At 41.2% G+C, this 121896-nt stretch overlaps 4 protein-coding genes across 8 annotated transcripts; 2 read left to right on the top strand and 2 right to left on the bottom strand.

Moving 5' to 3' along the window:
• Positions 1-965: 965 nt before the first annotated feature.
• LOC115114541 (serine/arginine-rich splicing factor 11-like) lies at positions 966-15580 on the top strand. Of its 5 annotated transcripts, none has more exons than XM_029642858.2 (12): positions 966-1252; positions 1555-1688; positions 4254-4411; positions 8519-8611; positions 9550-9599; positions 10582-10721; positions 10843-10921; positions 11044-11169; positions 13650-13739; positions 13873-13956; positions 14281-14443; positions 14591-15580. In XM_029642858.2, exons 1-12 carry the CDS (start codon positions 1131-1133, stop codon positions 14813-14815), a joined length of 1464 nt encoding a protein of 487 aa, XP_029498718.1. In that variant the 5' UTR covers positions 966-1130; the 3' UTR covers positions 14816-15580. The 5 variants fall into 5 exon arrangements, with proteins under 5 accessions (XP_029498718.1, XP_029498721.1, XP_029498722.1 ...); XM_029642861.2 differs by having other exon boundaries at positions 967-1252; positions 4254-4369; XM_029642862.2 differs by lacking the exon at positions 966-1252 and having other exon boundaries at positions 1599-1688; positions 2552-4411.
• A 218-nt stretch (positions 15581-15798) lies between these two features.
• LOC115114540 (ankyrin repeat domain-containing protein 13C-like) lies at positions 15799-48596 on the bottom strand. Its single transcript, XM_029642857.2, has 13 exons — positions 47769-48596; positions 47504-47545; positions 46480-46584; positions 31401-31486; positions 30437-30482; positions 23928-23994; positions 23664-23808; positions 23250-23381; positions 20378-20539; positions 20154-20233; positions 19867-19965; positions 19454-19554; positions 15799-17337 (listed from the first exon to the last, which is right to left on the bottom strand). The coding sequence occupies exons 1-13, from the start codon at positions 48175-48177 to the stop codon at positions 17207-17209; spliced, it is 1605 nt and encodes a 534-aa protein (XP_029498717.1). The 5' UTR covers positions 48178-48596; the 3' UTR covers positions 15799-17206.
• A 244-nt stretch (positions 48597-48840) lies between these two features.
• On the top strand, positions 48841-51621 carry LOC115114542 (zinc finger protein 830-like). Its single transcript, XM_029642868.2, has one exon. It carries the CDS (start codon positions 48914-48916, stop codon positions 49967-49969), a length of 1056 nt encoding a protein of 351 aa, XP_029498728.1. The 5' UTR covers positions 48841-48913; the 3' UTR covers positions 49970-51621.
• A 156-nt stretch (positions 51622-51777) lies between these two features.
• On the bottom strand, positions 51778-61458 carry LOC115114539 (EF-hand calcium-binding domain-containing protein 14-like). Its single transcript, XM_029642856.2, has 9 exons — positions 60676-61458; positions 60408-60556; positions 59698-59843; positions 59325-59423; positions 57487-57597; positions 53955-54119; positions 53561-53687; positions 53336-53446; positions 51778-53135 (listed from the first exon to the last, which is right to left on the bottom strand). The coding sequence occupies exons 1-9, from the start codon at positions 60849-60851 to the stop codon at positions 52957-52959; spliced, it is 1263 nt and encodes a 420-aa protein (XP_029498716.1). The 5' UTR covers positions 60852-61458; the 3' UTR covers positions 51778-52956.
• Between the last annotated feature and the right edge of the window lie 60438 nt (positions 61459-121896).

Genomic DNA, 121896 nt, shown 5'->3' with positions numbered 1-121896 from the left:
TGTTTGTTTGACTTTTGTGATATAACATATTCAAATATTAAATGTCTGTTATCAATCATGACTTCCATCTGAACAGGGGGATCAAGATATCTCTTGGCCTTGCACTATCTATTTCAGTTTGCCTAGAAATATAGTTCACTGTTTATTACATGCCACAGAAATGTGATACATTTCACAATTTGATTCCTGGGGGAGACAGACCTTTACTAACACACATTAACACTACTAGTGATGTAAGTTGTTGAATGCTGATCATCTGTATAACAAATATTTGAGCCTGATATTTGTACTTGTAATAAAAAATGTATAAATAAACAAAACACTACATGCTAGCTCAGGGTGGGGGCCCCAAAAAATTCATCATGAGGGGCTACACCCCCCCCACCACCACATTTCGAGCAAAACATTTTAGCAGCCTCCCTCTTAACACCGGAGAGAACATGTTTTATTTTGTACAATTGTACACATTCTGCCATGGGGTGGAGAGAAGACTTTGCATTTTATAGCTAATTTCATTCAATTCTACTCATTTTGCCATAAGGCAGAGATGCAAAAGTGCTGTTTTACATCTAATTTCCTGCAATTCTACACATTTTTCCATAGGGTGGAGAGAAATGTTTGCAGGTTTAAATATGATACCCGAGTGAGACTGACTATCAAAATCAGCTGGCTGCTAAACTAATTTAAAAATCTAAAAATGTTAGCTGACATTGACTAATTGAGTGGCTATCAGTGGCTGAAATAAGAGAAAAACTGCTGATTCACAACCAAATTACGATAGTGTACCTTGTGTATTATATTATTCTACAGAACTTGCAACAACAGTAAATTGAGACCCTGACTGAATTGGTCCGAGGGCGTTCAAAAGGGGGGCGGCCCTCCCGCCGCCAGTTGTCCATCCCACGCCCGTGTAAACTATCTACATCACTGCAGGATTTTCACAGTGCGCATGCCGTTCTTTTCTATGTGTATTCACGCTTACAACATGGCGACGAAACACATTGGGATGAACGTTTGAGTTTATAAAACATCTTCGGCTAGGATAGCAACGAAGTACATTTCTAAAAAAGCCTTCTCAAATCGAGTGGTAATTGTTTATATATTTGTTTTTAAAATTGTATTGTGAAAAAATGAATTGTACCACGAACGTAGTGCAAGTGACGAACGTGTCGCCAAGCACAACATCTGAGCAGATGCGAATGCTGTTCGGGTTTCTTGGAACCATTGAAGAACTCAAATTGTTTCCACCAGAGTAAGTAACTCATTTGTTTAACTTTTGTCGCAAACTAGACATCGTTATTGTTTCTTTGACTATTAATTCCCTACCAATTTGTGATTTGGTTGATTTCCATATAGGTAACGTTTATTATTAACTTTAGCTAACGCTAGCTAACGTTAGCATCGGAGGCCCAAACTGTCCGTACCCAAAATATTAGACGAAACATGAGCTAGCTAAGATAAAATGTTGGTTAGCTACTTCAGGGGTGTTTTGTTGGACACATTCTACTACTATGTTGTTTCTATCTAACTAACTTACAAACTAACGTATTGCAGTGAATCGCCTCTGCCAGTGACGTCGCGTGTGTGTTTTGTGAAGTTCCAAGAGTCGGAGTCGGTGGGAGTTTCTCAGCATCTGACCAACACAGTCTTCGTGGACAGAGCGCTGATCGTCGTCCCTTTTGCCGAAGGTTGGTGCTTTGTTCTCCCCTCTTCAGTATGAATGATCCTTGACTGTATGACGTAGTTATGGGAGAGTGACGCGCCCATTAATTTCATGATGGAGTTCTATGATCCTGTGGTTTGAGATACTATTTAAGCATGTGTCCTAGCTATTTCGGATCCTAGTATCCATTCTCGATCTGACAAGCTTATCTGATTCTGTGATAAATGATTCCATGCCACTCTCCCAGTGTCTTGTACAATCCCCTTGCTAATTACAATGAGAGAGATTTCTATATCAGATCTCTCAACCCATATCCATGGTATACTGTGGAACTAAATACCAAACATATAACCACCATACACATAATTTATTATATAAAGCTACTGCCACACTGTAAGGTCATAATGTCACCTAGGATAGGATAAAGTAATCCTTCTCACCCCCCCCCCTTAAAAGACCTAGATGCACTATTGTAAAGTGGCTGTTCCACTGGATGTCATAAGGTGAAAGCACCAATTTGTAAGTCGCTCTGGATAAGAGCGTCTGCTAAATGACTTAAATGTAAATGTAATTATGTATTGGACTTGATAGACACTAAACAACACAGATTACTTTTAAGTCTTTAGTGGTCTCCAGAGCCCATTCTTTGCCCCCTCCCTGCCACCCCTTTACCAGTAACCACAGTATACCAAGATCTGCTTTAGGGACAGGCACTTGCTTCGACAGAGAGAGCTGAACAAGCCCAGACTGTGCACGGGCAGACAAAAAGAAAGCAGAGAGGAACTTACATGTATATGAAAACTTAACCATGCTTTTTATTTTCTCCCCCATATTGGACTATCCTCTATTAAACTTATCTCTGTTATTTGTGTGTGTGATTTGTTGTAGTGGAGAAGGCAAAAGCAGAGCCCCCTCCTTGATGGCTGAAAGTGGTCCTCTGCCTGCCAACAGGGGATTGTAGACAATTACAAAAGGCCAGCAAGCATTCAAGCAGCCCCCCAACCCCTTCTTTCTCTTTTTTCTGTGTCCTTTCTTCTTTCTCTCATTTTCTATTCTCTATGTATTTTAGTTTAAGTGGAATGCAGTAGTTAGATATTACCATAAGGCAGATCACATGTATAACGCAACATGTTATTTGACTACTCACAAGTCTATTTATCCAAATAGGTATTTTAATAATCTGACCTGTATAACATCCAATCTAATTCTCATTGGATCCAAATGGTCACTGAACAGTGAACAATACACATACATCTCAATGGCACGGCTATTGCTACACCTGCATTTCATACTTTTTTCACCTTTAGCGTTAAGGCACTTCCTGGTTTGGGGAGTTGGGTGAACCCTAGTTGCAATCTAGTATCCAATTTTAATTTAGCTAAAAATTAGATGCACTCACTCAACACTCGCTGTCCCTCAAATTGGCAGATTCAAATAACAAGGCTGTGTGTTTTCTATGTTGACCAGTGATACTGTACTTTAAGGTTGCTGACTATCTAGTTGTCGTTAATTGTCTTAGATATCCACCCACATGACAATGGCAACTGGTTCAGTGCTCTCTCTTTAACAGTGGTCTTTCTTTTTTGTTGTTGTGTTTTACAGTTCTTTTTCCTGGCTCAGCCAGTCCTGTAAACCAGGCCCTGCTGAAAATACCACCCAACCGTTTTGTCTCCTGCAGCTAAATTCTCTCTCCCATGTGCCATTTTTTAAATGTTTTTTTTTTGTGGGTGTGTGCGTATGTGTGTCTCTCTTGGTGTGTGTATGTTTGTGCGTCTTCTGTATAAAAAAAAAAAATGTTATTTTTCCCGTTGCATCTTGATGAAGATATTGTATGTTTCCTTTTTTAGGTAGCATTGGTAACATTGAAATGTGAAACCATTGTTTTTTTTTTGCCCTATATTAGTCAGACATAAAAAAACAAGCTAATCTAATATTGCTAAGTTGATTATTAAACTTAATCAAAAAGCATTAATTTTAAGCATATTTGATGCAGTGACAAGTAAGGTTCTTGGGAGAGTAGATATCGCCTACCTAGAATTTGATTGCTAGCTAGGTTATTTTCTACGTATTGGTGGTAAGTAGTAGAAACTGACTGTACAGTATTTACTGTTGACCTCCAACTCTCTGAAATTCTTTTTGTTTTGTGTATCTCGATTTTTTTTCCTTTTTTTTTCTCTGTGCTCCTTAGTAGTGAAGCCACCAACGTGAGTCGCTTGTTCAATCTATATGAAAATTGAGAGCACACCCCACTGGAGAAGCCGCTGTGCTAGCTAACGTTTGGTTCATGACTTAAAATACACTTTCAGGTGATACAATCTTGGCAGTGTTCACTGGAGTAGTGTGTATTGTGATATACTTTTTTCCCAACCTTAGAAGAATAACTATCTACAATGATTAAAAGAATAAAGGGAACAAACCTTCTCAAATGTAGCAGCTATCTAAGGTAACAGTATTGAAACCTGTACACATGTTTGTTTGAAGAATACCTGAGCAAGTAATCTTTGTGTTTTTCAAAATGTCTCTCCTCTTTAGTAGATTCTAGACGTAGACGTTCTCTTCTTCCCATAATGCCTGTTTTGTTTTTCTGTAGGTGTTATCCCAGAGGAGGCTAAGGCTTTGTCACTGCTGGCGCCAGCAAATGCTGTTGCAGGGATTATGTCCGGAGGAGGTCTCCTTCCAACACCTAACCCCATGTCCAATCCACAGGTAGGACTTCTCCCAACACCAAACCCCATGTCCTATCCACAGGTAGGTCCTCAGCATAGACATACAATATTTTGTTGTTCAATTTAATTATGTGGTCCTTCGTTGTCTTACGTCAGATAGCGCAACGATTCTGCCTGCGCTAATCTGTCTCGTATCTTGCAAAAGGTATGGGATAGATCAAAAGTAGTTTAGCTACAATGTGCTGTCTAACATTTGAAAATATTAACGTAAACTCACTCACTTTTGTACATCGCCCTGGTCCGTACAATTGATCTTATTTTTGCGCCCAAAAAACTTAATACTTCCATATCAACTGTAATATCAATACCAATGTAAAGCACAACTTCTCTTTGAAGAGGGATTTAGGGCTGCGCTAACATTAGCCTCACAAGTGAACTGCAGCTGTTCCGACTTCAGTGTCATGATGGCTCGCAGTAATGACGTGCAAAAAAAATGCAATTGGCACCCTAGTCATGAAATATTAGTTTAATATTAGCAATAATTATATTAACCTCTCTGGGATATGTGGGACGATAGCGTCCCACCTCGCCAACAGCCAGTGAATGTCCAGGGCGCCAAGTTCAAAACAACAAAAATCTCATAATTAAAATTCCTCAAGCATACAAGTATTTTACACAATTTTAAAGATACAATTCTCGTTAATCCAGCCACAGTGTCTGATTTCAAACAGGCTTTACAGCGAAAGCACCACAAACGATTATGTTAGGTCACCACCAACTCACAGAAAAACAGCCATTTTCCAGCCAAAGAGAGGAGTCACAAAAAGCACAAATAGAGATAAAATTAAGCACTAACCTTTGATCTTCATCAGATGACACTCATAGGACTTCATGTTACACAATACATGTATGTTTTGTTCGATAAAGTGCATATTTATATCAAAAAATCTAATTTACATTGGCGCGTTACGTTCAGTAATTCTGTTATACTCACAGACATCATTCAAACAGTTTTAGAAACTTCAGTGTTTTCTATCCAATACTACTAATACTATGCATATATTAGCATCTGGGACAGAGTAGCAGGCAGTTTACTCTGGGCACCCTACTCATCCAGGCTACTCAATACTGCCCCCCTGTCACCAAGAAGTTCATTTAGACAAAAATCATGAATAATTAAGTTTTCTTACAAGTGTATATGGTTAAGCATGATTTTAATCTGCGAGAGAACGGCTACCCCTGGTGGAAAGAGGCTGTACGGCACAAAATTAGTTGCAAATGCGCACTGTACGTTACGTAGTGACACGTCATGATGTAACGTACAGCGTCAGAGGGGTCAGTTCATCTTTTCTCCAATACTGTTAGTCCATTACCATGTCAATCAATGCTGAATCGAAACGTAGTTCACAACCCAGATTCTGATGCCAACACAGTCACTACAGTCCCATTCGTTTTCATTGCAGCCTCGTTTGAATGTCGCGGTTACGCACATTTGTACGGAATAGGTTGAGTTTACGCTACCTAGGTAACATCGTCTGCTGAACCGAATTTCTGCCTCTAAACTGTCTCTATTAATATCAGCTAAAACAATAAATTGGTCAATAATGAAGTTTCTTTGGTGAGGAAGTTCTAGTCATTTTACATTTAGCATGGATTTTTGTGCTTCAATGAGCGGTATTTCTGAAGTTTGACTGGGCACAAAAGCTAGCATAAATTTGACCAATATTAGCTTGCTAGAGGAGAAACGTTGCTACAATTTGTTAAACGCTTCAAACAAAAGCTAGCTCGCAAACTACTTTAGTAATGCTAATTTTAACATTATAATTTAAAAAATGTTGTGACCAAATTTGTTTATTTTTTATTTATTTAGTTGTGGGGGGGTTTACAGATACTAACTTTTATGAGTTTTCAAGCAGTTGTTCTGTCGTGAGTCATTGCAGTAGCCTCCCGAGTCAGCTGCTGTAGGCAGCTGAGACAATTTTACAAAGTTACTTACAAGTTAAATGTTAGCGATCGCAGAGAAACATGCTGACTTACGGACTGATTTCTGATAACGGTCACTCATTTTGAGGCTGCATGTCTACAACTTCAGGGTAATTTAACTTCTTGCGTCGAGCCATCCCGGATCCGGGATCGTGAATACAGCCTCAAGCTCATTACCATAACGCAACGTTAACTATTCATGAAAATCGCAAATGAAATGAAATTTATCTATTTGCTCTCAAGCTTAGCCTTTTGTTAACAACACTGTCATCTCAGATTTTCAAAATATGCTTTTTTTTTTTATTTGGCTCCCCAAGCTTTCTTAGCAAAGAACAAAAAAACATATTTTTTGTTGTTGATCATAAGACTGTAAAAACACCAGGAAATCAGCTCCAATTGATTTAAATAGCTAAACAAGCATTTGTGTAACAGTATTGATAGCCTAGCATTGTATTATGCCTCTTTCACCATGCAACATTTTCCACAAAAAACAGAAAATAATTCAAATAAAATAATTTACCTTTGAAGAACTTCAGATGTTTTCAATGAGGAGACTCTCTTAGATAGCAAATGTTCCGTTTTTACAAAAAATATTATTTGTGTCGACTAATCGCTCCGTTTTGTTCATCACATTTGGGGAGGGGAAAAAAAATATATATATTAAGTCATTAAAACGCGAACTTTTTTCCAAATTAACTCCATAATATCGACAGAAACATGGCAAACCGATGTTTAGAATCAATCCTCAAGGTGTTTTTCACATATCTATCGACGATAAAATCCATCGTGGCAGTTTACTTTCAATTCTGAAGAAATGGAACACGCATGGACCTACAGATTACGCACACAGGACACCGGGCGGGACACCGGGCGGGACACCAGGTAAATGTAGTCTCTTATGGTCAATCTTCCAATGATATGCCTACAAACACGTCACAATGCCGCAGACACCTCGGGGAATAGACAGAAACCGCAGGCTCATTCCTGGCGCATTCAACAGCCATATAAGGAGACATTGGAACACAGCGCCTTCAGAATCTGGGGCATTTCCTGTATGAAACTTCATCTTGGTTTCGCCTGTTGCATTAGTTCTGGGGCACTCACAGATAATATCTTTGCAGTTTTGGAGACGTCAGAGTTTTGTCTTTCCAAGGCTGTCAATTCCATGCATAGTCGAGCATCTTTTCGTGACAAAATATTGCACTTAAAACGGGCACGTCTTTTTATCCAATAATGACATAGCGCCCCCATAGGTTGAACAGGTTAACCAGGCTAAGCAAGCTTTTCATGTCAGTAAGGTAGAGCTAGCCAGCTATTGTCAGTAAGCTAGCTACAACAGTTAGCAAAGCTGCTGATCAAGTCACTGCACTGGCGACCGAGGTCCTTGCACATTATTTGTATTTTTTAAATTATTTTTCTATCTATTTAATTTTCATTTAGGTAATTATTCTGCCTATTTCATGGATACAAAAGCGTAGTGATAAAAAAAGAGTTCCTATGTTTTCATTGTTGAATGGTGGATGCTCGGGAATATTCATATTTACATACGAGTTCCACTTCCTACAAGACAGATTGTTAAAGCGAGCGTTGCGTAGGAGTGACGCCATCTGACATAAGACAATGTCGGTTCTTAAGTTAATGAAATGGAACATGCCCTGATAAGTCCACTCTCACGTGAACACAGGCATATACATGACCACGGGTATATATATAGGTATATCATATAAATGTGTACATCGGGGTTCCCCAACGGCAGCCTGTCGGACGAATTTAGCTTGCAGGTGGTTTTATTTGGCTCCCCAAGCTTTCTTAGCAAAGAACAAACAAACATATTTTTTGTTGATGATCATAAGACTGTAAAAACACCAAGAAATCAGCTCCAATTGATTTAAATTTAGGAAATCTGTTCCAAAGTATTTTCATGCATAATAAAGAGATGATCGTATACAAATGTAAGCAAGGTTTGAAATGAGTACGTTTTAGTCAAATATGATATTTGTTTGGGATTCTTGCGGTCAATTTGCAGTCTACAAAGGATTTGTAATTATGTTCCGACCATCCACTCAAGAAAAAAATTGGACCTCAGCTGAATCTAGTTGATGAACCCTGGTGTACATGATACTGCAACAAATTTCCCCCATGGGGACAATGGTCTATAAAATAGAGTAATAGACAATGAAAGGGTTAATGATGTGTTGCATTTTAGATGGGAGGCAATCCTTTTGGTGGTCCCTCCATGGATGCGATGGCAGCGTTTGGGTTTTCAAACCCCAATATGAATATGAATATGAATCCCCAGGTGAGTGTTTGCTTGCAACCTGGAGATGCACTACATGACCAAAAGTATGTGGACACCTGCTCATCGAACATCTCATTCCAAAATCATGGTTAATAATATGGAGTTGGTCCCCCTTTGCTGCTATAACAGCCTCCACTCTTCTGGAAAGGCTTTTCACTAGATGTTGAAACATTGCTGTGGGGACTTGCTTCTATTCAGCCACGCGCATTAGTGAGGTCGGGCACTGATGTTTGGCAATTAGGCCTGGCTTGCAGTCGGCGTTCCAATTCATCCCAAAGGTTGGGGTTGTCGTCGGGGCTCTGCAGGGGAGTCAAGTTCGTCCGCACCAGTCTCGACAAACCATTGCCATGCTGAAACAGGAAAGTGCCTTCCCCAAACTGTTGCCACAAAGTTGGAAGCACAGACTTGTCTAGAATGTCACTGTATACTGTAGCATTAAGCTTTCCTTTCACTGGAACTAAGGGGCCTAGCCTGACTCATAAAAAAACAACCCCAGACCATTAATACTCCACCAAACTTTAAAGTTGGCATTATGCATTCGGGCAGGTAGCGTTATCCTGGCATCCGCCAAACCTAGATTCGTCTGTCGGACTGTCAGATGGTGAAGCGTGATTCATACTCCGGCGAACGCATTTCCACTGCTCTATAGTCCCAATGATGGCGAGATTTACACCACTCCAGCCGACACTTGACATTGCTCATGGTGATCTTAGGCTTGTGTGTGGCTGCTTGGCCATGGAAACCCATTTCATGAAACTCCCGACGAACAGTTCTTATGCTGATGTTGCTTCCAGAGGCCAAATCCATTTATTTGAAGGGGTGTCCACATACTTTTGTATAGTGTTCTGTATGCACACGCAAATGCTGGTGTTAAAGGGGAAATGTTGAAATTATATTTTTTACTTGTATATTATATATTTTACACTCTTCTTCCCCAGTCTTTTCCCACTGAGCAGCTTCTGAAGTTTATGACGCAGGTGGATCCAAAGTAAGTCATCGTGTCTCTAGAAAATTCCCATTATAAGACATCAGACTAGCTTACCTCAAGTAACACATATGAACCATTAATTTGTTGGATTGCACTCCAGTCTGTTCTAATTAAGCAATAAGGCACGGAAGGGGTGTGGTATATGGCCAATATACCACGGCTAAGGGCTGTTCTTATGCACAACACATTGGCCATATGCCATGGACCCCAGAGGGGCTTTATTGCTATTATAAACAGCTTACTAAAGTAATCAGTGCAGTAAAAAAAAAAATGTCATACCTGTGGTATACGGTCTGACATACCACGGCTTTCAGCCAATCAGCATTCAGAGCTGGAACCACCCAGTTTATAATTAAGCGGTAAGGCCTGAGGGGGTGTGGTATATGGCCAATATACCAAGGCTAAGGGCTGTTAGGCACGACCTGGATACAGCCCTTAGCCGTTGTATATTGGCCATATAACAGAAACCCCTGAGGTGTCTATTATAAACTAGTTAACAACATAAATGGACCAATAAATAGTACTTTTTTTTTGTCATACCCATGGTATACGGTATGATATACCACGGCTTTCAGCTAGTCAGCATTCAGGGCTCGAACCACCCGGTTTATAATGGCCAGAACAGCCCTTAACCATGGTATATTAGCCATATGCCACACCCCCTGGGTCCTTATTACTTAAATATACCACGCTTAAGGGCTGTTCTTAGGCACAACGCAAAGACGACCCTTAGCTGTGGTATATTGGCCATATACCACAAACCCCTGAGGTACCTTATTTCTATTATAAACCGGTTATTTATATAAATGTAACAGTAAACAAGTAGTTTTGCATCATACCCAAGGTATATTGTAATGTAAATGTAAATGTATATTGTCTGATATACACATGACTGGAATGCTGTGGCTGTTTCAGCCAAACACCATCCAGGACCCAAACTACCCAGTTTATAATCACCAAAAAATAATGTCCTCTTCTTCAGAATGAACCACATGGGTGTAGGGATGAACATGAACATGAATCCAGGCCTGAAGGCAGACTCCTCCAACAAAGAGATAGAAGTGGCCATGAAGAGGGTCAGAGAGGCCCAGTCCCTAATCTCTGCTGCCATCGAGCCTGGCAGTGAGTAGCTAAAGCATTGCATCTCCAAAACATACTTCACATCTCAGATAAATTACCGTTAGCCCTAGCTAAAAGCTATTATTTGCTGTACCAAAGTAATTTTAACGTTTTGTTTATGCAGACAAGGAGAGCAAGAGGAAGCACTCGCGGTCCAGGTCCAGGTCCAGACGCAGAAGGTCCCGTTCTCGCTCTAGACACAGGTGAACACGAAATCTGTTTTCCTGACAGAAATTATTTGAATTGAGTTAAAAAATAAAGTTTTTTTCAAATTTATATTGAGGGTAGAGATTGATGTTGTCTGTGTGATCTTCGTGGTCTGCAGGCGTTCAAAGAGCAGGTCTAAGCGACGTTCACACTCCAGGAGCAGGAGACGCTCCAAGAGCCCTCGAAGGAGAAGTGGGAGGTCCCACTCCAAAGACAGGAGCAAACCATCTCCAAGTAAATCCAGGTGAGCCACAGAGCACAGACTTGACCCATTCTTCATCCTCAAATTGCACACTCATATCTTCATATCTAACCACAACTCTAATTCCATATATACAGTTGAAGTCTGTAGTGTAGATACACAGGTTGGAGTCATTAAAACTCATTTTTCAACCACTCCACAAATTTCTTGTTTAACCCTCTCTAGGACTGGCGGAACCCCTCGCCAACAGCCAGTGAAAGTGCAGTGCGCCAAATTCAAAACAACAACAAATCTCATAATTAAAATTCCTTAAGCGTACATGTTTTTTACACCATTTTAAAGATAAAATTCTCGTTAATCCAGCCACAGTGTCTGATTTCAAAAAGGCTTTACCACAAACGATTATGCGTCTTTTTGACCCAAGAAACAAAAGTTAGGCAAATGACAAGACTGTTGACATCGTGTGGAAGCTGTAGGTATTGCAACCTCAGTCCCATTAAATTTGGTTCACCTTTATCAATGGGTTCAAGTCGCGCATGGATATATTTTTCCATTTTCAGTGATCAGATTTTCGATGAAACGCACGTTCTGTTATAGTTTTATAAACGTCTGAGTGTTTTCTATCCACACATACTAATCATATGCATATACTATATTCCTGGCATGAGTAGCAGGGCGCTGAAATGTTGCGCGATTTTTAACAGAATGTTCGAAAAAGTAAGCCCTAAGCTTAAGTGGTTTTTAACAAGGCACACCTGTTAATTGAAATGCATTCCAGGTGACTACCTCAAACTGGTTGAGAGAATGCCAAGAGTGTGCAAAGGGTGGCTACTGAAGAATATGAAATATATTTTGATTTAACACTTTTTTTTGGTTACTACATGATTCCGTATGTGTTATTTCATAGTTTGATGTCTTCACTATTATTCTGCATTGCAGAAAATAGTAAAAATAAAGAAAAACCCTTGAATGAGAAGGTGTTTCCAAACTTTTGATTTATTTAACCTTTATTTAACTAGGCAAGTCAGTTAAGAACAAATTCTTATTTACAATGACGGCCAAATCTATACTCAATACCCCATAATGACAAAGCAAAAACCTTTTTTTTCATATTAGCAATCACATTTTACATAAGTATTCAGACCCTTTACTCAGTACTTTGTTGAAGCACGTTTGGCGACTATTATAGCCTCGAGTCATCTTGGGTAAGACGCTACAAGCTTTGCACACCTGTATTTAGGGAGTTTCTCTGCAGATCCTTTCAAGCTCTGTCAGGTTGGATGGGGAATGTTGCTGCACAGCTATTTTTAGATGTTCAATTGGGTTCAAGTGCGGGCTCTGGTTGGGCCACTCAATGGCTGTGTGCTTAGGGTCGTTGTCCTGTTGGAAGGTGAAACCTTCAACCAGTCTGAGGTCCTGAGCGCTCCGGAGCAGGTTTTTCATCAATGATCTCTCTGTACTTTGCTCTGTTCATCTTTTGCTCTGTTCATCTTTTCCGTCGATCCTGTCTAGACTCCCAGTCCCTGCAGATGAAAAACATCCCCACAGCATGATGCTGCAACCCCCATCCTTCACCGTAGGGATGGTGCCAGGTTTCCTCCAGACGTGACGCTTGGCATTCAGGCCAAAGAGTTCAATCTTGGTTTCATCAGACCAGAGAATCTTGTTTGTCATGGTCTGAGACCTTTAGGTGCTATTTGGCAAACTCCAAGTGGGCAGTCATGTGCCTTTTACTGAGGAGTGGCTTCCGTCTGGACACTCTAGAATAAAGGCATGATTGGTGCAGTGCTGCAGAGATGGTTGTCCTTCTGGAAGGTTCTCCCATCGCCACAGAGGAACTCTGGAGCTCTGTCAGAGTGACAATCGGGTTCTTGGTCACCTGCCTGATCAAGGCCCTTCTCCCCCTATTGCTCAGTTTGGCCAGGCGGACAGCTCTAGGAAGAGTCTTGGTGATTCCAAACTTCTTCCATTTAATAATGTTGGAGGCCACTGTGTTCTTGGACCTTCAATGTTGCAGAAATGTTTTGGTACCCTTCCCCAGTTCCGTGCCTCGACACAATCCTGTCTCTGAGATCTACGGACAATTCCTTCGGCCTCATGGCTTTGTTTTTGCCCTGACATGCATTGTCAACTGTGGGACCTTATATTGACAGGTGTGGGCCTTTCCAAATAATGTCCAATCAATTGAATTTACCACAGGTGGACTCCAATCAAGTTGTAGAAACATCTCAAGGATGATCAATGGAAACAGGATGCAACTGAGCTCATTTGGTAGCATTTGGTCTGAATACTTAAGAATAAGGTATTTTTGTTATTTTTAATAAATTAGCAAAAATGTCAAACCTGTTTTCGCTTGTCATTATGGGGTATTGTTGAGCAAATTGCTTTCTTTAATCCATTTTAGAATAAGGCTGTAACGTAACAAAATGTGGAAAAAGTCAAGGTCTGAATACTTTCCGAAGGCACTGTATATACAATACCAAATATTGATCAGATGTAACTAACTTGTCTCTGAACCACAGGGATAGGAAGAAAGAGGAGCGGGATAAAAAGTGCACCAAAACACCACCGAAAAGCTACAGCACTACCAGGAGGTCTCGCAGTATAGATCGGTGAGTGCAGCTTTGTTTTGTCAGAGCCACACGTCTGACTTGTCTGTTTCTCCATGCTGCCAACCATGTTGATTAGTCAGATATTTACTACTTGTGACATTTAATTTTTTCATTTTGTTGCTGTTGAGTACAGAAGGCGGAGGAAGAGTCGCAGCGCCAGCCGATCTCCTAAGAAATCCCCCAAGAGGAAAGTTTCCAGGACTCCCTCTCCTAGAAGGTGGATATTTTGGCCTATCTATGGTCTCGTTATTGCCATTTTTATTATTGATTGCTTCTCATAGAAAATCTTTTCCGAAGGGGACACGTTTTCGAAATCATGCCAGTGGTTTTGGTGGCTACTTTGAGAGTGTGAATATGAGACTATCTTCTGGACATTTTCTTTACAGTGTGAATGCACTCAAATAATTTATTTTGATTTCAAATATCAAGGTTTCTTTTAAGGGACCTGAATATAAACAATGTTGGACTGTCTACACACATTTTTAGATTGAGACTTTTATTTTTTATTTAAAGATTTTAAATTAACCTCTCCTCTCTACAGACATAAGAAGGAGAAGAAGAGGGACAAGGAAAGACAGAATGACCGGGATCGAGAACGCAGGTGCGATAAAGACCGCAGCCGGGAGGAACGGAAGGAAAAGAAAGAAAGGAGTAAAGATAAGGAACGGGAAAAGAAAACTGATGGAGAGAAAGGCGACATGAAGGTAAGCAGCAATGACTGGAACTGATTTGTCTTAAGTTGTGTATTTTTCCTTCTGGCTTTTGACCTCAGAGATCTAGCGTGACTCGCTGTATTTAAATGAAAAACAAGTAATATGAAATATGAAACTTAATCATTTCAAATGTCCTAGATGTCTTTGCAGGTCACCAGAGACTATGATGAGGAAGAGCAGGGCTACGACAGTGAGAAGGAGAGGGAGAGGCTGGACAAGAAGGATTCCGACCAGGACTCTGGAGCCCAGTCTCCTCACTCAGTGGAAGGCAATGGCACTGGGACTCCCAAAGTCAATGGTGACGACCACCGCGAAGAGGACGTCGACCACCACGAAGAGGACGACATGGATGTCAGTGATTGAGTCACCTAATCATAGAGACGGGTGCATAGATCTGTGTACCCAACCTTCCATTGTTCCAACCCTCCATGCTGCACCGACCTTACTGTATACAGGCTTCAATCAACTCCATCCCTCTTTATCTCACTTGAATTGTTAGCTTTCTTTTGGAGTGACTAGACAAAATAGATCAATTAGAAGATGAACCTTAAGACTTCTCACAGTTTTGTCAATTTTCTGTTTGTATGGTGATACATGATTCTTTATTTTGTCCTATTTCGGTGGTGAAAAGGTGTGGTTGGTTGAAAGGTTTATTGTTGTAATTTTAAGTGTATACTCTAGCAAGTGTGCAACCTTTTTTATTTTTTCCTTAAAGGATAACGGCATTTGTGTATTTGACTTAGTTTTTTGTTTAGTTTCTACTCATTGCTGGGAGCAGAAGCAGCCAGTTGCACTGCTTAACAAATTCACTGTATGTCCATTTCATCAGACATGGCTGCTAGATGGAGCAGTTTGCTGTGGACTTAGCTTTTCATTCTTGTATTGTTGCCTCAATAATTCACCATTTACTATTTTTTTGTCACTCCTGTACGTGGTAGAGTGTTCATATCCCATCCGTTATTTTACGGAAGACATATAGTGAGTCTTGTGGTGCTATAACAACCACTCCTTATAGCTCACCTATTCACAATACCCATTAGATCTTATTCTTGTCATTCTTATAAGTTTGTATTGTGCTTTATCAGTGATTCTTTTATATACAATAAAAACCCATATGTGTAAAGATAATCGAGCAATATATTTTTTTTAAATAAGAATCTTTGAGAACTAAGTCACAATTTAAAAAATGGCATGGGGCCCATGTTGTTTTTATGTTTGAGTTACTCAGATAGCGTAAGAACACAACATTTTGCCTTGGCTTCTGTGTAGAATTGCAGGAAACTAGCTTTAAAACTGTCAAATGTTCTCTCTGCCCCATGGCAAACATTGGAACACTGCAGTGCAGACATGATGCTGGTGATTTATTTAAAGGAATGGGAAAAGCTGCAATACATTTCTAAATAACAGTAGGCTCAAGCCAGATACACATTCTTATGACCCAAACTGTTACCTACTGCTGGTCATCTCATTTCAAAAACCATATGGATTTTACAGGTTGATAGTCCAACTGTATAAGCTCTCATTGAAATGTAATGTAGTACTACGGACAGGAAATAATCTTGTGGTAAAAGCACCTAAAAGCACCAGGTCAGCATTTGACCAAAGGGTTTTAGTGTGGTTACAATATTTATATGGTAGAAGTTGGTCTTCCTGAATAACTTGAAAAGATAGCGAGATGGCAGCAGGTATAACAAGTAATCCAATTGGGTCAACACGGCATGCAATAAAATGTACTTAATGTCAGTGCAGTATCAAACTAGAACAGCTTTCCTGAAACCCCATTTGGGTTCCCTCACACACACACCTTTAAAGTATAGTACAACAGTCCTCTCTCACACACAAAACACATTAAGGGCTGGGTTCAATCCATATCACGGAAGATCTGCATTAAAATGTAAAGGTAATTTCCGATTGAGCCGACACAGCATTTACCGTGAATGCAGTCTCTGCGACCACAGGAAAATTGGCTATAATTGTCAATCGCACTAAAAAGCGGATCTTCAGCGCTACGGATTGAACAGAGTCACACGATCACTTGAAACAGACGGTGATAGCCAGGAGGTAAGATAGATATGAGCTAACCTGAAAATACACGTGTTTGCATCCTGAGAGCGAGCAAGCGAAAGGCTTGGGTATTGATCTGTGTAAGAATGCTGTTTAAACCAGTAGGTTTAAAAATAACATTCTGATGTACTGAAAATGTATTGCTACACAGTGTTGCCCCTTTTTACTAGGCCTATATAATCTACATCATTTAAATATGAAAAACTTATGCTCAGTTCAGTTATGACATCTCTATTTTTCAGAACACTTAGTTTATAAGAAAAGGGTAGTCTCCAAAGGGCAGACGCTAGATGCAGTGAGTGCTAAGCCTGGAGAAGTGCACGTTGAAGATGTCAGTCAACTCCATAACTTTTCAGAGCAGTGATCATGTAGTAGGTTAATGATGTTAAGCAGATGATATCAAATATTTTTGGGGGACCTTGTGCTGTTATTGCTACACATATGAACATGGTTGTGGTGCAATGCGAGTCCTGTTTGCATTGGTTTGCTATGAGGAAATATCTACAAATTGAACACTCAGGGCCAAGAGATAATTCCCTTTTTTTCCATCAGAACACACAGATGGCACATTCTAATTTTGTCTCAACTTAAGTTGGTTATTTTCCTTTTAATAATGTAGGTAGGTAGAGGCTGTTTGTCAGTTTCCGAGCGGGTGGGACAGGGGCACCTCTGCTTGCTATGACAACCAGGTCAGAGGTCAGGGAAGCGACTGGGGTCCTCCTTGTAGTCCGCTGGGATGGAGAAGATGGACTCCTCAAAGTCATCGTAGCGAAACTCTTGGAAGGTGACCGTCGCTGTGATAGTGGGGAACACAGGGATGTCTGGAACACAAAAATAAGAGGGATTGTTGTCAGTTTCTTCATAATTTTACAATATTTCATTTTATTTTAACTTATAAATAAAATCAGCCATGTGGCCACATAACGTACAGTGCATTCGGAAAGTATTCAGACCCATTGACTTTTTCCACATTTTGTTACGTTACAGCCTTTTCTACAATGGATTAAAATAAAATAAAATCCTCATCAATCGACACACAATACCCTATAAAGATAAAGCAAAAACAGATTCACAGAAATGTTTGCAAATTGGTTCAAAATTAAAAACTCAGTAAACTTTGTTGAAGCACCTTTGGCTGCAACTACAGCCGTGAGTATTCTTGGGTGTGACGCTACACGCTTGGCACACCTGTATTTGGGAAGTTCCTCCAATTCTTCTCTGCAGATCTTCTCAGATCAGGTTGGATGGGGAGCGTCCCTGACCAAGGCCCTTATCTCCCGATTGCTCAGTTTGGCCAGGAAGTGTCTTGTAAGAATCAAGTTGTAGAAACATCTCAAGGATGATCAACGTGACAGGACGCACCTGAGCTCAATTTCGAGTCTCATAACAAAGGGTCTGAATACTAATGTAAATAAAGGTTAAAAAAATATACATTTTAGAATTAAGGCTGTAATGTAACAAAATGTGGAAAAAGTCAAGGGGTCTGAATACTTTCCAAGTGCAATGTATACTGAACAAAAATATAAACGCAACATGTTTCTATGATTTTTCTGAGTTACAGATCATATAATGAAATCAGTCAATTGAAATAGTCATTAGGCCCTAATCTATGGATTTCCCATGACTGGGAAGACAGATATGAATCTGTTGGTCACAGATACCTTTAAAAAATAGGTAGGGGGCTTGGATCAGAAAACCAGTCTGTATCTGGTGTGACCACCATTTGCTTCATGCAGCTCGACACATCTCCTTCACATAGAGTTGATCAGGCTGTTGATTGTGGCCTGTGGAATGTTGTCCCACTCCTCTTCAATGGCTGTGTGAAGTTGCTGGATATTGTCGGGAACTGGAACACGCTGTCGTACACGTCGATCCAGAACATCCGAAACATGCTCAATGGTTGACATGTCTGGTGAGTATGCAGGCCATGGTAGAACTGGGACATGTTCAGCTTCCAGGAACTATGTACAGATCCTTGCGACACGAGCCTGTGCATTATCATGCTGAAACATGAGGTGATGGTGGCGGATGAATGGCACAACAATGGGCCTCAGGATCTTGTCACGGTATCTCTGTGTATTCAAATTGCCATCCATAAAATGCAATTGTGTTCATTGTCCGTAGCTTTTGCCTGTCCATACCATAACCCCACCGCCACCATGGGGCACTCTGTTCACAACGTTGACATCAGCAATCGCTCTCCCACACAACACCGTACACTTGGTCTGCGGTTGTGAGGACGGTTGGACGTACTGCCAAATTCTCCAAAATGATGTTGGGAAATACCTAGTCAGTTGTATAACGGAATGCCTTCAACTGAAATGTGTTTTCCGCATTTAACCCAACTCCTCTGAATCAGAGAGGTGCGGCAGACTGCCTTAATCGACATCCACGTCTTCGGCACCCGGGGAACAGTGGGCTCAGGGGCAGAACGGCAGATTTTTACCTTGTCAGCTTGGGGATTCGATCCAGCAACCTTTCGGTTACTGGCCCAACGCTCTAACCGCTAGGCTACCTGCCGCCCTGGAGGTGGCTTATGGTAGAGAAATTAACATTCAATTATCTGGCAGCAGCTCTGGTGGAAATTCTTGCAGTCAACATGCCAGTTGCACGCTCCCTCAACTTGAGACATCTGTTGCATTGTGTTGTGTGACAAAATTGCACATTTTAGACTGGCCTTTTACTGTTACCAGTACAAGGTGTACCTGTGTAAAGATCATGTTGTTTAATCAGCTTCTTGATATGCCACACCTGTCAGGTGGATGGGATTATCTTGGCAAATGAGAAATGCTCAAATTTGTGCCCAAAATCTGAGAGAAATAAACTTTTTGTGCTTATGAAAAATTTCAGGGATACTTTATTTCAGCTCATGAAACATGGGACCAACACTTTATATGTTGCATTTATATTTTAGTTCAGTGTACAATATATTCATACCAAGCTTGACTGGAAACCCAGGAGGAAGCTTCATTTGAACAAATTCTCTTAGTTTGTTGAAATGTTTGAATGGGGCTATGACCTCCAACACATTCAGTAACCTGGAAGAGGACAGAAAAAGGGTCAGTGCCAAACACTTATTTTGAATTGATGTTTGCATTATTCAAACAGTACATTACTAGCCTAGATCCTATTCAATCAAACTTAAAATGTACCTAAAATCAAGAGGCCTTCCAAAAGCATTTGCTAGACAATAACTTTTCTGAATAGGCGATCTGCATCCGCCTAATATACATTTAATCAGAATCTGTGTGCACAATAACGATAAATACATGGAGGTTTCCAAATGCACTACAGTCAGTGGTGAGACTGATGAGAGACCACTAGCCAATAAGAGGAGGGATTCTACTCACGACTCAATGCCCAGAGGGAAGTCCTGGCTCATGGCTACGGTCGCTTTGAAGTTCTTCTTGCTCTCCTTACACACAAGCTCTCTCCCAAGATGAGGTGCCCTGGGGATGAACACACACACAAACACGCTAAGTCAGCACCATTGGCGTATACGTTTGGAGATTTAACAGTAAGCCACTGCTAGTAACGATCTTCAATGAAATAACTCAATAATAAACAGTGGCTTGATATTCATCCGGACAGTAGTGTCATCTGTGACCTTTCTTAAAAGGAATAAAGCAGGGCTTACTTTCCGTGCCCTGCAGAAATGTACTCCTCCCAGGAGATAGTGTTGGGGTCTGGAGCCGTGAGGGACAGCCTTCTCTGAGGCTGAGGGAAAGACAGAGAGGAAGATCACCACATGTATGCATCATAACCACATATCCATATTATGTGCACCAAAACCATACCCACTACTGAAGAAGAGACTAAAGACCCAACGCCTCCCTCCCTCCATCCAAGTCCCTCCCTCACCTCATAGTTCTGCTCCACCAGGTTCCCTCCTTTGCTCAGGCTCTCCATGATGGCCTTGTTCCTCAGGACGTCCTCCTCACTCAGATGCTCCCGCCGTTTCCTGGACTCCAGCACCAGGCCGTTCACAGAGTAGAAGTCAGCCAGGAAGTTACCAACTCTCTCCTGCCGGGACAGACACAAGCCAGATGCATAATAAACACTGGTGGCTGCATTATTAATGACACCCTATTCCCTATACAGTACATACAGTGATCACTGTTTTACAGCCTGTGTTCATAATGGCTGCTCAGTGAAACGACCTCTCCTGATTTGTCATAGACGCTTGCTAAAAAACTTTAATGAGCAAGCCTTCCTTCACGAACTGGCCTATGTTAAATGGTATGGAATCAGCTTGATCCCCTCTGTCGAAGACGCTTGGACTTTTAAACAAATGTTTTCAGTGGTATTGGTAACAAACACGCCCCCATAAAGAAAATGAGAATTAAAAACAGGTTCAGCCCCTGGTTCGACCGTGATCTTGCAGAGTTACTCCACCTCAAGAATGGAGAAGGCTAAAGTTAGTTACTTTAAGGAGCAGTTCTCTCTCTGTGGGTCTAACCCCAAGAAGTTCTGGAAAACGGTTAAAGACCCGGAGAAAAAACCCTTCTCCTCACAGCTGCCCATGTCCCTTAATGTTGATGTGGTTGTTACTGACAAGAAACACATAGCTGAGCTCTTAAATCACCACTTCATTAAGTCAGGATTCCTATTTGACTCAGCCATGCCTCCTCTCCCACCCATTCTAATGCAACTAGCCCGATGCTCCTCCCTCCTTTTCCCCTGCCCCGCTACACAGTTTCTCCCTGCAAGCGGTCACTGAGTCAGAGGTGCTAAAGGAGCTCCTTAACCTTGACCCCAAATAACCATCTGGGTGAGATGGTTTAGACCCTTTCTTCTTTAAGGTGGCTGCCCCTATCATCGTCAAGCCTATCTGACCTTTTTAACCTGTCTCTCATCTCTGGGGGGGTTCCCATTGCTTAGAAGGCAGCCACGGTTCATCCTGTATTTAAAGGGGTAGACCAAGCTGATCCTAACTGTTATGGGCCTATTTCTATTTTGCCCTCAAAAGTGTTGGAAAAATCAACTGACTGGCTTTCTTGATGTCTATAGTATTCACCCTGATATGCAATATGGTCTCCACTCAGGTTATGGATATGTCACTGCAACCTTAAAGGTCCTCAATGATGTCACCATTGCCCTTGATTCTAAGCAATATTGTGCTGCTATTTTTATTGACTTGGCCAAAGCTTTTGATACGGTAGACACTTCCATTCTTGTGGGACGGCTAAGGAGTATTGGTGTCTCTGAGGGGTCTTTGGCCTGGTTTGCGAACTACCTCTCTCAAAGAGTGCAGTGCATAAAGTCAGAACACCTGCTGTTTCAGCCACTGTCTGTCACCAAGGGAGTAACCCAAGGCTCAATCCTAGGCCCCAGGCTCTTCTCAATTGACATCAACAACATAGGTCAGGCAATAGAAAGAGCTCTCATCCATTTATATGCAGATGATACAGTCTTATACTCAGCTGGCCCCTTCCCAGATTTTGTTTTAAATGCTCTACAACAAAGCTTTCTTAGTGTCCAACAAGCTTTCTCTGCCCTTAACCTTGTTTTGAACAAAGGTAATGTGGTTTGGTAAGAAGAATGCCCCTCTCCCCACAGGTGTGATTACTACCTCTGAGGGTTTAGAGCTTGAGGTAGTCACCTCATACAATTACTTGGGAGTATGGCTAGACAGTACACTGTCCTTCTCTCAGCACATTTCATAGCTGCAGGCTAAAGTTAAATCTATACTTGGTTTCCTCTATTGTAATCGCTCCTCTTTCACGCCAGCTGCCAAACTAACCATGATTCAGATGACCTTCCTACCCATGCTAGATTACGGAGACATAATTTATAGATCGACAGGTAAGGGTGCTCTCGAGCGGCTAAATGTTCTTTACCATTCGGCCATCAGATTTGCCACCAATGCTCCTTATAGGACACATCACTGCACTCTATACTCCTCTGTAAACTGGTGATCTCTGTACACCTGTTGCAAGACCCACTGGTTGATGCTTATTTATTAAACCCTCTTAGGCCTCACTCCCCCCTATCTGAGATATCTACAGCAGCCCTCATCCTCCACATACAACACCCAGTCACATTCTGTTAAAGGTCCCCAAAGCACACACATCCCTGGGTCGCTCGTCTTTTCAGTTCGCTGCAGTTAGCGACTGGAACGAGCTGCAACAAACACTCAAACTGGACAGTTTTATCTCAATCTCTTCATTCAAAGACTCAATCATGGACACTCTTACTGACAGTTGTGGCTGCTTTGAGTGATGTATTGTTGTCTCTACCTTCTTGCCCTTTGTGCTGTTGTCCGTGCCCAATAATTTTTGTACCATGTTATGTGCTACTACCATGTGCTGCTGCCATGTGGTGTTGCTACCATGTTGTTGTCATGTGCTGCTACCATGCTGTGTTGTCATGTGTTGCTGCCTTGCTATGTTGTTGTCTTAGGTCTGTCTTTAGGTAGTGTTGTGTTGTCTCTCTTGTCGTGATGTGTGTTTTGTCCTATATTTATATTTTATTTTACATTTATAATCCCAGCTCCCGTCCCCGCAGGAGGCCTTTTGCCTTTTGGTAGGCTGTCATTGTAAATAAGAATTTGTTCTTAACTGACTTGCCTAGTTAAATAAAGGTTAAATAAATATAAATAAACACAGCTTATGATCAAAGACCAATTGTATTATTCCCTCTATATTCCAGTGACCCCTGCACCCCTCCCCACATTCTGCTGTGTTTCAACAAAATAAATTGCCTACTGAACAGGACCGGGAGGGGTGCTTACCGTCTTGTCCTCCCTGAAGAGCCAGCCGATCTGACTGCGGGAGAAGGTGATAGACTTGGTGGACAGGGTGGCAGAATAGACATCACTGCTCATCAGGATGTCCACCTCCTCCTCAGTCTCCATCTCAGACTCCTGCAGGGACACAATCAGGCAGCCGTCATAATCATCATCATAATGACATCACAGAATTCAATAGGTCCCATTATCTTTATGGGTGACATGGTGAAAAGAGAACTTCCACACACATTAGATTCCAGAAGAAAGAAAATATTTCAATCAATCAACCTTTGCCAGGGCAATACAAACATTTGTGTAAGGTTGGGTAGCTTGGAGAACATGGTACCAGACCATATAGATCACATTCATGTGAGGTTGGGTGGTTTGGAGGACATGGGACCAAACCATATAGATCACCTCGTGATGTATCCGCTGGTACACCTTCTGCTCATTGTCCAGGACATAGAAGGACTTGGAGGGCGGAGCATCTCCGTTAAAGATGAAGCTGAGGTCTCCTCTCTGACACTTCATATCTGAGAAGTCTATCAGAGTTGTGTCCAGTCTGTCAAAGGAGAAAGAGTGTAATGGGTTAACTCTGGGAGATGAGTGGTTGCACACGCCAGCTATAATCCTCACAACTTGTAGCTGGCGTCTGTGTCAAACGTGTATGTGATGCCTTACCTGATGTTGATCCCCTGCTTGTAGATCTTGCAGTTATCAGATGGCAAAATACGGGAGAGCAAGGGCACTATGAGACACGAGAAATAAAATGTAATGATCAACAGTAGTTAACGGATAAGATTCATTAAGATAAACTGCAGAGATAATATTTGGTATCATTATGTGGTATATAAATGAACATGGCCAGTGGCTAGGCAATGCATGGTCTTTAAAGGGATAGTTATCTAATTCCCCAGAGTCAGATGAACTCGTGTATACAATTGTTGTGTCTTTGTATCCAGTATGTTGAAGTTAGAAGTAGTTTCGCCAGCCAATGCTAACTAGCTTAGGGCAAAGATGAAGTCTTCAGGTACAGCTAGACTTCCAGTCGTTGCACTAGGCCAGTGGTTCCCAAACTGTGGGGCCCTCCCCGAAGGGTCAGCAGTGGGGGTCAGCCCCCCCTCAATTTTTACTTTAATTTTTGAAAGGAACTCAGTCTGGCTTTAAACTTAATCCTGAAAGTTGTAATAGTAGAAAGTACGTGGTGCAATATCGAAACTGGTTAGTGCATCGTCAGTTCCTCTTGTCACTTTAGTCATTGCATACCTTGTCAGAAATGTCCAGATCAACTAGACCATGTCAGCTACTAATTTTATATTAGGCCATATACAGTTGCAGTCGGAAGTTTACATACCCATAGCCAAATACATTTAAACTCAATTCCTGACATTTAATCCTAGTAAAAATTCCCTGTCTTAGGTCAGTTAGGATCACCACTTTATTTTAAGAATGTGAAATGTCAGAATAATAGTAGCGAGAATGATTTATTTCAGCTTTTATTTCTTCCATCACATTCCCAGTGGGTCAGAAGTTTACATACACTCAATTAGTATTTGAATATATTTAAATTGTTTAACTTGGTTCAAACGTTTTGGGTAGCCTTCCACAAGCTTCCCACAATAAGTTGGGTGAATTTTGTCCCATTCCTCTTGACACAGCTGGTGTAACTGACTCAGGTTTGTAGGCCTCCTTGCTCGCACACACTTTTTCAGTTCTGCCCACAAATGTTCTATACGATTGAGGTCAGGGCTTTGTGATGGCCACTCTAATACCTTGACTTTGTTGTCCTTAAGCCATTTTGCCACAACTTTGGAAGTATGCTTGGGGTCATTGTCCATTTGGAAGACCATTTGCGACCAAGCTTTAACTTCCTGACTGATGTCTTGAGATGTTGCTTCAATATATCCACATAATTTTCCTCCCTCATGATGCCATCTATTTTGTGAAGTGCACCAGCCTCTCCTGCAGCAAAGCACCCCCACAACATGATGCTGCCACCCCCGTGCTTCACGGTTGGGATGGTGTTCTTCGGCTTGGAAGCCTCCCCATTTTTCCTCCAAACATAATGATGGTCATTATGGCCAAACAGTTCTATTTTTGTTTCATCAGACATCTCTCCAAAAAGTACGATCTTTGTCCCCATGTGCAGTTGCAAACCGTAGTCTGGCTTTTTTATGCCGGTTTTGGAGCAGTGGCTTCTTCCATGCTGAGTGGTCTTTCAGGTTATGTCGATATAGGACTCGTTTTACTGTGGAGATAGATACTTTTGTACCTGTTTCCTCCAGCATCTTCACAAGGTCATTTGCTGTTGTTCTGGGATTGATTTGCACTTTTCACACCAAAGTACGTTAATCTCTAGGAGACAGAATGCGTCTCCTTCATGAGCGGTATGACGGCTGCGTGGTCCCATGGTGTTTATACTTGCATACTATTGTTTGTACAGACGAAGGTGGTACCTTCAGGCATTTGGAAATTGCTCCCAAGGATGAACCAGACTTGTTGAGGTCTACACATTTTTTTCTGAGGTATTGGCTGATTTCTTTTGATTTTCCCATGTCAAGCAAAGAGGCACTGAGTTTGACGGTAGGCCTTGAAATACATCCACATGTACACCTCCAATTGACTCAAAATTTCTGACCCACTGGAATTGTGATACAATGAATTATAAGTGAAATAATATGTCTGTAAACAATTGTTGGACTAATTACTTGTGTCATGCACAAAGTAGATGTCCAAACCGACTTGCCAAAACTATAGTTTGTTCAGAAGACATTTGTGGAGTGGTTGAAAAACAAGTTAATGACTCCAACCAACCTAAGTGTATGTAAACTTCTAGCGCTAACGCCAGTTAGCATTGGCTCGCAAAACTACCTCTAACTTATTTTTGTAGCAACACACAGAAGCATCCAGGGTCAATACCATTCGAGACCCCTCCCACAGTCCCCCCCCAGAAGAAGAAAAATAAAAAATACAATTAATTCCATTCCCCACTCCCAAGAACCCCCCCAATGCACCAACAATAAAGAGAATGAACTAAAGAGAAAAAAAGACAGAAGAAAACAGCAAACACTACAAAAAGAAAATAAGAAAAAAAAGAAAGTTAAACAAAGGACATCAAGGACAACTAAAATAACAGCAATGCCAACTGTATATATTTGTATGTATGTCTGGCACTATTACATGTATGTGTCAACTATCCTGTGATGGATAACATACCATTTCAATCTATCTAATCTACAGATTGCGATTTGAAAATAAATACTTTTACTAAGAGTACTAGTATATTAGTAATTACATTTACATTTACATTTAAGTCATTTAGCAGACGCTCTTATCCAGAGCGACTTACAAATTGGTGCTTTCACCTTATGACATCCAGTGGAACAGCCACTTTACAATAGTGCATCTAGGTCTTTTAAGGGGGGGGGGTGAGAAGGATTACTTTATCCTATCCTAGGTGACATTATGACCTTACAGTGTGGCAGTAGCTTTATATAATAAATTATGTGTATGGTGGTTATATGTTTGGTATTTAGTTCCACAGTATACCATGGATATGGGTTGAGAGATCTGATATAGAAATCTCTCTCATTGTAATTAGCAAGGGGATTGTACAAGACACTGGGAGAGTGGCATGGAATCATTTATCACAGAATCAGATAAGCTTGTCAGATCGAGAATGGATACTAGGATCCGAAATAGCTAGGACACATGCTTAAATAGTATCTCAAACCACAGGATCATAGAACTCCATCATGAAATTAATGGGCGCGTCACTCTCCCATAACTACGTCATACAGTCAAGGATCATTCATCTACCCGGTCTCTCCAGATCAAATCAAATCAAATTTATTTATATAGCCCTTCGTACATCAGCTGATATCTCAAAGTGCTGTACAGAAACCCAGCCTAAAACCCCAAACAGCAAGCAATGCAGGTGTAAAAGCACGGTGGCTAGGAAAAACTCCCTAGAAAGGCCAAAACCTAGGAAGAAACCAGATCACATAACAGTACTATTTAGAGGGTCAATTTTAGATCAATGCTATTCATTTTCAGCCATTCCTGAACCTAAGACCAGAAGCAGGCTATACCAAGCAGGCAATACCAAAATAAATGGTCTATTGATTCTGTATCTTCACAATCAAATCTGCAGAACTTCGATGATTTTATGCCCCAAATATTCAACATTTTGTTGGTGGCAAGAATTCTATATAGGCCTCCCGGGTGGCGTAGTGGTTAAGGGCGCTGTACTGCAGAGCCAGCTGTGCCATCAGAGACTCTGGGTTCGCGCCCAGACTCTGTCGTAACCGGCCGCGACCGGGAGGTCCGTGGGGCGACGCACAATTGGCCTAGCGTCGTCCGGGTTAGGGAGGGCTTGGCCGGTAGGGATGTCTCTGTTTCTTTGCGCACCAGCGACTCCTGTGGCGGGCCGGGCGCAGAGCGCGCTAACCAAGGTTGCCAGGTGCACGGTGTTTCCTCCGACACATTGGTGCGGCTGGCTTCCGGGTTGGATGTGCGCTGTGTTAAGAAGCAGTGCGGCTTGGTTGGGTTGTGTATCAGAGGACGCATGACTTTCAACCTTCGTCTCTCCCGAGCCCGTACGGGCGTTATAGCGATGAGACAAGATAGTAGCTACTAAAACAATTGGATACCACGAAATTGGGGAGAAAAAGGGGTAAAAATTCACAAAAAAAGAAAATAATTCTATATAATAATTGTAGCTGAAAAGCTCGGTCTTGAATCTTGGGTTGTTTTATATATCAACTCATACACCCTGTACCATGGAATCTGTAAGGCACAGTTGTCAACATTCTGGTCCTCAAATGAAACTGGTATACTTTTCTATTTATTTATTTCTCTGTCAGTTTTGATCCTTTACAGACCAGTTCCCTACCTTCTCCCGCTGCCACCTGCCTCCTCCCTTTTTGGGGTAATGCTGTGTTAAGAAGCAGTGCGGCTTGGTTGGGTTGTGTATCAGAGGACGCATGACTTTCAACCTTCGTCTCTCCCGAGCCCGTACGGGCGTTATAGCGATGAGACAAGATAGTAGCTACTAAAACAATTGGATACCACGAAATTGGGGAGAAAAAGGGGTAAAAATTCACAAAAAAAGAAAATAATTCTATATAATAATTACTCCCCCTATAATAACTCCCCCTCAGCCTTGCTACCTCCTCACACAACTTTTCCAGTGTTGCATGGATTCCAGCCAGAGCACTAGCCTCTACTTCAACGGCAAGTAAATTGTCCGTGTCTGTAGATAAATCTGTTTTTCTTTTTTTTGTCAGGTTAAAGTTATTTTGTGAGGGAGTATGTTGTTCCTCCATAGCGTAAAGCTGTTGGTACTCATCGATTTCCCTCAGGATCTCCTTAGTATCCAGGTTGGCTCTTTACTGCAACCAGTTGTTTTACAAAAAGATAACAATGAGTCTTTCCCACGACGACAACAGGTGTCTGTAGTACAGCCAGCTAGCACTCGTGGAATCCATGCAAAAAAATGTAACACAAACTTGCAGTCCCAGTCGTAAAGGCTAACCGCGTCATGGAATCCTTAGCAACAAAACTTTAGCTCTGATTAAAATCTATTTAATGAAACAATTTTAATATAAACAACAAACCGAGTGTAGACAGTACAATGTTCTGTTGTGCCTTTTGTCACTGAAATATTACATGACTACACATTAGGCATGGCAAAATGTATAGAATTGCATGAAAATTAGCTTTAAAACTGCAAAATTGTTCTTTGCACCCCATGACAAATGTTTAGAATGGCAGGAAATAAACTTTAAACCTGCAAAATTCTCTCCACTAACAAGAGGGGTGTGAACAGTTTGTGTCATTAACAGTGCTTGTGCCCATAGAAATATACGTGGAATGTGCCGGATATTCCCCAATGCTGGAAGGGGGGCCCCCCCGAATATAAACCCCTGTGCTAAGCTAGTGCCAGTTAGCATTGGCTCGCAAAACTACCTCTAACTTATTTTAAAAAAAAATGTATTGACTATCCAAAACATACAATATACTTGCAGTGAAGCCGCTCAACAACTACATCATACCAGTCATCCAACAACTACACCATACCAGTCATCCAACAACTACACCATACCAGTCATCCAACAACTACACCATACCAGTCATCCAACAACTACACCATACCAGTCATCCAACAACTACACCATACCAGTCATCCAACAACTACACCATACCAGTCATCCAACAACTACACCATACCAGTCATCCAACAACTACACCATACCAGTCATCCAACAACTACACCATACCAGTCATCCAACAACTACACCATACCGGTCATCCAACAACTACATCATACCGGTCATCCAACAACTACATCATACCGGTCATCCAACAACTACACCATACCGGTCATCCAACAACTACACCATACCGGTCATCCAACAACTACACCATACCGGTCATCCAACAACTACACCATACCGGTCATCCAACAACTACACCATACCGGTCATCCAACAACTACATCATACCAGTCATCCAACAACTACATCATACCAGTCATCCAACAACTACATCATACCAGTCATCCAACAACTACATCATACCGGTCATCCAACAACTACATCATACCAGTCATCCAACAACTACATCATACCAGTCATCCAACAACTACATCATACCAGTCATCCAACAACTACATCATACCAGTCATCCAACAGACTCCCATTCAGAGTGACACACAGAAGCATCCACCGTCAATGCCCTGCTCAAGGGTACGTTGACAGATCTCCCACTAGGCCAAAAAACGCGAACCCGAACCCTCCAAGATCCCCCCACAGTTCTCCAATAGCTGTCTCTCAACAATTCGAGACCCCTCCCACAGTCCCCCCCACGAAGCATTGGCTCGCAAAACTACCACTAACTTCTTTCATATTGCACGCAGAGACATAAAATAATATGTCTTTAATAAATCCCTGAGCCGAAAGAGCACCACAAACCCTCTAAGCAATTAACACACCACACTCACAGCCCAGATAGAACGGTAACAGACCATTTATTTGTATTTTTAAATACAGGCTAATTAGATTGGAGAATGAAACTACCTGGCGAAGGTGTCCTGCAATAAGAATAACAATGAATAGAGTGTGTGAAAGAAAATGTTGGCTCGATGCAGCTTATTTTAATGTATTGCATATCATGTAGCAGCGACTCACCCCAACTTTGAAAGTCCCAGTGAAGCTCAAAGTAGAAGTCACCAAGCTATGAAGATTTAAAAAAAACGTTGTACATTATTATATTGTCATGCAAGCCACACACTATAAAACAAAATGCACAAATAAGTTCCTTTATAGCTGTAAATTGTTAAAAACATTTTAAAAAGGGTAAAATGTATTTTGCTGCTGTTATTATGCTAAGGTTGGAGAGAAAGATTAAAGAAAGGTATGGACGGATAGTGGTAGTGAACTGATACTACTACTAGCTATGGAACAAACAAACTGAAATTACTGGCACCCTAGATAAAGATGACCAATTATTAATTTATGAAATAAATCATACAGATAGAGATATTTTGTATGCAAAAAAAAATATATATATTATTTTATCCTAATAAAATTGCTGAGAGAAAGAGATTTTGTTTAACAAGTAATATTATTTTTTACCTCAAAAAGGTAGGGGTCAAAATGATTGACACCCCTAAAGATTATTATAAATAAAATGCATCCATTGTAGAGTCACAAGCTTGATGTAGTCACTGTGTGCTAGGAATATGGGACCAAATACTTATACTAACACTAAACTTTATTTGTAAGAATCTTTGGGGTGTCAATAATTTTGACCCCTACCTTTTTGAGAAGAAAAGTATTACTTGTTAAACAAAATCTCTTTCTCTGAGCAATTGTATTAGTATAAAATAATACAATTTCTCAATTGTTTGGAGCATACAATATAGTTAGGTATTTGTATTATTTATTTTATACAGTCGTTATTGCTCATTTTTATCAAGGGGGTCAATAATTTCGGACCAAAAATAGTTTGAGATATTCAATTTATTCCACTCTACTGGCAAAAATAAATTAAGCGCAGCTCAAGTACTTTGACAAAGGATCTGTGCACGCCATACATTATGTATAACCGGATGCTGTAGTAGGCTAGCCCAGTTGGCTGTCAAAGCCTCACCTCCTTCAGCGCTCTCAGCAGCTTGGGCCTCTTGTCCGCCACACTCTCTCTGGACTGCTGCTTCAGCTTTCGCAGTATGGCTGTGACTGACGATGGGAGAAGAAGGAGATCACAACAAAGCCATAGCAAGGCACTGCTATACAACACCATACAAGACAAAGCCAATATTTTCCATAGCCTAGATATTCTATATGTGCAAGTTTCTACCCTGAGACCACACACACAGAAGAAGGGAATACAAGGGCAGATGATCTTGCAAAAACCAACTTTCAAAAGCGTTACACAACACTAAACCTAAAAGTGAAAGATGAACTTTGTAAACCCACGCTTCAATGACAGTGAGAGGTCTGAGCCAGAGAAGAAAAAGGAGATACCCAGCCAGTCAATGACAGAGTGATAAATCATTCAACCAAGTGATATACTGTAACAGTAATCCAATGGGGTTTTGCCTGATACTACTCTGACTTTAAAACCAAAGTTATCCTACTTACACTTTGTAGTCAATTTTGACAATAGAATACAGTGGGGCAAAAAAGTATTTAGTCAGCCACCAATTGTGCAAGTTGTCCCACTTAAAAAGATGAGAGAGGCCTGTAATTTCCATCATAGGTACACTTCAACTATGACAGACAAAATGAGAGAAAAAAATCCAGAAAATCACATTGTAGGATTTTTAATGAATTTATTTGCAAATTATGGTGGAAAATAAGTATTTGGTCACCTACAAACAAGCAAGATTTCTGGCTCTCACAGACCTGTAACTTCTTCTTTAAGAGGCTCCTCTGTCCTCCACTGTTTGAACTTGTTATCAGTATAAAAGACACCTGTCCACAACCTCAAACAGTCACACTCCAAACTCCACTATGGCCAAGACCAAAGAGCTGTCAAAGGACACCAGAAACAAAATTGTAGACCTGCACCAGGCTGGGAAGACTGAATCTGCAATAGGTAAGCAGCTTGGTTTGAAGAAATCAACTGTGGGAGCAATTATTAGGAAATGGAAGACATACAAGACCACTGATAATCTCCCTCAATCTGGGGCTCCACGCAAGATCTCACCCTGTGGGGTCAAAATGATCACAAGAACAGTGACAAAAATCCCAGAACCACATGGGGGGGACCTAGTGAATGACCTGCAGAGAGCTGGGACCAAAGTAACAAAGCCTACCATCAGTAACACACTACACCGCCAGGGACTCAAATCCTGCAGTGCCAAACATGTCCCCCTGCTTAAGACAGTACATGTCCAGGCCCGTCTGAAGTTTGCTAGAGAGCATTTGGATGATCCAGAAGAAGATTGGGAGAATGTCATATGGTCAGATGAAACCAAAATATAACTTTTTGGTAAAAACTCAACTCGTCGTGTTTGGAGGACAAAGAATGCTGAGTTGTATCCAAAGAACACCATACCTACTGTGAAGCATGGGGGTGGAAACATCATGCTTTGGGGCTGTTTTTCTGTAAAGGGACCAGGACGACTGATCCGTGTAAAGGAAAGAATGAATGGGGCCATGTATCGTGAGATTTTGAGTGAAAACCTCCTTCCATCAGCAAGGGCATTGAAGATGAAACGTGGCTGGGTCTTTCAGCATGACAATGATCCCAAACACACCGCCCGGGCAACGAAGGAGTGGCTTCGTAAGAAGCATTTCAAGGTCCTGGAGAGGCCTAGCCAGTCTCCAGATCTCAACCCCATAGAAAATCTTTGGAGGGAGTTGAAAGTCCGTGTTGCCCAGCAACAGCCCCAAAACATCACTGCTCTAGAGGAGATCTGCATGGAGGAATGGGCCAAAATACCAGCAACAGTGTGTGAAAACCTTGTGAAGACGTACAGAAAACGTTTGACCTCTGTCATTGGCAACAAAGGGTATATAACAATGTATTGAGATACATTTTTGTTATTGACCAAATACTTATTTGCAAATAAATTCATTAAAAATCCTACAATGTGATTTTCTGGATTTTTTTTCTCATTTTGTCTGTCATAGTTGAAGTGTACCTAAATGATGAAAATTACAGGCCTCTCTCATCTTTTTAAGTGGGAGAACTTGCACAATCGGTGGCCGACTAAATACTTTTTTGCCCCACTGTATATGTTTGACTCATATCGATGCCACATAGGGTGTTTTCTAAATGAAAAGTTATTTTTTAGGGGCAGTTGCTCAAACACTGATGCAGCCAGCAAATCCAGACTGTGACTCTGTGGTGCAGCAGAGTACAAAGGGGAGGCTGCCTATGACATGAGTCACCTTACACACTGCACAGTTAAATACATGCTGAACTTCAGTGATACAACACCCCTAATGAGTTTCTGGATGGATTTCAAAAAGTGTGCTATCTTGCAAAGAATTATAATTGGAGTGATATCTCTATCTTCTATCCAGTAACCTTGATCAGTGTGTTGGAAAACTGAGCAGGTCGAGCATAACACGTCAACTCTGTTGCCCATAGATAGACTAGCTAGAAATGTTTGTTTTTTTAAACATTTTTATTTTTTATTTTTTTAAATGTGACGCTTGCATTCAATTGCCCCACACAACAAGCTTCCATTCCTCCTGTCACAAGGGGACAGATTGCTGATTTAAGATGAAATGATCAACCCTGTTACTTTATTTGGCACTTAGACACTTACTATAGTCAAGTTTTATGTAACCTCTTGAGATGGGAAACATGTTTTTATTAAGTTGAACACGTGCTCTTTCTGACAGAATGTTAGAATTATGTGAGAACATCTTTTTCCACCAAGTTAAACCAAAAGGCACTCCTTTCGTGTAATGACCCATCACTCTCTTTCTGCAGCTCTCTTACACTGAACAAATCGCAACAATTTCAATGATTTTACTGAGTTACAGTCCATATAAGGAACTCAATTAATTGAAATACATGAATTAGGCCCTAATCTATGGATTTCACATGACTGGGCAGCAGCACAGCCATTGGTGGTCTTAGGCCCAGCCAATAAAAAATCCCCACAAAAGGGATATACAGAAATACTCCTCAGTCTCATCAGCTGTCCAGATGGCTGGTCGCAGACAATCCCGTAAGTAAAGAAGCTTGATGTGGAGGTCCTGGGCTGGCGTGGTTACACGTGGTCTGAGGTTGGATTTTTTTTTATACCTTTACCTTTATTTTACTAGGCAAGTCAGTTAAGAACAAATTCTTATTTTCAATGACGGCCTAGGAACAGTGGGTTAACTGCCTGTTCAGGGGCAGAACGACAGATTTTGTACCTTGTCAGCTCGGGGATTTGAACTTGCAGTTGTACATTCAAATTATCTGGCAACAGCTCTGGTGGACATTCCTGCAGTCAGCATGCCAAGTGCACGATCCCTCAAAAGTTGAGACATATGTGGCATTGCATTGTGCGACAAAACTGCACATTTTAGAGTGGCCTTTTATTGTCCCCAGTACTTGTGTAAAGATCACACAGGTGCACTTGTGTAAAGATCACACAGTTTAATCAGCTTATTCATATGTCACACCTGTCAGGTGGATGGATTATCTTGGCAAAGGAGAAATTCTCACTAACAGGGATATAAACAAATTTGTGCACAAAATTTGAGAGAAATACGCTTTTTGTGCATATGGGAAGATGCTTGGGATCTGAAACATGAAACATGGGACCAACACTTTACATGTTGCGTTTATATTTTTGTACAGTATAATAATAAGCCCTAGTATTCTTTTTTTTTGTTGCTATTTCTTATTGTTGTTGCATTGTCGAGAAGGAAACTGCAAGTAAGCATTTTGTTGGACGATGTATCCTATGCGTATCCCGTACATACAGTGCCTTTGGAAAGTATTCAGACCCCTTGACTTTTTCCACATTTTGTTACGTTACAGCCTTATTCTAAAATGGATTAACAATATATAAAAAAATCTAAACACAATACCCCATAATGACAAAGCGAAAACAAGTTTTTAGAAATGTTTGTAAATGTGTTAAAAATAAAACAGAAATAGCTTCTTTACACAAGTATTCAGACCCTTTGCTATGAGACTCGAAATTGGGCTCAGGTGCATCCTTTTTTTTTTTTTTACCTTTATTTAACTAGGCAAGTCCGTTAAGAACAAATTCTTATTTTCAATGACGGCCTAGGAACAGTGGGTTAACTGCCTGTTCAGGGGCAGAACGACAGATTTGTACCATGTCAGCTCGGGGATTCGAACTTGCAAACCTTTCGGTTACTAGTCCAATGCTCTAACCACTAGGCTACCCTGCCACCCAATCCTGTGTCCATTGATCATCCTTGAGATGTTTCTACAACTTGGAGTCCACCTGTGGTAAATTCAACTGATTGGATATGATTTGGAAAGGCACAAACCTGTCTATATAAAGGTCCCACAGTTGACAGTGCATGACAGAGCAAAAACCAAGCCATGATGTCGAAGGAATTGTCCATAGAGCTCTGAGACAGGATTGTGACGAGGCAGAGATCTGGGGAAGGGTACCAAAAAATGTCTGCAGCATTTAAGGTCCCCAAGAACACAGTGGCCTCCATCATTCTTAAATGGAAGAAGTTTGGAACCACCAAGACTCTTGCTAGAGCTGGCCGCCCGGCAAAACTGAACAATCGGGGGATAAGGGCCTTATGGTAGAGTGGCCAGACGGAAGCCACTCCTCAGTAAAAGGCACATGACAGCCCGCTTGGAGTTTGCCAAAAGTCACCTAAAGACTCTCAGACCATGAGAAACATGATTCTCTGATCTGATGAAACCAAGATTGAACTCTTTGGCCTGAATGCCAAGGGTCACAACCGAAGGAAACCTGGCACCATTCCTACAGTGAAGCATGGTGGTGGCAGCATCATGCTGTGGGGATGTTTTTCAGCGGTAGGGACTGGGAGACTAGTCAGGATCGAGGCAAAGATGAATGGCGCAAAGTACAGAGAGACCATTCATGAAAACCTGCTCCAGAGCACTCAAGACCTCAGACTGGGGATATGGTTCACTTTCCAACAGTACAATGACCCTTAGCACACAGCCAAGACAACGCAGGAGTGGCTTCGGGACAAGTCTCCGAATGTCCTTGAGTGGCCCAGCCAGAGCCCGGACTTGAAACTGATCTAACATCTCTGGAGAAACTTGAAACTATCTTTGCAGCAACACTCCCCATCCAACCTGACAGAGCTTGAGAGGATCTGCAGAGAAGAATGGGAGAAACTCCCCAAATAAAGGTGTGCCAAGAATGTAGCATCATACCCAAGAAGACTCAAGGTTGTAATCGCTGCCAAACGTGCTTCAAAAAACTACAGAGTAAAGGGTCTGAATACTTATGTGAATGTGACATTTCCGTTTTATATATATTTTAAATAAATTAGCTAAAATGTCTAAAAAAAAACAGTTTTTGCTTTGTCATTATGGGGTATTGTGTGTAGATTGATGCGGGGAAAAAAAAAAAAATCAGTTTTAGATTAATGCTGTAACCTAACAAAATGTGGAAAAATTCAAGGAGTCTGAATACTTCCCGAAGGCACAGTACGACTAATACATTTTTAAACTTTTCATTTTACAACTAGTAGTACTGCCACAGTCCCTGGCTAGAGTTTGGCTGCCTTTGCCTGTCCTTGGTGTACTGTGTGGATGGAGCCAAGCTGCTGTCTCCTCCCTGCCCACTGCGATCTGACCTTCCCATGCCTGACCTCTGTCCACAGTCTGCCAAAGCATCCCTACTGCAGGACTGGAGACGCATACTAATACATGTTGGGATGACAGGGTCATAGCTCTAACCTGGTCAACATATAACAGGGAATTTAATTGAAGGGAAATATAGATTTGTAATATATTTTGATATGTAAAAAATGGAATGTTTTATAAACTAGCCTATTTATAATAGTGTTTTATATTATGCAGTTAGATTTTTTTTGCTAACAAGGCATTAAACAGACAAAAACTGAGCGAGCTAGTGAAGCCCATTCATCCCTCTACGATACTCTCACCATTCAAAAAAAACAGACTCTTAACTAGCATTCCTAACAAATCCACATAATCAACACAAATAAAATGTAACCTATATTAAGACCTCTAGTTTACAGTGCTGTGTTAAATGCATTAGAAGCATGGGCATTAAAGTGAACAGACAGAGAGCCAGGGAGCCAGCCAGCTGTAGAGCAGCTCAGTGCCCCTTCAGTCACACTAAGCCCTGGGCCAGGCTGGGTTCCAGGACGTCTGGATGCAGACCGTGCGTGCAGAGAAAATCCCCAGCATGGCTTTGGCTGGCTAGCTGGGCCAGCCTACAACCCAACCCCAAAACAGCACCAGAGAGCAATCGGCCAGTCTACAGCCTAACAGGACCCGGTTTCCCGATAGTGATGGAATTTAGGCTTATATGTGTTTGAATGACGCATCATAAAGATAACAACCAAAGACGTCAAAACCATTTCCCTAAACACCATGCAGTATACCCGTTACAAAGTGAAATGTAACTGTGTCATTACCAGTGGTGGAAAAAGTACCCAATTGAGTAAAAGAGTAACGATGCCTTAATTGAAAATAAGTCTACCGCGAAAATACTACTTGAGTAAGTCTAAAAATATTTGGTTTTAAATATACTTAAAAATACTTTGGGATTGGTGTCCCTTCCATGGGACGGTTGAGTTAACGTAGGCTAATGCGAGCATGAGGTTGTAAGTAACATGAAAATTTCCCAGGACATAGACATATCTGATATTGTCAGAAAGCTTAAAGTCTTGTTAATCTAACTGCACTTTCCAATTTACAGTAGCTATTACAGTGAAATAATACCATGCTATTGTTTGAGGAGTGCACAATTTTGAACATGAAAAGTTATTAATAAACAAATTAGGCACATTTGGGCAGTCTTGATACAAACTTTTGAACAGAAATACAATGGTTCATTGGATCAGTCTAAAACTGTGCACATACACTGGTGCCATCTAGGGGCCAAAATCTAAATTGCACCTTGGCTGGAGTAATACATTATGGCCTTTCTCCTGCACTTCAAAGACGGTACAAAAAATACAAAAGAATGGTTGGTTTTTTCTTTGTATTATCTTTTATCAGATCTATTGTGTTATATTCTCCTACATTCCTTTCACATTTCCATAAACTTCAAATTGTTTCCTTTCAAATGGTATTAAGAATATGCAGAACCTTGCTTCAGGACCTGAGCTACAGGCCGTAAGATTTGAGTATGATATTATAGGCGAAATTTGAAAAAAAGGGGCTAATCCTTAAGAGGATTATGTATCAAAAGTATAAATCATTTCAAATGGCTTATTTTAAGCAAATAAAACGACATAGTTTCATTATTTATTTATTCATTCACTGATCGCCAGGGGCACATTCGAACACTCAGACATCAATTACAAATGAAGCATGTGTTTAGTGAGTCCACCAGATCAGAGGCAGTAGGGACGACCATAAGTGCATGAATTGGAACATTTTCCTGTGATGCTAAACATAAAAATTGTAACAATACTTTTGGGTGTCAGGGAAAATATATTCAGTAAAGTACTTTATTTTCTTCAGCAATGTAGGGAAGTAAAAGTAGTCAAAAATATAAATAGTAAAGTACAGATACCCCCCAAAACTACTTAAGTAAAAATACTTTAAAGTACTAAAGTACTTTACACCACTGGTCGTTACAGGATATGTCCCGTGCTGAAAATTATTCCAGAATATATAGGATAAAAAGCATAATGTAGCTCTATAATATACTCAAAGTTTCAAAATAAATATATTAAAAATAAATAAAAATAATATATATATATACGCAAACAGCACCAGTCAAAAGTTTGGACACACCTACTCATTCAAGGGGTTTATTTTTACTCTTTTCTACATTGTAGAATAATATTGAAGACATCGAACTATGAAAAAACACAAGGAATCATGCAGTAACCAAAAAAGTGTGAAACATATCTTTAATATATTGTTTATTTGAGATTCTTCAGTAGCAACCCTTTGCACACTCTTGGCATTCTCTCAACCAGCTTCTTCAGGTAATCACCTCATTTCAATTAACAGGTGTGACTTGTTAAAAGTTCAATTGTGGAATTTCTTTCCTTCTTAATGCATTTGAACAAATTAGTTGTGTGTGACAAGGTAGGGGTGGTATACAGAAGATAGCTCTATTTGGTAAAAGACCAAGTCCATAATATGGCAAGAACAGCTCAAATAAGCAAAGAAACGACAGTTGATCATTACTTTAAGACACATATGTCAGAGTCAAGGCCCGCGGGCCACATCCGGCCCGCAAGAAGGTTTTTTACGGCCCCTGGGATGATCTTGATTTATTATTAGAACCGGCCCGCAGCAAGCCGGCAGCCCGCAGATCTTTTACACGCACCAATACTACATTTCCCACAATGCAAAGGTGACGCACCGAGCAGTAGGCTGCTTCATTTCAATATTTATTGGCACAGCAGTCGTCAGCATCACAGTAAAATTAACTTTCAGATACCCATCAAAAATGGCAAAACGGAAGGTGGATACTGAGAACCGGGGGTTTCAAACAAGGTGGGAGTCGGAGTATATGTTCACGAAGGTAGCTGGAAAACCTGTGTGTCTTCTGTGTGGAGAAAGTGTGGCGGTACTGAAAGAGTATAATCTGAGACGACATTATGAAACGAAACACGCGGACAAAAACAAGAATATGGACATGGAACAAAGGCTACAAAAGGCAGAGGAATTAAAACGAGGCCTCAAATCTCGACAGGCTCTGTTCAAAAAAGCCAAATCACAAGGCCAGGCTGCTGTCAAGGCCAGTTTTATTTTGGCAGAAGAGATCGCTAAATCAGCCCGGCCATTTACGGAGGGGATTTCATCAAAAACTGCATGATTAAAGTTTGTGACGAAGTTTGCCCAGAAAAAGGCAACTCTTTTAAATGTGAGTCTGAGCAGAAACACCATTGCCGAGAGAGTAGACCAGTTGTCCATCAATCTAAAAGAGCAGCTTGTGAAAAAGGGAAAAGATTTTATTGCATATTCCTTGGCTGTGGATGAGAGCACCGACATTTCTGACATTGCCCAGTTGTCAATTTTCATCCGCGGAGTGGACTCCAACCTAAGCGTGACAGAGGAGTTTTTGGCTTTACGTCCTATGCATGGCACAACTACGGGGCATGATTTGTATGAAGAGGTGTCAAGATGTGTAAATGAGATGGAGCTGCCTTGGGAAAAACTCGTGGGTTTGACAACCGACGGAGCACCTGCGATGTGTGGACACAGGAGCGGACTGGTGGCGAAGATACGGGAAAAGATGCAAGAGGAAAACGCGACAGGTGAGCTGACAGCTTATCATTGTATCATACACCAGGAAGCGTTGTGCGGTAAAGCCTTGAAAATGGAGCATGTAATGAGCATCATCACGCGCACAGTTAACTTTATCAGAGCCAAAGGTTTGAATCACCGCCAGTTCAAGGCATTTCTGACGGAGTTAGAAACGGAGCATGGTGATTTGCCTTATCACACAGAGGTGCGATGGCTAAGCCAGGGAAAGGTGCTTCAAAGATGTTTCGAGCTTCGTGAGGAGATTTGTCTGTTCTTGGACAGCAAAGGGAAAGACACAACACAACTCCGAGACGAAATGTTTCTGTGTGAAATGGCTTTTCTGTGTGACATTACGAGTCATCTGAATGCAATAAACTTGCAGCTGCAGGGTCGGGATCGTGTCATCTCTGATATGTACAGTACAGTGAAGGCATTTAAAACCAAACTGACTCTGTGGGAGACGCAGATGCGGAAAGAAAATTTGAGCCACTTTCCCAGCTGCCAGACCATGAAAGAGAAGCTCTCTACCAGTGCGTTCCCGAGCACACAGTTGGCTGATAAAATAGGTATGCTTGCCGCTGACTTTCGACGCCGATTTGCTGACTTTGAAGCACAAAAAGCAGGTTGGAACTGCTCGGTAACCCATTTGCTGTTGACGTGGAAAGCTCACCACCAAACCTCCAAATGGAGTTGATTGACCTCCAATGCAATGATGCACTGAGGGCAAAATATGCGGCAGTGGGTGCTGCGGAGTTCGCCCGTTTCCTCCCGGCACAATGCCCCAGCTGCGCATCCAGGCTGCTCAAACGTTGTCTATGTTTGGCAGCACATACCTGTGTGAACAACTGTTTTCTTTGATGAACCTGAACAAAACATCACACAGAAGTCGACTTACTGCTGAACACCTCCACTCAATTCTGAGGATTTCTTCAGCTCAGAGCCTTACCCGAACATTGATGAACTTGTGGAAAAGATGGGACACCACCAAGTATCACCCTCAACCTCAAACAAGTGAACATTACTGTGCAATCACATATTTAGAGTTTTTACTCAGTTCAAGTTTAAAAGTTAAAATTTAATATTTGTTTTCACTGCATGTTACTTCTCCTTAAACAAAGTGTTGTTTTTGATTAATAGATTTTTGCACTTTATTTTTTTGTATTTCAATCCAATTATATTTTTAAAATATTTCAGTTGAGTGGATGATAGAAAATTGCTATTATTGTTTTTTCTTTGAAGTAAATTTAGCCCACTTTTGCTAAAATAGAAAATATAGTCTACTGATGGTGCCTTGAATACCGGTTTCTTTCATTTAATGTTCATGTTATGGGGATATTTATATAAAGGAAATTTGTCTTTTGTGTCTGTTGAAAATTAAAGATTACTGACAGAGCCATAAGAAAATATTGCTTTATTTATCTGATCATATTGTAATATATTTGTTAGGTTTTCAGTAGGTTCAATTAGGTTCACTAGACTATATGCGTCATTTAAAAAATTTTCAATGAACATTCGAACAGTCCGGCCCTCGTCTTGTAGCTGATTTTTTTATTTGGCCCTCCGTCCATTTGACTTTGACACCCCTGCTTTAAGACATGAAGGTCAGTCAATAAGGAACATTTAAAATAACTTTGAAAGATTATTCAAGTGCAGTTGCAAAAACCATCAAGCTCTATGATGAAACTGACTCTCATGAGGACCGCCACAGGAAAGGAAGAGCCGGAATTACCTCTGCTGCAGAGGATAAGTTCATTAGAGTTACCAACCTTAGAAATTGCAGCCCAAATAAATGCTTCAGGATTCAAGTAACAGACATCTCAACATCAACTGTTCAGAGGAGACTATGAGAAATCAGGCCTTTGTGGTCAAATTGCTGCAAAGAAATCACTACTACAGGACACCAATTAGAAGAGACCTGCTTGGTCTAAGAAATATGAAATTAGACCGGTGGAAATCTGTCCTTTGGTCTGATGAGTCCAAATTCGGTTATTTTCTGGTGACACTTAACCAGCATGGCTTTCACAGCATTCTGCAGTGATACGCAATCCAATCTGGTTTGTGCTTAGTGGGACTATCATTTGTTTTTCACCAGGACAATGACCCAAAACACACCTCCAGGCTGTGTATGAACTATTTGACCAAGAAGGAGTGTGGTGGAGTGCTGCATCAGATGACCCGATCTCAAGCCAACTGAGATGGTTCGGGATGAGTTGGACAGCAGAGTGAAGAAAAAGCAGCCAACATGTGCTCAGCATATGTGGGAACTCCGTCAATTCTTTTGGGAAAGCATTCCAGGTGAAGCTGGTTGACAGAATGCCAAGAGTGTGCAAAGCTGTCATCAAGGCAAAGGGTGGCTACTTTGAAGAATCTCAAATAACAAATATATTTGTTTAACACTTTTTTGGTTACTACATGATTCCATATGTGTTATTTTATAGTTGATGTCTTCACTATTATTCTACAATGTAAAAAAATAAAGAAAGCCCCTTGAATGAGTAGGTGTGTCTAAACTTTTGACTGGTACTGTATATTTTTTACACTATGTTTTCCCATCAAAAGAAAAAAGGTTCTGTAGCCTATTATGTATTTAAGTGTTTGTATAATTAGGTTTGCCATGTGTTATGTATTTTAAGTGTATTGTGTATGCAATGTTGGATTATGTACATTCTGCATTTCTTCAGTTTGTGTCAACTGTGAAAAATAATTAAAATAAGTCGCTCATTGCCACCTTCGCTATATCAACGTGACCTAAAAATAGGATATAATGACAATGGTTTTTGGAATTGCTCAACAAATCATGAATTGTAGCCTATGGCAGGTAGAAATTGAGAATAAAGAATGCCAATAGATATTCTACAATTAAATAAACATTAAGTAGCCTAGGCTACAAGTTAAGCCACATTTCCATTGACCTAATATGATGACCTTTAGGTTATTGGTTAGACTAATGTTTAATGCGTGAGCATTCAGGTAATAGTAGCATATAGGCCTAATAGATACAAATATTGAAGTGGCTCAGATGTAGTCTAATGGCTTAATACTAGGTAGGTCTATCGATTGCACATATATGAAAGTGATGTCAATATATAGCCAAATTTCTGTCAAATTTGTAAAAATTATCCTTACTTCGCTTTTTATAACATTGCAAACGTTTTAGGCTATTTACATGAGGGAACCTGAATCCATTTAAATACAGGATAAACACAAATCTATATAAAGAACTCAGGGATGGAACACCACTGTTCAATTATATCTATATGCAACAAAAACATAAAACGCAACATGTAAAGTGTTGGTCCCATGTTTCATGAGCACAAGCTTATTTCTCTCAAATTTTGTGCACAAATTTGTTCACACCCCTGTTACTGAGCATTTCTCCTATGCCAAAATAATACATCCACCTGCTAGGTGTGGCATATCAAGAACTGATTAAACAGCATGATCATTACACAGGTGCACCTTGTGCTGGGGACAATAAAAGGCCACTCTAAAATGTGCAGTTTTGTCACACAACGCAATGCCACAGAAGTCTCAAGTTGAGGGAGTGTGCAATTGTCCACCAGAGCTGTTGCCAGTGAATTGAATGTTAATTTCTTGCCTCCAACATCGTTGTAGAGAATTTGGCAGTACGTCCAACCGACCTCACGTGTAACCACGGCAGCCCAGGACTTCACATCTGACTTCACATCAGCCACCCAGACAGCTGATGAAACTGTGGGTTTGCGCAACAAAAAAAATTCCGCAAAAGCTGTCAGAAACCGTCTCAGGGAAGCTCACCTGCGTGCTCGTCGTTCTCACCAGGGTCTTGACCTGACTGCAGGTCGGTGTCGTAACCGACTTCAGAGGGAAAATGCTCACCTTTGATGGCCACTGGCACACTGGAGAAGTGTGCTCTTCACAGATGATTTACGGTTTTAACTGTACCAGGCAGATGGCAGATAGTGTGTATGGCGTCGTGTGGGCGAGCGGTCTGCTGATGTCAACATTGTGAACAGACTGCCCCATAGTGGTGGTGTGGTTATGGTATGGGCAGGCATAAGCTACAGACAACGAACACAATTGCATTTTATTAATGGAAATTTGAACGCACAGAGATACCATAACGACATCCTGAGGCTCATTCATCCGCCAAACATCCCTCCATGTTTCAGCATGATAATGCACAGCCCAACGTCGCAAGGATCTGTACACTAATTCCTGGAAGCCGGAAATGTCCCAGTTTTTCCATGGCCTGCAAACTCACCAGACATGTCACACATTGAAAATGTTTGGTATACTCTGGATCGACGTGTACGACACCATGTTCCAGTTCCCACCAATATCCAGGATTTCGCAAAGACATTGAGAAGTAGGACAATATTCCACAATCAACAGCCTGATCAACAGCCCTACTTTTTTTTAAAGGCATCTGTGACCAACAGATTCATATCTGTATTCCCATTCATGTGAAATCCATAGATTAGGGCCTAATGAATTTATTTCAAATGACTGATTTCCTAATATGAAATGTAACTCAGTAAAATATAAAAATTGTTGCATGTTTTGTTTGGAGGAGATATTGGCAATATTTATTTTATTTTACCTTTATTTAACCAGGCAAGTCAGTTAAGAACAAATTCTTATTTTCAATGACGGCCTAGGAACTGTTCAGGGGCAGAACGACAGATTTGTACCTTGTCAGCTCGGGGGTTTGAACTTGCAACCTTGCGGTTACTAGCCCAACGCTCTAACCACTAGGCTACCCTAGTATATCCTCCAAACACCAGCTTTGAGGCATTATCCCTTTTATACAATGGGTTAGCAACATATTCAAATAATTGACATATTTTCATTAAAAACGTTATTTTAATTAAATGTATTCATAGTATTTGAGTCTTTTTGTTCTGTATCTATGGACGTTCGTTCTAGTCATTCGTTCTAAATGTTCTATTGACATACTGTCTGGCAATGTTCTTATCCCTTACTTGCTAGCTAACCAACTACTGCGAACTTAGTCACGTCAAAAAGTGCAGCCAGAATAACAGCAAAGTAGCTGCATTTGCATAAACTGTTTTCTAGTGATATTTATTTGGATACATCCATAACAATAAGCTGATGAGGCATGATTTCGCCTGGCATAGAAAATGTGCTCAATCGTAAGGACAATGTTGTTCAGAGGAGCTAGCCAACAACAAAACTACAGTTAGACAATCACTTCAAACTGAAGCTGGAAAGATTATCAGCGTTTTGTTTGAACTTTTTTCAATTGACATTTTTTGTACATATATATATATATATATAAATAAAAATGATGCCAGCGGAAACATGATTTGGACTGGCTGAGAAACGCTGCCTGCCTGCCTGTCTCATCCTGACTCACGACACATTCATTACTATGGGACAGCAGGAGATTCAATTTGAATATTGAAACAATGTTGCAAATGTGGGAGAGACAGAGAGCAAGGTTTTTTCAAATCTCCACTGTTGAAAACTAAATGTTAGCCTAAAAGAAATATTAAATAATGTCTAGATGCTTTTTATAGTGGAGATCAAGTTTATAAGTTGCTTGGTTGGGCTGATGAGACAACGGATTACGAAGTCAGATGGAACAGAGTAAATAGGCATTTTAACGTCATAGAGTTAGCCGGTGGCAACATGTGGAATAAAACCGTCTGGAATGCGGTTTTAACTATTCAGGATTAGACCCTTCCGTTGTATAATACCGTATAAAACCATAGCTTGTCTCTCCCTGACAAGAGGAATCATAGCTTGTCTCTCGCTGACAAGAGGAATCATAGTTTGCCGGTCGCGATATAAAAAAGGTTGAGGAACACTGCTTTGGATAGAAAATACCCCAGATCCTTACTCATCTGTCGGTCTCCATAGCTGATGGCCTCTGCCAGGGGGCTCCAGCCCTGGGCATTCTTCACCTTCACAGGGGCATTATGGGCCAGGAGTAGGAGGGCACACTCTGCAGCACAAACAAACACACAAACATCACAATTGATCAAACATCATCAAGCTACTTTTAGATGAATTGTTTTTGTTTTCAAATCTAAGTCAATCACCCGTCTCCATGGTCTTTATACTTGGACATTGAATACTCATTTCTGTAGTTAATGACGATAACAGTATATTAGGTCAAGTAACAAGACGTCTACTGACCCGAAGGGCGTTCGATATGGGACCAGCCACTACTATGAGACTACTAGACTATGTAACACACTGCAGTCTGCAGAGATCAGACAGGATGATCTCAGTACAGTAGGACGGGAATTTATCCCAGAAGAAATCCACATGGAGGATTTACTAGAGGAGAGCTGGAGAACATGTTGATTATGTTATGTGAATGGCAAAAAACATGGCTGGTAGGATGACTTGGAGACATGCCAGAGGTGGGGCATAATGCCCTGCAACATGGCACATCTTCTGTGTCATTTCCTGGTCTTAGGCTTATGGTGCTTTCGAGCTAACTGGGAACTCCGAAAAAAATAGGTCAAATCATGACGTCAGTGATCTTCAGGTCGGACCTCTAAAAAGATGCCAGAGTATCCGACTTGAAATTCCGAGTTGGATGACTGTTCAAATACATTTTTCCCCAGTCTGAGCTTGTTTTTTTCCTAGCTCCTAGTTGTCTTGAACACAGTTAAGTCGTAGATTCCCAGTTGTTTTGAATGTGGCATTAGGCCAGAGATGAGAGTATGGGCCAAAAAATCCTGTCAAACTCTGGTGTCATGTAGTAGTTTAGAGGAAAGTAGTACAGAAGTAGAAGTCAGTCTGCTCCAAATGGGAAACAGTTGTTTGCATGTTTCGGTCCTGTTCCAATAGGTCTATGTATCTGTTATTCTCCATATCAGATATTTTTGATTACCAGAAGTCAAAGCCCTTACCTTTGTGACCCATCATCACAGCTACGTGAAGAGGTGTGTTTCCTAGAAAGAGAGAGAATGACCAGTTATGAGATTATTGATGTCACAGCTAGTGCAGGTGCACATGGACAATGTTTATGTTTAACTCAACACACGCTAGTAAGCAAGTACTGACTATGTTAGTCAAAAAAGTGTCAGCTAAAATGTAATGGATACAAAACTAGAAGTGATAACCTATGCGGTTTCCTATTCCATGTACTAAATTCGGGTTTCCATGCACACTCACCATGCACATCTTTCTGGGAGATGTTCTGGGTCCGAATGAGTGAGGACAAGCGACGCACATCTCCTCTGAACACACATTCGTGAACAGGGAATTCCAAATTCAAGTCCTCATTACCATTGGTTAGAATGATGGGATTCTTGTTATAGTCATCGATGATAGTACCAACTGATTGATTGGCATTGGTATTGTTTGCATTGATATTCGATAGCTGCTGCTGCAGTGCCATAGGTTTCACCGTCTTGTTATGGTTCTTGTTTGATTTGTACGTGATGGCGGTACCGTTGGGGGTTGGAGAGGTTATTGTTCCATTTGTAGATTCATCAAATGTTTCCATTAACGTTATAGACCCATCCTTACTAGGCTTGTTGTTATGGTCTTTCCGCAATGTGCGAATCTTTTCCCCGGTCATGATTTAACGTTACTAGCCAGCAAGGAGACTAGCTACTTCAGATGAATATTGTATTATGTTGACTATGGTTGTCAATGACAGCTGCAATAGCTACCTTAATAGCTAGCTATTTGCCTAACCTAGCTAGCTAGATTGCAGTTTTTCAACCATATAATGGATGTGGGTGTTACAACAGAAACAACACACACGTAAAAACAAAACAACTGGAAAAGATACTCTCAAGATCGTTAACACACGATTAAGAATGAAAATAACAAATTATTCGGCGACATCCTTGATAAAACTCGTTTCAAAATGTCCCAATTGCATCTTGCAGTGCGGTAGTTTGCTTGCTAACGTTTGCTCGCAAGATTAGAAACCTTCCGATTGAAAAGCGTTCTTAATGCCTCAGTGGTGAAAAGACCATTTTCCGCGTAGTATCTCGCGAGAATAAAAAGCATCAAAACCACATTCCTTGGGTATCGCGATAATTAGTTGAACAGCATCTTTTATTTTTTAGAAACACCAAATAAATATTTAACGCACAAAAAAATATTGTAGTAAACTCATGATGATATATATACAATTTAAAAGCACCAGCATAAGGTATAATTTACAGAATTTGTTCTCAAACATGATTCTGGCAATTTTTTCGACGCCTACTGGGGGTCTTGAATTAACATACGTCATCTACACGCGCCATATTTTTGTTGTTTGCCAAGCTTTCAGAAATTTTGTTTTGGAACGCAAATAAATAATGCCTCCAAAGAATAAGCAGAAGAAAGTGATTCATCAAGATGAACTGCGTCGGTTGATGAGAGAGAAACAAAAGCAAACGATAGATAAGAAGCGTGTCGAATCCCCTTATGCCAAGTACAACAGTCTCGATCATCTTAGCTGCGTACTCTGCAACGAGCGGGTAAAGAATGAAATATTGTGGCAGACTCACGTTCTTGGAAAACAGCATAAGGAGAAAGTTGCCGAGCTCAAGGGGTCTAAACAAAGTTCAACAGGTCACGGACCCCAGCCCCCGCTGAAAAGGAAAGCATTGGATTCTGAAGACACGAATGGGAAAAAGTCTAAACCTGTGGCAGGTAACGAGCAGGCATCTACGTCGTCAGGGCTGCCTGATGTTTTCTTTGCGAAACCTGCCCCGCCTGGGCCGAAGAAACTAACTGGAATTTTGAAAAAAACATCTGCTGGACTGAGTCTTCTGGCCGGAGTCTATAATGAAGACGAAGAGGAGGCTGGTGACTCTTCTGACCTAGGGGCAGCCTCCAGCTCGGGTGTGCAGAAGGGGACACCTGCCCCAGGACTCCCAGCTGATTTCTTTGACAACGGCACCATTCCAGCTGTCCCAGCTGCCTCTCATTCCGGGTCTATCCTCAAACCAGATGAAACTGAGAAGAGTGTGGAGAAGAAGGAAAATACACCTGAAGCACTACCAGAAGGCTTCTTTGACGACCCAGTGAGAGATGCCAAAGTCCGCAATGTTGACGCTCCAAAAGATCAAATGGATAAGGAGTGGGAAGAGTTCCAAAAGGAAATGCGGCAGGTGAACACTAAATCAGAGGCCATTGTAGCCGAGGATGACGAGGAGGGACGTTTTGAGCGTCAGATTGATGAAATCGATGAGCAAATCGAATGTTACCGGAGGGTTGAGGTATTGAGAGATAAGCAAGATGTGGTGAAGAAGGTTGTGAAGGAGAAGACCGAAGACCAGGAAGACTCCAGGGGAAGCGATGAGGAGGATGAAGAAGAGCTGCTCCACTTGCTGTCAAGAGACTGGAGGGCTAAAGGGGCCCTTGCTTAAAATTCCTGGGTCCTTTTGACCCAAATAGGGTCAATGTTTATCCAGATTGTAAATAAAATAGCAAAGGAGCCAGCTTCTTTCCTCTGTCAATGACAAACCTTTGTTGAGGATTTTGAATGTCTAAGTGTTGTCTTGTACAGTTATGTCTACAGTACCAGTCAAATGTTTGGACACAGCTATTCATTCAAGGGTTTTTCTTTATTTTTTAAACTATTTTCTACATTGTATAATAATAGTGAAGACATCAAAACTATGAAATAACACATGGAATCATGTAGTAACCAAGTCAAAATAGATGTTATATTTGAGATTCTTCAAAGTAGCCACCCACTCCTTGTTGACAGCTTTGCACACTTGGCATTCTCTCAACCAGCTTCATGAGGAATGCTTTTCCAGCAGTCTTGAAGGAGTTCCCACATATTCTGAGCACTTGTTGACTGCTTTTCCTTCACTCTGCGGTCCAACTCATTGGGTTGAGGTCGGGTGATTGTGGAGGCCAGGTCATCTGATGCAGCACTCCATCACTCTCCTTGTATATTTGAGATTCAAAGTAGCCATCCTTTGCCTTGATGACTGTCAGCGTTGCACACTATTGGCACTCTCTCAGCCAGCTTCATGAGGTAATCAGCTGGAATGCATTTCAATTAACAGCTGTGCCTTGTTAAAAGTTCATTTGTATAACTTTTTTCTTTAATGCGTTTGAGACAATCAGTTGTGTTGTGACAAGGCAGGGGTGGTATACAGAAGATAGCCCTATTTGGTAAAATACCAATTCCATAGTATGGCAAGAACAGCTCAAATAAGTAAAGAAAAACAACAGTCCATCATTACTTTAAGACATGAACGTAAGTCAATCTTTAGAATTTAAGGAACTGTCATTTGGTCTGATGAATCCAAATTAGATTTTTGGTTCCAACCACCGTGTCTTTGTGAGATGCAGAGTAGGTGAACGGATGATCTCTGCATGTGTAGTTCCCACTGTGAAGCATGGAGGTGTGATGGTGCTTTTCTGGTGACACTGTCCTTGATTTATTTAGAATAAGTCACACTTAACCAGCATGCCTACCACAGCATTCTGCAGCAATACGCCATCCCATCTGGTTTGTGCTTAGTGGGACTATCATTTGTTTTTCAACAGGACATTCAAGCAAAGCACACCTCCAGGCTGTGTAAGGGCTATTTGACCAAGGAGAGCGATGGAGTGCTACATCAGATGACCTGGCCTCAACCCAATTGAGATGGTTTGGGATGAGTTGAACCGCAGAGTGAAGGAAAAGCAGCCAACAAGTGCTCAGCATATGTTGGAAAAGCATTCCTCATGAAGCTGGTTGAGAGAATGCCAAGAGTGTTTAAAGCTGTCATCAAGGTGAAGGGTGGCTAGTTTGAAGAATCTCAAATATGAAATATACCTTCATTTGTTTAAACTTTATTATTACATGATTCTGTGTGTTATTTCATAGTTTGCACTATTATTCTACAAAAAAAATAGTTTTAAAAAAAAGGATAAAGGTGTCCAAACTTTACTGGTACTGTATATAAAACTTGCTCTTGTGGTAAATGCTGTTTTTCTAATGTTACACACATGCAGAAAGCACCATGCGTATGAAATACTGTACCATCAGCACTTATTAAAAAAAATGTTGGGAGCCAAATCCTCAATTCTCATTTCTGATGTCATTATCGGAACCTTGGAGCATACTGGTGGGCCTACATGATACACATTATTCCAAAACAAAAACAGTCCTTTATAAATAACCTTGACTAGAATACTAACATTTGAAAGTATGGAAACTAAATAGATTGTCAAATCCTTGTAATCCACGTTGTCACTTTAATTAGTGCTCACACAACACGTTCATACAATTCCCACAGTATCCCCAAAGCACATAGCTTTATAGGAACAATATTCCTGTCGGAAACCAAAATGGCAATTCTAAATCTGTTTGCCCTCATTTTTTGTTCCAGAACTCCACCCGATTATCCTGCAGAGCAAAATTACCCTCAAACAGTCCTCTATGTTAAAATTGATACATTAGACAGTTATATTATTAGCAACATGCAAAGCACAACTTAATACAATCATTTCCATTAAAGTACAATGCTGAGGATTTTCTACAGACCTCTATGCAGCCCCCCCCCCCCCCCCAAACAGGTCAATCTTACAGGATGCCATATTAAAAAGTCTACCATATTTACATAATACAACAGTGTTGAGTTAGTTGACATGTCCTGATTTGTACATTTGCATTTTAGAATGTAACGGCCCACACAAAAGAACAAGGTTAAGTTGAGAGAGATCAGTGCTTCTATAACTACCTGTTACATTATCACAACCAGGGGTGCCTACTTCTGTCTCTTCATCTGTACTACACACAACACTAATATACAGCAAATTGAAGCTAACACTCCACTTGTATGAATCCATTAACATTGTATTATTTCTACATATTGCTTCAGGAGTTAATATTTCAAGGTGACTAACTAGTTAAAAGAGCATGTTTATAGCCCTTAGAATCTTGCAGACTTAATCAAAATAATGGGTTAAGGATACGTTTAGTCTCAGTGTTACATTAAAATGCAGAAAATAACTCAAGACATTACTAACTGAAATGACCTAAATGGGAAAGTTTGTGGTCGGTACTAGATTCTGATAAGTTATATTTTGGTTAAGTCATGATGTCCCTATTCAACCATTCATTTCACATCAACTTCACTTGTCATCAATCAAAAAATGTGATTTCGGAAATGTAAATTTTGTAAACTGTTTTGCCAAATAATAAGAAACAAACCTTGTATCTGGGTAGCTGACTGTAGCTTAAGTGTGTAGGGGAGCATGCCAGTGCCACTGTTCCACATTCAGCTTGTTATTAAATACTCGGTTCAATAAAAGTGCGGCCATCATTACTGTGAGGCACTCCACATACACAAACAACAGAGACAACCTCTCCCTGTTCAATACTGTGCTCTGCAGCCTCAGCCACTTCTTCTCACAGACCTGCAGCAGCTTTCAGTTCAGCCAGTGAGAACCTCTGGTCCCCGTCTTTGTCGTAGCTTTCCAGGCTACGGTGGTCTGGTGTTGCGGTGTCAAAGAGTTTCCTCAGGACTTGGTAAGACATTCCCTGAGAGGTGGGGTCGGTCCCTGTGTTCTCAAAGAGCTCATTGAGATCTAGTAGAAGTAGAAGTTTCAGGTAATTGTTCATTGGCCACAAAATAAAATGCACGCATTCCTTGCTCAAGCACACTGTCAATCGGAGATTCATATCTGCATTTCTCCTTAATTGTAGATGCAGGATACTCTGTATATGACTAAGATTTTGATGTATGATCACAGATATGAAACTTCATAACTAAAAGTTTATCCAATACCTTTCAAAGAGTTAACTCCAGGAAATGACACAGTTTTAAGGTTTTCTATTCCAGACTCTCTCTTGGAGCGATTTGACGTCAAAAACCGTGGACGTCTTGTTGGCTTTGAACCTGTGGAGGAGAAGGAACAGGACAGTCATCCACAGGTAACATTGTACTTCACTATACTTATTTCTTATGAAAATGTCATGGACAAATAAGCGCTCCGGTCTGATCTTATTATACCATGTGTAGCTTCTGAAGTTGCTGCGTTAATTCCATCTGCATTGGTGTCTCTCTCTGTAACTGGGTCCTTTACTGGTACGGTTGCATCTCCACTGACGGGCACTGGTTCAACGACCTCCACAAGGTCCTTAAATAGGTTGAAAGATACCTTTAGTTTTATATTATTTTACTTTTTTAGCATGAAGTGATTATAACAATTGTTGGTGTGTAACTAGGAATCATGAATGTTACAATGTAAAATGCATTTCGACATTAGAACAAGAACAACAGAACTTATCTAGGCACATAGCCACCGAGGGTCAAGCAGCTCTTGCTACATACCACTCTACGAGTCTGTATCTTATCTTCTGTGTGCCTTGACAGAACCATGAACCACTACCAACCCATTACTCACACTGAATGGTGTTGTTTGGGCAGAGCCCTGCTCTATAAAAGACACCCTCTGAGTGAGGTTGGACACAGAGGTGTGGAGACTGTGGATCTGGTCACCGGTCCATGCATGGTACAGTGTCTGGGTCGTGTTAACCTCGCTCACAACCTCTCTCAGGTGAGTTACGTCCTGTAACAATACAACACAAAAACATGCATAAACTCAGCAAAAAAAGAAACATCCTTATTTCAGGACCCTCTTTCAAAGATATTTAGTAAAAATCCAAATAACTTCACAGATCTTCATTGTAAAGGGTTTAAACACTGTTTCCCATGTTTGTTCAATGAACCATAAACAATTAATGAACATGCACCTGTGGAAAGGTCATTAAGACACTAACAGCTTACAGACAGTAGGTACAGTTATGAAAACTTAGGACACTAAAGAGGCCTTTCTACTGACTCTGAAAAACACCACAAAAAAAGATACCTAGGGTCCCTGCTCATCTGCGTGAACGTGCCTTATACCTCCTTGCAGTATGCCTGAGGATTGCTGATATCGCCAGGGCAATAAATTGCCATTTACATACAGTGAGACGCCTAAGACAGCGCTACAGGGAGACAGGATGGACAGCTGATCCTCCCTCCAGTGGCAGACCACGTGTAACACCTGCACAGGATCAGTACATCCGAACATCACACCTGCGGGACAGGTACAGGATGGCAACAACAACTGCCCGAGTTACACCAGGAACGCACAACCCCCCCCCCCCATCAGTGCTCAGACTGTCCGCAATAGGTTACCAATGACCTGCCACTGAACAAAGCATCTGTGTCCATGTATGCTGATGATTCAACCACATAAGCATCAGCAACCACAACTAATAAAGAAAGAGTTGCAGTCTGTTTTGGAATGGGTGGCCAGTAATAAACTGGTCCTGAACATCTCTAAAACTAAGAGCATTGAATTTTGTACAAATCATTGCTTAAGTTCTAGACCTCAGCTGAATCTGGTAATGAATGGTGTGGCTGTTGACCAAGTTGAAGAGACTTAAGTACTTGGTGTTACCTTAGATTGTAAACGGTCATGGTCAAAACATATAGATTCAATGCTTGTAAAGATGGGGAGAGGTCTGTCCGTAATAAATAGATGCTCTGTTTTTTTGACACCACACTCCAAAAAGCAAGTTCTGCCGGCTCTAGTTTAGTCTATTCTTGATTATTGTCCAGTCTTTATGGTCCAGTGCTGCAAGGAAATAGCTAGTTAAGCTGCAGCTGGCCCAGAACAGCGTGGCACATCTTGCTCTTCATTGCAATCAGAGGGCTGATATAAATATTATGCATGTCAGCCTCTCTTGGCTAACGGAACCCAAACCGGCTGCGCATGTGCGCCATCATACATACATTTATTTTGTCCCCCCACACCAAACGCAATCACAACACGCAGGTTAAAATATCAAACTCTGAACCAATTACATTCATTTGAGGACAGGTCGAAAAGCCTTAAACATTTATAGCTAAATTGCACTTGCTAGCTACTTTGTTTTATTTAGCTAGCTTGTGGTTGCTAGTTAATTTGTCCTGGGATATAAACATTGAGTTTATGAAAGTTGACACTCGCAATATAAAGTTGAGAAGAAAAACCCTAGAAGGAGGAGAGATGACGTTTTATGTGTGGATTAATTGTCGGAGTAGAGGACCGTGCATTACCGCCACTGACCTCATTTGTCTTTCAGTCATCCACGTCTGTATAACCAATGAGGAGATGGCACGTGGGTATCTGCTTCTTAAAACCAATGAGGAGATGGGAGAGGCAGGACTTGCAGCGCGATCTGCGTCACAAATAGAACTGACTTCTATTTTAGCCCTTTGCAACGCAGACGCTCGTTGGTGAGTGCGAGCGATGTAAGAGTTGACTGCATCACTTCTTTGTATAAGAAACATTGTGTTGAAAATTCCCAAATTGTTGGCAGTCAACTTACACACAGCTCTGACACACACACTTACCCCACCAGACATGCCACCAGAGGTCTTTTCACAGACCCCAAATCCAGAACAAATTCAAGAACGCATACAGTATTATAGAGCCATTATTGCATGGAACTCCGTTCCATTTTATATTGCTAAAATAAACAGCAAACCTGTTTTTTTTTAAACAGATAAAGCAACACCTCACAACACCTCTCCCCTATTTGACCTAGATGTGTGTGTATGCATTGATATCTAGGCTACATGTGCCTTTAAAAAAAAAAATGTATGTCGTTCTGCCTTGAGCTGTTCTTGTCTACTTGTCTGTTCTGTATTATGTCATGTTTCATTTGGACACCAGGAAGTGTAGCTGCTGCTTTTGCAACAGCTAATGGGGATCCTAATAAAATACCAAATAATGATCACAGGCTGTGCAGGACACTTTAGAAGTCAGAGGGTACACGGAGTGACATGTCAAAATGCAGAATTTTAGCACTTTAGTAAGCATTTACTGATATAAAAATGTGATTAAATCAATTCTCCATGTGGTCTACTGGTATATTAAAAAGGCACTTCATTGTATATTACAGGCTTTTAAAAATTCTATATTGGTGCACAATATTTACTCAAAGGGATGCTAAAGGCTCTCATTTTGTGGAACGACCCCAGTATAGGCTTTAGCTTACTGGGCTAACACAGTCTTGTGACATGCAGGAGACCTGGTTCGATCCCAGTCAGTCACAAGAGCTAGATTAAATAGGGAGTGTAAAGGCTATCCTTAGAAGGGCTATTCAACTATATTCGTATGGGGGCCAATTTATGTGTATTACACAGTCTGTGATCATCAAAGCAGGGAACAGAAGGCACACCCATGTTCCAGAGTCTTAGCTTTTAGGAATGGGGTCAGAATAGCTTATAGCCAAAGCGGTTAAAACACTAGAGCCAAATTCATAGTTAGAAAATACATTCAACATGCCACATTGGCTTCAGAAACTGCCAGAAGCATCTATTTACCACAGAGTTTGATTCTATCTGTTCTCCTCTACCTTTCCTGGCTGGCAAAGTACCAGGATGTTGTCTCTGGTTTTGAATATATAGAATTACATTTGAAAACATCTGAGAAGTTGAATATATGAAACTTTGATTACGGTAACTTGAAATAATAATTTGTAAACTGGATTCTCACACAATGACTAATATCTACCATATTTAAACTGAATTCATAAATATTGAATTTGAATGTAAATGTAAAAAATTCACTGAATGCAATATTCATTAAATTCAGTTTGAAATCAGGAAAGAAAAGTTCTATTTATGAATTTCATGATTTAAATTGTACATTATAAATGCAAAAATATTCCATTCAAATTCAATATCCTAATAGAAATTTAAAGGGATGGAATTAAAATACAATATTTTGGTACTAAAATCGCTGCATAACTAGAAGTTGTATAATCTCTCATTGAGATCATTCTGCAGCTCATGCATTTGGCCACTGACACCACTAACTGGCACTCTAATGCTAACTGTGCAGGTACAAGCTGAAGAAAATGGGCTGTAAAGGAAGCTAGTATTTCTATTTTCTTTACCATAGTCATCTTTAGATCATCCATTTCTTTCTTCTGGTCCGCAAGGGTTGTCTGCATTGTCTGGACATCATGTTGCACACTGGTTAACGTGCTGCCGATTGTAGCTACACTCTGCAAATTAAAACATTTTTCGAGTCACTTTCCAGATACATTTGTGGTTGACGCAAATAATTATAAATTGGCAGTAATTCTAAACAAATACAGTGGGGCAAAAAAGTATTTAGTCAGCCACCAATTGTGCAAGTTGTCCCACTTAAAAAGATGAGGCCTGTAATTTTCATCATAGGTACACTTCAACTATGACAGACAAAATGAGAAGAAAAAAAATCCAGAAAATCACATTGTAGGATTTTTAATGAATTTATTTGCAAATTATGGTGGAAATTAAGTATTTGGTCACCTACAAACAAGCAAGATTTCTGGCTCTCACAGACCTGTAACTTCTTCTTTAAGAGGCTCCTCTGTCCTCCACTCGTTACCTGTATTCATGGCACCTGTTTGAACTTGTTATCAGTATAAAAAAGACACCTGTCCACAACCTCAAACAGTCACACTCCAAACTCCACTATGGCCAAGACCAAGGAGCTGTCAAAGGACACCAGAAACAAAATTGTAGACCTGCACCAGGCTGGGAAGACTGAATCTGCAATAGGTAAACAGCTTGGTTTGAAGAAATCAACTGTGGGAGCAATTATTAGAAAATGGAAGACATACAAGACCACTGATAATCTCCCTCGATCTGGGGCTCCACGCAAGATCTCACCCCGTGGGGTCAAAATGATCACAAGAACGGTAACAAAAATCCCAGAACCACATGTGGGGGGACCTAGTGAATGACCTGCAGAGAGCTGGGACCAAAGTAACAAAGCCTACCATCAGTAACACACTACGCCGCCAAGGACTCAAATCCTGCAGTGCCAGACGTGTCCCCCTGCTTAAGCCAGTACATGTCCAGGGCCGTCTGAAGTTTGCTAGAGAGCATTTGGATGATCCAGAACAAGATTGGGAGAATGTCATATGGTCAGATGAAACCAAAATATTTGGTAAAAACTCAACTTCTCGTGTTTGGAGGACAAAGAATGCTGAGTTGCATCCAAAGAACACCATACCTACTGTGAAGCATGGGGGTGGAAACATCATGCTTTGGGGTTGTTTTTCTGCAAAGGGACCAGGACGACTGATCCGTGTAAAGGAAATAATTAATGGGGTCATGTATCGTGAGATTTTGAGTGAAAACCTCCTTCCATCAGCAAGGGCATTGAAGATGAAACGTGGCTGGGTCTTTCAGCATGACAATGATCCCAAACACACCGCCCAGGCAACGAAGGAGTGGCTTCGTAAGAAGCATTTCAAGGTCCTGGAGTGGCCTAGCCAGTCTCCAGATCTCAACCCCATAGAAAATCTTTGGAGGGAGTTGAAAGTCCGTGTTGCCCAGCAACAGCCCCAAAACATCACTGCTCTAGAGGAGATCTGCATGGAGGAATGGGCCAAAATACCAGCAACAGTGTGTGAAAACCTTGTGAAGACTTACAGAAAACGTTTGACCTCTGTTGGCAATGACAAAGGGTATTTAACAAAGTATTGAGATAAACTTTTGTTATTGACCAAATACTTATTTTCCACCATAATTTGCAAATAAATTCATTAAAAATCTTACAATGTGATTTTCTGGATTTTTTTTCACTCATTTTGTCTGTCATAGTTGAAGTGTACCTATGATGAAAATTACAGGCCTCTCTCATCTTTTTAAGTGGGAGAACTTGCACAATTGGTGGCTGACTAAATACTTTTTTGCCTCACTGTATGTCCAATACTTCTTAATCTGAAAAATGTTTTACCTTTTGGAGCTCTTCAACTGTAGTTGGAAGGTTGATCAAGTCTGAGGCTGATTTGATGTTGGCCTTTAGGTGGTTCACTGCAGAGTCCAGCAAACTGATCTAATGGAATGGAGCAGAACATTCAGTTACACTTGGGAAAGACATTTCACTTCACATTCACTCTGAGCTTAGAGACACCCACTTTTTCCAAGTTTGGACTTTGAAAAATTCTTAACCTCAATTCAACCTGCCATGGTGTGGCAAGTTGCATATGAATGGCCATGAATGATTACACTTTTGTGTGTACATAACGGGTGTGGATGGGATAACAGACCGTACATGAATTAGTTATGCTGATATTGATAACACTTTCCCTTCACTAAAACAACTTTACCTTTCTGTTCATCTCCGTAAGGTTGGACCAGAGTTTGTTCAGACCCTTGTCTCCACTTTCAATATCCTCCAGCTTTCTCTGTTTCATCTTCAGATCTTCACTTAGTTTTGGTATTTCATGTGATGACACTTTCTGGCTGGATTCCACTGTGGAGAGAATATACATCAAGTGAATAACAATTTACTAAAACTGAAGTTACTGGGTTGTTTGATTGTAAAACTCAGCAATAAGTGATGGCTGTGCAAAGGTTACCCTACTCTTTATTACAAGGTAACTAGGGTTAGTGTGTAGCCACAAGAGTAGTGTGTACTCTTGTAACTGAATTCTTGATTTAACCCAAACGGCTGTGTCTGAAGGTTGACAGGTGACAGGTAGCATGCTAGTTGTGCTTTGTAGTTACTTGGGGCGGCAGGTAGACTAGTGGTTAGAGCGGGCCAGTAACCGAAAGGTTGCTAGATCGAATCCCCGAGCTGACAATAATATGTGGTTCTGCCCCTGAACAAGGCAGTTAACCCACTGTTCCTAGGCCGTCATTGTAAATAAGAATTGTTTCTTAACTGACTTGCCTAGTTAAATAAAACAATTGTTCATGGTAGCGAGCCTGTTTCAAATGACAAAGTTAGCTAGCCAGCCAGGTAACGTAAGCTAGCTAGACTAGTTGGCTAATATGGTTAAATAAAATAGATGACAGGTCTTATCTGATGTCTTACTAGTATGCAGCTTTTCTTTGAGGGAGTCAAGGTCTTCTTTCAGAGCAATCTGCATCCATAGCAGCCCGGCACAAGCCATAACACAGGCAGCCAGTATGATGAACAGGATCAAGGGATAGCAGACATTGCAACACTGCACGTAACTTATTCTATGATTAATTAGAAACACATAGTTTGCATTAATATTTTACAGTCACAAGCTTCATGCATCATTGATAAACATAATTCTACAGGTTTACTGAGACTAAGTACAAGTTTGATCACTTACTTCCCGAAAGCAGCGACAGTACCAAGGTTGCTGAATTCCTCTTCATCTGAACTTGATTCGGATTCTGAGTCTGGGGGCTCGGTTCGTAGGAGCCTGTGGCCGGACCCCTTCTTGGTTTTCTTCCTTTTACTGTCCCCAAGTCCGATCAATGCATTAAGCTCCTTCCTCTTCTTCATCTTCTTCTGTGGGGTCAGCGAACCCGCTGAGCCCGACTTAAACCCGACCAAATCCAACGTTTTGTCCAGTTTGGTTGTTGTAAATAACGTCCTATAGCTAACGTTAGCCAGTAGCGTTAGTGTTGTTAAGCTGATTGGTTCCGCCAACTAGCCTAGTTAGCTAGTTAGCTTACTTTGTAACTTGAAACAGGCTAGCTACAACGAACTGCCAATCACGTATGGTAACTAAGCATGTTAGACAATTATAGTAGCATGCTATTTTGAAAAATCGTAGTACTAGCTAGGTCAACGTCTGAAATAGTGAGCTAACGTTACCCAGCGGCTAGCTAACTAATGTTACAGTTCCAGCTGAGCTAGCTACCTGACGCGGCCGCACAACCAACTTAAAATGGCGATTTCGAGATAACGTTACTACACAGCAAAATATGGTGTACAGTCAGTATAAACTATAAATCAACTCACTTCTAGTACCACGACCAATATAATATAAACCTTACCAAAATGGTTTACATTTCTGTGCAGTCGTAAATTGATCTGACGCACTACCTGGATAAAACAATCTTGTTTTGATGGTGAACATCTTTGACAGGGCATCGCTAAACTGGCACCTGATTGGTTGAATTCCCTTCTCTGTACTCCCATGTTTTGATACTGCCCCCAACAGGTGTGGCACATTTTTCATTGTTCTTAAATTTCTTTACATTATGAAATTATTCTCTCTACAAATACCAGATATTGTACATTGACTACCATCTCTGTGAATAAATTCCCTGACTTGAACAATTTCTTAAATTGAATTTGACGATTTGAAAACATATGGTTTTGAACATACATTTAATTACACTGGAACTTCCATGGTCAGGGGCACCGCCAGGGATTTTGGGCCCCATGAAAATATATCACATTGGGCCCCGCCACCACAGGCCACACCAACCCTGCGCAATTGCTGTAACCACACCACCAGAACTAAATCAAAGCTTTAAATAACTCTACATTTGCAGGCTTGCAACTCTCCTGTAGACCAATATTTACTGTACGATATTTACTGACAGTGAGCAGTGAAAATAAAACAATATGCAGACATGCATGCAACATTCTGCATACAGTGGAATTCACTATTTGATGCAAGACTGATACCCTCTATAAGAAATGTGCTAAAGGCCATCTTTTACAGTCTAAATGTAATTTTTATGGAAAATTCTATTAACATTAATGAATAACTTAAAATAAATATAACTTAAATATACATGTACCTTTTCAATTAAAATAAATTAACATTATCATCTATAGAATGATATAACAAGCAAAATAATAAAATCAGCAGCAGATTTTTGAACTAAGTATACATACCAACTAGACAATAAGCAGCTGTAAAAGTGGAAATGGAAAATGGAAAGCGAAATGGAAATGAAAAGGCCTGATGATGGCGCTAGAGGAAAGGTCAAGTGGTCACCAAATCAATAGGTTTCTTCCACTTGGGGTCTTGATTGTGCACAACCAATTTTATGGCAAACCAGCCATTACATTTACATTTACATTTAAGTCATTTAGCAGACGCTCTTATCCAGAGCGACTTACAAATTGGTGCTTTCACCTTATGACATCCAGTGGAACAGCCACTTTACAATAGTGCATCTAGGTCTTTTAAGGGGGGGGGGTGAGAAGGATTACTTTATCCTATCCTAGGTGACATTATGACCTTACAGTGTGGCAGTAGCTTTATATAATAAATTATGTGTATGGTGGTTATATGTTTGGTATTTAGTTCCACAGTATACCATGGATATGGGTTGAGAGATCTGATATAGAAATCTCTCTCATTGTAATTAGCAAGGGGATTGTACAAGACACTGGGAGAGTGGCATGGAATCATTTATCACAGAATCAGATAAGCTTGTCAGATCGAGAATGGATACTAGGATCCGAAATAGCTAGGACACATGCTTAAATAGTATCTCAAACCACAGGATCATAGAACTCCATCATGAAATTAATGGGCGCGTCACTCTCCCATAACTACGTCATACAGTCAAGGATCATTCATCTACCCGGTCTCTCCAGATCAAATCAAATCAAATTTATTTATATAGCCCTTCGTACATCAGCTGATATCTCAAAGTGCTGTACAGAAACCCAGCCTAAAACCCCAAACAGCAAGCAATGCAGGTGTAAAAGCACGGTGGCTAGGAAAAACTCCCTAGAAAGGCCAAAACCTAGGAAGAAACCAGATCACATAACAGTACTATTTAGAGGGTCAATTTTAGATCAATGCTATTCATTTTCAGCCATTCCTGAACCTAAGACCAGAAGCAGGCTATACCAAGCAGGCAATACCAAAATAAATGGTCTATTGATTCTGTATCTTCACAATCAAATCTGCAGAACTTCGATGATTTTATGCCCCAAATATTCAACATTTTGTTGGTGGCAAGAATTCTATATAGGCCTCCCGGGTGGCGTAGTGGTTAAGGGCGCTGTACTGCAGAGCCAGCTGTGCCATCAGAGACTCTGGGTTCGCGCCCAGACTCTGTCGTAACCGGCCGCGACCGGGAGGTCCGTGGGGCGACGCACAATTGGCCTAGCGTCGTCCGGGTTAGGGAGGGCTTGGCCGGTAGGGATGTCTCTGTTTCTTTGCGCACCAGCGACTCCTGTGGCGGGCCGGGCGCAGAGCGCGCTAACCAAGGTTGCCAGGTGCACGGTGTTTCCTCCGACACATTGGTGCGGCTGGCTTCCGGGTTGGATGTGCGCTGTGTTAAGAAGCAGTGCGGCTTGGTTGGGTTGTGTATCAGAGGACGCATGACTTTCCTTTGAGATATATCTTGTTCTCAGTCTGTTCTCAGTTTTGTTCTCAGCCTGTGGGCATCATGTGTGTAGTGATCCAATATCTATAGCCATGCCATTTAACAGTTATCACTGGCCCTTGCTCAGCCTTACTCACCAAGAGCCCAGTGCCGAACATTCTTGCTAGCAAAGTCATTGATCAAGTCTTTGAAGTCCAGCTTTCTAGCTAACTGACTTTCAAAGGAAAGCATGGCTAGGCTGCAAAGCCTGTCCTGGGACATAGTGGACCTAAAATATTTTTTTTAATTAGTTTTAGCTTACTGAAAGCTCTCTCGCCACCAGCAACAGTCACAGGCAGTGTACAAAATATACGTAAAGCAATGCAGACTTCTCCAAAAATGCTTTGTAGCTGCATCTTACATTCAGGAGACCAAGAGGGAACAAGTTAGGGAGGAAAGTGGCAGCATATACAGTGTTCAGGTGTCTTACTTCATTTTGAAACTCATGTGTAAGACCTCTGGAATAGTTCATGATCAGTGGTTGGCACACAGAAGGGACTTTATCCTCACTAATCTGCCCAACTTTCAGAACAGCAGAAAATTATTTTACAATTTTTGCAGTGGTGTGGAACCTAATGTCCAGGTCACTTATGATGTTGTCCATAGCAGGGGTTGTGTATTACAGAGGCTCTCTGGATGTTTACTTTTTGTCAAAAACAAGAAAATAAAAATAAACAATTAGCTTTATTAGTCCATTGTAAATCAAATATTATATTAATGATGATAGGTTAATAATTTAATATTGAAAATGTTTAAGTTGTCTCTACTTTTCTGCTCATACTTGGTTTGACATTTTTGCTGTTTCATGCAACTGCCTCTGATCTTTGCACCCACGTGGGCCTAACCATATTTGCATTGTGTGCATAGGCTATGCATCTTCTCTTCTCTGTTTATCTTCCCCGACCTAGCACCAGTGGGGAGCCATCAGTTCTGATTCTGAGCATGTTGAACAGGGTCAGGACCTGACAGCGTTGAGCCGAAGCTGCCCAGGCTCTGTTGAGTGAACTTTGACCTTGGCCTGACCTATCTCCACTAGAGTGGAATCCCACTGTATCCCTCCTGATTTGATTTGCCCTGACCTTTATGCACTTGTCCCTTTGGCCTACATCTATGGACTACTGAGCTATAAGCTACAGAGCACTTGTGCTAATTAGATCATATAGACCTAATACATGTCTTTATTCTATCAACTCATTTAATTTCAGCGTGACGATTGATACCTCTACTCCAATGTTCTCTCTGGAAACGAAACCTGCAAAGCTCCTCAGAGGTAAGAGGTCAATCAAACATCTATAGGAACTCAGTAGATATGGGTGTTAAGAATCGTCTTACTGAGAGTTATGGTCATGCTGCTTTCATAAACTCAGAAGTTGACCTTGATGGGATAGTTCACCCAAATTACAAAATGATATATTGGTTTCCTTGCCCTGTAAGCAGTCTATTGACAAGGTATGACATCAATCCATGCTTTGGTTTAGTTTCCCTGCCACTGTTTTCACATGTTAAATCCCAAGTCAAGTCATGGGACTGATATTAGCATTTTACACATCATGTTCAAAACAACTATCATTGACTTAGTTGAGCTTCCCAATCATTTTTTAAATCTTTTTTATTTATTTTTATTTTACCCCGTTTTCGTGGTATCCAATTGTTTAGTAGCTACTATCTTGTCTCATCACTACAACTCCCGTACAGGCTCGGGAGAGACGAAGGTTGAAAGTCATGCGTCCTCCGATACACAACCCAACCAAGCCGCACTGCTTCTTAACACAGCGCGCATCCAACCCGGAAGCCAGCCGCACCAATGTCGGAGAAAACACCGTGCACCCGGCAACCTTGGTCCGCCACAGGAGTCGCTATCCTACCGGACAGCCCCTCCCTAACCCGGACGACGCTAGGCCAATTGTGCTTCGCCCCACGGACCTCCCGGTCGCGGCCGGTTACGACAGAGCCTGGGCGTGAAACCAGAGTCTCTGGTGGCACATCTGGCGCTGCTGTACAGCGCCCTTAACCACTGCGCCACCCGGCAGGCCCATTTTTAGATTCTTTGATGAAAATGCTAATGTCGGTCCCATGACTTGAATGGGATTTGTGCCACAATGCTAAAACATTAGCATGTGGAAACAGTACCAGGGAAACTAAATAAAAAGATGGATTGCTGTCATACCTTGTCCATGGATTACTTACAAGGTAAGTAATTTTGAAATTTGGGTGAACTATCCCTTTAAGGCCATGGAAGGTCAGTGCCATAACTTCAGTCAAATCTGGTGTTGCTTTAGCTTGATACTCTGATACTCTGCCTTTGTGCGTTAACTTGAATTAACAGGATAGAAGCTATTGTGCGAAAGCTAATACATCCAGCAAAAGAGGCATGTAGGTGGTAGAGTAAAAATTCAATCAGATGCTCATCTCTACTTAGAACACCTGGTGAGGGGACATGCGTCACGCTGTGGGTCTGTGCTAAACCCCCAGCATGATGCTCCAATTCAAAGCATAGGGAGGATGTTTCATCTCTTCGCTGGATTTTTAAACTTTTTAATCTCAGGCCTAAGACTGAAAAGGATGCCTCTTCAACCTGCTGTCTAGTCACATCGACAGCCACGAGGCAGGGAGTGAGGGGGGGTATAATTTATTTGTATTTAATTTTTTTATTGTCACACCGAATAGGTGCAATGAAACGTGTTGTTTTACAAGGTCCCCCATTTTACCATAATACCAATCCACCGTACTCCTGATTAAAATAAAACACTTGTTTTCACAGTTTGTTCACAGCAGGGGTCCCCTTACTCTCATCAGGGCTGATCCTGGACAACGCAACTGTCTGTCTGGCAGCGATCTATCTCATGCGCTGAAAGAGAATCTAAATGGATGGCATGATGGGAGATACTGAATAGAATTGACTACTAATTGAATGCTTTCATCTGACATGACAGTCTGTTTGAATACAGATTAACTGCGTTGGTTGGAGGTGGTGCTGCTCCTGGAATACCGATTCTGCTCATTAGGGGCTATGTTACCCATTTATTGTGGTCCACAGACCATTATGTTTAATGGCTGTTTTCATAAATCTCCATCAGGAATAATATTAGAGCCTGTATTATTGTCTGTGACACAAGGCCTAAGGGTGAAACAATATGTGGTACTCATTGAATGAAGAGCTATGTGGGGCCTATAAGAACATGCGTATCTATTGATATGATTGGTCTCTAAGCAGCATGCTTCCAGCTCCTTGTATATGCCTTTGATCATTTGTTGAAGGTCATATCTGTTAGCCTACTGAAGTTTGAGCAATGAGACGTTTGAGGAATAACCATTCAATTGCATTTTACTAGTGTATTCGAAACTAGTACATAGTCATTATATCCTACACCTATTCAGTCACAGCTTTGGAAGACCACATCACTGCTGGTTTTCACTCTTTCCTTTTAAAGGTTCCAGTATATGGAATAAGTCCAAGGAAATGTGATAGGTCCTAGGATTTGATCAGCCAATCAGCCAGTTTTTGAAACGTTATTTAGTCTTCTGTTTTTTGTATATAGTATTTGCTGGTGTACATCAGCAGGGGGCAATGTTCTCATATAATAGAATATACGCAGGGTTTCTGCTCTCAGCTGGTTCTTGCTCTAGCACTACACAGCTGATTCAAATATTCAACTCCTCATCAAGCTTTTGATTATTAATCAGCTGTGTAGTCCTGGGTCAAAACTAAAATGTGAATGGGGCAGGGGGGCAGGACCGAGTTTGGGAAACCCTGAGATAGAGCATTGCTGTCTTAAAGTGTGCAACGTAGAGTTGACTCCCCAACAAAAGAAGTTAAAGGTTGAAGATCACAGTAATGTCCTTATGGAGGTGTCAGCAAAATGATATGGCAGTTTTATATTGATTTCATTTTAATAATGCAAACATCAATAATGCATGTGCATATTTGTTGTTAATCAATGGCATATTGAGCATCAAATATTTCAGCCTGGTCTCATAGATTAGACGCAACATAGTAAACTTCACTACATTCCTATAGAAAATATTGTACTTTTTATTCCATAAATTTTTCCTGACAACCCAAAGTACTTATTACATTTTGAATGCTTAGCAGGACAGGAAAATGTTGAAATTCACTCACTTATCAAGAGAACACGTGGTCATCCCTACTTCCTATGGTCAGGCGGATTCACTAAACACAAATGCATCTTTTGTAAATAATGTCTGAGTGTTGGAGTGTGCCCCTGGCTATGCGTATATTTTAAAAACAAGACAATGGTGCATCTGCTTTGCATAATATAAGGAATTTAAAATTATTTATACTTTTACTTTCTACTTTTGTACTTAAGTATATTTTAGCAATTACATTTACTTTTCATACTTAAGTATATATAAAACCAAATCCTTTTAGACTTTTACTCAAGTAGTATTTTACTGGGTGATTTTCACTTTTATTTGAGTAACTTTCTATTAAGGTATCTATACTTCTACTCAACTATGACAATTGGTTTCCACCACTGCCCTTACCTTAACCCTTCCCCTAACCCTAACCTGAACCCAACTCCTAAACGTAACCATAACCCTACGTATTTTGTAGCCGGTCCTGCAGACGTTTGTGTATGCCATAGGACTGTGTTTTTGCTTAGTGAAATTGTTCACTTTAAGTTTGTATTCTGTTTAATTTGTTCCCAGGGGGGAAGGGGAAGGCACCTTGGGAGTGCTTAGGCAAGAGGCCTGTGGGCATACACATAGCCGTAGTATGTGCTATGTCTATGCACACTAGATAAGACCTGGGAGGACCATCCCCTGTATTTTGGTTAGTGTGCCAGTTGGTGCTAGTTACAGTGCCTTGCGAAAGTATTCGGCCCCCTTGAACTTTGCGACCTTTTGCCACATTTCAGGCTTCAAACATAAAGCTATAAAACTGTATTTTTTTGTGAAGAATCAACAACAAGTGGGACACAATCATGAAGTGGAATGACATTTATTGGATATTTCAAACTTTTTTAACAAATCAAAAACTGAAAAATTGGGTGTGCAAAATTGTTCAGCCCCCTTAAGTTAATACTTTGTAGCGCCACCTTTTGCTGCGATTACAGCTGTAAGTCGCTTGGGGTATGTCTCTATCAGTTTTGCACATCGAGAGACTGAAATTTTTTCCCATTCCTCCTTGCAAAACAGCTCGAGCTCAGTGAGGTTGAATGGAGAGCATTTGTGAACAGCAGTTTTCAGTTCTTTCCACAGATTCTCGATTGGATTCAGGTCTGGACTTTGACTTGGCCATTCTAACACCTGGATATGTTTATTTTTGAACCATTCCATTGTAGATTTTGCTTTATGTTTTGGTCTTGTTGTCTTGTTGGAAGACAAATCTCCGTCCCAGTCTCAGGTCTTTTGCAGACTCCTTCAGGTTTTCTTCCAGAATGGTCCTGTATTTGGCTCCATCCATCTTCCCATCAATTTTAACCATCTTCCCTGTCCCTGCTGAAGAAAAGCAGGCCCAAACCATGATGCTGCCACCACCATGTTTGACAGTGGGGATGGTGTATTCAGGGTGATGAGCTGTGTTGCTTTTACGCCAAACATAACGTTTTGCATTGTTGCCAAAAAGTTCAATTTTGGTTTCATCTGACCAGAGCACCTTCTTCCACATGTTTGGTGTGTCTCCCAGGTGGCTTGTGGCAAACTTTAAACAACACTTTTATGGATATCTTTAAGAAATGGCTTTCTTCTTGCCACTCTTCCATAAAGGCCAGATTTGTGCAATATACGACTGATTGTTGTCCTATGGACAGAGTCTCCCACCTCAGCTGTAGATCTCTGCAGTTCATCCAGAGTGATCATGGGCCTCTTGGCTGCATCTCTGATCAGTCTTCTCCTTGTATGAGCTGAAAGTTTAGAGGGACGGCCAGGTCTTGGTAGATTTGCAGTGGTCTGATACTCCTTCCATTTCAATATTATCGCTTGCACAGTGCTCCTTGGGATGTTTAAAGCTTGGGAAATCTTTTGTATCCAAATCCGGCTTTAAACTTCTTCACAACAGTATCTCGGACCTGCCTGGTGTGTTCCTTGTTCTTCATGATGCTCTCTGCGCTTTTAACGGACCTCTGAGACTATCACAGTGCAGGTGCATTTATACGGAGACTTGATTACACACAGGTGGATTGTATTTATCATCATTAGTCATTTAGGTCAACATTGGATCATTCAGAGATCCTCACTGAACTTCTGGAGAGAGTTTGCTGCACTGAAAGTAAAGGGGCTGAATAGTTTTGCACACCCAATTTTTCAGTTTTTGATTTGTTAAAAAAGTTTGAAATATCCAATAAATGTCGTTCCACTTCATGATTGTGTCCCACTTGTTGTTGATTCTTCACAAAAAAATACAGTTTTATATCTTTATGTTTGAAGCCTGAAATGTGGCAAAAGGTCGCAAAGTTCAAGGGGGCCGAATACTTTCGCAAGGCACTGTAGGTAAGTTGTGGGTAGGTAGGTAAGGTAGGAGAGGGGGTTGAGTGTAGCAAGGTGTTGCGTTCCCTCCTCCAAGAGGCGTGCGTAACATAAGAACTTTGAATGTTTCTTCAAGTGCAGTCGCAAAAATCATCCAGCACTATGATGAAACTGGCTCTCATGAGGACCACCACAGGAAAGGAAGACCCAGAATTACCTCTGCTGCAGGGGATAAGCTCATTAGAGTTACCGGCCTCAGAAATTGCAGCCCAAATAAATGCTTCACAGAGTTCAAGTAACAGATACACATTTTTGGTTCCACCCGCTGTGATTTTGTGAGATGCAGAGTAGGTGAACTCATGGGTGGTTCCCACTCTGAAGCATGGAGGAGGAGGTGTGATGGTGTTGGGGTGCTTTGCTGGTGACACTGCCTGTGATTTATTTAGAATTCAAGGCACACTTAACCAGCATGGCTAGCACAGCATACTGCAGCGATATGCCATCCCATCTGGCTTGCGCTTATTTTATTTGACCTTTATTTAACCAGGTAGGCCAGTTGAGAACAAGTTATCATTTACAACTGTGACCTTGCCAAGATAAAGCAAAGCAGTGTGACACAAACAACAACACAGAGTTACACATGGAATAAACAAGCGTACAGTCAATAACACAATAGAAAAAAAGAAAGTGTATATAGTGTGTGCAAATGGCGTGAGGAGGTATGACAATAAATAGGCCATAGTAGCAAAGTAATTACAATTTAGCAGATTAACAGTGGAGTGATAAATGAGCAGATGATGATGTTCAAGTAGTGAAACTGGTGTGCAAAAGAGCTGAATAGTAAATAAAAACAATATGGGGATGAGGTAGATATATTGGGTGGGCTATTTACAGATGGACTATGTACAGCTGCAGTGATAGTTTAGCTGCTCAGATAGCTGATGTTTAAAGTTAGTGAGGGAAATGCAAGTCTTCAGCTTCAGCGATTTTTGCAATTCGTTCCAGTCACTGGCAGCAGAGAACTGGAAGAAAAGGTGGCCAAAGGAGGTGTTGGCTTTGGGGGTGACCAGTGAGATATACCTGCTGAAGCACGTGCTACGGGTGGGTGTTATTATCGTGACCAGTGAGCTGAGATAAGGCGGAGCTTTACCTAGCATAGACTTATAGATGACCTGGAACAAGTGGGTCTGGCGACGAATATGTAGCGAGTGCCAGCCGACTAGAGCATACAGGTCGCAGTGGTGGGTGGTATAAGGGGCTTTGGTAACAAAACGGATGGCACTGTGATAGACTGTATCCAGTTTGCTGAGTAGAGTATTGGAAGCTATTTTGTAGATGACATCGCCGACATCGCTTAGTGGGACTATCATTTGTTTTTCAACATGACAATGACTCACCACACCTCCAGGCTGGGTAAGGGATATTTGACCAAGAAGGAGAGTGATGGAGTGCTGCATCAGATGACCTGGCCTCCACAATCACCCGACCTCAACCCAATTGAGATGGTTTGGGATGAGTTTGACCGCAGAGTGAAGGAAAAGCAGCCAACACGTGCTCAGTATATGTGGGAACTCCTTCAAGACTGTTGGAAAAGCATTCTCGGTGAAACTGGTTAAGAGAATGCCAAGAGTGTGCAAAGCTGTCATCAAAGCAAAGGGTGGCTACTTTGAAGAATCAAATATAAAATATATTTTGATTTGTTTAACACTTTTTTGGTTACTACATGATTCCAATGTGTTATTTCATAGTTGTGATGTCTTCACTATTATTCTACAATGTAGAAAATAGTAACCACCATAATTCACCATAGGAATGGTGCTAGGTTTCATCCAGACATGATGCATGGCATTCAGGCCAAAGAGGTCAATCTTGGTTTCTTCAGACCAGAGAATCTTGTTTTTACAGGTGCCTTTTGGCAAACTTCAAGCGGGCTGTCATGTGCCTTTTAACTGAGGAGTGGCTACCGTCTAGCCACTCTACCATAAAGGCTTGATTGGTGGAGAGCTGCAGAGACGGTTGTCCTTTTGGGAGGTTCTCCCATCTCCACAGAGGAACTCTGGAGCTCTGTCAGAGTGACGATCGGATTCTTGGTCACCTCCCTGACCAAGGCCCTTATCCCCAGATTGCTCAGTTTGGCCGGGACGGCCAGCTCTAGGAAGAGTCTTGGTGGTTCCAAACTTCATCTATTTAAGAATGTTGGAGGCCACTGTGTTCTTGGGGACCTTCAATGCTGATTTTTTTTTTGGTACTCTTCCCCAGATCTGTGCCTCATCACAATCCTGTCTCAGAGCCCTACAGATAATTCCTTTGACCTCATGGCTTGGTTTTTGCTCTGACATGCACTGTCAACTGTGGGACCGTATATAGACCGGTGTGTGCCTTTCCAAATCATGTCCAATCAATTGAATTTACCACAGGTGGACTCCAATCAAGTTGTAGAAACATCGCAAGGATGATCAATGGAATGAGGATGCTCAATTTTGAGTTTCATAGCAAAGGTTCTGAATACTTATGAAAATAAGATATTTCTGTTTACCTTTTTATACATTTGCAACATTTCTTAACACCTGTTTTCACTTTGTCATTTTGGGGTATTGTGTGTAGATTGCTGATGATTATTTAATCCATTGTAGAATAAGGCTGTAACATAACAACATTTGGAAAAAGTCAAGGGGTCTGAACACTTTCTGAAGGCACTGTACCTTGTATCCCTCATTTACTCAAGTGCTTCCTGTAATTTGGCTGTTACTTGAATTATTCTGTACGTAAATCCTTGACACTCAATTTAGTATGATATGTTATGTTTCGTATGGTATGTATTCATTTGTGGATGTCCATCAACCAATTCGCATGATATGTAACGAATGACAATTAGTATTATATGTTACGAATTTGCAAAATGTATCAGCTAGATCGCTAACTTTAGCTATCTGGCTAACTTTAGCTATGCAAGGGGTTTACAAAAATTCATTCAGGCCAACAACAAAACACAGGACATACCAAGAAGCTCTTTCTTCCTAACAAAGGAACTCTGGCTTTTAAAGCTGCAAAAGGAGTCGGTAACTGAAAACAGCTGTTCTCCTGATGAGAGGGCGGGGTCAGAACTCCAATCATCAATGGGGCCAACCAATCAGCGGCTTAGTATCCAGGAAGCCATTTTCTGAAACACACATATACAAACCCACAACACAGAAACTGGGGAACGTAACTCGCCCACCCCAAAACATGCAAACTTCCAGTTTGCAATCACAAAAACCCTAACGCTTCCCCAGTTACTAAACCCGTGATAGAGCGCCGGCAACCACATTCGCCGAACCATTCACATATTGAATCTGTACATTGTATCCGTATTGACTGACCTTCATGTCTTAAAGTAATGATGGACTGTTGTTTCTATTTGCTTATTTGAGCTGTTCTTGCCATAATATGGACTGTACACCACCCCTACCTTGTAACAACACAACAGATTGGCTCAAATGCATTAAGAAGGAAATCAATTCCACAAATGAACCTATAACAATGCACAGCTGTTAATTGAAATGTATTCCAGGTGACTACCTCATGAAGCTGGTTGAGAGAATCCCAAGAGTGTGCAAAGCTGTCATCAAGGCAAAGGGTGGCTACTTTAAAGAATCTCAAATATAACATATATTTTGATTTGTTTTACATTTTTTTGGTTGCTACATTATTCCCCTATTGACCTAGATAGTTTTTGTGTATGCATTGATATGTAGGCTACGTGTGCCTTTAAAAACACATTTAGCTGTTCTATTGATGTTCTGTATTATGTCATGTTTCATGTTTTGTGTGGACCCCAGGAAGAGTAGCTGCTGCTTTTGCAACAACTAATGGGGATCCTAATAAAATACTAAAATACCAAGAGTGTGCAAAGCTGTCAATACAGATAAAGGGTGGCTACTTTGAAGAATCTCAAATATAAAATATATTTTGATTTGTTTAACACTTTTTTGGTTACTACATGATTCCATATGTGTTATTTCGTAGTTTTGATGTATTCACTATTATTCTACAATGTAGAAAATAGTAGAAATGAAGACAAACCCTGAAATGAGTAGGTGTGTCCAAACCTTTGACTGATACTGTATATGCTCTTAATTCCTCTCTCATATACAATGCGTTTATGGAAGAGCTTACTGAGAAACAACACCATGTTCTAAATAATCATTTTGCATGGTGCTGATTCAAAGGCACAGTAGCATCTTGAGCATCCACAGAGAGAGAGCCAAAGAATGAGCATGAGTAATCTGTATTGGGATAATACATTGTTCTTAGAAACACAGGCATTATGAAAATGTTCAAGTGAGACATATTTGTGACCTTTTATCTCGAAAATAATACATTAATATTAAAATAAATGAATTATTATGCAGTTGTTAAAGAAAACAGCAAAGGACATTCCTTCTGATGTTTAAGATGCAATCTGCTAACCACTACACAAGAAAAAGAACCAGAAAGAAGCGTATTAATACTTGTTATTATGTGCAAGGATTATTTTTTCTTATAGCTCACGCTATGTGATTTGTGATTCTATTGTTGAGGTAGAGAGAGAGGCTTCCCTGTTTGGGCCTTACTGTGTTTGACTGTATTCATGTACTGTCAAACACTGAGGTTGATCTGTGATTCTCTTTGTACAGGCTTCTCTCTCCGCACAGCTCAACAGGCCAGACACAAAGAGAAAGAGAGAGAACCCTTGATGAGGTGCAGAAGAGGGAAACCAGCACATTCGGGTATAACCAAGCTTTTTCAAAGCATTCTCAGCGAACTGGATCATTTATGCTCCAGCTAAAGGCATGGAAATCAGCCACATTGCACATTGGGAAAGTGATATGCCATGTTTTGTCATCGTATTTTGTGTCTGTTAGTACTCTAAGGTCTAGTGTGACTCTCAACAACATTGACTGTGAAACTGCAGCAGAGAGCCTGAATAGGAATCTAAATAGCAGAATATCTCTACTGCTAATGAGATCAAGAGCTAAGGGAAAGGCATATTTGCAGGGGAAAAAGAGGAAGAGAGCGGATTAAGAGTGGATTTATATGTAGCCTGCCACTAAAACAAGCATGCCCTGCTGTGGAGTTCCCTGTGGATGGCAGGGCAGGGGGCGAGGGATTAGTCTAACATGAGGCTGTTTAGAATGGAAGTGACTGACAGGCAAAGACAGGCAAAGACTAAAAACTGTAGGGAGAACACATGCAAAATGTCAACTATTGTTGTGGTGGCAACAGTGATGTTGATGGATGGTGATGATGGCGATGGTGATGATAGTGATGATGATGAGGGTGAGGGGGATGATGATAGTCTCAGTGGTTGGCTTTATGCTGCTGGAGGCTAACATGACTGAAAGTGTACCATGTGTTCTATTTAACCTGTGTTTGTGTGTCACAGGAAATGATTTATTATGAGAGGCTCCATATTCGGGAAAACAATTGTCTTTGATGTTCAACAGAATAACACTCAAGGCAGTTCAGATGGTTCTTTTAACTCTCACTAATAAGAGATTATGAAGTTAAGACTTTTCCCTTCGGGGAAATTGCAGCAATGAAACCTAGCAGCAGCCTCATGCATATTCATGAGATGTTGATGGTAAACACGTCATCACAATCAAAACAAATATACACGGCCATCGTTATTGGTTTCTAAATGACATCGCACCAGGAACTGAGACCAAAACAGCTTGGCACCAGATGGATTCCTTAAAGCACAAGGAAAACGAGGGTGTGTTTTTATTGGGGAAACTATATGCATTAGTCTGTGTTGCTCAGAAAAATATATTTTAGATTAAAACTGTGACAAATCTATGCAGCACATTCCTCCATTATTCTAATACGGAGTGTCCAAATATGTTGTCTAGTGATAATGGCAGGTATTTCTTCTAAGCATGGCATGTACTTATTCTACTTTGAAGACCGGCATGAAATTGAATGGGATTAATTGAATAGAGAATAGGAAAACAACTTCTCAAAAATCAAGAAAATATCATCTGATAATAATAGTGTGTATTGCAAGGTTTTGACTTCCATCAATATTAGTCTAAATTGTGATTTGAAAGGTCTCTGTTATTATAACTGTTAATCGTTACAGATAATGCTGGGCTTAGGGTACCAAGACTAAACACATACATAAACAGTTAACTTACAGTGCAAACCAACATTCTTAGAAAAAAAGGCTGTCCCCATAGGAAAACCCTTTGAAGAACCCTTGTTGGTTCCAGGTAGAACCCTTTTGCTTCCATGTAGAATCCAATTGGGACAGTCGAAGAACCCTTTTGGAACCCTTTTTTCTAAGCGTGAAAGGGAAAGGGGGGTACCTAGTCAGTTGTCCAACTGAATGTATTCAACTGAAATGTGTCTTCCGCATTTAACCCAACCCCTCTGAATCAGAGAGGTGCGGGGGGCTGCCTAATTCAACATCCAGGTATTGGGTGCCTGGGGAACAGCGGGTTAACTACCTTGCTCAGGGTCCTGAACAAGCAGGTGTTTAAATCTAAAGATGAACAGTCAAACTTTCCTAATTGGGGCAATTAGTGTACTAATATCAAATCAAAGTTTATTGGTCGCGTACACAGATTTGCAGATGTTAACATAAGTGCTGCGAAATGCTTGTATTGCTAACTCTCTCAAGGGAATGCATTTTGGCTGGCTTTGAAAAAACGCCGGAGATGTAAAACTTGTCTTGCTGGAGGCCTGCCATTGGGCTTCTTCGACATTGGAGCTGACAGTGCAGTCGACTACCGACTGACTGATCTACAAAGAACCTTTCATCATAAATAACTACTCATTATTATTTGTAGATCAGTCAGTCAGTCACAATTTACCCATAATACATTACGGTTTTGAACCTCTCAAACGTGGCCCTAGTCTCATGTCCTGGCAACTGCTTGTCGCGTGACAATGGTCACATTCTCCTGCTGAGATGTTGCATGCATCAACCAATTGATTCAGTTGTAGGACTGACTAGGTATCCCCCGTTCCCTTTCCCAATGGTTGTGTGCCATGTCATCCATGGGTGTCATCACACCCAAAATTGGAAGGGGCGTAAAGTATGTGATGATGGCTGGGGGGTGGCCCGGAGGGGGGCTATAAAACAGCTTGTTCCTGCAGTCTAGAACCATATTCATTATGCTTAATTCTATGTAAAATTATGTCAATTTTTTCTGCATATCTAAGCTTACCTCTTGAGTTGTCTGTCTTTAAAAAAAAAAAAACTAAATATGCTTCTCTGCATATCTGATAAAATCTGGGTAAAAGATTGAAGTGAGTCTTATTCAGAACATTTAGTAATTGCTTACTTTTCTAAAGTCTACCAACCTTGCCAGCAGGCATGCCAGTTAAGATAGTTAGACAAGCAAGCCACTCAAACTTGATATCTTGAAATGGCTTCTTGGTGATCAAATTCATTTATTCCGGTCTACTTAAGGCTGTTGCTCCCCCATAGACACCAATGTGATAGCTGCTGGGTCTGGTCTACTTAGCTCATTGAATACCATTGAAACAGAAAAAAATGAGGAAGCCAGAGGTCTCACTTCCTATTCCGTCTCTGCTCTACACTCTCCTCTACTGACGGAATCCATTCACCTCGGAAGGGAGAACCTCTGGTCCAGTCAGTGTGCTGATTCCTCAAAATACAGCTAATAGGTATTGTTATAAATAATTATGATAAAACATGGGCTTAAAAATGTAGTTTTTATTTAACCGCTTTTAATTTAAATGTTTTTAAAAAATCATCTGAGGGGGCACGTCCCCTATGCCCCCTATGGGCATGACACCTCTGACATCATCGACTGTGTCATCGACTGATAGATTGCTGTAACATATGATGTGGTTAGCTGATACTTAAAATACCTATCCAGGAATTTTAAGATCTGGTATGCGTCAGCAACGCCTGGGCAGAGGAACGTGCCCCTTGGGAGGCCTGCCTAAAGAATAGACAAGAGAAGAGGGTAAGGAGGTCTGGACATTGTTCCAACCATATCCTTATTATAAAATCAAGGTAATAATAGGCTTGACTGATAAACATTTTTGGCAATGCATTTATTAACAGTTTTAGGGAAAATTATGATAGTATGCGATACACTGTATATTGCCTATTCATATGGAAAATAGGCAATAGAAAGTACAGTTTCTCATTGAAAGTACAGTTACTGATTTTGACCATGGCCAGTACTACTGTCTGGAAATAGTCAAGTGGATAAATAAATAAAATGACTGAAAATCCATTATTTCAGCGAGAGGAGGTTTTACAGCGGAATAGCAGTGACATCATCATTCCAACATATTGTAAAATCTCCCTCACCATGCCTCAAACAGCTCCTTAAATCGTATCAATCAGACTATTTAGGATTTTTTTCTGCAGACTTCAAACACTTATCGGGCTGACCACCCTCCCAATTACTGCTCAACCGTGGTGCAGGGCGCAATACACCTCACAGAACACATCGTAGAGTCAGAAATGTATTCAGAAATACACACTCCACTCAAAGCATACAGATTTAGGATCTTAATTTGAGCCAGGTTGCTACAGCAGGAAAATAATCAATTATTTATTATTATAATTATTATGATACATTTTTTTGTAAGGGAAATCAAGTCTGAAATTTCAAAGTAGAAATTTAAACTTCAGAAGCCTTTTTAAACCTAAAATAAACATTACGTTTTAGATTTTCTCCATTGCTGGAAAGTTATAATGCAACAGGGTAATCAAATTAAGATTCCACACCTGTACGGTGATGGGTTCTTTACTGACATGTCTTACTTGAATGCTCCACTTGACTCTTCCACTTGACTGTTCTACTTGACTGTTCCACTTGACTGTTCTACTTGACTGTTCCACTTGACTGTTCCATTACAAAAAAGTATCATCAACTGACTGTATTTAATCTAATCACATGACATTGGTGGTTGTTAGTGAAGGGTAGTGGCTCATCCAGGTTAAAAGTATGCAAAATGTCTTCAACACATACATTTTATACTTATAGTCAGAGCTATTCAATCAAGCAATGGACTGGACTGATATTACATCAAAATAGGAAACAGATTGATTCTGCATAGTTATACTGTATAGTGAGTATGCAGATGAAAAAGCACACTTCTGATTCAACTAAATCTCTGCTCCACAATTACTTCTTATTATAAAAAAAATGCAGTTTTGAGTGAACCGAAACCACCTGAAACAGTCTGTTTGGCTGGATAATGAAACACATCACCATGGTGACACAGAGACACTGAGGATGGAGGGGGAGGATGTGCCCGTGCATGCGTGCGTGTGTGCGTGCGTGCGTGTGTGTAGAGTCTTTATTATCCCCAGAGGGGGCAATTCATTTTCCAGCACCTAGTAAAAACACATTGAACACATGACAATAAATATACACCAAAACAATAAATATAGCAATATGTACATAACTACCAGTACTACTACAGCTTATTGAGAAAGCTGATAGCAGCTGGCATGAAGAAGGGTTTAGACCTGTTAGTTTTAAACTTGGGGAGCCTGTATCTGTGTTCTGAGGAAAGGGATGCTGGGTGTCTCTCAGAATGGATGGCTGATTTCCCCTTCCAAAGATAACATCCACATTGGCGTCAAAACTCAGTTTGCTGTCAAGGAAAGTGCCAACCCATGGGCACAAACTGGTTGAATCAATGTTGTTTCAACATAATTTGTCAACGTATTGTGATCTGGAATCAATGTGGAAAATACATTGGAATCAACAAGTCATCAACCAGTACTGTTTTCATCTACTTTCAACCAGCGTTGTAAGCATTGAAATTAGGGTAAAACTTCAACTTAAATACATTGACGTAACCTGACTATCAAGTCGTGACATCAATCATAATCATCAGAACTATGTATATGTTGAAATGGTGTCGAAAAATACACATAGAAACGTAAAAAACATTTTTCCTCCTATATTAAAATTATGTATAATTTTAGATTTGATTAGACTTATTTTATTTGACCTTGTTTCAATGTTGATAGTAAAAGGGTATGTTTGAATCAAAGTCATAGTTTTAACATCATGCCATCATCCTAAATAAAGAGGTATATTGACATAAAATGAGAAGCCACAGTCCATAAACTGCTGCCTGAACAGTGACTCCTATTGGTACATAAGGAGTAACACACTTCAGTGAGAGCAAGTCTACCATCCAGATGCCAATCTCTATGTACCCTGCTTATTATTGAAAACAACCTCTGTTCATTTCAGCTGAGCTTTCATGGCAACACGTTTAGATGTTGATCAGCTTCCATGCTCATTTGCTTGGACTACCTAAATAAAATGTCATCGCTGAAAGTAATTCCTCAAACTTTTCTTACACAAGCTGTATGTGAAAGTACATTTGGGATTGAGTTTGGGTTTATGCAGGCTGATTTGCCCAAGAAAGGACACCATAGCTAGGTATACCCTCATTCATCTATGTTTGATTTAACCTTTGGAAGTTACGAAGTAGTTACCATTAGCCCTATAAATAGGAGGCCAAATTCATTATATTAATATTGGGAAGATATTTGTATTGATCATTGGTCTCCACTGGCTCACCATCTGTCAGATTCTGCTTTGGTGGCAGTGACCTCCTCCGGAAATCAATAGCCATATCCTTGGTTTTCTTGACATTAACTTCTAAGTAGGACCAGGCACACCATTTAACAAACTCATCCACCGTGTGTGCGTGCGTGTGCGTGTTTCAGTGTGTGGGATTCATTGTGTGTGTGTTTCAGTGTGTGTACAGTCTCCACAGTTACTAAGCGAGATTACCAAGGGACAGGAACGCTTATGCCTTCCAATGCATGTTTCTTAAATTACGCTTCTTGGGTCATTTCCAGGGGGAAAAGCGGGCCTGCGGCATGTCTAATTCTCCTATAATACCTCCAGAAATAGAGAATCTCTTCCAAGGCAGGATCCCAGCTCGCCTTTGTTTGACATTCTGTAAGAAGAATTACTAGAAAACTTTGAAAAGCTTCCACTCTGGGCCATATTCAATCAAACTCAATCAAACTCACTTGCGTTAACATCAAAATGTATTTTGTTTTGTTTCTAGATGCCTGAGCCCCACAAGTTTGATTGAATCCCAGCCTGTAAGCAGGCTCCTCAACTCAATTAAATCCAACTGGTATTACGGTACTGACACAGTAGCTCAACTACTATCACAGAGTGGTTTTGGGTATTGTAAAACCCTAGCAGGTTTATATTTCAAATAATGATATTCTTCGCTCATTAAGAAGAGTTTTGAAATTAAATTCAAATAAAAGAACAGTGTCATGAATATTGTCTTAAATCTAAAAGATTTGAAGAATTTTACTCCATTTATATACCCTTGATTATTCCAGTCATTTATGTTACCTAAAATGTACAGACAATAACCAATTTATCATAACCTACTGTAAAATATTCATATATTAAAGCAAGTTATTCAATTATAAAATGTCACATGTCAAGTTTATATTGATGCTGGCATTGAAATTAACTGAGTTTGTCGATGACTTTCCAATGTCATTGAGCTATTCTTACAGTCATGGGAAAATTCTCTTTAGCTCCATGCTTTTAGAATGGAGAGCCCGACCTGCTAACATAACATGGGTTATACAAGGGATGTGAGGTCCCTTACACATCCTTTAACAAGACAGTGACTATACCCAGAGGGAATTGTTTAACTCAGCTGGAAGGCTGCATGGAAAGACCGTCTCATAGGTGTCATGTCAATCATAGCAGGGGTCATGGTCTGACATTCATTTGACATGTGTTTGCGTTTTCTCAATTTCCCTCCATTTCGGAAAGGAGCTCTACTCTGTGTCCTGGTGTCAAACTAACACCCTTGGTGCACATTGATAGGCTACACCAAAGACTAATTCTGTGGTTCCTCCTGTGAACTACACTGTATAGTATGAAAGGAAAGTCAGAATTGATTTTTGTCCAATTGCTATGCACTGTTGAAGCACACAATAATAATAGCATTAATAAATAAATACATAAAATACATTGATAAATATTATTTCAGTAATGATAACACAAACACTCAATTTAATTTGGGATATCCAGGTAGCTATAGAGGCATTATTTCAGGGTAACTATAAAGATAATTATTTATGTAATCACAATGCATAAGGTCTGTAATACAATAATAGTCTGTAGCATAGATGTCTAATTTCTAAGTAAATCCAAACATATGAGATCAAAGGTGGTAGCTAAGTACATACAACTTTATGTAATAGCTTGTTACAGTATCATTACAAAGGTTATTCAACTGCAATTACTCAGCTTAACATAGTTGAACTTGGATCAAGAACAAACAACAAGCATTTTATTTTACCCATTGGTCAGAGAGTTAGTTGAAGTGCTGGAATGTTTCTTATTGTATATCTCATATGAAATTCATATTCATATTGAAAGGTTGAAAGTCAGCGGCTTCCTTCAGCATCCACTCTCTGAATAAATGTTTATCCTTCTCAGGAGAAAACTCTCAATGGTAGGAGTCAGGGTTAATTACTTTTCAATTCCCATACAGTTGTGTCCTCTATAGAGGCCAACATATGATATACAGTGCCTTCAGAAAGGATTCATACCCCTTGACTTATTCCACATTTTATGTTACAGTCTGAATTGAAAATTGATTAAATATTTGTTTTCCCTCACCCATCTACCCACAATAACCCATAAGGACAAAGCAAAACATTTGTTGAAAATGAAATACAGAAATATATCATTTACATAATTATTCACACCCCTGAGTCAATACAGGTTAAAATCATTGTTGGCAGTGATTACTGTCTTTCTGGGGAAGACTCTAGGGACTTTGCACACCTTTATTGTACAATATTTGCACATTATTCTTTAACAAATAAATGATTCAAGCTCTGTCAAGTTGTTTGTCTGCCATTTTCAAGTCTTGCCATAGATTTTCAAGCCGATTTAAGTCAAAATTGTAAATAGGCCACCCAGGAACATTCAATGTTGTCTTGGTAAGCAACTCCAGTGTATATTTGGCCTTGTGTTTTAGGTTATTGTCCTGCTGAAAGGGGAATTTGTCTACGAGTGTATGTTGGAAAGCTGACTGAACCAGGTTTTCCCCTAGGATTTTGCCTGTGTATAACTTTAGTCTACTTTTTTTATCCTAAAGAACTCCATAGTCCTTGCCGATGACAAGCATACCCATAACATGATGCAGCCACTACCATGCTTTAAAATATTAAGAGTGGTACTCAGTGATGTGTTGTGTTGGATTTGCCCAAACATAAAGCTTTGTATCCAGGACATAAAGTTACATTTCTTTGCCAAATTCTTTGCAGTTTTACTTTAGAGCCTTCTTGCAAACAGGATGGATGTTTTGGAATGTTTTTATCCTGTACACGATTTCTTCTTTTCATTCTGTCAATTAGGTTAGTATTGTGGAGTTACTGCAATGTTATTGATCCATCCTCAGTTTTCTCCTATCACAGCATTGAACTCTGTAACTGTTTCAATGCCTCCGTTGGCCTCATGGTGAAATCCCTGAGATGTATACTTCCTCTCGGGCAACTGAGTTAAGAAGGACGCCAGTATCTTTGTAATGACTGGGTTTATTGATACACCATCCAAAGTGTAATTAATCACTTTAACATTCTCAAATAAATATTCAATGTCTGCTTTTAAAATGTTGACCCATCTACCAATAGGTGGCCTTCTTTGCGAGGCCTTGGAAAACCTCCCCGGTCTTTGTGGTTGAATCTGTGCTTGAAATTCACTGCTTGACTTAAGAGACCTTACAGATAATTGCATGTGTGGGGTACAGAGATGAGGTAATTACAAAATAATGTTAAGCACTTTTATTGTACACAAAGTGAGTCCATGCAACTTATTATGTGACTTTTTACTCCTGAACGTATTTGTGCTTGCCATAACAAAGGGGTTGAATACTTGTTAACTCAAGACATTTCAGCATTTTCATTTTTAATTCAATTGTAAAAAATTCTAAAAACATAATTCCACTTAGACATTATGGTGTTTTAAGTGTAGGCCTGTGACACAAAATCTTGATTTTATCCATATTAAATTCAGGCTGTAACACAATATAATTTGGATAAAGTCAAGGGGTGTGAACACTTTCTGAAGTCATTGTATAATGCACTCTGCTCTGATTCCCTGTAAGCGTAGAAGGTCGTAATAATGTATTGCACAGTTTAATTCTCATGAGGCAGAAGAAAAGAAGGCACAACACTGGTAACCCAGCCAAAGTAAGGAACACACTATACTGTATGTCTGAAAGTGATACACTAGAGACAATTGAAAACAATTATTTTCAGACAGAACACCATTGGGAATATAAAGTAATATCACGACCATTTTCAAAAGCAGATGGTTTTTAAACTCTCAACATGCTCTTGCTCTAATCTTCTTGACATATATCATCATGGCTGAAAATGTGTTCTTATTGGAGGTCATATATGACATTTATATAAAGCAATTATGCTATCATGTACTGTGTCAGGAAAAACATGCCATGGATTCAAATTCTTGCTGTGCATAGACATAGACATCATGACTTTCTTTCGCTTTCTCTGACAATGTCCCTCTAGCAATTACCTGCCATGAAACAAAATACGGTATTTCAGGCCCAATATGTGCCGTCTGCATGTATTCCTATCTAGAAAGGTTAGCACCTCGGTTAGATGGAAAAAGAAAGAATGCAATAGATGTTCTGCTTTTTCTGACGGTGTCCTTTTAGTCTTTTCTTGCTCACTTAATGTCAGTTTTGACGTTTTACCATCAAAATGCTGCTGCTCTCAGATGTTTTATTCAAATCCTTCCATCTAAGAGATCTCTGGAAAAAATGAAGAAACCTTCATTCAAGCCTAGGCGGATAAAACACACGGGGCTAATCAGGATGGCCTACTTTTCCTGTCTTCATTTTTCAGCCCTCCTGACAGACTTTTTAATTACATTTTTTTTGAATCCTCTGAATTTACATGAGGAGTGAGGACTAGATCCTACTGTCACTGTGAGTTTTTAAATTTAGGTGTATTTTTGGAAACAATGTGCATATTTTAAGGAAAACACAATCAGATGTATGTATACAACCTGTAAGAAGTTGGATGATTTCATGATCAAGCTGGGAAATGTACAGTACCAGTCAAAAGTTTAGACACACTTACTCATTCAGGGGTTTTTCTTTATTTTTACTATTTTCTATCTTGTAGAATAATAGTGAAGATATCAACAACTATGAAATAGCACATATGGAATCATGTAGCAACCAAAAAAGTGTTAAACAAATCAAAATATATGTTATATTTGAAATTCTTTAAAGTAGCCACCCTTTGCCTTGATGACAGCTTTGCACAGTCTTGGGATTCTCTCAACCAGCTTCATGAGGTGGTCCCCTGAAATGCATTTCAATTAACAGCTATGCCTTGTCATAGGTTAATTTGTGGAATGTATTTCCTTCTTAATGCATTTGAGCCAATCAGTTGTGTTGTGACAAGGTAGGGGTGGTATACAGAAGATAGCCCTAGTTGGTAAAAGACCAAGTCCATATTGTGGCACGAACAGCTCAAATAAGCAGAGAAACGACAGTCCATCATTGCTTTAGGACATGAAGGTCAGTCAATACGGAACATTTCAAGAACTTTGAACGTTTCTTCAAGTGCAGTCGCAAAAACCATCAAGCACTATGATGAAACTGGCTCTCATGAGGACCGCCACAGGAAAGGAAGACCCAGAGTTACCTCTGCTGCAGAGGATAAGTTCATTAGAGTTACCAGCATCAGAAATTGCAGCCCAAATAAATGCTTCACAGAGTTCAAGTAACAGACACATCTCAACATCAACTGTTCAGAGGAGACTGCGTGAATCAGGCCTTCTTGGTCCGATTGATGCAAAGAAATCACTACTAAAGGACACCAAAAAGAAGAAGAGACTTGCTTGGGCCAAGAAACACGAGCAATGACATTAGACCGGTGGAACTCTGTCCTTTACTCTGATGTGTCCAAATTTGAGATTTTTGGTTCCAACCGCCGTGTCTTTGTGAGACACAGAGTAGGTGAATGGATGATCTCCACATGTGTGGTTCCCACCGTGAAGCAGGAGGGGTGATGGTGTGGGGGTGCTTTGTTGGTGACACTGTCTGTGATTTATTTAGAATTCAAGGCACACTTGACAAGCATGGCTACGACAGCATTCTGCAGCGATACGCCATCCCATCTGGTTTGCGCTTAGTGTGTATCCAAACTTTTGACTGGTACTGTATATTAATGGGGTTTTCAGGGAGAAGTTGAGGACATACTTTGTCATGCTTTTCAATGATTTGGGTGGTGGGCAAACCAAACCTTTGCATTATCTGGTGGCGTCTCTCCCATAAACTTTTTTCAATTGAAATTCTTAAATTCTGTGGAATCTGAATTCTGATTGAACTCTACCAATCATGTGCATATACAGAAAGGTAATAAGAAATCATTGAGTTATTGCAACTGTAACCAAACTGCAATAATGTGACTTAATTCCTTTTTTGACAGTCATGTTCCTTGGAAATATAATTCCCCCTACACTCTGTGCCAGCACAATGTTATGTGACATGCTCATCATGACACAACACATATGTCAGTCTACACTCTCCCACCTCGTTTCCTCCATCCATCAGCCAGTTTGGGTAAACATTCAGAGTGGCCAGGCACATGGAAATACAGCTGTCAATAGACACAATTTAATTTCTCTGAGCACAACAGCGGTTTACACAATGGTAACACCGTTCAAAACAGAACGTTCGCCAAGCCGGTAGAGATAAACTGTTACCACTGGGAAATTGGACAGTAAAACGAAGGGAGGATGCCATAACCAGATATCCAATTGATTGACATTAGTGTCAGGGCAAATGTGACGGCTGTTGGGCACACAGTTGCAGAAATGCCACAAAGTGAACACTACTTTCAATGGTGCCAGGACATGTCCAGTACACAGCAGCAGAATTTGTATAATGGCTGCTAGTTCTGAGAGACTTTGTCCTCTGACTCTGACTGTTCCTTATGTCAACACATTTAATGGAGTTATAGTTGGTTTGGTTCATTTGCAATTCTATCAAATCCATGTTGACTGAAGGATCAATTATTCCGAATCACAAAATATTGGAATAAAGCCACACTATGCAACCTGAGTTATCATGTCATCATATGTGTATACACTATGCCAATAGAAAGAGACAGGCCATCAACAACATCCACGTCATTGTCAACGGTCTTGCTTGTGACAACAGGACAATGTGAGTTTAGAAACATGACCAACTACCGAGCTGCTGTCTTGGGGAATACGAAATAACAGAAAGGTGGCATGAGGAACAACCTAGCTGATAATCCTTAGCACATTAAATCCAAAGTAATGCGAAAAAGTCTGGGAGAAAAAGTCAGTGGGGAGTCGACTAGTGAGAGAAAATATAGTAATACGAAACGCTGTAAGGCCTCATTCTATAATGTACTGTACAGTCAGACAAGAAAACACAACACCTAATCAGATAATTGAGAATTGAGTCCTGAAATAGAGAGAATAAATTCCCTGCCTGTTTATGTCACAGAAAAATGATAACAGTGTAATTTCGATTTAAGGACATAATAACATTTCAGGAGGGTCTGGTCCAGGCTTAACCTTCAATCAGATATGGGGAATATATCTATCCTAAGTAAATGTTGGCATGCAGTGCATTCCAGAATGAACAGCATATTACCAACCACAAGAGATAACCAAGGCAACATATTTCGTAGAGTGGTCACTCTCAGATAGGGTCTAGTAATGGATATATTTGTTGATTTAAAACATTATTGGACGATATCAGATATGTTTCCATTCCCAGCAACATTCCTAAAGTTGTCTATCAGGACCTTGTTAATGTCATCCCAATGTCAGGAGTAAAGTTTATTCTCCTAGAGCACGTCCATCCTTTAAAACAGTTTAAAAGGGTAGCTGAACAAAAAAAACAGCATATTTTGCATCAATATTAGTCAAAAACATTGATCCTACTGTAAAAATTTACCACAAAGTGTAAATAGCATATTTTTGGTCAAAATCTTCAAAATAGAGATTTGAAAGATTCAGGGAAGCTGTTACATTCCTAGTTCCATTGGTTAATTGAAGGTTGGGTTTTGATTTAGATCATGTCCACTTGTCCACTAACACGGGATGATAACGCCAAGGGTAAATTGTCATGCACGGAGAAACACCATAACTGATTGCACTCCAATCGTAGGGCAATGCCGACAGACAGAGACACACCTGCCCACTACAAACTTGTTTACATTAGTACATTAGACAACTCATCGCACACTAGTGACTCCTGTGGCGGACCGGGCGCAGTGCACACTAACCAGGTCGCCAGGTGCACGGCTTCCGCGTTGACGTGTTATGACGCAGTGGCCCCTAAGCCCACTTGTTGATGTGTTTGATAGGGATCACTCACAAAATTACAATTGAGACATAGCGCAGTTGCTTCAACACCCATGTGTGAGCATCCTGTTTTGTAACATGATTAAACACTGCCAGACAGATGCACACTTCCCTAAGATAGAAAAACAAATTGGCACTTTGCCACTCGCCAGTGACTTGATAAGCTGATTTAGCTAAAGTGGCCAGCCTGTATGTGCCTGCTCGCTACTAGCTAGCTTCATTGACAAACACAGTCCGGTCCAAAATGATTGGAACTCTTGATAAATATGAGCAAAAAAGTATAAAATATATAATACTAATACTAATAATACGGAACTATAGTGTATGCTCAAAAGAAATATAGGTGTTAAAATGAATACCTTTCAATACCTCAACTTGCGAGGATAACGGCATTGAGCCTTTTTCTATTTTTTTTTAGAAAGGATCTTAGACCATTCCTCCATACAGAATCTGTCCAGATCCTTAATATCCTTCATCTCTGCTTATGGACGGCCCTCTTCAATTCAAACCACAGGTTTTTAATGGGGTTCAAGTCCAGAGACTGATGGCCATTGCAAAATGTTGATTTTGTGGTCAATTAACCATTTCTTTGTGGATTTTTACGTGTGAATGGAGTTATTGTCTAGTTAAATAAAGGTTACACTTAAAAAAATATATAATAATTGTCTGGCAGAAGATACACTTGCAGCCATGTTTCAGCCTCCTGGCAGAGGCAACCAGGTTTTTGGCTAAAATATCCTGATACTGGGTAAAGTTAGATCCACCACCATATTTTACAGTAGGTATGGGGTTCTTTTCTATTTATGCATATTTCTTTCGGAAGCAAACACACCACCGGTGTGAGTGGCCAAAGAGCTCTATTTTCATGTCATCAGACAATAGCCCCAGTTCGAATCCAAGCGTTTACGTTTGTTGGATGACTTGAAAATAGAGCTCTTTGGCTACGCACACCAGCTTGCAGTGAGTGTGTGTGTGCGTCACACACACAAACCCACACACACACACACATGACACACCAGTCTACATACTAATGTATGCGGTCTATGTATGTCATGTGAGGCATGCGCTATTGCAAACTCTCCTCATAACATTTCCCAGCCAACAATGAGGACACTTCTTGCCTGGCAGAGGAGTTATGTCTCCTGTTTTGCTTGAAGGGCCCCTTAGGTGGGACCAGGCTTTGATATATGCTCTTTTCCAGCTGACTCTAACACCACTTCAAGTCTCCTATGTAGTAATAAGTAACATACTTAACCATTTCCTCTAAAAACCAGTGCACACCAGGAGCTTTTCTAAGTCGGTGTTAAAGTTGCAGACTTTAAAGGGACAAACTGCTAGATCTGAAAAGTTAAACTATGTAGGCCTAGATACGAGAGAAACTCAGACACATAGACACACGCACACACACACACACGCACACGCGCGCAGACACACACACACACGCACGCACGCACACACACACGCGCGCACACACGCACGCACACACACACACACACACACACAGGCATCCCGGCATGCCACTTCCTCATCTCCTGCTGCTCTGTCCTTAAACCCCTTCCCCCTCCATGCAGAGAGTAGTCACATCACTGTTTTACTCTTTGTCATGGTAATAACACTAAGCCTCACTGTCCCCCATTTTGCTTGTCAACTTACGTTTATTTTGCTTTCCTTTTCTTTTTCCCCCCAGTATGTTCTATCTGTTTTTTGCGGGTATGTATACGTGCCCCCCTCCTCCTCCTCCTCTTCTCACAATCGTGGAACCAATTATATTATCCCTCCAACCATTTCAAATTCTGACAAAAAGGACCACAAAACTCTATTCTCTACCCCAGCAAGTTTCTCACCTTTTCTAACCTTCTCTCAAGAGCTGCTAAAAAATAGAATTTATTTCTCTCTCCCCCTCACTCTTTCTCTCCCGGCTGTCTTTCATTCTGCTATGTGAAGGCTTTCTTGACAGTGCGCAGAACAGACTTTGTGAAACCTACATACCGCTGTGTGACACATTATCGGGTGTACTCTGCTACTGCAGTGTGATGGCTGCCTAGAGATCCCAGTTGTATTGTGTTAGCCCCAGGCCATCCATTGTTTCCCACTGCAGCATTGCTTCAGGCTAATCCCTGGGCCCCTCTCTTGGGCTGAGAGACAGGCTAGCATCAGCAACTCTTATTTCAGTCATTCATTTCACATTCAATGACTTTCAATAACATTATCTTATACCACTGCTACACAATTACATTGTTTATAATTACCACTACTATATCTGATACCTCTATTACTACCACAACTAATACCGAATGATGATTCCAACCACATATTTTTGTTACTAATAGATGTTTGTGTAAGTGATTTTTGTGCATCAAACTGTATTATACGGGTTTGGATGTGTCTGCAGCAGGTGTGACTAGGCTAGCAATCTCTCTGCTCCTCTGCTTCCATACCTTTTCAAATTGCACAGTGAACGAATGAATGATCATTACATATTGCACATGTATGAAATTGTTCTCTCATCTCCTCCAAGCCAGCTGCTTTTTTCAGCAAGGCAAGATTTTTATTTTTCAAGTCAACACTTACTGTACAATTAATTTGCTTTGATGCAAATTCGATGCCATAGAGATTGTCCATATTCAATTCCATTAATTTCATAGGAAAAGTGTGTCTCAGTTGGTCGAGCATGACGCTTGTAATACAAGGGTTGTGGGTTCGATTCCCACGGGGGACCAGTATGAAAATGGATGCAGTCAGTACTGTAGGTAGCTCTGGATAAGAGTGTCTGCTAAATGACTAACATGTAAATGTGTCCATTGAAGTGGTAGCTTCTGAGAAAGAGCTGAGGGGAAGAAATAGAAAGATATCCTTGGTGGGTAATGTTATGGGTCTGATTGAAATTCCAGCGGTTCAATTCAAAGCTGTCCTCGGTTTCTCCTGAAAAGCAGCTCTATGTAATTACTGTAACCACACTTTAAAAAGCAATATTGCTGTCAAATATTCCCCAAGAATATTGGTTGAAGAGAGCAACTCTGTCTGATGCCCTGAAGTGAACATCTTGACAGCCCCCCCCCCTCCCCGAGCAAGGTGCCCTCTGAGAGTACATGTGATGATACTTATTAAATCACCTTCCTAATACAAGTTGTAGTTAAGAGCTCAAAAGAATGATACAGTGCAGCTGCACCCACACTCATTTTGGTGTCATTTGAATCGGGAATAAATAAAAACATTCAGACTGCAATTATGCTGTCAGCATCAGCAATACCCACCATATTCAATTGATGGGTTTCTCCAAGGTAGGCTACACAAAACAAGGATAGACAAGGACTGTGGGTGCTAGGTTTGACATGAAAAGAGCATCATTGCTCAGGGACGTCATCGCCGGATTTCATATACTTTCAAACTGTTTCATATCAGTCATGTTTATTGGTCAGTTGACTTTGACTGTTTGTGTCAATGTATTATATTCTTAGGTTTGAAGCTTTTGTGTGTTTTGCAATGAGGCTCTCCACATCTCTCATGGCAAGCTGGACTCAGAGGTAGACGTAACATAGTAAATGTAAATATGTCTCCTTCCATTTAGTATGATATGTTACGTTTCATATGGTTTGGTATGTATGAATTTGTGAATGTCCATCATCCATTTCATATGATATGTTATGAATTACAATTCATATGATAGGTTACACATTTCTAATCGTACAATATGTTACAAATTTGCAAAACGTATGATATGTTATGAATTTTAATTAGATGTGTCTAATGTTAGCTAGGTGGCTAACATTAGCTAGGCTAGGGGTTAGGGTTAGGGGTTAGAGTTAAGGTTAGGTTTAGGGGTTAAGGTTAAGGTTAGGTATGTGATGTGATGGAACCCGCAACCTTTGAGTAACCTTCTGCGTTGTGTAACCATATCAAACGCAACATATAGCAAAATACTAATTTGAGTGTCACAGATTTACATTTACTATGTCTTTGAGGCCAGGCTGCTCAATTCAAAAAGCTGATTGAGAACCCTTTTTACTGAAGAATGTGTTTTGTTTTCTATGACTTGGTTTTGCTTTTCATGTATTGACATGAATATTGAGGTGTTTGTAAAGTACCGTTGAAAAGTTTGGACACACCTACTCATTCAAGGGATTGTCTTTACTTGACTATTTTCTACATTGTAGAATAATAGTGAAGATATCAAAACTATGAAATAACACATGGAATCATGTAACCAAAAAAGTGTTAAATAAATCAAAATATATTTTAGATGTTAGATTCTTCAAAGTAGCCACCCTTTGCCTTGATGACAGCTTTGCATTCTCTTGGTATTCTCTCAACCAGCTTCATGAGGAATGCTTTGCCAACAGTCTTGAAGGAGTTCCCACATATTCTGAGCACTGGTTGGCTGCTTTTCCTTCACTTTATGGTCCAACTCATCCCAAACCATCTCAATTGGGTTGAGGTCGGGTGATTGTGGAGGACAGGTCATCTGATGCAGCACTCCATCACTCTCCTTCTTGGTCAAATAGCCCTTACTGTACACAGCCTGGAGGTGTGTTTTGGGTCATTGTCCTGTTGAAAAACAAATGATAGTCCCACTAAGTGCAAACCAGATGGGATGGTGTATCACGGCAGAATGCTGTGGTAGCCATGCTGGTTAAGTGTTCCTTGAATTCAAAATAAATCACAGACAGTGTCACCAGCAAAGCACCCCAACACCATCACACCTCCTCCTCCATGCTTCACGGTGGGAACCACACATGCAGAGATCATCCATTCACCTACTCTGCATCTCATAAAGACATGGCTGTTGGAACCACAAATCTCACATTTTGACTTATCAGACCAAAGGACAGATTTCCACCAGTCTAATGGCATTGCTCTTGTTTCTTGGCCCAAGCAAGTCTCTTCTTATTATTGGTGTCCTTTGGTAGTGGTTTCTTTGAAGCAATTTGACCATGAATCCCTGATTCACGCAGTCTACTCTGAACAGTTGATGTTGAGATGTGTCTGTTACTTGAATTCTGTGAAGCATGATTTGGGCTTCAATCTGAGGTGCAGTTAACTCTAATGAACTTATCCTCTGCAGCAGAGGATAAGTTCATTAGGGTCTTCCTTTCCCATGGTGGTCCTCAAGGCAAAGGGTGGCTACTTTGAAGAATATAAAATATAAAATATAAAATATATTTAGATTTATTTAACAATTGTTTGGTTACTACATGATTCCATATGTGTTATTTCATCGTTTTGATGTCTTCACTATTATTCTACAATGTAGAAAATAGTCAAATAAAGAAAAACCATTGAATGAGTAGGTGTGTCCAAACTTTTGAACGGCACTGTATGTTGATGTATATAGTATATTGATGTGTTTTGATGTATATTGAAGTGTATACAGGGCTCATCTGTAAACGAGATTGGTCTCAGCATGTCTCACTGTTAAAATAAAGGTTAACTAAATTCAAGAAAATAAATGTTCTTAGTGTTTGGATTCCATTCATCAAAATAGTTATACTGACAAGATATTTATGGCTTAGATTTACACTTGGTCTGTCTTCAATAATAACTATGTTAAGCTATAATACAATAAGATAGAAAGCTTTCGTCAGAGACAGCTCAGGAAAATATAAATCATTTTGTTGCGCTTGGTGGTCGAGCAAGTCGTATGGCGGGGGGGGTATAGGCAAGATGAAACACGGCACCTATGCCATATATTAGAGGATGTCTCTTCACATCAAAATACCAACGGCGATAGTCTGCCACAAGCCATAGAGCATTCACAGCGGTGAGCCGTTAAGAGGCGATTTAATCATTCCGAACTATGGCTGCAGGGAGGTGAAACGGCTGTCCATAAACCATAGTGACAAACTTGTACAACGTGAAATGGAAAGGAGCCGGTTGACCGTCGTCAGTCTCGTCTTTTGTTTCAGTGATTTTATTTCCTCTATCTAGCCGCATTACATCCCTTCACTGCCACCACTTCTCTTTCTACACCACAATTTATGGCAAAGGGTATGAGGATATTTTATGTTCAGAATGATGATTCCCTTGACTAAGATCTAGGAAGGACATTATAGGTTGATCTATGCCAGAGGAGAGGAGACTGCAAAATCAGCCAAAATGTTTGGCGCACTGCTGGTGTTATCAAAAACGAATAAAGGAACCCATTCAATAAAGGAACACATTCAGGCATTCAGAAATTCGCACTGAATCCAATACGTGTAGTAACACTGTAATTACTGTAGTAATAATGCTGTTAGGAACATAATTCATTAATTGCTTTTTTATTTTGATGAAATGGAGCTTTGTTAAATTATTTTCCATTCAGTGCTTTTTAGATCACTAATGATACACCTATATTCAATACCCATAAAACCCAAATGAACACATTAACTTTTCTCAGTATGAGAACATTTCCATAGCATATCATGATACTGGCTTGTGCATAATCACAAGAAATGCGTTTGAAGAAGAGTTGCCTTGAAGATGTTGTTTTACCCTACCAGTCTGTGTACCATCCTCTGGGGGGCAGTAGAGACATCGCCACCCCCTTTCATCTCCTCTCCTGGCTGCTGGAAGGGAAGGGAAGGAATGGGGTAAGGTCAGACGGGATTTAAGCTTGGCTTACCACCACGTGTGTCTCTACTAGCCCAGTCTTGCTTTAAGGCACAGATTATCCCCCCACACGGGCTACTGTTACAGCAAACCTTTGTGTCTTTATGGCACAGCAGCTCCTTGCTAACACGCTGATTGGGCGCCTCGCCTATACTATATCTATCCTACATTGACTTGCATATTTATGTAACTGCTGCCTTTCTTCTTTATTGTCCAATAAATGCATTAATGGGGAGGGGATTAAAAAAGAGCAACTTACTCATAGCAAGATTTAGCGGCAAGGCAGGTGGGCAGGCGGCAGACATAAGGCCGATAACCTCTTCTAAGGTCCTGCAGTGATAAAAGATAAAAATAATAACCAGGATATGTTTTTTGTTTCTAAATGCACATAATTTGAACGCTTAGCAGGCCACCTATACATCAGACCATTCCTGTTTAAATGAAACAATCATGGCATAAACGAGACACTGGTCTGGTCTGCTCTGGTCTCCCAGTGGCTGGGCCGGTGAGGTAGCTGGGTAGGAGCATGTAGCCTGATTCTGTTAATGATTTGGCTCTGTGGAAACACAGGCAGGCAGATGTAGGCTAGGCTCAGGCTGAGAGAGAAATGTTCCATTGAATGAAAAATGAAATCCACTCATGTTTCCTGTAGAATGCAGGGGGAGAGAAACCTTAGACAGACGGCACAAAAACTAAAGTCTGTATGGAAATTAATTACACTTGACTCGTCTCAGTGTGAAAACTGCACCACTTATGAATTCATTACTTCTGTTCGGTCCTTTGAAAAGCGAAACAGCAGTATGGAACACTTGAACAAAGAATACAAACAAACCGATTGAAGGAGTCCGTGTAAATCTTTGTATCAACAGACAAACACAACAAGTTACTTTTTTGTTGTTGTAAAATGATACTGTAATCAGTGTTGTCTCGGGAACATGCTCAGGTCAGGCATTGATGTTTTTGTCTTCATTTTCCACTTTCCACTGATGCATTCATAGCACAGGCAGGCAAAATAAGGAAGCTCAAGTACAATTGCCTATCAACAAATGAAAAACATTACCCACATATTTCTGGTCGATTGAGTAGACAGACTCTGCTATTGTTCTATAAGTTGGGTTGATGGAGAGAGAGAAGTCTCAGGAAGGCCCCAGGAGGCCTGGACTGTTAGTCCCATGCAGCAGTAGAAATGGCCTGGGTGGAAGTCATACAGCAGTGGCCTCCGTCTGGCATGTTACCCAGAGCACATCCTGTGGGAGCGGGAGCTTTGGAGCGGGCAGCTCGGCCACATCAAACAATGGCTTTTTGTTGTAAACAAAGCCAGGGCAGCTTGCCTGGCTCTCTCTCTCTCTCCCCCTCCCTCCCTCCTCCCGGTCCGGATCCAGTCTGCCCCTATAATTCCGTTCTGTCAGACAAAACGCAACACCGCCCGGTGCTCCCTCCACAAGTCCTTCCATTCTGTTTGTATTTGTACACAAGACCGCAAACTTGGCAGTTAAACAAACAAATACAAATGCCTTGACTCCAGTTTCAAAAGCAGGATGAAAAGGAAAGTGAACATGTCTGTCCAAAGAGAATATGGTTCAAACTCATCTTCTAGAGCAGGTGTTGGTGCTTTTTTAATATGCATTGCAATACAATGCTCATGTGTCTGTTTATTAATAATCTTTTACCACAGTTGTGACCCCATACACTTCCTTTAGGTGGTATCCCATCCATGCATGACAGAAAATATATATTTTTCTGTAGTAATGGAAGAAGTTTAAATAAAAAAAAATGTTTTAAGGAAGACTCTATATGTTGAATTTGGACACTTGGTATTTCTCACTTGCCCTGATGACTGAATTATTCTGCTGCTTTATGTTCGCTACATACTTCAGTCTGAGACTGTCATCATTGAAGTTGTTTGTGGTGACGTCAAAATGAGGGGTGTTGTACAAAAAAACGTATCAGCGATTGGATCATCTCTAACCAATTAGAGTATCAAAGCCAATGACGAATTTTCAAACCGCTGCTTTACCCACGTGTGTTCTGGCTCTGGCCAACCCATCGTTTTCTGGGAGCAATCAGAAGGGTTCGAATGTGTTTGCGTTCTAGAAATCCTCGGACTCATTTCGGGGGATGAAACGTTTGCGGGTGTGGCATTTGGCCAGAGCATTGAATTTGGGTAGCAAGGCAGATATCTCATATCTTCACATCTCACATTTACTGGAAGGATATTCTTATTCTCCACACATGACTAGGCAAATTGAACAGTGAGAACAGTCTCAGTGGCAGCAGGCACACTGTGTCCTTGAGGTATTTCTGTGCACAGGAGTTTGGTGGCACCTTAATTGGGGAGGATGGACTCGTGGCAATGGCTGGAGCGGAATTAGTGGAATGGGGAGTACAACAAACCCATGGTTTCCATGTGTTTGATACCATTCCATGCCATTCCATTTATTATGACCCGTCCTCCCCCTTAGCCATTACTATGACCCGTCCTCCCCCTTAGCCATTACTATGACCAGTCCTCCCCCTTAGCCATTACTATGACCCGTCCTCCCCCTTAGCCATTACTATGACCAGTCCTCCCCCTTAGCCATTACTATGACCCGTCCTCCCCCTTAGCCATTACTATGACCCGTCCTCCCCTTAGCCATTACTATGACCCGTGACCTCCCCCTTAGCCATTACTATGACCCGTCCTCCCCTTAGCCATTACTATGACCCGTCCTCCCCTTAGCCATTACTATGACCCGTCCTCCCCTTAGCCATTACTATGACCTTAGCCATTACCTCCCCTTAGCCATTACTATGACCCGTCCTCCCCTTAGCCATTACTATGACCAGTCCTCCCCTTAGCCATTACTATGACCCGTCCTCCCCTTAGCCATTACTATGACCCGTCCTCCCCTTAGCCATTACTATGACCCGTCCTCCCCTTAGCCATTACTATGACCCGTCCTCCCCTTAGCCATTACTATGACCCGTCCTCCCCTTAGCCATTACTATGACCAGTCCTCCCCCCATTTAGCCATTACATTACTGACCCGTCCTCCCCCCCTTAGCCATTACTATGACCCGTGACCTCTCCCCTTAGCCATTACTATGACCCGTGACCAGTCCCCCCTTAGCCATTACTATGACCAGTCCTCCCCTTAGCCATTACTATGACCAGTCCTCCCCTTAGCCATTACTATGACCCGTCCTCCCCTTAGCCATTACTATGACCCGTCCTCCCCCTTAGCCATTACTATGACCCGTCCTCCCCCTTAGCCATTACTATGAACCGTCCTCCCTTAAGCAGCCTCCACTGTTTCTGTGGTATTATTATGTTGCTCCTTTTTACCAGCGACACTCTGGGAGCAGTTATGTCAACTGTGTTGCAATAAAGGCTGTCTTGTCACGTTCTGACCATAGTTCTTTTGTGTTTTCCTTGTTTTAGTGTTGGTCAGGACGTGAGCTGGGTGGGCATTCTATGTTGTGTGTCTAGTTTGTCTATTTCTATGTTTGGACTGATATGGTTCTCAATCAGAGGCAGGTGTTAGTCATTGTCTCTGATTGGGAACCATATTTAGGTAGCCTGTTTTGTGTTGGGATTTGTGGGTGGATGTTTCCTGTCTTTGTGTTTTCTGCACCAGATAGGGCTGTTTCGGTTTTGCCACGTTTATTGTTTTGTAGTTTGTTCGTGTTAAGTGTCTCTTATTAAAGAACCATGAACTTCAACCACGCTGCGCTTTGGTCCTCCTCTCCTTCCCAGGAAGAAAGCCATTACAGAACCACCCACCACAACAGGACCAAGCCTCGTGGTGAAAAGCAACAACAGCAGGAGAGGCAGGAGCAGCAGCAACAGCAAGAGAGGCAGAACTATTTGGAAAAATGGACTTGGGAGGAGATCCTAGAAGGGAAAGGACCCTGGGCACAGCCAGGAGAATATCGCCGCCCCAAGGAAGAGCTGGAGGCAGCGAAGGTGGAGAGGCGCTGGTATGAGGAGGCAGCACAGCGGCGCGGATGGAAGCCCAAGAGTCAGCCCCAAAAATGTCTTAGGGGGGTACACAGGAAGTGTGGCGAAGCCAGGTAGGAGACCTGCGCCAACTTCCTGTGCTTACCGGAGGGCGAGAGAGACCGGGCAGGCACCGTGTTATGCTGTGGAGCGCACAGTGTCCCCAGTGCGGGTGCATAGCCCGGTGCGGTACATACCAGCTCCTCGTATCGGCCGGGATAGAGTGGGCATCGAGCCAGGTGTCATGAAGCTGGCTCTACGCATCTGGTCTCCAGTGCGGCTCCTTGGGCCGGCGTACATGGCACCAGCCTTACGCATGGTGTGCCCGGTTCGCCTGCACAGCCCAGTGCGGGCTATTCTACCTCGCCGCACTAGCAGGGCGACCGGGAGCATTCAACCAGGTAAGGTTGGGCAGGCTCGGTGCTCAAGAGCTCCAGTGCACCTGCACGGTCCGGTCTATCCAGTACCACCTCCACGCACCAGCCCTCCGGTGGCAGCTCCCCACACTCGCCCTGAGGTGCGTGTCCTCGGACCAGTGCCGGCACCACGCACCAGGCCTACAGTGCGCCTCGTCTGTCCAGCGCTGCCAGAGCCTTCCTCCTCTCCAGCGCTGCTGGAGTCTCCCGTCTGTCCAGACCTGCTAGAGTCTCCCATCTGTTCAGAGCTGCCAGAGTCTCCCGTCTGTCCAGAGCAACCAGAGTCTCCCGTCTGTCCAGAGCTGCCAGAGTCTCTCGTCTGTCCAGAGCTGCCAGAGTCTCCTGTCTGTCCAGAGCTGCCAGAGTCTCTTGTCTGTCCAGAGCTGCCAGAGTCTCCCGTCTTTCGAGAGCTGCTAGAGTCTCCCGTCTGTCCAGAGCTGCTAGAGTCTCCCGTCTGTCCAGAGCTGCTAGAGTCTCCCGTCTGTCATGAGCCGCCAGAGTCTCCCGTCTGTCATGAGCCGCCAGAGCCGCTAGTCTTCAGGGAGCCGCCAGAGCCGCCAGTCTGCAGGGAGCCGCCAGAGCCGCCAGTCTGCAGGGAGCCGCCAGAGCCGCCAGTCAGCCCGGATCCTCCAGAGCCGCCAGTCAGCCAGGATCTTCCAGAGCCGCCAGTCAGCCAGGATCTTCCAGAGCCGCCAGTCAGCCAGGATCTCCCAGAGCCACCAGTCAGCCAGGATCTCCCAGAGCCGCCAGTCAGCCAGGATCTCCCAGGGCCGTCAGTCAGCCAGGATCCCCCAGAGTCGCCATTCAGCCAGGATCCGCCAGAGCCGCCATTCAGCCAGGATCCGCCAGAGCCGCCATTCAGCCAGGATCCGCCAGAGCCGCCAGTCCGCCAGGATCCGCCAGAGCCGCCAGTCAGCCAGGGTCCTCCAGAGCCGCCAGTCAGCCAGGGTCCCCCAGAGCTGCCAGTCCGCCAGGATCCTCCAGAGCCGCCAGTCAGCCAGGATCCGCCAGAGCCACCAGTCAGCCAGGATCAACCAGAGCCGCTATTCAGCCAGGATCCGCCAGAGCCGCCAGTCAGCCAGGATCCGCCAGAGCCGCCAGTCAGCCAGGATCCGCCAGAGCCGCCAGTCAGCCAGGATCCGCCAGAGCCGCCAGTCAGCCAGGATCCGTCAGAGCCGCCAGTCAGCCAGGATCCGCCAGAGCCGCCATTCAGCCAGGATCCGCCAGAGCCGCCATTCAGCCAGGATCCGCCAGATCCGCCATTCAGCCAGAAGCTGCCAGAGCCGTCAACCAGCCTGAGCTATCTCTCAGTCCTGAGTTACCTCTCAGTCCTGAGCTACCTCTCAAGCCTGAGCTACCTCAGTCCGGAGCTGGCCCTCAGTCCAGTGGGGTCCTTTGTTAGGGTTACTAGGCCAAGGTCTGGGGGGGTTTAGTGTTGGTCAGGACGTGAGCTGGTTGGGCATTCTATGTTGTGTGTCTAGTTTGTCTATTTCTATGTTTGGCCTGATATGGTTCTCAATCAGAGCCATTACATGTCTACTCTAAAACGACAGTCTATGGGAGAATCTCAATTGGTTTTGCTCGCCTCCTCTCCTTTGTCTTCTCCTCGCCACTTTGAAAAAGGTTAAAGGTAATCGAGAAGTGGAGGCGAGGAGAGGAAACTTTAAATCAAATGCGCTTATATGAAATGAGACTCTCCTTATCCATTCCTCAGGCAAATTATGTTTACAAGGGTGGAATCCCAAAATGTGTTAAGTGATGAAAACCAATTTAGCTAGTTGTGCAAGACATTTTATAGATAAAAGGATAAGTAGTGTATGGTTTCCAGCTGTGTGCATTCTTTTCTCCTTACAGAAAACAACAGCTGATTCAAATGGGGTGTGGCGGATTTTAAAACACTTCCGCGGTAGCTATCGAAAGGATACTCTTGTGCATCTTCTGCAGAAGTAGGTAAATGAGGAGGGGAGCATACTCCTTGGTTCGCCTACTAACGAGGAGAGGACGGGACTTCTGCCCAATTGAGAATTTCCCCAGCTTTAGACTTCTACCATAGAGCCTTAGAAGGCTCAGTGTCCACTATGACTAATGCGCTACACTCCACTCACCATGAAACTAGACGTAATAGCTACCCCCAAGGTGTTGCAGCAACATTGTCAGTTCATATTGAAAATCCCTCTTGGGATCAGAACAGGCTTTTGAAACAAATTCACAACGCTGCAACAAACTGCCACCCTGCTATTTCAGCTCAGTGCCACCAGCGTTGCCTGCCTCTCATGTAGCTGGGTGGTAGGGAATCAAAGGTGACAATGTGATATGTTTTCACAGTGTGACACTCCAGCTTATCCCATGATTAGCGCCATATTGCCGCTAGGAGTGCTGCTTGGATCTCAGATAGTATATTAGGGAGATCAACACTTTAGGTATGATAATGGGAGACTTAAACAACCAGCTCCTTATGATGCTGTTTCAAGGTAGCAGCTTAGTCATTATCACCCCTAATGGTTTAGATGGGAAGGTGAAACAGGAGGGCCCATTGCTCTGTCCTTGGGGGCCTCGGAGTCTAAGATTCAACGTTGTTCCATTATGGCACCTATGTGTGTTTCACTCCAACATATTCTGTGATTCTGTGGAGCAACAGGAGACTGCATAATCATTTGGGAAGTTGCTTAATTTTTTAAAGCTTTACTGACAATTGTTTAATTATGGCAAGCTGAATCCCATTGTTCTGTCCAGGGCCTGTGGGTCCTAGTGTGCAGAGGGCCAGGGTGTGCTTTTATAGGAGAGGGAAATGGAACGGTCTGGTTCACTACCCACACTGATCCCAGGGGCTTCCGCTCGTTTTTCTTTCCATCATGACCAGTGTATCAGGGGCATTCCCTATTCCAGGTACTCTATCCGAAAAACTAAAAGAGGTCATACTCCCAGAAACTCTGGCAATGAAGTAGTGGATACGGTGTTGAGTCCTCCTCTTCTCCCTCTACAATACTGCATACTAGAATATGGGATTCTGAGAGTGTTCCAAATTCTGCTGTCAGTTGATTGGTTTTTGTATTCCTTCCAGGGAAAGGGGATTAACCAAGATGTCATTTATATTTAGATATATTTTGCACGAATGAGCTGTAAATTATAGTTGACTGAATCATGGCCAAGTATTTGAATATTAACCATTGCAAGATACACACTGCAGCGGTTATTTGAGAAGCCACATGCTGTTCTCCTCTCTGTCAGGGGACGAGGCTCTCGATGACTGGATTTGAATCCATTTGTAAGCACATGTTAAAGGCCCAATGCAACTGTTTTTATATCAATATCAAATCATTTCTGGATAACAATTAAATACCTTACTGTAATAGAATTCCATTAAAATGGGCAAAAATAGCTTTTTAGCAAAAAGCTATTTATCAAGCAAGAATTTTACTAGGACTTTCTGGGAGTGCCGAGGGGAAAACTGAAAACTAGCTGCTATTGACAGAGAGGTTTGGAACTCTCTTTGTTATTGGTCTATTAACCAATTTATCATGGAAAGCCAAAACTCGTACCCGTGCAAACCTGTTGATTAGAAGATGTGTAGATTGTATTTTAAACTAGCATCTATCAGAAGAAAAAAAAACAATAAAACATGTTCACACTTTTAGAGTGTTAGTTTCATCAGCTGTTGTACAAAATGATACAAATAATAGGAAAACTGAATTTTCAGTGTGCTGGGCCTTTAGAAGCTTTATATAGGAAACAGGGCTGTGGAGTGTGGAGATTGGGAGACATGCTCGAGGGCAGAGGCTAGGAGCTCTGTGGCTGTGTGGGGCACTGCTGTGTGTCTTTGAGGAAGAGTCAATCTGATTTGCCTCAGTACACCTCCAGCTGGGGACTAGGCCTATGTTAAATCAATGAGCCACCTTTATATGTGCAAGGCTGAAGTTTATAGTGCCTTTCTAACTGCTTCTACTGGTTCTGCTACTGGTAGTGCTGCTACCAACATCCTCCACTTATACCCAGGACAATCATCATGAATGAGGATGGTTATGATTGGATAGTTCCCTGTTCATATAGGTAAGCCCATACCCAGTAGATCCAGCTACATATTCTATTTTTGGTTAGTGCTTATGGTATTGTCTTGAAATAGTATTTTCTTTCTGAATGAATTAACTCAGCATGAAATACTTTTCCAGTTCTCTCTGTTCCAAAGACAAACAGGATGCCTATTCCTTTTTCCATTCATCCGCAGTTACTCCAAATAAAGAAAAACACAATGCTTTCACAGCAAGGCTCAGAATATCTTCAGGTTTGAATCCCATTTTAAAATGCTGCCGGTTGCTGCTGGGTTCATGGAAGCCTGTATGCTATGCTGCGGCCTTAGACCCAGGGTAGGGAGCCTCTGACTGAGAAAATGGAAAAACAATCCTCACTGATGGTTGGTGGCTGTTGCCTTGAACTGCAAAAACATGTTAGTGAACCAAAACAAGTGCCTTCGAGTTGGAGGAGAAAGAAAAATCTATAATTTATCATTCAAATGAAATGAGGTCCGGCAGATGGTGAGAGAGCTTGTGGGCTTGTGGCAGAAACCTCCTGCTCTCTACCTCTGTGATATGCTCCGCCCGCGACTAAATAAAAAAGTTCAAAGGGAATCAATGATCGTGACGGATCCTATTAGCATATTCACAATGAGGGACTTTTAAAGAAGTGAAAAGAAATATTCCACACTGGAACAAATCAATGTATGCTGTGTACACACAATGCAGCTGGCTGCTTCACCAACAGGATGTTTCATTTCCACTTCACAGGAAGTAAAGGAAGAAGGCCTGTTGAGGAACATTCTAGACTGTCTCATGGATGAATATATTTGTCATTCAAGATATACAGACATACAGAGAGACATATTCCTTCCAGTTAATTTTTCATTTGGTCTCCAATAATGTTCAGTTGCAGAGCATTCATTTGGAATTAAAGGCGCCGGAGAACAAAAATACATGTCATATTACACAACATACATTTTACAAACGGAATGGGTTCTGTGTGACACAATGATGCCATTCATCCATTGTATGGACACAAGTACATAATGAAGCTGAGAGTTTGAGACACATCTCATATACCACGTGCCAGAGCACTGTTAAATAAAGACATGGGTGAATCTAGCATAAAATCCAGTCTGGCCTTGTAAAAGTGCAGAGAGCTCTTAAGCTTCCCTCCAGACTCGTAAGACCTCTGCACCTGTCCAGGGGTCATTCATGTGTGGTGCTGTAGCTATGGGCACCAAGCAACACGTAGTCTATTCAACTGATCTCATACTGTCTGTCTAGCTTTGTTTGGTTTCCTCTTACTTCTCTAATGATTTTTTGATTCTTTCTACATGTAGATCTCTTCCTTTTCCGTTTGGTCTTCTCCAGTGGAGCCTATATACAGCCCTGCCCCATCTCTGATTTGACATATTGGACAGAGAAAGGGTCTGTTCCCCCAGGCAGGGACTGTATTACAGAAACTGAAATCTGAGTGAAGTTCCCTGTGGTGCTGTTCTTTTGGACCACAACTGGTCACAAATCTGGCATCGGTTGCTGCCTCTGAGCACAACTACAGAGGACCACTCTACCCGTTAAAATACAAGAGCAATCTGGTTAAGGATGGAATGCAATAAAGTATAAAAAAAGTCCAATTTGAATTTACGCAAAGAGCCTCAGAACATCTAAGAACCTAAAAACAGATATATAGGAACAACTGGGTAAGAGGAAGTGTTTATTTATGGGATATGAAGAAACAATTGCTGACAGATCTATCCTGTTAGAAGGTTGTGCATGATCCCATAATCATAGAAACATTTTCTTTATAATAGAAAACCTTCAAATGAATTATTGCAGTTGTGAAAAATAGAAAAAATGTATTGTGATTATCATACACATAATTAAATTGCAACCAAACAATAACTTTCTCGCCAACCATTGGATTGTTCTAGAAAAATTGAAGAGATTTCTGAAATAACATTTAATTCTTGTTCATTAATTAATTGTGCATTGAGTACTAACTCCCTAAAATTAATTGCCATTTATTTACAAATAATGACTGATTATTAATCTGCTTATTACCAACTAACAGAACATAATGGTATGTATCCCCCTCTCCATACTCTATTTTCCCACTAACAAAAAGACAACAGTTGAATAGACAATCATGTATTTAAGCCTGTTAAACAGGAACACTTGAATCTGACTTGGCACCGCATTCTGTCTTTGTTCTACGCAGTATGAGAAATATCCCTTCAAATAGTGAAGAGAAGACCACTACAGAAGAAAAATACCGTAGCTGGGAAAACGCCCAACCCATACTCTCTTGGCAACAATCCCTTTTTTTAATATTATTGAAGTCTTTTTTTAGGATTAATGACAACTGTGTTATAAAACAAAGAAAGAGAGAGAAGGAAAGAGAAAGAAAGAGAGATACGTTATTATTTTTCCATGGATCAGAGAGAGGGAATGAGGGAGGGCTTATGGATATGGAGACCAGTTTGAAAACCGGGAGGTAAAAAGTCCAGCAATGACAATAGTGGAAGTATTCACTATCTTGGCTGGAGAGCAGATAAGCTGCTTAAGAAGTCAAAACTGGCCTTAGTTTGAGTTTCATCCAACTGCCTCATGATCATGATCCAGGAGGGAACAACTGTGATATTGACCCACCTACCGAACCTAGCACAGACCTAAACAAGAGTTTCCTATTCCATAGTCGGTCTGTGGCTCCTAATTCTCAACATACATTTTAAGAGGTACATTTAAGAGGTGCTTTCCAGTGTTGCCTTGTAAATTCTTCCCTCCCATTTTACATACTCCACAGTGTTCTGGTGGTGTAAAAGGGGACAGGAAGCAGGGACCACCATGTGCTTAGGACAAGACATACAGCACATACCTTTACTTAAAGCAGGTTATTTTCCTATCCTCATTTGTTTTGACTTGTGGACTAAAATAGAATAGAAGGGCCAAAGTGACATTGACAAGGCCACTGGGCCTGGGGTGGGGAGGGAGAGGGCTCCAAGCCCAGGCAGGCCCACCCTGGCTGGGATGGGTGAGGAAGACCACCCTGGGTCACTGGCCCAATTTACGGTTACAGCAACAGTCTCACCCCCACCAGCTGATTGCAGGGCAGCAGGAGGTGGCGGGGTGAGGGTGACAGACACAGGGAGGGTATGATCCAATGTCACACTGCTCACCTGCTCTCTGCAGGTGTCTGGCAATGCAATGTACAAAGCTTTGTGCTGTACGGCACGGGTATGTTCAACAATACCCACCCTGCTGGTATCAAGGGGATCACAGCGGGATGGCAAATTATAAAATATTAACAAAAATGACAACAATGACAACAGTAACAATAGTGATAATTAGGTCCGGTAGACTTTGACCTGACTAGGAAAAACCCAGGACGCTAGATAAAGTATAATAATAATCATAATTGTTATTATTATTATTATTATAATAATAATGACTTCTTATGACTCTTAAGCAGCTTATCTGACCTGGAGCATGTTGTTATATAATCATAATAATAATAATTATCATTATTATAACATGCTCCAGGTCATGCTTCTGAATTATATGACATTGCGTTGGGCCATCAAAAATGGGAAACTAACAAGAAGCACCCCTCAGTCTGAATAAAATAAATGAAATTGAGACCAGACGAGGCTAAAGATGAGACATAATCCACAGCAGATTCTCCCTCTCACTGAATAAGGTATTGTGGAGCGGCTCTTCAGTCTCCCTGCAGCCCCTCCACCTGTACTGTTAACAAGCTCCTTCTGTGACTGGGGAAAAAATAATGCATCAGCTCAAACAAGGTGGGGGTAACCTCCCTCCCTTATTCCCTCCCTCCCACTCCGGGAGAGGCACTGGCATGCTGAGCTTCATTGGAGGACCAGGGTCAAAAAACGCTGGGAAGCAAAATGGCCCCTTCACTTTTTAACCAGGCAGGCCTCTGCAGCACAACTCAGTGTGCACACATGGCAAGCCAAAATAGATAATGAGGAGGTCAGCCTACAAAAAAAACATCACCTTTACCAAGACCGAGCTGTTCTGGAGCACTGGTCCAGCATTCACATTCCACAGCAACCTGGAGGGATTTATTGCAACAACAAAAAGACAGGTCTTCCAGAAAGGACATTTAGCTACCACAGCTGGTTAACACCAACTGCTTGTGACTGCTGATGAGTAATGACATCTCTTCAATTCGAGACTTTGCTCAAGCATGTCCAAATGATGGAACACTCCTTTGAATTATTTTTCAAGATGCGCTATATAATCCATTTCATAATTTCTTCCTGCAAGATAAAAAAAATAAAACAATGTAATGTATTTTCTTTCTTCCAGTGGGGTCGGGCATTTGGTGTTATCACATTTCCTGGTTGGTCGGCAGGAACAGAGCAAGTCTCAGTCCATTCCTCCTCAGCACAGCTCTGTGTGCTGCTCCTCAACAGTAGACCGAGGGTCCATACAAACCCAATTAAGAATCAATTTCAGCCAGTGTTAGACAGTCTGGCGCCTGGAGAGGGGTAAATGCTTTTGATATGAACATTTTATCATTGTCTCACAGTCTTCCATTGTCTAAGAGTCTGGCATGTGTAAAGTATCTGCCATGAGGCCTTACGCCTGAGAACTACCGCACTAACACCAAGTCAAATAGCCCAGCCTGCCTCCCTGCCTCCAGTCCACACATGGTATGCATATGAAAGGGAAGACTGAAATACAACAGTGGAGAAATATTGATATGCTAAGAGATATATATATATATATCCGTTTGAAGGCACAAGACACACAATAGTCAAGCACAATGAGGTTTTGACAGAAGGGATATAGTGAGTGGCATATTTATTCAACTCATTTTCTAACTGTCAATGTTGCCCCGAGAGAGATGTCATGACATGTCTTTTGTTGTTGACACAAGCCATATTTGTTCCGTTTTTATTTCTTCACAAATAAAGTCAAATGAAATGGAGAAAACAGCCAGCACTAAACAAATAGGGAAATAACTGGGCTGACCAGTGAAACCCCATGGACACCTTGGTAAATACTATTGCAGCTTTCATAAATGACAATAAAAATGCACTCAGGTTGATTTGAAGCTATCATATTTGCCATCTGGCATTTTTGAATGCCATATATCTGGATTGGATTTATACAGGCTTTTCCAATGAGCTGAAAGTGCTTCACGTCGTCAAGGGAGAACCACCTCATCTGCTACCGGTATACAATATGCAACCATATAGACCTACATGCAATACATGCCTACAGTGAGCTGTTTATATCCACTCATGTTATTAATTTGTCTGTCACTTGATATGGAGCTCCACACATAGGAAAATAAAGGAAATTACATTACACCAAATGACGGTTTTGCAGTTCCAACTAAAATATGGTCTTATTCCACCAAGATGTACATATCGTGGAGTTGAGAAAACCAGCGACCTAAACATTGGCATTTGCTGAAGAAGAGAGCATTACATTACAACAGACTAGTCTACTGGTACCAATGAGGCATTTGTTAAAATAAATTCAATGACAGAATCTAAAGCGGGGGTCGCTCCACCAATTGGTTGCCTTTTGAGTAGTGTAACATGGTGAAAAATAACTTTTTGTTTCTGTCATATGACATTCTGTCATAAAGAGCAGACGCTCGACTTGTTTTCCCATCTCAAGAGGTTAAATAAAACATGACTACAGTAACTGGCTATTAAGTGAGAAGTAAAGTAACAGGGTTGACTGTAACAGGGTTGATGATTCCATCTTAAATCAGCCATGAATCCCCATTTGACAAGAGGAATGGAAACTTGTTGTGTGCAACAGGGAGGGCCAATTGAAAACAAGCTTCACCATTTTTTTTTTACATTGTTAAAATATATTTCTAGCCTGTCTATCTATGGGTAACAGGGTTGACGTGTTATACTAGCCTGTCTATCTATGGGTAACAGGGTTGACGTGTTATACTAGCCTGTCTATCTATGGGTAACAGGGTTGACGTGTTATACTAGCCTGTCTATCTATGGGTAACAGGGTTGACGTGTTATACTAGCCTGTCTATCTATGGGTAACAGGGTTGACGTGTTATACTAGCCTGTCTATCTATGGGTAACAGGGTTGACGTGTTATACTAGCCTGTCTATCTATGGGTAACAGGGTTGACGTGTTATACTAGCCTGTCTATCTATGGGTAACAGGGTTGACGTGTTATACTAGCCTGTCTATCTATGGGTAACAGGGTTGACGTGTTATACTAGCCTGTCTATCTATGGGTAACAGGGTTGACGTGTTATACTAGCCTGTCTATCTATGGGTAACAGGGTTGACGTGTTATACTAGCCTGTCTATCTATGGGTAACAGGGTTGACGTGTTATACTAGCCTGTCTATCTATGGGTAACAGGGTTGACGTGTTATACTAGCCTGTCTATCTATGGGTAACAGGGTTGACGTGTTATACTAGCCTGTCTATCTATGGGTAACAGGGTTGACGTGTTATACTAGCCTGCTATGGGTAACAGGGTTGACGTGTTATCTATCTATGGGTAACTGGGTTGACGTGTTATACTAGCCTGTCTATCTATGGGTAACAGGGTTGACGTGTTATACTAGCCTGTCTATCTATGGGTAACAGGGTTGACGTGTTATACTAGCCTGTCTATCTATGGGTAACAGGGTTGACGTGTTATACTAGCCTGTCTATCTATGGGTAACAGGGTTGACGTGTTATACTAGCCTGTCTATCTATGGGTAACAGGGTTGACGTGTTATACTAGCCTGTCTATCTATGGGTAACAGGGTTGACGTGTTATACTAGCCTGTCTATCTATGGGTAACAGGGTTGACGTGTTATACTAGCCTGTCTATCTATGGGTAACAGGGTTGACGTGTTATACTAGCCTGTCTATCTATGGGTAACTGGGTTGACGTGTTATACTAGCCTGTCTATCTATGGGTAACAGGGTTGACGTGTTATACTAGCCTGTCTATCTATGGGTAACAGGGTTGACGTGTTATACTAGCCTGTCTATCTATGGGTAACAGGGTTGACGTGTTATACTAGCCTGTCTATCTATGGGTAACAGGGTTGACGTGTTATACTAGCCTGTCTATCTATGGGTAACAGGGTTGACGTGTTATACTAGCCTGTCTATCTATGGGTAACAGGGTTGACGTGTTATACTAGCCTGTCTATCTATGGGTAACAGGGTTGACGTGTTATACTAGCCTGTCTATCTATGGGTAACAGGGTTGACGTGTTATACTAGCCTGTCTATCTATGGGTAACAGGGTTGACGTGTTATACTAGCCTGTCTATCTATGGGTAACAGGGTTGACGTGTTATACTAGCCTGTCTATCTATGGGTAACAGGGTTGACGTGTTATACTAGCCTGTCTATCTATGGGTAACAGGGTTGACGTGTTATACTAGCCTGTCTATCTATGGGTAACAGGGTTGACGTGTTATACTAGCCTGTCTATCTATGGGTAACAGGGTTGACGTGTTATACTAGCCTGTCTATCTATGGGTAACAGGGTTGACGTGTTATACTAGCCTGTCTATCTATGGGTAACAGGGTTGACGTGTTATACTAGCCTGTCTATCTATGGGTAACTGGGTTGTAACAGGGTGTTATACTAGCCTGTCTATCTATGGGTAACAGGGTTGACGTGTTATACTAGCCTGTCTATCTATGGGTAACAGGGTTGACGTGTTATACTAGCCTGTCTATCTATGGGTAACAGGGTTGACGTGTTATACTAGCCTGTCTATCTATGGGTAACAGGGTTGACGTGTTATACTAGCCTGTCTATCTATGGGTAACAGGGTTGACGTGTTATACTAGCCTGTCTATCTATGGGTAACAGGGTTGACGTGTTATACTAGCCTGTCTATCTATGGGTAACAGGGTTGACGTGTTATACTAGCCTGTCTATCTATGGGTAACAGGGTTGACGTGTTATACTAGCCTGTCTATCTATGGGTAACAGGGTTGACGTGTTATACTAGCCTGTCTATCTATGGGTAACAGGGTTGACGTGTTATACTAGCCTGTCTATCTATGGGTAACAGGGTTGACGTGTTATACTAGCCTGTCTATCTATGGGTAACAGGGTTGACGTGTTATACTAGCCTGTCTATCTATGGGTAACTGGGTTGACGTGTTATACTAGCCTGTCTATCTATGGGTAACAGGGTTGACGTGTTATACTAGCCTGTCTATCTATGGGTAACAGGGTTGGACGTGTTATACTAGCCTGTCTATCTATGGGTAACAGGGTTGACGTGTTATACTAGCCTGTCTATCTATGGGTAACAGGGTTGACGTGTTATACTAGCCTGTCTATCTATGGGTAACAGGGTTGACGTGTTATACTAGCCTGTCTATCTATGGGTAACAGGGTTGACGTGTTATACTAGCCTGTCTATCTATGGGTAACAGGGTTGACGTGTTATACTAGCCTGTCTATCTATGGGTAACAGGGTTGACGTGTTATACTCGACAAACTCAGCTTTCCACCACACAACACCAGAAAATTGCCAAAAAGAGTAGAACCAGCTCAACTGCACAAGGTTTGACTATAAGATGTTAAATGTTTCTTTTGAAAAACATATTTAAAAAGGAATAGTTTCACCACATTAAAATGAGAGTTCAGTTCAAGTAACAGGGTTGACCTTAAAATGAAGCACATTTTTTTCTTTTTTCTTAAAATGAATCACTAATCATTTTAAATAAATAATAATCACCAGAAATGACTTTGTCAAAGCAACACAGAAGAAACATTTTTGTTTCTAGTTTTTGATGATTATTTGTGTAATTGTTTAACATTCTTGCAGCACTGTAAGGAGCTAGTGAGACAAGTATTTATCTGCACCCGCTATAACATCTTTTCCAAACTGTGTAAATGACCAATAAACTTTCATTTGATAATAACTAAGACTTGACAATTATGGTGAAAACTTGGAGAAATGTTGGAGATTCGTGGGTTAAATCTTCCTAGAAGTCACAGAAGGTGCACAGAGGGACATGTCAAAATGCTACATTCTTCCACTTCAGCAAGTCTTTATTCATAATAACATTTATAGCACTTTTCATGTGGTCTATATTAAAGGGCCCTTCATTGAATATAATTGGGTTTTATATTCTATATTTGTGCACAATTTCTACTTCAAATATCGAAGGCACTCATTTCATGGAACAACCCAGCACACATACCCGGAAATGTGTTCAACTAAAAAACAACTATCCGGGTCTCTGCACACTTCTAACAAGTAGGGGAAATAGCATATTGATTCCTAGCAGTTGAGATGAGAGCCGGCACATACAGCAGATGACTCACTGGAACCTAAACTCATTTGACAGCCCCCCATTGTACAGTTCTATTTGTGCTCCTATACTTAAGGTTGAGAAATGTAATGTATGTCCTTTTCAGAAGCAGAGCAATCACACAAAAGCAAAATGTACAGCTCCTATGAAAGTCTGAGTAACAGACAGGGCTCAAAGCTGTGCCTTGTGCTCACATGAGAATGAGCGGGAGATGAGAGCCATAAGCCAACATAAAAGGTGGTCAGTCAGTGGAGGACATTGAAGTTGTTGGCGTTGTTATTGATTAAACTATTAGAGACCTTGTGGATAGAGTAAGTCAAGTGAAATATAGAGTAAGTCAAGAAAACCAATAGAGAAACAAGGATATGAATAAAATCAGATGCCCATAAATTGTCAAATATTTTTGGTTCTAGAGCATACAGATTTATATTTGAGGATGTGTAAAAAGTCTCTGCAGAATGATTGAACCAATATTTTTTGAAGAATACCATTTTTTATTAATTTCCTCATAAACATTTGCAAGTGTTATAAGGGGTCTCAGGACAGTCTCTGGGAAATACAAGGGAGGTGCAGGATGGATTTGTGGGCTATTTAAGCTATTTTTGTCCATATTAAATGTTTTAGGTTTCATTACATTCTATAAGAAAAGTATAAAATGACAGTAATACATAAATCCATATTTTACCAGCCTTGTATACTTCAGTCAGCACTTTTTCTGAATTTCTCTTTAGTCATTCCTCTTACTCTAAAAGGAGCTTATTACCATTTCAAATGACTGAATCGTTTTAAGTCATGAGAAACATATTATACGTCTCCATGTTTGGTGGTTGGTTTTATGATTTATTGTGTCTGAGCGTGTCATGGCTAAACTGTATGGTATGCTTCTGAACTCCAGGTGCTAAAATTAGAGACAGTCCCAGACGCCAGAGCTCCGCCTTGAGCTGCCTTGGAATTCTGCTACTTCTTTCTGATGACTAATAACAATGTTCTGACAATTAACTATGAACAGTAAGACATGAAGAAAAGGGTACCTACTTTAACTTTGTGTGTGTGTGTGTGCGCGCGCGTGCGAAAGGAAATATATATATATATATATATATATATATATATATATATATATAGAGAGAGAGAGAGAGAGAGAGAGAGAGAGAGAGAGACAGACAGACAGACAGACAGACAGACAGACAGACAGACAGACAGACAGACAGACAGACAGACAGACAGACAGACAGAGCTTATTTTGTGGAAGCTCATATCAGTACAGGCTAATGCACATCTCAACAGAGTGGAGCGAACTGGGGGGTCAGTCACTGTTGAATGGAATAATTAGACACTGTAAATCTATTTTTTTCCCCCTTTCTTTCTATTTTTCTTTCTTTCAGTGGCAGGAGGAGCATCTGTTTCCATTTGACTGTGTCTCTGCATTTTCTTGGGGAGAAAGAAAAAAAGAGAGATCAGACTCACAACAACAGAACCTTAACCCCCTCAGACACATCACACTCTCCTGAACCAAGTCACATAACAGCACACGAACAGAGTGGATTTACATGAGTAAAATATGTCTAGTGAGATCTATTTCTCTTCAATATCAGATTTGCAAGTTTTCCAATTACACTAGCATAGGATGTGCAGCTATTAGCATACCATAAATATCATAATATATAGACAAACAAAATAAGGATAGCAATTCAAACTGTACAGAAGCTACTCATCTAAACCATGTTGCACATAGTGTTCTACACACTTGATTAATGCAATGATTCACAAATGTGTGGATATTTTAAAAGCATTCCATTTTCAATTTGGCTAAGAGAGAAAAAATGATGTCTACTGGTAATAAAGTAATTAAGATAATTATTGTAGGGACGTGGTGTGGGAGAGCTGTTGTCTACACTGTACCTCTCAGAGGTGTGTATATGGTGTAGACGTCTCCCACACTACCTTCAGAAGTAGTGTGGGAGATATTTTTTAAAGAGAGATTTGAATTTAGATCCCTCTCTTTACATTACACAAGTATCTCCCCTGGACCAAGTTTGTGTTGTCAAAGTACTGTAGTGTAAAGAAACCCATTAAAAACACCTAGCAAGGACAGTAACATCGCAATGTCTGCAAGCCAAGTTTTTACCACAGAATATCATCTAAACTATTACATAGCATTGACGAGCTAACCACCTCCGTCTTAGACTTCATCAGGAAATGCTTTAACGGGAAATGCTTTATCAGGAAATGCATCGCCAACGTTGTCCCCACAGCGAAGGTTCGCTGCTTCCCCAATCAAAAGCCCTGTATTAACACTGAGGTTGGCACTAAACTAAAGGACCGAGCTACCGCACACAGGGCTATCGCAGCCAATCCAGAGGCTACAGCTGAGGAGACGTACGCATACACCAAGTCCCATTTCATATGTATGTGGCATTCAGAAAGTATTCAGACCCCTTCCTTTTTCCACATTTTGTTAAATCAATTGTTTTAGTTATTTCACCTTTATTTAACCAGGTAGGCCAGTTGAGAACAAGTTCTCATTTACAACTGCGACCTGGCCAAGATAGAGCAAAGCAGTGCGACACAAAAAACACAGAGTTACACATGGAATAAACAAACATACCGTCAATGACACAATAGAAAAGTCGATATACAGTGTGTGCAAATGTAGTAAGATTAGGGAGGTAAGGTAAAAAAAATAGGCCAGAGTGGCGAAATACTTAACATTTAGCAATTAAACACAGGAATGATAGATGTGCAGAAGATGAACGTGCAAGCAGAGATACTGGGGTGCAAAGGAGCAAAAAAATAAATAACAATATTCGGATGAGGTAGTTGGGTGGGCTATTTACAGAGAGGCTATGTACAGGTGCAATGATCGGTAAGCTGCTCTGACAGCTGATGCTGAAAGTTAGTGAGGGAGATAAGAGTCTCCAGCTTCAGTGATTTTTGCAATTCGTTCCAGTCATTGGAAGCTGAGAACTGGAACGAGAAGGCGGCCAAAGGAGGAGTTGGCTTTGGGGGTGACCAGTGAAATATACCTGCTGGAGCGCGTGCTACGGGTGGGTGCTGCTATGGTGACCAGTGAGCAGAGATAAGGCGGAGCTTTACCTAGCAAAGACTTATAGATGACCTGGAGCCAATGGGTTTGGCGACGAATATAAAGTGAGGGCCAGCCAATGAGAGCATACAGGTCTCAGTCGTCGGTAGTATATGGGGCATTGGTGACAAAACGGATGGCACTGTGATAGACTACATCCAATTTACTGAGTAGAGTGTTGGAGGCTATTTTGTAAATGACATCGGCGAAGTCAAGGATCGGTAGGATAGTCAGTTTTATGAGGGTATTTTTGGCAGCATGAGTGAAGGATGCTTTGTTGCGAAATAGGAAGCTGATTCTAGATTTAATTTTGGATTGGAGATGCCTAATGTGTCTGGAAAGAGAGTTAACAGTCTAACCAGACACCTAGGTATTTGTAGTTGTCCACATATTTTAAGTCAGAACCGTCAAGAGTAGTGATGCTAGACGGGCGTGCGGATCCAGGCAGCGATCGGTTGAAGAGCATGGATTTAATTTTACTTGCAATTAAGTGCAGTTGGAGGCCACGGAAGGAGTGTTGTATGGCATTGAAGCTCGTCTGGAGGTTTGTTAACACAGTGTCCAAAGAAGGGATAGAAGTATACAGAATGGTGTCTTCTGCGTAGAGGTGGATCAGAGAATCACCAGCAGTAAGAGCGGCATCATTTATGTATACAGAGAAAAGAGTCAGCCCGAGAATTTAACCCTGTGGCACCCCCATAGAGGGACAACAGGCCCCCCGATTTGACACACTGAACTCTTTCTAAGAAGTAGTTGGTGAACCAGGCGAGACAGTCAGTTGAGAAACCAAGGCTGTTGAGTCTACCGATAAAAATGCGGTGATTGGCAGAGTCGAAGCCTTGGCCAGGTCGATGAATATGGCTGCAAGGTATTGTCTTTTATCGATGGAGGTTATGGTATCGTTTAGGCCCTTGAGCGTGGCTGAGGTGCGCCCTTGACCAGCTCGGAAACCAGATTGCATAGCGGAGAAGGTACGGTGGGATTCGAAATGGTCGGTGATCTGTTTGTTAACTTGGCTTTCGAAGATTTTAGAAAGGCAGGGTCAGATAGACATAGGTCTGTAACAGTTTGTAATGTGTTGTTAGGTATGTAACAACACATTACATACAGCCTTATTCTAAAATGGATTGAATACATGTTTGTCTTCATCAATCTATACTCAATACCCCGTAATGACAAAGTAAAAACAGGTTTTTAGAAATGTTATCTAATTTGCATACTATCCCAACTGATCTACATACGATGCAATCTCATCTGCACTCCACACTGTCCTTTCTCACCTGGACAAAAGGAGTACCTATGTAAGAATGCTGTTCATCGACTACAGCTTAGTGTTCAACACCATAGCGCCCTTTAAGCTTGTCACCAAGCTCAGGACCCTGCGACTAAAAAATTGCCAGAGACTCCAGCTACCCAATACTTGGACTGTTCTCTATGTTCTCGTCCTGCAGTCAGTACCGGTACATTAAGGCTCAGACAAACAGACTCCGAAAAAAGCTTCTCTATCCCCTGGCCATAAGACTGTTAAATGGCTAACAACTTCTGCTCTCCCTCTCCCACAGACTGTCCACACTGACTCTATGTCCATCCATAGGCCTCTACCCACTCAGACACAACCAATGCTGCTGCTAAAATGATTATTGACTAGATGTCTTACTCCATTACACTGCTGTCCATTGATTATTGATTGCCATTAGTATTTATCTATTTATCCTGCTACTGGTCACCATTACTCCTGTTTACATGTACAGTATATATTACCATTAGTATATTACCATACGTATTTATATATTCTTGCTACCTGTCACTTTTCAGCTGTTTATATGCATATCCTACTACCAGTCACTTTTTATGTATAAACCCACCTCAACCACTCCATCACATTGAATAAGGTACTGGCACTGACCTGTACTGTATAAACTTGCATTCTCGTGTTTCTAACTCACATCCTAGTTATTGGTTTTTCTTTGTTATTCTATGTTCTATTATTATCTATATTATTATTATCATTATCACTGCATTGTTGGAAAGAGTTCTCAAGGTATGGATTTCACTCTACTGTTTTACACCTGTTGTATCCTGTGCACAAGGCGAATAAACTGAAACTTGAAGCTATTATCAACCTTTTATTTGTTTACACCGTCTTAGCTGATTTTTTTTTACCATGTTGATAAAAGTGGTTATTTAACCAGTCCTATATTCAAAGTCCAAAATTATGGCACAGGTTATTATATTAATAAAGATCAGGGACATATTCAATGATCAGGGACTGTAATGTCTAATGATTGAAGTACAGCCCAAAAGTTTGAAAGATAAAATGTTTTCCCCCAGTTTATTTGCATGGCTTTATTTATTATGTCAGTCTTCAGAACATTTCGCGTAGGTCCAAAACTCTCTTGGATGATAGAGGGAAGGAAAAGTTCTGTGAGCCAAGGAAGAAGATCTTGAGAGTGGACAAGTCTGGATCCGTGTTGCTTGTCAGATTTCATCCGATGTGGACTCAAGGCCTGGATTCTTCTTCTATGCTTGATCTAACTTCTGTCATCTGGGGCTGCCTGGCTGGCTGCAGTCGGAGGATGTCCTGTGGGGATAGATGTGGAGGACGAATAGAAATGGGTTTCAGAAAAGGAAAGTATGGCAGTATAGCTGTGCGCTTTTGAAACACAAAAGAGGGTGTTGTAGAGTCACTTCTTGCAAGTACTGCAATTCAGTTGATGGTTTAAATTGAGTCAGATCTACGATTGAACGTTTGATTTTGAATGAGGAACTTTTTGCCCTGTATCGTGAATAGAAATGACTATCACAAACAAGAAGATGAATATAATCACCACACAATCTAGTGATAATCTAGTGATAAAATAACATCTTCCTTGACATAGCTTTCCATCAATCTTGAAGGACTTCTCCTTTTGGTCCAAAATGGGATTGCCATTCAGGTGGTTTATCCTGGAGCGCTATGGCAACGTGTTTGGTACCGCTGACAATAATTAAACTAAAAGAGAAGCACACATAATAGATTGAAAAGGAAATATGTTGTGAATCCGAGGGGCACATGGAACTGGCTTCAACTGAGTGTTTGTTGTTTGAATGGAACAAGCATTTATCGAATGCCAGGGCAAATCCCTCAAACCTACTTTTAGCCTCAATTTAGGTCTTTTTCCCTCTCACTTCAGATTGCCTTAGAACTGTCGGGCTTTTGATCATAATGAGTAAAACCACAGAACAATGACTCAAGACATATTTACCACAACACTCTCCAGTACTCTCTTATTAACTGTGTTATGGTTGGTTGAAACAGTCCACAATCCTGCATGAGGTTTTGTCCATAATGTGAACAATGCATTGGGGGGAGGGGGACACACACATCCATGGGAAGTGAAATCAAAGAACATATGTAGGGGTGGAGGAATGGGAGACAGTGAGACATGGGACTTTTGGGGGGTATTTTCTTCAGACAGTCACACAAAAATTCTAAACACTTGAGCATAGCATCTGAAGATTCATCATCAGATTATTTCTCAGATGAAATATGAAATATTGTATATGTAGTCCCCCTCTTCTTATAGGCTACATGAGTGTTGAAAGTTCAAATCAAATCATCAAATTCCTCTCCATGTGCTGTTTGTTATACACTTTAGGAGAAAAACACATGATAACGGATCTCCGAGATGATCATATTGTGCAACACAAGCAGTGGGAAGGGAAAGACTGTCTTAGTGCTTCAATATGATACAGTATTCTGTTTCTGTTGGTTTCTTCCTTTCACTCATTCTGTGGCTTCATTACTGAGGAAAACAGGGAAACCTGACAATCGTGAGAAAGACTCCAGGGTGAGTTGATGCATATGTATGGGTGGGAGCTGAGCTATTCTTCACAAGCTTGCACCGAATAAAGAAACAATTATACTGAAACGTTGTGTTGAGTAAGGGCAACAACATGCGGCTACAGTGTAACAGCAAGAATAAGCATTTTCTGCGAGCACCATAAGTCTTCTGAAAATACAGGGAAGTGGCTACTTGTGTGTCTTTTGGACATATACAGTATGGCATTGATCACAAGCCCCTGAATAATAAAACACACAAATATTTCAGGCACTTCGCAGGTCAGTTCAAATAAAGTATTGTGTTTATACTTTCAATAGTACTCTATACATAAACATTATTTCTCTAAATAGGAATATGTGCCAGCGGATTACCATCATTAGCCTACATCTGTTTTGTCTTACTGCGCTATTCTTTATTATGTAAAATTATGCTGTGGAAAACATGAGAGCTCCTCACTAATCCTCTCACTTTCCACCTGGTGAATTTGACCCAAATTCGCATTTCCCCTGTGCGGCCAGGAGACCGGCTTTTTATTGAAGCCACGTGTAAACAGAGCCCACTGACCTAGCAATGTACTTTGGCTAGGGGGAGAAAAGAGAGGAAATTCATCTTCATTCAGGACAATAACTTTGCTTCAAACTTTGCTGTTGTGTTTTTTGTGTGTTTTTTTTGTTAGAAAGTAGACTCCATTTTTTGAGGGGTAATAATGTATTCTGTGTCAACATGCACTAGTAACAGAGTCTGTAATTCTGTTATTTCTTTTCACAATGTTTAAACAAAGATTACTTCTATAAATAGTGGAAAGTAATGGTCCAGAAACTGACACTGGTATTAATAATAGTGTGATATTATGTTCAAAGGGAAACAGCCTGGGAATTCTGGGAAACTGAAAAGAATTACCATAAACCTGTTGAGCTCAATCCAGTTGACGGATATAATTTTGCCCTCCAGTGCATCCATTGTTGTCTATAACGACGACAAGACATATACAGTTCACATTTGATGTTCCCACATAACAAGGCTATAATAAAACAACAGGAAATTACAATTTCTTGCCTGTAAATCCAATATGACATGTTGTCATCAGAGGACTTGCTTTGGGAGTTATGCACAGCAGTGACATTGTGGTCATGTTGACAGGGCATACAGACACAGCTGGGAAAACTATATAAACAGGTAGACAAACAGTTCCTATTGGCCCAGGGATTACTAGAGGGATGCTGTTTGGTTTGTGTTTAAATTGGATGTGTTTAGATGTTATAGCTTCATGTGCTGGGTGGATTGCTTATGTTTTTCCATCAGCAGTGGCCCCACATAATCTTATTACCTTCCCGGTGTGGCTTTTCCCATTCTGTCCAGATTATTCATCAGGTCATTGGGATTAATCATGTAATAACATAACTGCCTTTCCCATTCTGTCCAGATTATTCATCAGGTCGTTGGGATTAATCATGTAATAACATAGCTGCCTTTTCCCATTCTGTCCAGATTATTCTTCAGGTCCAGTTGGGATTAATCATGTAATAACATAGCTGCCTTTCCCATCCTGTCCAGATTATTCATCAAGTCGTTGGGATTAATCATGTAATAACATAGCTGCCTTTTCCCATTCTGTCCAGATTATTCTTCAGGTCCAGTTGGGATTAATCATGTAATAACATAGCTGCCTTTCCCATTCTGTCCAGATGATTCTTCAGGTCCAGTTGGGATTAATCATGTAATAACATAGCTGCCTTTCCCATTCTGTCCAGATTATTCTTCAGGTCCAGTTGGGATTAATCATGTAATAACATAGCTGCCTTCCCCATTCTGTCCAGATTATTCATCAGGTCCAGTTGGGATTAATCATGTAATAACATAGCTGCCTTTCCCATTCTGTCCAGATTATTCTTCAGGACCAGTTGGGATTAATCATGTAATAACATAGCTGCCTTTCCCATTCTGTCCAGATTATTCTTCAGGACCAGTTGGGATAAATCATGTAATAACATAGCTGCCTTTCCCATTCTGTCCAGATTATTCTTCAGGACCAGTTGGGATTAATCATGTAATAACATAGCTGCCTTTCCCATTCTGTCCAGATTATTCTTCAGGTCCAGTTGGGATTAATCATGTAATAACATAGCTGCCTTTCCCATTCTGTCCAGATTATTC

The sequence above is a fragment of the Oncorhynchus nerka genome, linkage group LG9b (genome assembly GCF_034236695.1).
Source record: "Oncorhynchus nerka isolate Pitt River linkage group LG9b, Oner_Uvic_2.0, whole genome shotgun sequence".
In the NCBI taxonomy this organism is placed as follows: domain Eukaryota; kingdom Metazoa; phylum Chordata; class Actinopteri; order Salmoniformes; family Salmonidae; genus Oncorhynchus; species Oncorhynchus nerka.
This window is presented reverse-complemented; position numbering and strand designations above follow the sequence as displayed.

Bases quoted from the DNA above. Each gene is read 5' to 3' on its own strand.
- LOC115114539 (XM_029642856.2), bottom strand. From the start codon at position 60,851: ATGAAGAAGAGGAAGGAGCTTAATGCATTGATCGGACTTGGGGACAGT. The intron at 60,557-60,675 runs GTAAGTGATCAA...AATTAATCATAG, and splicing joins ACTGTCGCTGCTTTCGGGAA to AATAAGTTACGTGCAGTGTT. The intron at 59,424-59,697 runs GTAAAGTTGTTT...CCATTCCATTAG, and splicing joins TTACGGAGATGAACAGAAAG to ATCAGTTTGCTGGACTCTGC.
- LOC115114541 (XM_029642858.2), top strand. From the start codon at position 1,131: ATGAATTGTACCACGAACGTAGTGCAAGTGACGAACGTGTCGCCAAGC. The intron at 1,253-1,554 runs GTAAGTAACTCA...AACGTATTGCAG, and splicing joins CTCAAATTGTTTCCACCAGA to TGAATCGCCTCTGCCAGTGA. The intron at 4,412-8,518 runs GTAGGTCCTCAG...GTTGCATTTTAG, and splicing joins ACCCCATGTCCTATCCACAG to ATGGGAGGCAATCCTTTTGG.
- LOC115114542 (XM_029642868.2), top strand. From the start codon at position 48,914: ATGCCTCCAAAGAATAAGCAGAAGAAAGTGATTCATCAAGATGAACTG.
- LOC115114540 (XM_029642857.2), bottom strand. From the start codon at position 48,177: ATGACCGGGGAAAAGATTCGCACATTGCGGAAAGACCATAACAACAAG. The intron at 31,487-46,479 runs GTAAGGATCTGG...TCCCATCGTCAG, and splicing joins CTATGGAGACCGACAGATGA to TCACAGCCATACTGCGAAAG. The intron at 20,540-23,249 runs GTAAGCACCCCT...CTGTCCCGGCAG, and splicing joins TCTTCAGGGAGGACAAGACG to GAGAGAGTTGGTAACTTCCT.